Raw genomic sequence first — 134425 nt, 5'->3', positions numbered from 1 at the left:
AATGACTAAAGACAAATGAAATCAACCAATCCTGAATGACCAGTCAGGAAGACCGAATAAAAATAAATATAAATAAACTAGTTAAATCTTCAAAACAATTATCTGGAATGCTTCATTTCTCAATAATTTAAATTAACATTGGTCAAGATAATGTTTGTAATATGAATAAAGGAAATAAATAAATACTTCAACTTAGATAGGACAGTGAACAAGGCATTTGGTATGATTTCTTTTATTGGTCAGAGTATTGAGTATAGAGGTTGGGAGGTCATGTTGTGGCTATACAGGAAATTGGCTAGGCCACTTTTGGAATATTGTGTGCGGTTCTGGTCTCCCTCCTATTGGAAGGATACTGTTAAACTTGAAAGGGTTCGGAAAAAAATCTATAAGGATGTTGCCAGGGTTGGAAGGTTTGAGCTACAGGGAGAGGCTGAATAGGTTGGGACTGTTTTCTCTGGAGCATTGGAGGCTGAGGGGTGACCTTATAGAGGTTAATAAAATCATGAGGGGCATGGATAGGGTAAATAGACAAGGTATTTTCCCTAAGGTGGTCGAGTCCAGAATTAGAAGGCATAGGTTTATGGTGAAAGAGGCAAGATTTAAGAGGGACCTAAGGGGCAATTTTTTTATGCAGAGGGTAGTGCATGTATGGAATGAGCTGCCAGAGGAAGTGGTGGAGGCTGGTACAATTACAACATTTAAAAGGGATCTGGATGGGTATATGAATAGGAAGGGTTCAGAGGAATATGGACCAAGTGCTGGCAAATGGAACATTTAGGATATCTGGTCGTCGTGGACAAGTTGGACCAACTGTTCTGTTTCCAGGCTGTACATCTCTATGACTCTATGACTATGACCATAAGTCGGAGTATGGAATTGATTTTTGAGTTATTTCCTGGCTTCAGCCTTTCACCAATGGTCAGTTTGTTTTAACCTATTATGTAGATCTGATATTTTGACCAGGAGTTTTAGATCAATTGACTGAAATAATTTATGTGGACTGATCGAATACACCTTTTCTGATATGCATCCAAAGGATTTAATTTGTACTATTTGATTGGCTGTTTTTCAAAGCAATTTGAAGTAAGACAAGAAGACAGCTGCCCCTAACTTTATTCAAGTAATGCTTACAATGGCTGATTTTTAACGGAAAGCACCATAAAGATCATTTTAACTGTCCATAGTTGTGCAAAATGGACAATATCAAATAGGTCTCTCATTATTGTCAAATTGTTCAAAGGAAGTCTGGAGAAGTGATTTTAATTTTAATGCTATAGACAATGACAAACAAACTCAGGAGGATTTGAATCAGGAATTGTGGGAAAGCTATTGGATGATCGTGATGTATTCAATGATTTTAGGGAAGAAAGGGATGCCAAAGAAAGGTAAGCAAATAGAATCAAAATAGGAAAGGTATGTTGAAATAAAGCATTTCTATTAAATAAGTTGACTCTTTGGTTTAGTTAATTTAACTGATCAATCTAACAATTCAGAAAATTGCAATGCAGCCACCATGTGGACTTACCTTCCACATACTAAATTTATAATACATTTAATAAAAGGTGTCTACTATATTTCATTATTATTGGGATTTGGAATTTTAAATAGAACATATGAATGTTGGTCAGATCTGTGAGGGACTGTTTTCAAAATGTGAGAAAATTATTTGGAACAGTGACCTGAATACATTGTTTCCAAGAAGGTATGTAACTTAAGTGCCTGACCAGATAATGGGTGAAATGTTTATACTGCTGGGCCTATGACAGGCAGAGAAAACAGACCAGAGGTACTTGTTTATTTTTGACTTTAGAGCAGAGGTTTCAAGAGGTTTCAGGGGGACTAGTCACACCGTTAGAAGTGTCTTATTCCATAAAACATCCAGGTTGTGCCTCAGCTGTCCAAACTGAAGAGATTTAGTCAATCAATATTGAGAAAGATTCCTGCCAACGGACATGGAAAAACGTCATAAACCTTTCTCAGCATTCCACGGAGGAGGTCTGAAAAGATTGTTAAGTAAGATTTTAAATTATTGTAGCTGTGATATTTCATTGAGATTAGGTATCTTAAAAAGATAATTTTGGGAAGGAGTTTATGTTAAGAGATTTCTAAACTTTTACATATATTTTTGGACTTTTTTTCTTCTTTGTGTAATAAACTCATGTTCTGTTTTCAAAGGGCATCTATGGTCTCATGTGAATATGTTTCAGTGACTAATCACTATAGTAACCACCTGGAAAAAAATATAAGATCTGTTGAGCCAGGTTTTATTCTAAGATCTATCAGCTGGGATCATACCAGATCAAAATAAATGTCACAATAGCATTGTTATTATACAGCTGAATGATACCTTTCATTTATTGAAATTAACCTCCTGTTAAATTGTTAAATATCAAAGCTTATAAATTCTTACTTTTGCTGTGCTGAAATATTATTGTCCAGAGACTGTGGGCTTTGGCAACTTTTATGGTGCTCAAGCTGGTTTAACAGATTGGAGCAATGAAACGAGGTCTTCCCAAAGAACATTGAGACTAGAAATGTTGGATTAAAAACAAAATCAGAAAGGTTAGCTTTTTCTTTGACCAGTATATACAGTTATATACATCTACATAACTGTAACATATAGATGGATGCAAGGAGATAGTGAAATTGCCTTCAATAATTGTAATGCCCAAAAGGACTGTTGTGGGAGGGACTCAGGTATTTTTAATCTTCACCACTTAGCTAATGACACTGGCAAAATGAATTGCCCACCTCTTGTATAAACCAAGAGGTGGAAAATTGAGTGAATTCTATGATGAGGAGGAGCCTACACCAACAAATCAGCACTCGGGTAATGATGAGAAAGGTGACCACCACCCCCCCGCCCACTCCAAACCACACTCCAGCTGGGACAGCAGACAATTCTTTGAGCTTTAGCAGCTCTAATGCTGGATTTCTAGACATTACAGTCTGTAATAAAAGTGACTGGCAAGGTCTTCTTTGTACATGAGGTGGGGAAGTGGAGTGCATCCTGCTGTAATTGTAAATTAGATATGAATGAAAAAGCTTAAAGTGCACAACAAGACATATTCTCTGGTAAAACTCAGAATTCAAATGGTTTTGTGTTGAAAAAGTTTTAATAAAAGAAACTTTATTTACAAGAAGCATTTGCCTCTTAATGTTTGGCGATTCCAGCATCTGCAGTGTTTTTATCTTTATCAAGTTAATAGTGATCTTTAGCTTGGGTTCATAAAGTATTCATAGGTTGTATTATTTCTTTGGGTTTATTTCATTTGGTTTTCAAGGTTTTCAAACTGCAGTATTTCTTTCGAACCTGAAACCAAGAAACCCTCTTGTAAATGAGCTCTATCTCTCCAATGAACTAACATGCCAATTTATACGCCCAATATCTGGGAAAGTAAGGCTGAACAGAACACACTTGCTATTATATCTTACTTCCTGGCAGTGATCCGGGGTATTGGTAGATTAAGCGTTCCATTAGGCCATGTAACTTAGATGATAGTTTACAAATTAGATGTATTGAATGGTGAAACTGAAATGGAAGAAAGAAGTTGTAATAGGTTTGATTAATTTACACTATTAAAAGAAAACCTCAGTTCTTGGTTGTATACCAAAAAAAGACTCATCTCTAACTCCCCTAGAATAAATTGCAGTAACACCTGTAATACAACATAGCTACATGATGTTAAAATCCTCAAAGAGCTTTCATGTATCACATCTTCAGTCAGTCGAACTGAAAGGACAATCTCCTTCCAATTAGGAATTGGAATTTCTCTTGCCTAATGAAACTGTGTTGAAGCTGGAATGGGTCTTTGACTTGCCTATTTGACACCACCAGAAAGCAATTTTTTTTTCCAGGCCATATCCTTCACTTGATATACAAGTGAGTTTTTCAATGATGTTCCATCGTTTAGGGAGGAAGGCTGATGTAGTTTCAGGAAGGCATTCATAATATTTCCAGGCCCTATAGGTCCATATGCATTTTGAATCAAGGAAGGTGCACGAAGCAACAACAGCATCTAAAGCTTGACGCAAGATATCCCATACTCAACCTGTCAGATGTTTTTACACAGTGGTGGAGCAGGGGGGACTATTCAGAGATGTTATTACACATCTCTGGAACAAATGGGACTTGACCCCAGGCCTTCTGGCACAGAGGTAGGGCACTGTCATTGTAACACAAGATCCCCTCAGCAACATCGAGAGAATGAATTGATACACAGCCCACACCTGAACACATTATTAGTATGGAATGGTAAATACCTGGGTGAAATTGTGTTGTGCCACTTGGATGCTTTGCTCAATTTTTATATTTATCACAGAGTAAAATATTGCTTGTGGTCAGCAGTGAAACAGTTCCATAAGGCAAGGAAAACCTACCATTTGACCAATCAATCTGCAATGAGATAGATCTCATTAAACTCATTAGAAGGCAAGAGATGGAGAAAATGAGGCATATTTACATTAAAATGCGCTGTTACAGTCTTCAAGTATTCCATTTAATTGGAAGTCCTCCTGCTAAAGTTTCATGAGATAATCTACGCTTTCAACTATCCCATCTGGATGTTCAGCCTGAAGCTTAATCATGAGATGCCTGGCACATTCAGTTAGACTACTTCTACACAATCTAGATTAGAGTGGTGCTGGAAAAACACAGCAGATCAGGCAGCATCCAAGGAGCAGGAAAATCAACGTTTCAGGCAAAAGCCCTCCATCAGCATGAAGGGCTTTTGCCCGCAATGTCGATTTTCCTGCTCCTTGGATGCTTCTGACCTGCCGTGCTTTTCCAGCACCACTCTAATCTAGACTCTGATCTCCAGCATCTGCAGTCCTCACTTTCGCCTACTTTTACACAATCTTTATTGAAACACATTTCCTCACGTTTGCCAGCACTCAAAGCCAGAAAACAGTGGCTGCTTATTGAGATCTTCATGGTCTCTCCTCAAAGTGTGTGAAGGTTTCAGATTATATGTTAGTTTGTCATTTTGTGCCAAGTTGTGTGACGTGGGAAACAGATATGGTGGCATCACCCTGCTAATGAGAAGAAGATTGTTTTAGGGCTGTGCTTAAATGTAATTGCTGAAAATGAGGTGGATACTTATACTGTAGCATCCCAAATTCATGCCCACCTTCAACAAAGCACTGTGATGAGGAAATTGCTTCTACTTTTCGTGTGAGGGATTTTCTGACACGAAGGATGAAACAGAATTGTAGCTGGTGTATTATTTTGCTTCTCTTGTTGAAGTCATTAAGCTTTTTGTCATGGTGCTAACATGATTTTCTTTTAATTTGCCAGGCAAGCCAGTTTACTGAACAAATATACAAGTCTCTATATCAAAATAAATATGTTTCATTTAAGACTTAGACACATACTTGAGGATTCGAAGAGTGTGGTGCTGGAAAAGTACAGCCAGTCATACAGCATCTGAGGATTCCTACCTGCAGCACTGTATCTAAAATGCAGCTGTGAATCTAGTCAAGTGCTGTCAGTCTGGAGCTGCCCTGAACAGTTCCTTCATCTGAAGAATTGCCCCAGAGATGATGGATAAGTTGTCAGCCCGAAATGCCTACATGGACTTTGAGGTGCCAGTGGAGGGAGTAGTGCAGAGGAAGCCTATCCACTTCCTTTTGGAGGGGCAAAGCAGACTATGCTGACAGACCCCACCAGCTTGATCTGAGGTTGCCAACAGCATTACTGTTGTGTATGTGGAGTAGAGGGACACTTTTCAATAGCCAAGTAGGTCAATGACAATCTGTGCTGCATGAGAATAAGTGCCACACCCTTCTCTCAGCTACTTCATAAACACTCTGCCTCTTCGACTGCACTCACCTCCCACTGAGTGCTGGGGACTGGGCACCTCCTCAGCACAGGCAGGAGAAGACCCACGATATTGGGAATTAACTTCAAATAAAAGGAGAAAGTGAGGGCTGCAGATGCTGGAGACCAGATTCCTGATGAAGAGATTATGCTTGAAATGTTGAATCTCCTGTTCCTCAGATTGCTCCAATCTGTTAAACCAGCTTGAGCACCATAGTGGACAGTGAAGAAGGTTTTCTAAGATTACAAAGGGATCTTGATCATGTGGGTTAATGGGCTGAAAAATGGCAGATGGAGTTCAATCTGGATAAACGCAAGGTATTGCATTTTAATACAACAAACAAGGTTAAGACTTATACAATTAATGGTACGGCTTTGGGTAGTGTTATGGAACAGAGGGACATAGGGTTCAGGTATATAGTTCTTTGAAGTTTGCCTCACATAAAGATAGGGTGGTTAAAAAGTTGTTTAGCACACTTGCCTTCTCTGCTGACTCCTTTGCATATAGGAGTTGGAAAGTCATGTTGAGGTTGTACAGGACATTGGTGGGGCCTCTTCTGGAATTCTGTGTCCAGTTCTGGTGGCCCAGTTGTAAGAAGGATATTATCAAGCTGGAGAGGGTTCAGAAGAGATTTACCTGGATGTTGCTGGGTATGGAAGGTTGGATTGGCTGGGATTTTTTTCACTGGAGAATAGGAGGTAGAAAGATGACCTTATAGAAGTTTATAAAATCATGAGGGATATAGATAAGATTAATCATAGGTGTCTTTTCCCTAGGATGGGGGCACACTTTTAAAGCAATAGGAGAGAGATTTTAAAAATATGTGAGGGACAATTTTTTTACATAGAGAATAGTTTGCATGTAGAATGAACTTCCTGAAGAAGTGGTGGGTGTGGGCGCAATTACAACGTTTAACGTTGGAGAAGGGCATGATTAGGAAGGCTTTGGAGGGATATGGGCCAGGAGTGGGCAGGTAAGGGACTAGCTTAGTTTGGGATTACATTCAGCATGGACTGGTTGGACCGAAAGGTCAGTTTCCATGCTGTATGATTCTATGACTCAATGTTTCCATTAATGAATTAAATTAATGAAATTAATTAAGGATTATACAATCCTCAATATCTTTACTTGATTATACTGGGTATAAAAGGGCACCTAACTGTGGCAATTAAAAGATATCAGAAAAATAAAAGATTATGAATAATTATTTTATAACAGTCACTTTACTCCCTTCTGAACTCAACTTTGACTTTAACAATTTCAGATCATGACCATTGCTCTGATTTGTTCAGGCTGCAGATGCTGGTACCAGTTCTATTGTTGCCAATTATAGCTGCTTAATCTATCTTTTGTTTCCTTAGTTATTCCATTATCACTCACTTCGACCTTACACCATTATCTCTCTTCTTGTTTAGTCACTTCCCCTATCCATTCACAGAGCTCCCCTTTTATTTTTTCCTCTCCTTAATATCCTGTCTCTCTATCTCTCTCCCCATCTGGATTCATTTTATAACTAGCCACACCTTCAATTTTGTCAGCATCAAAACAAAAGGCCGTCCACCTGAAACATAACTGTGTTTCTCTTTTCACAGTTGCTGCCTGACCTTATTCATTTTGAGAAGCTGAGTGTGTCCAGCATTTTCTCTATTTGTTGGTAGGATACATTGCCTTCATCCCCTTGTGATTTTGTTTATATTAGAAAACCTTTTCCTCTTTCTGATTCACCAGCTGTGCAGCATTTGCAGCATTCATATTTTGCTTTATGTCTAGAATGCTGATAGCTGTCCCTGCACATTAATTAGCATTTTAACCTACGCATCTTACATCTCCACAAGCATTACTGGCTTAATAAAAAAAAATCTAGCAATGTAAATGTGGCTACATTTGACACATTACTACAAATCTAAACAGGATTTAGAATTGTAGGATTTTGCAGCATAGAAGGAAACCATTTGGCCAATTGCACCTGTGTGAGATAACGTCATAGAGATGGTTAGCATGAAAACAGACCCTTCAGTCCAACTTAACCATGCTGATACGTGTATTCTAAATTAATCTATTCCCATTTGGCACATATCCCTCTAAACCCTTCTCATTCATATACCCATCCAGATGCCTTTTAATTGTTGTAATTGTCTCAGTCTCCACCATTTACCTTTCCAATGTAGAACAATATTGCAGCTTTTCCTTCATGACCCTGCAAATTGTTTTTCCTCAAGTATATATCCAGTTGTCTTTAAAAGATCCCACAGAATCTGATTTCACCATCTATTCAGGTATTGCCTACCAGATCTTAACAATCATTTGTGTAAAGAATGTTTCCATATTTCCCTGCAGTTTTTTTCCCAACTACTTTAAATCTGTAACCTCCTGTCAGTGATTCCACTTGCAAGGAGAAATTATTTCTCCCTACTTCTGGAATCAAAATCCTGAATGCAACTATTAGAACAATCTCTGTACATGACTGAATGCCTCCTCCTCAGAGTTGTGCTCATTCAATCACTCATCAGAATTGAGGGTCTTGACTTTTTTGTATGTAAACTTTGTATTTGAACCAATAAAAATAGAGATTCCTGTCACAATAGAAGAATGAAAGGTGACCTTAGCAACTGAGCTTCTATGGGTTACTAGGAAGAGTGTCCATTACTACACAATCTTCAACATTTAATAGAAATAAACTTGTGCAGGATGAATTTCTCAAGAAATGTGTGGGTATGTTCAGTCACTAAATGATCAGTAGCACATTAAAAACTGACAAAATGAAACTGCAGTATTGTTAGATCTCCATGTACACTTGATCTAAATGCACCTTGTGAGACGGATCTATGAGCTTATCACAAATCTAACCATGCTTTCTTAATTTTTGGTGTTGACAGTGTTCCAAAAAATATTGGATCCTAGTTGAGTACATCAGTCATTATGATCTCAAACCAGTTCATTGAATCTGAATTAAATCTTTCCATGTAATCAGGATATAATTATCTTCAAGACTGGAACATTTGTCATGCTGTATAGCAACTCACTGAACAGTAAAAACTCTGGTTTCGGAAGACAGAATAAATACATCCTGAAAATAAATGGATTTAAACCAAATTATAAGACATTCCTTAACACAAAATATAGGTAATATGTGTACAGGTATCATAAAATGTACTTTAATAGTCAAACAGGAAATCATGTCATGCAGACACAATGGTTTTATTTCTTTCTTCAAGCTTTCATTTTTTATTTATTCTCCCAGATTGTGTATTACAGTCCCTGGGTATCTGAACCCTGATCATGTAAAAACATTTGCATAACTGCAATGTCAATTCAATTTCCCATAAATGTTGCATTAAGATAAAACCACATCTAGACCTCTCTGAACCTAGATACCGAGAAGGTTAAAGAATGTGTTCACTTTGGCTATTATTAGTGAACTGGTATCCTGTTTACATTTGTAATCACTTGTCAATACTGTCAAATTTACATTACTATAATTGTTATTATGCCAGTAATTTTAGATGAGTGGGTTAAAGATGCTAATGAAGGTGCAGGACAGTGCCAGCAACACCAAAGGCCGTTGAGCAAAAATGAGAATGCTACAAATGCACAGGTGTTGATTCAGAAAGGGATAAAAACATTTTATCTTATAAATAAAATTATGAGTGGGTGAAGGGACATGTTCCATTTATGCTGGAAACACTCAGCACATTTCAGTTGTAACCCTTTGTCAAAATATCCCAGTATTATCTGTTTATATTCCAGATTTTCAGTGTCTGCACTTATTTTATTATTTTGCTAATGCTGAACCACCCTTCGATCTGTGCAAGTTTGTTGCTCCTGCTCTGATTCTGAAACATGTTTGCTGCTATCTTCACCCTGGTCCTGGCTCCTAAAGGGAAGGTTTCAGACCGTGAGGGAATCTTTCATCATAACTTCACAGCAATCTTTATCTGTTTATTTGATTTGCTTCTGTTTTGGTTACAAATATAGAGTATAGCAAAGCATTTTCATGTTGATTCAGATTGAAATGCTTGAATTGTGTTACAGCAATTTTAATTTGTGGGCCAGAAATATTGCTGCATAAATAATGGGATCTGAAACCACAACCAGATCAGCCATGATCTTGAATGATTGAGGGTCAGAAGGGCTTTTGCCTGAAACGTCAATTTCGCTGCTCCTTGGATGCTGCCTGAACTGCTGTGCTCTTCCAGCACCACTAATCCAGAATGTAAGGGTCAGTGGCCTACTCTTGCTCCTAAATCCTATGTTAATTCTCAAGGCATACTAAGTTCCAAATTTAATTACAATAACTGGTTCCAGCACCAAAAGAAAATTGGGATGGGGAGAATAAGAGGAGGAAGTGAGGACTGCAGATGCTGGAGATCAGAGCTGAAAGTGTGTTGCTGGAAAAGCGCAGCAGGTCAGGCAGCATCCAAGGAACAGGACAATCGACGTTTCGGGCATAAGCCCTTCTTCAGGAATGAGGAAAGTGTGTCCAGCAGGCTAAAATAAAAGGTAGGGAGGAGGGACTTGGGGGACGGGAGTTGGAAATGCGATAGGTGGAAGGAGGTCAAGGTGAGGGTGATAGGCTGGAGTGGGGTGGGAGTGGAGAGGTCAGGAAGAAGATTGCAGGTTAGGAAGACGGTGCTGAGTTCGAGGGATTTGACTGAGACAAGGTGGGGGAGGGGAAATGTGGAAACTGGAGAAATCTGAGTTCATCCCTTGTGGTTGGAGGGTTCCTAGGCAGAGGATGAGGCGCTCTTCCTCCAACCGTTGTGTTGCTATGGTCTGGCGATGGAGGAGTCCAAGGACCTGCATGTCCTTGGTGGAGTGGGAGGGGGAGTTGTAGTGTTGAGCTACGGGGTGGTTGGGTTGGTTGGTCCGGGTGTCCCAGAGGTATTCTCTGAAACGTTCCGCAAGTTGGCGGCCTGTCTCCCCAATATAGAGGAGGCCACATCGGGTGCAGCGGATGCAATAGATGATGTGTGTGGAGGTGCAGGTGAATTTGTGGCGGATATGGAAGTGTCCCTTGGGGCCTTGGAGGGAAGTAAGGGGGGAGGTGTGGGTGCAAGTTTTGCTTTTCTTGCGGTTGCAGGGGAAGGTGCCGGGAGTGGAGGTTGGGTTGGTGGGGGGTGTGGACCTGACGAGGGAGTCACAGAGGGAGTGGTCTTTTCGGAATACTGATAGGGGAGGGAAGGGAAATATATCTCTGGTGGTAGGGTCCGTTTGGAAGTGGTGGAAATGATGGCGGATGATACGCTGTATATGGAGGTTGGTGGGTGGCAGGTGTGGACCAGTGGGGTTCTGTCCTGGTGGCAGTTGGAGGGGCGGTGCTCAAGGGTGGAGGAGCGGGAAGTGGAAGAGATGTGGTGGAGGGCAATGTCGACCATGTCTGGGGGGAAATTGCGGTCCTTGAAGAAGGAGGCCATCTGGGTTGTACGGTTTTGGAACTGGTCCTGGGAGCAGATGCGGCGGAGACGAAGGAATTGGGAATATGGGATGGCGTTTTTACAGGGGACAGGGTGGGAGGAGGTGTAGTCTAGGTAGCTGTGGGAGTCGGTCGGTTTATAGGAAATGTCCGTGTTGATTCGGTCGCCCGAGATAGAAATGGAAAGGTCTAGGAAGCGGAGGGAGGAGACGGTCCAGGTAATTTTGAGGTCGGGGTGGAAGGTGTTAGTAAAGTGGATGAACTGTTCAACCTCCTCGTGGGAGCATGAGGCAGCGCCGATACAGTCATCGATGTAGCGGAGGAAAAGGTGGGGGGTGGTGCCAGTGTAGCTGCGGAAGATGGACTGTTCCACATATCTTACGAAGAGGCAGGCATAGCTGGGGCCCATGCGGGTGCCCATGGTTACTCCTTTGGTTTGGAGGAAGTAGGAGGATTGGAAAGAGAAGTTGTTCAGGGTGAGGACCAGTTCAGTCAGTCGAAGGAGGGTGTCAGTGGAAGGGTACTGGTTGGTATGGTGGGAAAGGAAGAAGTGGAGGGCTTTGAGTCCTTCGTGATGGGGGATGGAGGTGTACAGGGACTGGATGTCCATAGTGAAGATAAGGCATTGGGGACCGGGGAAGCGAAAATCATGGAGGAGGTGGAGGGCATGGGTGGTGTCCCGAACGTAGGTGGGGAGTTCTTGGACTAAGGGGGCAGGACCGTGTCGATGTATGCAGAGATGAGTTCGGTGGGGCAGGAGCAGGCTGAGACAATGGGTTAGCCAGGGCAGTCAGGTTTGTGGATTTTGGGCAGGAGGTAGAAACGGGCGGTGCGGGGTTGTGGGACTATGAGGTTGGAGGCGGTGGATGGGAGATCCCCTGAGGTGATGAGGTTATGGATGGTCTGGGAGATGATGGTTTGGTGGTGGGAGGTGGGGTCATGGTCAAGGGGACAGTAGGAGGAGGTGTCCGCGAGCTGGTGTTTAGCCTCAGCGGTGTAAAGATCGGTGCGCCAAACTACTACCGCGCCTCCCTTGTCTGCTGATTTGATAGTGAGGTTGGGGTTGGCACAGAGGGAGTGGAGGGCTGCATGTTCCGAGGGTGAGAGGTTGGAGTGGGTGAGAGGGGTGGAGAGGTTGAGGTGGTTAATGTCGCGGCGGCAGTTGGCTATGAAGAGATCGAGGGCAGGTAAGAGGCCAGCATGGGATGTCCAGGTGGATGGGGTGTGTTGGAGGCGGGAGAAGAGGTCGTCAGAGGGTGGGCGAGAGTCTTGGTTGAAGAAGTAGGCACGGAGGCGAAGGCGGCGGAAGAATTGTTCGATGTCACGCCACGTGTTGAACTCGTTAATCCGAGAGCGTAGGGGAATGAAGGTGAGGCCTCTGCTGAGGACTGATCTTTCATCCTCAGAGAGGGGAGAATAAGATCTGCCATAAACTTGGAAACATTTTAAAAATTGCAAAGGTTTGTAAACCGGCATCAAAGAATCATAGAGTTTCACGGAGCTGGATGTGCATAAAGTGAAACATATGGGGAACCTGCTATCCCTCTGATATAATAGAACGAGAACACCAAGAGTAACTGGCAACGTTACCTCTGCTTTCTCTCCAAAGTTGCTGCCAGACCTACTGCGTTTTCCCAACAATTTCTGTTTTTGTTTCTGACTTCCAACATCTGCAGTTCTTTGATTTTTTTTTGTAAAGTGATCAACGCACTGCTGCTGGCAGGTGTCTCCGATTTTGTGGTCAACTGGAAAGGAGTTACCAAGTCCCTCATTTGTGCACCGCGGTCTGTGCAGCGACTGCTCGTGACATCACGGGGGCGTGGTGGTTCCTAGGAGACCAGAATGTTACATAGTCCCCGATTATTTACTTCAGGCTCAGTCTCGGCGCTGGCCTTGGCTCCACTAAACCATAGGCTCGTTAAGAACTGCTGACCCAGCTGGAAAGTGTTCGCTTGCAACGCTATCCGCCTCCTGCCTCTGCCAATCTCGGTCGCTGGCTGCAGCTCCCTGCACGGAGTGGAAGGAGATGGCTCAGCGTCGTAACTGAGCTCATGACTCTTTTTTGCCTTTCTAAGAAGCCAGTTCATTCAACACAATGGGAGCATCCAGATCCAAATCAGGTACCGACATTAACGAGAAAGGCAATTCCTGTTTTAATTCACAAAGCAGCTTCCACATTGGGAACCAAAGTCATGGTTCAAAGGATACAACAAAATTTACATTATGCTAAATCTTCTGATGCAATTTCATTCAGATTTCAGTATTATGCCCTGTTTTGAGATGTGCTGGGCTGATTATCATAAACACACAGGAAAGTAACCGAATATATTTCAATTTTCTAATAAAAATGTGGTTTCTAATATATTTTAAATGTGAATTATTTGTTATTTCATTTTACTCTGCTCCATTAGACAACCGAAGTATGCCGTAACTTGACTGATGATTTGTACTGTATCGTAATAGTCTGCGAATAACATTCATGCGATTAACATTTTGAGTAATTTATTACGTGTATTAACTTCACATTAAATCAAGCGTGTTTTTAGAATGAAAACTGCTTCAACAGAATTTCCTAGCAATCGTAGGATTTACACCACTAGTCGCCAGTCTATTATTTAATCCACGAATTGTGAGCGGGTTTACGGTTTACAAATGTGTTATGTGAGGTGGTACAAATCGGACGTGCATTCGGTTCATTATAAATTGTTTGTCAGACGCTGCGTAGGCAGTTTTAAAGTTGGATATTAACGTCTTCATGAATATATGAAATGTTATATTGTATTTTTCTTCTCTCCTTACTAATGGACCTCCACTTATATCGCGCTTGTGTAGTCGAGAATTAGGGTCACGCAGGTGAGAAAGCTATGGGGTGGTGTGGGAGAAAGAAGAGGCGAGGTGAAACTCGGTAGGATCGGTGCTTTGGGAAAAGAAAAGGCTTGCAGTGCTAGAGAAAGAGGTGGAGGAAAAGGAGCAACAGAATTTAATGGAAGTTTCATGACATTTCTTCTGAGGTTTGGGGGGAATGGGAGGGGAGTGTCATGGGATTTGCTCCACGTTAGGCTCGGGAGAAAGAGGATTGAAAACTTGTATAACATAGAATTCTAATGCATTCTTTGCTGATCGCTAATGGATATGCACATAATCTAGGCTTTAACTCGTTCAATTAAACCTTTTTATATAGCTTACACACGTGTGTTTTAAGAAAAAATCCCATCATTTGACAGTTAGTCCCCACTTGATTTTAAAGTCAAGGTGAGATTTAAAATTAATAGCTGTGACATCCAAACCCAGGTTGGTGGACAGCAAAACTGTGTGAGAAATTACTTGTATTGCAACATAAGTCTTTCAAGGAAACCACTTATATCAAACAAAACATTTCATTTATTTGATTATACAAAACTGTAAGTAAGCAATAACTAAGGCAGATAGTATATAACAACTTGTACATTTGTATTTGGACAGAAGACATAGTGCTAAAGTTCTACAAGTTTTACAATATCTAGTTTATAACAGTAACTTGTGGCTAGATACAAAGCTCAAATGCTTCCTGGATTGTATTTCCTTTTGGAGTTAAAATCATTTTCAGAATGAGTAATACACTGAGGTTAGATTCTCATTTGTCATTTTCCATTAGCAAGCAAATTTTAATAAGTGGCTATGTTCCATAAGTTTTGCTTCCTTACAAAGCTTATTAGTATTGATTTGTGAACAGAAATTGCATTTAAGAAATAACTTGGAAATCATTCCCTCCCTGTTGACTATATTAAATTCTATTCAACCATATAACATCCACAAGAACAGTAAAAGTTGAGAATATGTACTTAGAAAACTGTTTTGATACTTACTTGGTATTTGATACGGTTTAATCTACCAGGAAATTTCTAGTATGGGTGAGATTACATTTATTGGAAATCCCACTGGGAGTGGGGGAACATAAGAAATAGAAGGAGAAATGGGCTTTTTGGCTCTTTGACTATGTTCTGCCATTCAATAAGATCATGGGTGACTTTCTGCTTCAACATCATTTCCTGTACTATTCAGTATCGCTTAAAGTTTTTAACATTTATAAATCAATTAATCCCAATCTTGAACATATTGAATGACTGAACGTTCACAGCCCCTTCGGTCAGCGAATTCCAAAGATTCGCGAGCCTTTGAGGGAAGAAATTCCTTCTCATCTCATGCCTAAGTAGCCTGCCCTTTGTTCTGACACTGTGCCCCTGTTTCTCCAACCCCATTCCCAGTACAAAGAAATGGGTTTCCTGTTTTACATTGTCAAATCCTGCAGGAATTTTGTGGATTTGAATGAGATAATGTCTCATTCCGGTAAAATCCAGAGTGTAAAGGCTCGTACCATGTAATCTTTCCTCAGAGGACGATCCTTTCAATTAGTTTGATGAATCTTGCATTTATTTTGTGGCAAGAATTTTTCCATCGGCAAGAAGATCAAAACTATACACAATACTCCAAGTGTGGTCTGACCAAGACTTTGTATAATTGCAGTAAGACATTTTAACTCCTATACTCAATAAGGGTCAACTGGCAATATATGGAGCATATCCACTGTGCTGCTTTTGTTGCTTTATGGAAATTGGGATTTTGAAGTTTGCTATTTCACCTTCACATTCAATTCATCTCTACTCTTCTTTGGTCTTCAGAATCTGAGTTGCATTTCTTTTGGATGTTAACTGTGCTCTGCTTCCCATGCTGCTTAACAATAACCTGACCAACCGTGTTTATAAAGGGAAAGCCTTATAATTGATAATGTAAACATAATTGCTGAGATAGTCATCACAGTTGGAGATGATATATCTGTAATTCCTATGATCCTACAGAAGTGGTTGGGGGGCGGGGGGGGGGGGGGGAATCTCAAATAATTTTTGTCCATCTTTTTTCCTATGCAGTTGACCTTCCTACATTTCATGGATCTGAAAGTCAGGAAAATGAATTATCTGGGGACAAACAAAGGCACAAGGGTAGTTTGAAAGAGAAGCATGAGCCTGTATTTGAAAAAGAAGTTTGTTTGGCTTCTGAGATGCAAGATAATGAGTAAGTACTTGCATTTTATAACCATAGTCTTCAAAATATTAGTAATTTTCTTTTTAAGGACTTATCATTTACAGACTGATTTACTGTATTTGATTAGGCAATTGAAAGCTTTTTACCAAAGTACTTTCTTTGACTCCTGCACTGCCTTAAGGAAAATGTATTGATTGTTGAAGGTACAATTGAAATTGAAAATGTATCCATAGCATGTGCACCAATTTATATTTATCCCAATATAATAAATCTCTGCACCAGCCCTTATTTTAACACATATTGAACAGATAAATCTTAGTTTTAATACTTTCAAAATAAAGACACAATAAACCAGGATGCTACCTGTCATTGCTTGCTTGTTTGCTTACACCAGACTGATAATAAAATGTATTAATTGTTTATTTTTTTATTTTATATTGTCTTTACCCGTTTGTTGTTGAAAGTCATTTTATCCATATTTCTGAGATTTGAGTGGTATTTGTAATTGAACTTCTTATTCTACATTATAAGACCATAAGAAATAGGAGTGGAAGTAAGGCCATTTGGCCCATCGAGTCCACTCGCCATTCAATCATGGCTGATGGGCATTTCAGCTCCACTTACCCGCACTCTCCCTGAATCCCTTAATTCCTTGTGAGATTAAGAATGTATCAACCTCTGCCTTGAAGACTTTAACATTCTGGCCTTCACTGCACTCCATGGTAGTGAATTCCACAGGCCCACCACACTCTGGCTGAAGAAATGTCTCCTCATTTCCATTCTGTTTCTGTTTCAAATCTATTAGTGTACCATCCACCTAAGCTAAAGTTTGTAACATCCAAACTATTGGTGTGTGGTGTAACCCATTTTTAATAATGTTTGGATGTCTCTTTGAATAACTTGTGTGCTGTTATGAATTGGGAACATCCCTCTCTATCCATGAGTGACTTAGATTTAACTCTGGCATGTTGCTTCAAAATTCCTTTATTTCCACTACTCTATATTTCACATTTTTAGTAAGTACATCTCACCCTTGTACAGACTATTAGCTTTTCTCTTCATAGATTTTTGCAGAATGATTTATGATGTTACTGTTATATCCTGATACGTGTCATTATCTCATTAGCATAACCTTTAAACCATGACACTCCATTTGCTTCAGTTTAGATCATAGTTCACTCTTAGTTCACCAACTCTTATTTAGGGAGGATGGCCAGCGAAAACTAATAGATGGAAATGGCTAGCTTTGCCTGCCCATCATCATGATGGCTAGATGATTGTGGCTAAGATTCCAACTTAGAACATAGCATATTACAGCGCAGTACAGGCCTTTTGGTCCTCGACGTTGCGCCGAACTGTGAAACCAACCTGAAGCCCATCTAACCTACACTATTCCATTATCATCCAAATGATTATCCAATGACTATTTAAATGTCCTTAAAGTTGGTGAATCTTCTACTGTTGCAGGCAGGGCATTCCACACCCTTACCATTCTCTAAGTAAAGAACCTACCTCTGACATCTGTCCTATATCTATCACCCTCAATTTAAAGCTATGTCCCCGTGTGCTAGCCAGCACCATCCAAGGAAAAGGGCTCTCACTGTCCACTTTATCTAATCCTCTGATCATCTTGTACGTCTGTATTAAGTCACCTCTTAGTCGTCTTCTCTCCAATGAAACAGCCTCAAGTCCCTTAGCCTTTCCTCATAAGACCTTCTCTCCATACCAGGCAACATTCTAGTAAATCTGCTCTGCAACCTTTCCAATGCTTCCACATTGTTCCTATAATGCGGTGACCAGAACTGTGTGCAATATTCCAAGTGTGGCTGCACCAGAGTTTTGTGCAACTGCAACATAACTTTATGGTTCCGAAACTCAATACCTCTACCGTAAAAGCTAACACACCATACGCTTTCTTAACAACCCTATCAACCTGGATGACAACTTTCAGGAATCTATGCACATAGACATCGAGATTTCTCTGCTTATTGACGCTACCGAGAATCTTACCATTAGCCCAGTACTCTGTATTACTGTTACTCCTTCCAAAGTGGATCACCTCACACTTTTCCGCACTAAAGTTCAGTTGCCACCTCTCAGCCCAGCTCTGCAGCTTATCTATGTCCCTCTGTAATCTGCAACATGCTTCAGCACTGTGTACAACTCCACTGACCTTAATGTCATTTGCAAATTTACTAACCCATCCTTCGACACCCTCATCGAGGTCATTTATAAAAATAACAAACCGCAGTGGCCCCAAAACAGATCCTTGCTGTACACCACTAGTAACTGAACTCCAGGATGAACATTTCCCATCAACCATTACTCTCTGTCTTCTTACAACTTGCCAATTTCTGATCCATACTGCTAATCACCCTCAATCCCATGCCTCTGCATTTTCTGCAATAGCCTACTGTGGGGAACCTTGCCAAACGCTTTACTGAAATCCATATACACCACATCAAACACTTTACTACATAGGCACCAACAACATAGGTGGGAAAAGGGATGGGGATGCAAGGCAGAAATTCAAGGACCTAGGGTGGAAGCTTAGAGCTAGAACAAACAGAGTTGTTATCTCTAGTTTGTTACCCGTGCCACATGCTAGCAAGGTGAGGATTAGGGAGAGAGGGCAGTTGAACACGTGGCTGCAGGGATGATGCCAGAGAGAGGGATTCAGATACCTGGATAATTGGGACTCAATCTGGGGTAGGTGGGACATTTACAAAGAAGATGGTCTTCATCTGAACTAGAGGGGTACCAATATCCTGGCAGGTGCAGGGTGGAGGGGCCTATGTGGACCATGACTTGGGGGTTTCTCCCCCTCCCCCTTAAGGGGAGACATCATACATACTGGCACCTGGGAGGCAATACACCAACCGTGAGTTTCACTCGTTCCCACAGAATCTCCTCTCTGTTTCCCCCTCACTATGGAGTCCCCAGTGACTAATGCTCTACTTCTCTCCCTGCTTCTCTTGTAAGCAAAAGGGATAGACTTTATGCCAGAGACCTGTGCCCCATTGCATACCCATGGTAGGTCACCTCCCCTCCCCAACAGTATCCAAAACAGTGTACTAGTTACTGAGGGGAACGGCCACAGGGGATCCTTGCATTGTCAGCCTGTTCCCTTTCGGTCCCTTGACTGTAACCCATTTACCTTTTTCCTGTATCTGAGGTGTGACTACTCCCTGTAACTTCTCTCAATTACTGCCTCTGCCTCCCGAATGATCTGAAGTTCATCCAGCTCCAGCTCCAGTTCCCTAATGTCGTTTCTGAGGAGCTGGAGTTGGGTGCACTTCCCGCAGATGAAGTCAGCAGGGACATTCTGGTGACTACTACCTCCCACATTCTACAGGAGGGACATTTAACTGCCCTAACATCCATACCCACTGTTCTGAATTCCCAAAGAGACTATTGGGGAAAAAAAAAACTAGTAGCCTTACCAAATCAGTGCACAGATTTTGTTTTTGGTTAGAGGAGGAGAATGGGTGAGAGACACTAACTAAATGGTGTTTCAGGTCAAGCAATCACCCAAACATACTACCTCACTTACTCAGCCATCCCGTGTCCGCTCCTGCTCAGTGTGCGCTCCACTTGTTCATGAGGTAAGGTTTTATAGAATTTACCTTCCCGGTCGCCCCCTGGACCTCGCTGTCACCGCTTCTGCTGCAAAAATACAAAAAAACTTACTTCCTGTTATCATGACTTTGGATATGCATTTAATTTAAAGTTTAATTTTGACCATATAAAGTTTTATAATTTAAATCCTTAATGTAAAGTGTTGACCATAATAAGGCAGTCACAACCCATGGCGTTTGGATGGTGTAATGAAACAAATCTCTGAAATTTGTCTCCCAATTCCACCATCATATTTGGTGCCGTATGAGCAATAGAATGTTTGTCAGCTGACAATGTGAAATGCTGCAGCTTATTAGAAATACAAATAATCATTGTGTGCACTGGTGATGTACGGACATTGGACAATGAGAAATCTATCCTTTAATCTCTGAGAAATCAGACCATAGCTAGTCTTGTACTATGCACAATAACACATCTCTAGAGTGAGAGATGTGCTTTAATTCTCAGAGTGAGTTATTCATGATGCTTTTTTTAAAAAAACTGTTTGATTAAGAGTGATCTATAGTTGTTAAGTTTTGCACTTTGTTTAATTTATGTTAACTGCTTCACAACGTGGTAAAATTGTAGAACGCTGTGCAATTGTCTGACATTCTTCTTTTATGCATTGAAAAGTTTAGATAATTGCACATGATCATTTAGTTTCCCTTCAACACCTAACTTGTAATCAGAAATATGAACTTGAAAACCTACCATTTAAGTTTTCTGTGAAAAGTAAAAGTGTGCATTATATTTGAAATTGATTCTTCCAGTCAATTAATTTAAATCCTAATTTCTGAATATGCAAGGATATATAATCCTGAACTGGTTTTACTGTTGCTTAAAGATCTCTTCCAGTGATATTTAATATTATTTCCTGTGTTTAAATTAGTTTTAACTTTTTCTGTGCCACACAGGATGCGTGAAATTGAAATCAACAACCACAAGCTACTTCTTATCAAAGCTAATGGAGAATTCAGTACCATAGGGCATTTGTGCACTCATTATGGAAGTCAGCTGGTCAATGGTAAAAATATTGTATTCCATGCATATTGTTTGTAATGCTACAAATAATTTGTTTGTTAATGAACTATTTATGAGGCCAATCATTTTAAAATACATTATACAGTTCATGGGTGTTGTGACTTGTCAGTGATCTGGAATCAGGATCAGAATTCGGGAACCCTGGATGACAAGAGATATTGAGGCTTTGACCCGAAAAAAGGAGGTATGGCTCAGGTACAGGCAGCTGGAATCAAGGGAATCCCTGGAGGTTATCTGGGATACAGAAGTTTACTGAAGAAGGAAGTCAAGAGGGTGAAAAGGGGGCTGAGGTAGCCTTGGCTGAGAAGATTAGGGTGAATCTAAAGAGGTTTATTAAATATATTAAAGGAAAAAGAATAACTAGAGAGAGGACGAAAGTAGATATGTATGTGTAGAGCCGCAGGCGATAGACAAGGTCCTCAATGAATTTTTCTCCTTTGTGTTTATTGTGGAGAAAGAAATGAAGCCTTGGGAACTTTGGGGAAGTTAGTGGTCATATCTTGTGGACAATCTATATCACAGCTTCACAGCTACCTGATGAAGGAGCAGCCTTCCGAAAGCTAATGCTTCCACATAAACCAGATGGACTGTAACCTGGTGTTGTGATTTTTAAGTATATCACAGTAGAGGTGGTGTTGGATGTATTAGAATGTATGAAGGTGGATAAATCTCCTGACTAGATATATTGAAGAACACTGCTAGAGATTAGAGAAGAAATTGCATAGTGGTTAGCTGTTGGTGAAGCCCCAGAAGACTGGAGGGCAGTGAGTGTTGTGCTCTTATTCAAGAAGTGCTGCAGAAGAAAACCTGGAAGTGTAGACTAGTAACTGGTGTGTAAGTTACTTGAGAAGCTTCTGAGAGATAATATATACATGCGTTTTGAAAGACAGAGATTGATTTGGAACAGTCGGCACGGCTTTGTACATGGGAGATCATGCCTCACAAATTTGTTAGAGTTCTTCAATGAATTGACCGGGAAGGTTGACGAGGACAGAGTGGTGGAATGTGGTCTGTATGGATTTCACCAAGGCATTTGATAAGGTTCAATTAGGTAGGCTGCTCTGGAAGGTTAGATCGCATGGAATCCAGGGGGAGCTGGCAAACTGGATACACAATTGGCTTGATGGTAAGAAGCAGAGGGTAATAAGGGAAGGATGCTTGTTGGACTGGAGGCCTATGATTGATGGAGTACCTCAGAGGTTGGTGCTGGGCCCATTGCTGTTTGTTATCTATATCAACGATTTGGATGAGAATGTGCAAGGCATGACTAGTAAGTTTGCAGTTCACACTAAAATAGGTGGTAGTGTGGACAGTGAGATAGGTTATCAGAAATTGCAGCAGGACCTTGATCAGCTGGGGAAGTGGGTCAAGAAATAGCAAATGGAGTTCAACACAGATAAGTGTAAGGTCTTGCATTTTGGAAAGTCAAATCAAGGCATGAGTTTCATGGTGAATGGTAGAGCCTTAATGAGTGTAGTGGAACAGTAGTGGAGTTCAGGTTCATCGTTCTCTGAAAGTGGAGTCACCGGTAGATAGGGCAGTGAAGAAGGCTTTTGGCACACTGTCCTTCATCAGTCATGGCACTGAATATAAAAGTTGGGAAGTTATGTTGCAGTTGTACAGGACGTTGGTGAGGCCACCCTTGGAATATTGTGTTCAATTTTGGTCACCTTGCTATAGGAAGGTTGTTATTAAACTAGATAGAGTGCAGAAGATTGTACAAGTATGTATGAGTTATAGGGAATGTTTGGACAAGCTAGGACTTTTTTCTTTTGAGAGTAGGAGTCGGTGGGGGTGGAGGGGGAGATATCATAGAAGTGTATAAGATCATGAGAATCATAGGGTGAATGCACTCAGTCTTTTTCCCAGGTTGCAGAATCAAGGACTAGAGAACATCAGTTTAAGGTTAGAGGGGAAAGAATAAAAGGGCATCTGAGGGGTAACTTCTTTACACAGAGGGTGGTATGTATGTGGAATGACCTGCTGGTAGAAGTGGTTGAGGCAGGTATATTAACAACATTTAAAAGGCATTTGGAGAAATACATGGGTATGAAAGGATTAGAAGAATATGGACCATGTGCAGGGAACTGAGGTTAGCATAGGTGGACATTTTGGTCAGCATGGACCATTTTGAGCAAAAGGGCCCGTCTCCGTGCTGTAGGACTCTGACTCTAAATAGTAAAATTGTTTGCAGTGGTGTGATTGAGAGAGAAGTATTGGCCATCACACAACACTCTGAATATTAAAGCTCTTGTGACAGATCAAACAGACACAAAACCTAAATATACTGCTACATCTGAGAGACTTCACACCTGAAAAAACAGCACTCTGTCAGTTCTGCACAGGCTTGTCTGCTTATGCTCAAATTAATTAGTTGATTAACAATTTTATGACCCAGATACTAGCATTTTACCAATTGAGTCCAATTTTATTCTCTGAAATACATGTTGCTTGTTTCGCTTTTACCAGCTGTTTCAATATATTCCCCATCTTCTTGCATCTTTAGGAGTTCTCTCACGTGGAAGGGTTCGTTGTCCAAGGCATGGTGCTTGTTTTAATATAAAAACAGGTGATATTGAAGAGTTCCCCTGTGTGGATGGACTACAATGTTATAAGGTACAATTTGGATTGCTGCAATGATTTGGATAATTTGTATTGAAACTACTTATATTTAGTGAACATTTTAATCTAATAAAAATTTGCAGCCAACATCCAAAGAATTGAATTGTAAAGTAATGCCATTTATTTCTTCATGATGACATGCCATGCTGACACACTTGATGATTTTAAATGCAGAATCCATCTGAATATTGTAGGGATGGGATCAAAGAGGTGATAAATGGTATATCTCTTTAGTGATGGATGGTTACAGCTCTACATGGCCATAGAATATAAGATCATATGGCATAGGAACAGAAGTAGATTATTCAGCCCATTGAGTCAGTTCTGCCATTTAATAAGATCATGGCAGATCTGATAACCATCAACTTTCCTGTCTCTTCCTCATAATCCTTGATTCCCTTACCAATTAAAATCTGGCTATGTCAGCCTCAACTATATCCATAGAGTCATAAAGATGTACAGCATGGAAACAGATTTTTTTAGTCCAACCCATCCTTGCCGACCAGATATCCAATCTAAACTAGTCCCATTTGCCAGCAGTTGGTCCAAATCCCTCTAAGCCCTCCCTATTCATATAACACCACTCTTTGAGTGAAAGTTTTGCCCCTTAGATCCCTTTTATATCTTCCCCCTCTCACTCTAAACTGATGCCCGCTAGTTCAGGATGCACTGACTCCAGGGAAAAGGCCTTACCTATTTACTTCACCAATGCCCCTCATGAATTTATAAAGCTCTATAAGGTCACCCCTCAGCCTCTGATACTCCAGGGAAAACAACCCTAGCCTATTCAGCCTCTCCCTAAAGGTCAACCACCTTTCCCACCCCCACTCCCAACCCTGCGAATATCCTGTAAACCTTTCAAGTTTCATAACATCCTTCCTATAGAAGGGAGACCAGAATTGCGCACACTAGTCCAAAAGTGGACTAACCAAAAGTGTACAGCCACAACATGACCTCCCAACTCCTGTACTCAATACTCTGACCAATAAAGGAAAGCATACCAAATGCCGCCTTCACTATCCTATCTACCTGCAACTCCACTTCCATGGAACTATGAACCTGCTCTCCAAGGTCTCTTTGTTCAGCAACACTCCCCAGAATATACTTTGTGATCCAGCCTCAATGGTCCTCTGTGGTAAATAACTCCACAAATTCACAATCCTCTGAGAGGAAATTCCTTCTTATCTCTCCTCCTTAAATGTGTGACCCCTTATTCCAAGATTCTGCCCTCTTGCCTGAGACATTTCCATATGGGGAAACAACCTTTCCTCATTTACCCTGTCAAGTCCCCTAAGAATCTCATATGCTTTCGCAAAGTGACTGCTCATCCTTCTACCTTCCAATGAGTACAGACCCAATTGACATAAACTCTCCTCATTAGACAGACCCCCAGTACATAGTGAGCCTTTTCTTGACTGCATCCAATGCCAGTATTTCTTTCCTTAGATAAGAGTTCCAAATCTATCCACTACATTCCAGCTATGGTCTGACCAGTACCTTGTATATTTTGAACAAAACCTTCCTACTTTTATACTCTATTCCCTTTGAAATAAAGGCCAACGTTTGATTTGACTTTCCTGGTAACTGCTGAACTTGGATGCTAACTTCTTGCGATATGTGGACAAAGACTCCCAAATCTCTCTGTTCTGTAGCTTTCTGCAATCTTCCTCCGTTAAATAATACTGCACTCCCCTATTCTTCCTGCCAAAGTGCATAATTTCACCTTTCCCCACATTATAATCTATCTACAGACACTATGTCATCTTCTTTACTTGCCTTTCAACCTATTTCTATGTCCTCCACAGTACATTCACTTTCTTCATTCAAGACATTAATATACATTGTAAAAAATGTGGCGCTACATCAAATGCCTTTCAAAAATCTAAATATATTATGTCTGCTTTTACTCCTTTATCTATCCTGCTTGTTACCTCACTCAAATAAATAGTTGAGATTCTCTTGATAATCATTACCATAGCACAAATTAATCAAACTTTAAGTAATGGAAACCTTTTGCAAAGCAGGATCATTGAATGCATTCAGGGAAAACTTTAGATTCACACTAAAACTTCCACTGGTTTTAATGTACGAAACAAGCTAACTTTGGATCTCTAGTGGAACAGAGAGATCTACTATCATGGAAAACTTGGAATTAGCTGGAGAGTTCTAAATAATGACAGATTGATTTGTTTACTCGTGTCTGCGTGGGTTTCCTCTGGGTGCTCCGGTTTCCTCCCACAGTCCAAAGATGTGCAGGTCAGGTGATTTGGCCATGCTAAATTGCCCGTAGTGTTAGGTAGGGGTAGATGTAGATGTAGGGGTATGGGTGGGTTACGCTTCGGCGGGGCAGTGTGGACTTGTTGGGCCGAAGGGCCTGTTTCCACACTGTAAGTAATCTAATCTAATCTTTGAGCATAATTTATTTTGTAATCATATGACCTATCAATCATAACCCAATCTAGATCTGACTTCATTTCAAATAGCTTAACAACAGGTAAGTATTTGATTCTGTCAGGCTAATCACAAAAGCAATTACCTGTAAAAAGTTAAATTTTATTATAAATTTTTGTCATGAGGTAGACAAAAGTCAAATGTATATCTAACATTATTCCAGGGCAAACGCTTTACATAGAGTCATTGAGTAATACAGCACAAAAACAGACCCTTTGGTCAAACTCACCTATACTGACCAGGTATTCTAAACTGATCTAGTCCCATTTGCCAGCATTTGGCGTATATCCCTTTAAACCCATCCTATCCATGTACCAATCCAGATGCCTTTTGTTGTAATTGTATCCACCTCCATCATTTCCTCTGGCAGCTTGTTTCATACATATACCACCATTTGTGTGAAAAGGTTTTTCTCTAGGTCATTTTTAAATCTTAAACCTATGCCCTCTAGTTTTGGACTCCTACCTTGGGAAAAAGACCTTGGCTATTCACCCCATTCATGCCCCTCATGATTTTATAAACCATGATAAAGTCACCCCTCAGCCTCCGATGCTCCAGGGAAAGTAACCACAGCCTATTCAGTCTCTCCCTGTAACTCAAACCGTCCAATCCCAGCAACATCCTTGAAAATCTTTTCTGAATCCTTTCAAGTTTAACAACATTTTCTACAGCAGGGAAACCAGAACTGAATGCAGTGTTCTAAAAGTGGCCTAACTAATGTCTTGTACAGCCGTTCACAAGTACTTTAGAGGATCACTACGGAGTTCTACCATTTATTCCTAAGTCAGCTATTTGTTACAGAACTACTACCATGAAGGGAAACTTTCCTGAATTAATCAGTAATGTTTGATTCTAATGAACTAGATGATAACATGCATAAATCAGGAAGACACTTCAATCTTTGCATTCTCTTATGAAGACAATCGCTGAATCTTAACAGAAATCAACTGCCATTTTTGACGAGTTTCCTGGAGGCAAAGTCTAACAGGTTTTCTCACACAATCTTCCCAAATGTGCTTCATTGTCTATGCACCATGCCCCTATAGTGCTGTGCTTGTTGAACTCTTGCACTCGTCTTAGTAGGAAGTATGAATCATTGCCAGGACATACAAAAGTATTTCCAGTAAGGTGGCAGTGGAGTAGTGCTTCTGAGCCCAGTGCTTGTCCACTTTGTCTGCTTTTCATTTCGTTTCGATTTATTTCTTGCTTTTCTCTTTTTTTCCTTATTTTCCTCTTTTTTTTATTTTACTTACCTTTTTTTGTTGAAGAGCTCAGGTGTGGTGATGGCAAGTGACGGTAGCACAGACTTGAGGGGCCCAGCACAGACTCAAGGGGGCCCAGAAATACAGACTTGTAGCAGTGATGTTAGAAGCAGATTTGGGTTCCCAGCAGCTTCTGCTTTGATGAAGTGGTCTTAGTGCTGACTCATGGTTGCTGCGGCAGAGGCGAGTTTGATTAATCAGTGCAGATTAATGGAAGCAGAATCTGCAGCACTGCATTGGTGAGGTGGGTCTGAACCGGATTTATGGTGGCAGCACAGTCAAATATTGCTGGCAGTGGCATTGGTGGCACCTGCATAGGCAACATCCAGCAAGGTGGCTCAGTGGTTAGCACTGCTGGCTCTCAGCACCAGGATCACAGGTTCAATTCCAGCCTCTGGCAACTGTCTGTGTGCAGTTTGCACATTCTCCCCTTGTATGCGTGGGTTTCCTCCGGGTGCTCCGGTTTCCTCCCACGATCCAAAGGTGTACAGGTCAGGTGAATTGGCTATTCTAAATTGTCCATAGTGTTAGGTGCATTAGGCAGAGGGGGTGGGTTACTCTTTGGAGGGTCAGTGTGGACTTGTTGGGCTGAAGGGCTGTTTCCACACTTCGGGTATTGGTGGAAGTGAGGTGGCGCTGAAGACTGGTGACTTTTGTTGCATCGGCAAAAGGAAACTCATGCCAGGCCACCAGGCCCATGACCCTTGGCAGAGCACTTAACAAGAAGAACTGTAATGTTGAACACTTTTTTTATTTCTTCATTCTTCTGCCTTTATATTCCATGTTTTGGTTTATTTTTCTGTTTTTTTTAAGATGGCACTGGAGTGGGGTGACACGAAACAACACTTTTTTCACTGTATTTTGTAACAAAATATGTGTGACGATAAATAAATCAAATAAATCCTGGGATCACTTGTGCAACTGTCATATTTAAAAGCAGTCGAAACGTTGTGCACCCAGTCTCATACCCTGCCCAGTTTATGGAGTTGGTAAGACAGGGGGAAATTGGTAATCTGCTTTGTGAACAGGGCCTTAAAGATTCTATGGATGAGTTGGTGTGAGGGAAGGCCATTACCTTCCCTCAGAACCAGCAGAGGAGGCCACAATATCAAATTCTGCTGTCGCGTTTGAGGTTGCCTGCTATCAGTACAACCAGGAGGACTGCCCAATAATACCGGAAGAATCTCAATAACCTTCTCTGCTCAGTGAAGGTAAGTGCCGCCACCTTTTCTCTGTTACCTCTCAAATCACTCTCTCTCTGCTGCTGCACCCGTCTCTCATCAAGACTCATGGTCTAAAACTCTCACTCATTCAGCATTTTCTCTCTCAACCCAAACATGCCCATCACAGCTAACCCTGTGTACGTTCTGCACTATCTCCTCATTCACTTCATATACCTCACCACTTGCACCAGAATTGACAATGTTCCATCTGCTTTCATGCAATTTGTCCCATCCCAGGAGATAACATTGTACAATTGGGCAGAGAGAGAGCCAGGATGGACATTAGGGCATCTAACGTGCAGCTCCTTACCCATCACTTGTGGTGCTGGCCAGTGAGGACCGAGACTGTTCAGGTATTGGTGTGCTATCTCTCATTCGTGCCACTGTGAGTGTATACTTAACATGCCAGAACTTCTCCCGCCTGTTCGCAATGCTTTCTCTCTATTGTCTCCTGTTGGTATCTGTGGTATCAGCACACTGAGGAAAAAGCATCAGATCCTTTGGAGGATGCATCAGCAAGACTGTCTCCTCTATCCTCCACCAGCTCAGATACTGACACCTTGGTGGATACTTTACCCAGATTCGAGTTAGGAACACGTAGTACTGAGCAGTTCACTGTCATGTCTTGGCAGCTGGCCAAACACAAAATGTTTCTGGCACTGCTGGAGCCAGGCATCTGCTCAATGCAGGACTGGAGAATGCCCCATGGTGTTGACCATCAATAACTTCATCAAAATGCACAAGGAGACATGAAGCAATAGGCAGGTTTATCGCAGCACTAGGCAAGCTGACATAAAGTTTGTTCGACTGCACCAATGCAGTTGGCACAATACTACTACTTCTGACATGTGGCTGTCCAGCTGCCGTTATAGACAAGTTGGCAGCTCCCTTGAGAAACTAAATACTGGACCCTCTGTTTCCTGGATATAGACATGGAACTGCACACCCTTATTCCAGCCGTTGGTGCTCAGAACCAACAGCCAGGTGACAGAGATACGACAAAGGGCACCTGGCTGAGATCAAGGTAAGGAGACAGTGCAGTGGCAGTAGGCCTCTGGACAGAGGAGAGGCAACGTATAGTCTCCCTTGAGTTTCATGTCTGGATACTCCAGGGGTGATACTCCACTACACTCCACTACTGCTCCTACCCTCCATCCTGTGGAAAGTCAAGCCAAAGTGGTTAAAGCTGGGCAGGTCAAATTCAGCATGTCTGAACTTTCTAGTCCAACCTCACTATGTAACACTTCATCTGTACATTTGACCCACTGAGTCCAAGGGATATCGAGTCAAAATGCCCAGACATAGAAGTGCATTGCTTTCTTGCCTTCGGCCATTGAAATCAGGCTGTGCTGACTGTTGATGACTTCCCCCTCCTGCATTGCCCCTTTCCCTTCCATGCTCCCGCACTCCTCTCTTTGCCCCCCCCCCCCCCCCCCCCCATACATGTTGAGTTTCACTCTTCACAATAGTTAGCTCATCTGCATCCCTGTATGTTGCCATCAGTCACCCTCAGCTTCCCTCCTGTAGCACTGGCCCCTGACAACTGCTCCATGACTTTTAGTGGATGGAGCTCCAGGACTGGCTATGGCCCACCCCCTTGCGTGACTTGGACAGAGTCCTGCCTGGTCTGTGTATAGCTTCCCTACTGACATACTGCAACTCTCCAGCTCGTTGCACTGGACCCACTGGCCTGACCATGGCTTACCTCTGGACTGTGGGGGGGTATAGACCCTGATCCTGAACACCCTAAGCAGATGACTCACTGTGTCTAAACTCCTGGACTGACATTGGAAGCTGATGTTGACTTAGTTTGCTGGGTCCCCCTAACTGAAGGGTGTCTCCTTTGACTTGACTGAGAACTAATGCCCTTAGATTTAGAGGCACAGCCATTTTGTTGATGTGCACGCAGTCCGTTTGCTGCCTGTGAGGCTGGCACATGGTACTGGCATGAATTGACGAAGCATGGCAGGATGCTGTGAGCATCCAGCTGGGTGCAGTTAGTGAGTGCTAAAGAGAGCAAACGAGGATCCCTGAGATGCACCCTGGCTGAATCCATGAGTTGGGTGCCTGTGCCTGCATGCAAATGTTCTTCCTGCAGTGTTGCAATGAAAGATGGCAGTGCACTCCAAAGTGCAGCATTGAAATGCAGGAATGTCTTGGAAGTGAATCAGAGATGTGCCATGCAGGTGTGGTGAGGTTAGTACATGTTGCATGTCAAACTGTATGGACAGGGGTTGCATGTCGTCACTGCCCATGGAGATGTTACTGTTTGGTGTCTCGGATGGAGGCCCAGAGGAGCAAGTGGCAAGCTAAAGCCACCAACTAATTAACCACACTGAGTTTCATGTCAGAACCTATCACTGTTTAGTTTCTTTTATTTGGGTAGCAGAATGAAAAACTGCATATTAATGGTGTGATTAAGTAATAATGAGATGTTATTGCATGCAAATTGGCCTCTCGCTGTTCATTAGTGTCTTTTCTCGTTGTGCAATACTTGGGTGGAAATGGGATTTTTTTATTCTCAATGTTGAGAAGTTTACATGTGATTCTTCCAATTTTCTCATGTTGTTCAGGGGCTGGGAATATTCCACCCACAGTCTTTTTCTGAGGCACAGGTCCATGTGTGATGTCTGCTTCAGCTTCACTCAAGTGGCCATTTCTTATGTACAAACCTGTGCAATAAGATTGAGGAGATGTGTCAGGTGTTACAATAGGACTAATCCCATCCCCATGCAATATCCACACAGGCTCTGCTTAGCAGAATCACTGCAAGGCAATCTGGGGCACGAATCTCAGATGATTAAATTATTTTCCCACTCCTGATGATTTAGGATGTACAGATCAATTGTCGTGTACCACTACTATTCTAGTTGATTAGTTATTTCAGCATAGATGTTCGATTTAATCTAGATGGTAGTCAGTAATTAACAGTAGATTGGATTGACATCATTTCCATGATTTTGAGAGCTACTGTTTGTGGCTCTTATAAAGTGTGGTTGTGCTGCAAGATCTGATGACCTATGTGTCTCAAACTACTCGCTCATATTGCTTTCAGATCAGACCAAGCTTTGCCAGAAAGTAAATTGAGCTTGAATCCAATCTGTAACTGTGAACCAAGTGTCTTTTGATGAATGTGAAGGACCATAAATCTTGGGTCCCCATTTGAGACTATCTTTTACAGGAATGAAAGAGCATTCACAAGCAGCATCAATGATATAAGGCTCAAATTTTCCTTCATGTTTTCTGGAATGTGTTGTTCATGTAAAATGTAGTTTATACACTCATCAGTCATTTTTTTTCTTGAAAAAAATTGACTTTCTTTTCATTGCCCTTCATTATTGGTTATCTGGGCTATGAAATCCTAGCACCCCTGAATAAGTCCAGCTAACAAATAAAATAGATGAATGCATTTTCTTAAACTTTGATATAATGCTAGTATTATGCATGCAATAAATAAATCTATTCATTTCTAGTAATCTTAATGTTGTTTGTCTTTCGATTTCTACAGACTGAAGTCCAGGATGGCAAGGTTATTATATTCACAACTACCTCAGTAAGTTTCCGTGACTCATGGCACACTTTGGGGAAAAAAAAGATTGGATTTTATTATCAATTTGTATGTCCACTGGTAAACGGGATTCATTATTTTCTGTGTGTTTTAAATAGGCCTTGGACATAAACAAAAGGACCCAAAACATGGTCACTCGGTCACTAGTGAATAAAGATGTCATTCTTCTTATAGGTGGAGGTAGGTTTAGTGTCTCAATTTATACGTTGTATTTTTTGTTACTTATGAAGTGAAATAGTTTCCATTGTTCATGACCCCAAGACTGCAATGGTCTGCCTTGACTGACTTGCGACTCCACAGGTGGTGGAAAAGCACAACCAGTCGGGCAGCATCCGAGGAGCAGGAAAGTCAATGTTTCGAGCATAAGCTCTTCATCAGGAATGAGGGGTGGCCCAGGAGGGCTGAAAGATAAATGGGAGGGGGTGGGGTGGGGCTGGGGGGAAGGTAGCTGGGAATGCGATAGGTAGATGAAGGTGGAGGTGAAGGTGATAGATCGGAGAGGAGGGTGGAGCGGATAGGTGGGAAGGAAGATGGACAAGTAGGACAGTTCAAGAGGACGGTGCCGAGTTGGAAAGTCTGATCTGGGATAAGGTGGGGGGGGAGGGGAGATGAGGAAACATTCCCCTCATTGGGGAGACAGGACGTCAACTTGTGGAATGTTTCAGAGAACATCTCTGGGACACCCATACTAAACAATCCCATCGCCCTGTGGCCGAACACTTTAACTCCACCCCCCCCCCCCCCCCCCCCCCCCCCCCCCACTCAACAAGGACATGCAATTCCTGGATGTCCTCCACAGCCAAACCCTAACCACACGCCTGGAGGAAGGACACCTCATCTTCCACCTTGGGACTCTCCAGCCACATGGGATCAATGTGAATTTCACCTGTTTTCTCATTTCCCCTCCCCTCACCTTATCGCAGATCCAACCTTCCAATTTAGCACCTCCCCCTTGAACTGTCCTACCGGTCCGTCTTCCTTCCCACCTATCTGCTCCATCCTCTTCTCTGACCTATCACCTTCACTTCCACCTTCATCTACCTATCGCATTCCCAGCTACCTTTCCCCCACCCCCATTTCCCCCCCCCCCCCTCCCATTTATCTCTCAGCCCCCTTGGGTCCACCCCCTCATTTCTGATGAAGAGCTTATGCTCGAAATGTCGATTCTCCTGCTGCTCCGATGCTGCTGTGTTTTTTCCAGCACCATGCACTTTGACTCTGATCTCCAGCATCTGCAGTCCTCACCTTTCTCCTGACTTACTGTGGACTGTAATACATAGTCAGCAGACCCAAGTTATACAGCAAATAACATGCTAGAAAATGTGTTTTCACTTAATGTTGATGATAATGTTGGACTTAATAAATTTCTAAAATGCAAGCATATTAACCCAATCAAATGTGATAGGATAAGCCTCACACCTCTTGGCTTGGTGAACTCCGTTTATTTATCCTGCTGCTGTTTGCCTGATATTACTTTGCTCCCTCACAATGTTCCTTGAGAGTGTACATGTGTGTAGCTGCACAGATCCAAAAATGTTCTGAGCAATGTGGTGAACAGGCTGCCTGGAACAAGGAGCACAAGCAGAGGTTGGAGTTATGCATCAAATCCCAACCACAAAACCATGAGTGGCTGGAGAGAGAGCATAAAAAAAGATGAAACTGTAATTGTTGTCGCAAGCATAAGAGAGAAGTGAACAGTGATTGGAGGACTGGATTAGGGGTCAGAGGAACTATGTCTGCAGGTCAGTTGCGTGTGCTGAAGAGTGGCAGGTGAGTAATCAGACAAGGCCTAAAAGCCTCTAAACATCAAATGCCCAAAGTAATCCAAGTTGTTCAGTGAAAGATTATGGGAGAGAAAGATTTTGTATAACTCCCCAGTAATGGATTAGCTTTTTTGTCATTCACCTGTAGGATGTGGCCAGCAATTTCTGCCCATCTTTACCTGTCCTTGAGAGGGGTTGGTAAACTACTTCTTGAAGCACTGCGGTCCAGTTGGTGTAGGTAGATCCACAACGCTATGAGGGTGAATGTTCCAGGATTTTGACCCACTGATGGTGAAGGAATGACGATATATTTCCAAGTCAGGCTGATGAGTGACTTGGCGTGGGAACCTACAGGTGGTGATGTTCCAGTCTATCATTTGCCTTTGTCCTTGTCGACAGTAGTAAGTTTAGAAGGTACTGTCCAAGGAGCTTTGGTGAATTTCTGCAGTTGATCTTGTAGATGATATATACTGCTGCTACTGACCATCAGTAGTGGAGGGAGGGCCTGTTTGTGGATATGGTGCCAGTCGGGTGAACTATTTTTTTCCCAGATGATGTCATGCTTCTTTGATATTGTTGAAGCTGCATCCATCAAACAAATAGTATTTCATCATACTCCTGACTTGTGCCTTGTGAATTGTGGACAGACTCTGGGGAGTCATTAGCTTACATGGCTAATCCAGTTCAGCTTCTGGTCAATGGTAACCCATTGTGATGTTGATAGTGGGGGAATTCAGTGATCATAATGCTATTGACTGCCAAGGGGCAATGATTAAAATCTCTCTTTTTCAGATTGTGATTGTCTAGCACTTGTGTGGTGTGAATGTTATTTGTCCCCTTCTCAGCCTAAGCCTGGATATTGTTTAAGTCTTGCAGTATTTGGGCATGGACTGATTCAGTATTTGAGGAGTCACTAATTGTGCTGATTATTATGAAATCATCATAATATTTTGACCTTTATAATAGAAAGAAGGTCACAAGTGAATGGCTGAGTATAGTTAGGCCTAGATCGTAACACTGAGCTGAAATTAGGTCAGGAGCTGAGTGGCCTTGGTGGATCTCAACCTGAGCATCGGTGAGCAGGTTATTGCTTCCTGCACAGACAACAAAATTATCAGAAGAGTTTTTAACGTGTCAGTACCAAGAGCATTCAGAGGAGAAAAAATGTTTGTTCAATAAAGGTAATATAAGTTGTACTGAACGGCATAGAAATGTGGCCAACCTTTGTACTATCCACCCTTCAATAGCATTTACATTTACTTCATAGATTCCTTACTCCCACATTACAGGTTAAGACCCTCTGCATTGAGTGTCAGTGGTTGTACTGGGTTTCCCTCATGTGTGGATCTCACCTCTTTCCCCATACCAGAAAAAGATTGAATCTGACAGAAGTAGGAGCAAGCCGCCACATCCAGTTCCTGTCTGCCATTTTTGAAGATTGGCAGAGTCAACCTGACCATACAAAAATCCTATCGTTTATTGTACTTTCATGTACGTTGTCAAGAGGCAGTAAGAAGTTGCTAAATGCTGCTCATGCTCTTTTTTTATTTCCCGTCTAGATGCAATTACTGCTCATACTAAATTACTCTGTGTTTTGCATGTTAAAAATTCATTTCTTATGTTCTGCACCATAGTAAATTGCAGATCCTTGTTGTCCTAAGGGAAGTTCTGTAAGTGGCTACTCATGTCAAAACAGAAAAGCATAAGCAGAGAGAGCAGCTCTACCTTGTACTTAAGAATCTCATTGTGGCTGGTTTCAAAATAATAGTAATTGTGGCTTAGAAGCATTTTCTGCTGTGGGATCAAACAGCTAAGTAAAAAGAGGCTGATGATTTTAAAAGAAAATGATTTAATTTTTATTATACTTTTTACAGTAATATATTGCAGTTGAAAATATAGCTGTCTTTTAGAGATATAGAAACAGTTTCAATCCACATTGTTGTATTTTTGTTTCTGCCGTAAGGTCCAGCTTCGTTAATCTGTGCAGAAACTCTTCGCCAGGAAGGTTACAGAGGACGTATCATAATAGCAACCAAAGAAATGCACTTGCCTTATGATCGTCCGAAACTCAGTAAGGTTAGTAAGATAATAACTCGTTTGTGGACCATCGATGAACAATAAGAACGCACAATAACATCATGTTTTTGTTATTAACTCTGTTTTTAATAAACTTAGATTTGTAACACAGGTTAAAAGTGGGCGGCAAGGTGGCACAGTGGTTAGCACTGCTGCGTCACAGCACCAGAGACCCGGGTTCAATTCCCACCTCAGGCAACTGACTGTGTGTGGAGTTTGCACATTCTCCCCGTGTCTGCGTGGGTTTCCTCCGGGTGCTCCGGTTTCCTCCCACAATCCAAAAATGCAGGTTAGGTGAATTGGCCATGCTAAATTGCATGTAGTGTTAGGGGCAGGAATCAATGTGGGGGAATGAGTCTGGGTGAGTTGCGCTTCGGTGGGTCATTGTGAACTTGTTGGGCCGAAGGGCCTGTTTCCACACTGTAAGTAATCTAATCTAATATAATCTATACAACTGGAATTGTGTTTGAAAAATGACAGACGAAAGAGGTAATATTTGTTGTGGAACGATGGTTAGAAACCAAATATTTACTTTCCTTAATGAAATTGGTGACAAACAGAACTTGTGTGCTTTTGGGGTGCTATGACTGTCCTGTGAGTTTTGAAATGCGAGTTTTGAAATGCAAGTTTTGAAAACATGTTCTTGTGGGCTAAATCCCACCAGATGCTATTTTGATACTGATACTAGCATACACACAGTGATAGTCGGTTGGAAATATGCAGAGAAAGCAGATTATGGCATCACTCACCGTGCAGTGCTGATTTGTAGAAGATGTCAGTGTTGAGTTGGCCATCGTTGATGGAGATGGAGATGTCCCGGAAGGGGAGGGAGGTGTCTGAGATGGTCCAGGTGAATTTAAGGTTGGGTGAAATGTATCGGTGAAGTCGATGAACTGTTCAAGCTCCCCATGGGAGCACGAGGTAGCACCAATGCAGTCATCAATGTAGCGGAGGAAAAGATAGGGAATGGTGCCAGTGCAACTATGGAGGATAGACTGTTCCATTAAGACAATAAAGAGACCAGCATAGCTGGGGTCCATGTGGGTGCCCATGGCTACCTCTTTCATCTAGAGGAAGTAGGAGGATTCAAAGGAGAAATTATTGAGGATGAGGACCAGTTAAGCCAAACGAATTAGTGTGTCAGTAGAAGGGTACTGGTGGGAACATTGGGAGAGGAAGAAAAGGAGGGCTGGGAGACCCTGATCATGGTGGATGGAGGTGTATAGGGACTGAATGTCCACGGTGAAGATGAGGTATTGGGGGCCAGGAAAACAAAAGTCTTGGAGGAGGTGGAGGGCGTGGGTGGTGTCCAGAATGTGTGTGGGGAGTTCCTGGACTGGGGGGATAGGACAGTATCGAGGTATGTGGAGATGAATTTGGTGGGCAGGAGCAGGCTGAGACAATGGGTCGGCTGGTGTAGTCAGGCTTGTGGATCTTGTGTGGTAGATAGAACTGGGTGGTGCAGGGTTCCTGAACTATGAGGTTGGAAGCTGTGGTTGGGAGATCCCCTGAGGTGGTGAGGTTGTGTACAGTATGGGAGAAGATGGTTTGGTGATGGGGGATGAGGTCATGGTCAACGGGGCACCTGACTTCAGCGGTGTAGAGGTCAGTGTGCCAAACTATCGGTGCACCTTCTTTATCCACTGGTTTGATGGTGAGGTTAGGGATGGAGCAGAGGGAATGGAGGGCTGCATGTTGTGAGGGTGAGCGGTTGGAGTGGGTGAGGGGGGATGGACAGGTTGACGTGGTCAATGTCCCAGTGGCAGTTGGAACTAAAGAGGTTGAGGGTAGGTAACAGACCGGCACGGGGTGCCCAGATGGATGGGGCGTGTTGGAGGCAAGCGAAGGGGTCCTTGGAAGCTGGGCAGGAGTCTTGATAGAAAAAGTAAGCTTGGAGGCAGAGGTGGCTAAAGAAGTGTTCGACGTCACGACGCATATTGAACTTGTTGTTCCGGGAGCAGGGGGGATGAAGATAAGGTCTTCACTGAGGACTGATCGGTTGTCCTCACTGAGGGGGAGGTCTGGAGGGATGGTGAAAAGGCTTCCTGATGAAGGGCTTTTGCCCGAAACCTCGATTCTCCTGCTCCTCGGATGCTGCCTGACCTGCTGTGCTTTTCCAGCACCACACTCTCGACTTTAATCTCCAGTATCTGCAGTCCTCACTTTTGCCCTGTGCAATGCTGATTGTCAACAGCAGCAGTATCATTTTGGAGCTCCATGCTGAGCAATGTTCTATTTTAACTTTAACTATGCTCAACTGAACACCAACACTGCAATCCTCTGTGTGACCCAATCTCCTATAAGAACTATGTATAAGGATCATCATTCCAGATTAATTGTAGATTGATTTTTCTCCTCACTGTTGCTACAAGTGTTTAATGCTCTCATTTGTTTCAAAAGTCTACAGGGAGTAATGGGCAGTTGCTGAAGGACCTTTTACCCCCAGACATGGCTGTATTAGCAGTAGTCCCCTTGCAATATAGCGTGACTTTGAGAATCACAAAATGCCATGCAAAACTGGGTAAGTTAGTGGAAGAGACTGAGGATGGGGGAGAGGCAAAAATGCAAAAATTCCTAAAATAAGAAATGCATGTCCTGCTCATACTGGGCTTCCATTTTCAGGTATAGCAGATGAGTTGGTCTAATTTGCATCATTTCTAGGTTTTACTGTTTTGATGTCGTCTTCTGATGCAGGAGGCCATAGCCATCGGGGTGTTCAGGAAATAATTTTCTTACCTGAACCTCCATTAGAAACATAATACCAGATATTTGCCTTTTTGTGAGACTGTCCTCCCTACCTGCTATAGCCACAATGAAACCGCATCAAGGCAAGGACTGTCGATCTAGTAACTATGAAGATAACTGTGGTTATGCATCTGGCACCTTCCAGATTGAATCTGCCAATTTATGCGACATCTTCCCGTTTTCTTTCCACTATTGTGTGAAGGAAGTCTCTATTCAAAGAGAGCTAACTACATTTCATTCGAACATTGCCAGAACAGGCTTTAGAAGCAATATGCACTGTCGGCTGCTAATTAATAGGAAGGACACGGGCAGAGTGGCCAAGTGAAGGAAGAATGCTGCCTTGAGAGAACAGGCCTTTGCACAGTGGAGACATTACCAACTCCATTCTATCCATTCCCCCCAACCTCACCTTCCATCCCGCCCCATCTCCCTAAATCACTATTGTGAATATCTCAACAATTGAATAATGTGTTGGAGGTCATGTTGCTTTATTGCTAAGACATCCCATGAGCTCCACTTGTGCACTGTAATCTACAGCTGTGTTGGTGGCATTCTGAGCTGCATCAGCAAAGCTGAGCTCATGTGGAAGCGCCTACTGCAGAAAGTACATGTTTGGTGGCTGTCGCTCGTGCTGTAATGAAGGTTGCAAAATTGACAGTCAGCTACTCAGCATGATTGGATTCCCAAGTGGGTAAACAAAGTTCCATGATCAAAAAGGTAAACTCTAAGTTTGTCACAACTTGTGTGCCTCTTAACGTTGATTTGAGACATTGATGGCCAGCTTCGCAATGCTTCAGACATTTATTTGTACGTACATCTCTGCATATTGCTCCTTTGAGATACAGTGATGATTTAAGCAGTGTTACAATTGTAGCCAAAATTGACCATAAACATTCAGTTTTCATCTTTTGACTTTAACTGAGACTTTCATGAATTAAAAATGATTTTTAAAAAGGACACTTCTGAGGTAGTAGGCTTCTTTGACCACCTGACAAGCTCACTTAACCCAATGAATATAAAAAAGCTGGCTGCCTTGGAATTACCATTTTAATCAACAGGCACTGAAATTCAGTGAGAAGTCAAGAAATTTTTATCTCTTGTTTAATACAAAATTGCCCGATAATTGCACATACTGAGAGATGAAAGGCTACGTACAAGTGTTCTGCTTAAAATGAAACATGACATATTAACGGCTGCACTTGAGCAAAGAAAAAGCATATTTATTACCTGCAATGGCTGTGTTTTTGTGTGTGGTGTCTTTTTATGGGGGGGGGGGGCTAGTGGTTGGGGTGGTAGGTAATCATTTTCAATAAAGAAAATCTTGGAATTGGCTGTCCTTCATTTTTGGAGAAACTGAGGACTGGAGATCAGAGTCGAGAGTGTGGTGCTGGAAAAACACAGCTGTTTAGGCACCATCCGAGGAGCAGGAGAATCGATGTTTTGGGCATAAGCCCTGATGAAGGGCTTCTGCCCAAAACGTCGAATCTCCTGCTCTTCGGATGCTGTCTGACCTGCTGTGCTTTTCCAGCACCACACTCTCGACTCTATCCTTCATATTTGATCCCGTTATACTGAGATTAATGTAACAACTAAGTTCTAAAATTAGTTTAAAGTAAAACAGTTATTACAACTGCCTGAGAGGAATTTAATAAAAAGGGAGAGCTGTGACCCCTCTTCAGCTGTTTGTAGCAGGTTGTGCTAAGGCTGTATTTGTTGTTGATGGTACGTTGCATTTGAAGATTCATTCATTGGTGTTAATAACCTGTGTGAGGCTATTGAATTTCTTACACCAATACAATAAGGCCATCGAGGGTCAATGCCTGACGTCCATGACTATGTGCTCCCACTTGTTTGGCTATTCACGGTTTTAGTAAACAAAGTCTATGATTTGCTGTTGACCCATATAGGTGGCAATGTTTAGATTATATTCATTACAAGGGAAGTTTGCTTATGATACAGCACTTGAGCAGTGGTTTTGAAGGTATGGTTAAGAGTTTGAAATGACACTTATACAAGGTTTGGTGCAAGGTTAGGTCTTGTGACTCCGAGTATCAGTTGTTTCTCTTCTGTTGAAGCTGTTATCAGTGTGGCTGTGGCAACACAAATGGACAGCTTTAACACTGAAGACATTTGGCAACTTTACAGTTTATTGATTCTGTTTGGAGTCACCCTATCTCCACCCCACCCAATCCTGAACAAAGGTGCAGACTTCCTTTTTCTCCTTATCAGATTCCATTGAAGGTGCTATCTTAGTTCCTATGGGAACATAACTAGCTTTGTTTGCTATTATGTTCTTATTTCTGTTGCTGTTTCAATTTACTTAGGGAAGGAAAAAGTAATGTGGCTATCAGTTGTCTAGCTTCCCCCAATTTACCCACATTTTCCTACTGTTACTTCAATTGCAAAGCATACTGTTTGTGAGATTAATGCAAAGATCAGACAAAACATAAAACATACTGTTCGTTAGATTGATGCAAAGGTACAACAAAGTGTGTGTGTGTGTGTGTGTGAGAGTGAGAGAGAGATCTCCACAAGTACAGAGTAGAATATATAAACAGGCAAAATTACTGATTATGCATTTACTCTAATAAGCAATCAGAAAATAAAGGAGGACTCCATGGAACTCAAAAAACTGGGTGGAATCCGATGGGCGTTTCAGCAACATAGGCAACGACAGGTTGTTTGGCAGAGTGTGGTGATAATTGCAGTGAGGCCCACTTTGATGTCAGGAGCAACTCATGTTATCCCTACAGTGTGGAAGCATGCCACTCAGCCCATCGAGTTTACGCTGACCATCCAAAAAGTATTCCACCCAGACCCACCCTGTCCCTGTAACCATGTATTTCCCATGGCTAATCAACCTAACCTGCATATCTTTGGATTGTGGAAGGAAACACACACACACACACACACACACACAATGTGAAAACTCCATACAGACAATTGCCTGAGGGTAGAATCGAACCAGGGTCCTGAGGACTGTGAGGCAGCAGTGCAATCCACTGACGGTTAACTTTTATATTTTTGGTGCAATTTCTCAATAGGGAGTGACAAGATGCCAATTGAGAGGGATTAAGCTTGTTAAATGTAAGTGCACAACTTGCCTCGTAATATTTGACCTTCCATTTTACCAAATAAGCTCGATGTAGGGAAAACCTGACCAGGAAACCAGCATGGGTATTCAGCAAATTCAGCTGGCTGAGTGATCCCTGCTGCCTGTGACCAAACCGTAGCCCAGAGCTTGATCCATGGGCACCAGCCCCATGCACCCACTGACATTGACATCTGACATCTGACAACTGACAACCCCTCATGCCCACCTGAGCTTTTGTCCCCTGCACGAGTAATACTCTCTCAAAACATCAAGCATACCAACAACAAACATTGAAAGTCTACAGCGGGAACAGTTTGTGCATAGAACCAAACTCAAACTGGACTAGGCCACGTCTCAGAGCTACTTGCATGCTTCTCCTGGTGTCAACTGACTTTGTGCCTACATGCATGATCACAGCATTCCTGTCTTGCCTTGTTATGTCTGTTTGTGCATGGCAGGCACAAAAATGGGCATTCTACCTTGGTACTAAGCAGTCCTCAGTCTATGTAGAATGGCAATGTACTATGTTGATCTGTGTATGCCAGCAGCTGGTGAGGCAAAACCTCAAGTAGACAGCTATATATCCAACTCTTAGAGTCAGGGGGTTCAAGCACAGTCGATTTAAGGGCAACCTCCCAAACCAGCCAAGGGCATCTTTTATTGGTTAGATAGGCTATGCCTGTGCTATCTAGAGAGTGGGCCACCATTAGTCTTTTGTCTTTGTAGCAGCCATTCCATGGTTAGGGTTAATTCAGTCAGGGACATGTTAGCAGCACCACTCAGAGGCATCATGCCTGGGACTGTCCTGTCATGTCAGTCATTGAGGTGGCCCTGATCAGTCCACTGGGTCCATCTACAGAAATTAAGGGGGAATGGAAAGAGATCAGGGAGCACATGCGTTTGGCCATTGCTGTGGGAGGTTACTGTATAAGCAGGTGAATACATTGTCACTGGAGCTTTCAGGTTCTGGGGGAAAACCCACTAAAATTGTGAAAGGAAGCAGCAGGATTTGCAAAGAGAAGGACTTGGCAAGGTGTAACATGAGGCAGAGTTGTCCGTGTCAGGAGTACCCTGGCTTCAAGGGTGCAGCAGTGTATGACCACACCTGGCATGGTCACCTTCTATGCCAGGGGCTGGGTGGAAATGGTAGGCAAGTGCAGCCGGATATAAATGGGGTATTGGGGAAATGAGAAGCATGAGGCTTTAGGGTGGGTTGTGAAGAAGGGTATGTGGATATTTGGGGGCGCTCCAGCACATTCAGGCTGAGGATAGTAGTCATTGGAAGAGGTGTGCTCACTCTCATCTCCATCATGCTGGAAATCAAAAGTGCACAAGGGTGAAAAATTGTTTTTGACCACACTTAGAGTGGGCAGAGTAAATGACTCAGTGTGTGCTTTTACAGGGAAAGACATTGGTCACAAACTCATGCACTGTTCAGCACACACGTCCACGCTACTCTCTGAGCATCCTACAGCACTGACCCTCTCTGTATGTTGTCCCTCCCTGGCACAGCCACTGATGGGTGAATTCATTGATAGCTACAATATTGTGCACAGAGGGAGCGAAATATTTGGGATGATGAATGAAGTAGGACAAAAGTGCCAGCATGACCCAATGCCATTTGTATTATACTGACACATTGATTTATTGTTGTCACATGCACCAAGATACAGTGAAAAGCATTGTTTTGTGTGTTATTCAGATTGCACCATAGAGTGTGCAGAATACAGTGTTACAGCCACAGAGAAGGTGCAGACAGAGAGATCACCATTAACATTTGAGAGGTCCATTCATAGCAGCGGGGAAGAACCTGTTCTTGAACCTATTTGTGCATGCATTCAAGCTTTGATATCTTCTGTCCGAAGGCAAAGGGGTGGAAGAGAGTATAACTGAGGTGGGAGGGGTCTTCGGTAATGTTGGTTACTTTCCCAAGACAGCAAGAAATATAGACGGAGTCAGTGGATGGAAGGCTGGTTTGTGTGATGTACTGGGTTGTGTTCACAACTCTCTGTAGTTTCTTGTGGTCTTGGGAAAAACAGTTGCCAACCCACACTGCAATGCATCCAGCTAGGATGCTTTCGATGTTGCATCTTTAGAAATTGATAAGGGTCCTTGTGGCCAGAGACATTGTTGTGCTTTATTGACCGTCACGTTGACATGGGTGGGCCAGGACAGATTGTTGGTGATCATCACTCTCAGGAACTTGACCCTCTCAACCATCTCCACCTCAGCACTATTGATGCAGACAGGGGCGTGTCCTCCATTACATTTCCTCAAGTCAATGACCAGCTCTTTTGTATTGCTGACAGTGATGGAGAGATACGCCATGCCACTAAGCACTCAATCTCTTTCCTCATTGTTTGATGTCCACATACAAAGTTGGTGTCATCACAAACTGGGAAATGGAGTTGGGGTGGAATTTGACCACAGTCACGAGTGTGTAAGGAGTATAGTAGGGGGCTGAGTACACAGCCTTACGGGGCACTGGTGTTGATGATTATGGTGGAAGAGTGTTGTCACCTATTCTTGCTGTTTGCAGTCTATAGGTCAGGAAGTCCAGGATCCAGTTACAGAGGGGGGAGCTGAGACCTAAGTCTCGGAGTTTAGAAACGAGTTAGTTTGGAATTTATGGTGTTGAAGGCAGAGCTATAATCGATAAACAGGAATCTGATATAGGTATCCTTGTTATCTGGATGTTTCAGGAATGAGTGTAGGGTCAGGGAGATGGCGCCTGCTGTGGGGCCTGTTGTGTCAGTAGGTGAATTGGTAGGCTTGGAGTTGAAGTGAGCCATGACTAATCTCTCAAAGCACTTCATAATTATGGAGGTCAAAGCTACCTGGCAGTATCACTGAGGCATGCTGCATGGTTTTTCTTTGGTATTGGGATGATGGTTGTCTTCTTGAAGCAGGTGGGGACTGCAGACTGTAGTAAGGAAAGGTTAGAGATATTTTATAAAGATAGTGAATACGGTCGGTTCTGATATAACTTGATTAGTTCTGTTTTTTGTGCAATCTCGTGTTATAAGAAAATCATGCAATAGCCACGCCATTTAAACTAATGGGGCCAGAATCATTATTATAACCAATATAGCTAGGGAAAGTTCGCCTTCTACAAATAACAGTCTAAATTCTTCAATCGCATTAAAGCCACTTCGTGTTCAAGAAACACCTGCTATAGCCGAACCAACTGTACTCCTGCCAGATGGTTCAGACAGGATCGGAGTGCATGGCCGGGGACTGCATCCAGGCCAATCGCTTTCCATGGGTTCGCTCTCAAGGAGGCCATTCTAATGTCTGTGGCGGTGACCGTGAGCACAGGTGCATCTGAGCAGTTGGGATAGGTGACATCGTTTCACTTCCCTTTTGTTCAAAGTGACCACAGAATGCATTAAGCTTGTTTGGTATGGATGTATTGGTGCCTGTGATTTTGTTTGACTTTGCTTTGTAGCCCATTATGTAGTGTAAACCTTGCTACAAATGACTGCGGTCCATGTGGTTAGTCTGGGTCTCAATGCTTATTTTGGTATCGCCTCTTGGTGTCTCTGGTGACCTTGCAAAGGTCATTGTTCCTTCTGCTTCCCGATAGTGCAACACGCTGTCAATGCAGACCCCCATCCATTGAGACTTGTCTGTGGCCATGAAATGCTATGGGATCAGCTGAAAATGCATTCAGTGCCTACACAGAGAAACTCACAACCATGCGCCAGTTAAATACAGGAATGTATATTAATAAACTGAAAGTGATGTACAAGCTATTTTTACCCATTCCACAGAAGTGCCCTCAATCATTTTTCTTCTTTATCTCCATCCGCACATGTGAGTGCGCTTCCTGGTTCCACAGCTGGGCTGAAGGGAGCTTTGCTGGGCTGTTGACCCCTTTGGCGCCTCAAGATTTGGTGGGGTAACCCCATGTGCCTTTATGTATAGAAGGGTCAGGTATGCCAAGGGTCTGCCTCTCACAGGCAAATTAACCATTCTTGGTTTGAACTTCTCACACCACGGTGAGCTTCCTGGCCTTGTGTCCATACTATTCAGCAAGATAATAAATAGTACTGTAAGCCTGGTATCTCTGACTGAAAGGCAAGGTGTAATAAGGCAAGGAAAAACAATGCAAGGCAAGGTGCTGGACGCATCCAGTTAGGCTCAGAGCAAATGTGCATTTATAAGAGCAAGTGAACAACCTGGTCCAGGATGTCCCTCAGGGTACAGTATCCTTCCTGCAATATGACAGTGATCGATGCCATTGCGCACTGAGGTGCAGAAGTTTGCTGTAAGTGGATCAGAGATGTGCCATGTTGGTTTTTAGATGCTGACAATTATCAAGAATGCCAGTGTCTTGGAGTATATGTGGCCAGTGCCCATGGAGCATTCTGTTAGATGATGGTACCTGGTACTTCATTTGGAAGTTCTTCAGCAGTGAGCTGAAGTTGCCAGCTACCCACTCAGACTTCCATATCAAGCTATCTCAGCACCTAGTTTGCTTGTGGAGAGTATTAGGATAGGAAGCTGCATATTAATGAGATAAGATGTACAGCTAATAAGGTCATTAACAAGCTATAATGAGCAACTTGCTGCTGACTAGTATGAATCTCAACTCTTAGTTAAAAGAGGCAATAGGTTGTTCCTAATTTTGAGTGGTCTTGCTTAAATTCCTCACACTTCTGCTATGTTTTTGCAATAGCCCATGTCCTTCAGGCCTCTTTCAGATTCTGCCCCATGTTTTTAGTTAACTGATTTCTGACCTCTTTGAAAAATTGTTACCCTCACAGAACTGAAAACACACACATTCCCAAATGATAATATATTAAACATAATTTATCACACTAGCCTTTCATCATTAGCTTCTTGTTGATGTGTGCAAAGAATGAACATCACAATTTGAACTGGTTCAATACAGAGGTGATAGAAGTGAGCGGGCATCATAGAGTTAGCATGTCGCCTGCATTGCAATCAACGGGAATAGGTTAATTGCATGACAGTCTCCACACAATTTCAGGGCTATCCAGTCTTCCAGAACTCGGCAAAATAATACGTTTGAGAATGACGATATATCACATCCTTTCATTTCCCTCTCACCCAATCCCCCCACCCCAGCCAACAATGTTATGTTTAATATTCTCTCAAGGAGCTGAGGATATGAAGTAAAATCAGATTTGCCTAGGTACCATGTTTAAATCCAGAATAGAAAAATAACAATAATGTTATTAATTCTGGATTCATGCTTCAAGAAACTGTTAGGGTCATTAATCATAACAAAGTTATTATAAAAACTGGTCCGTTGTGGATACCCTGTTTCCTGACCTAAATCGACATGTTTTAAATGGAATCAATTTAGCCAGGCTTCCTTGAGTTAACATAGTGTGAATTTATTAATTAGCAAACATGAGAAGAATTAGTAACATTTATATTAAAAATAAGAAGTAAGAGATTTTAAACCCAGATATTTGGATCAGCCTCTGAACTGTTCATGAAAATTGGAGTTGCAAGTTATGGCTGTTACACTGGAAATTATTGGCAATTTTGCCATGGGTTACTGAACACATGGTTTCACCATCCTTAGTTTTGATGATTGGTTAAAATTCTATAGTGCTGATTCTTTTTGAATGTAATTGAATTCCAGTATTCAGGGTGAGAAAGGGCCCCTTTGCAGTCTTTTTGACCTTGTTTCCTTTTGTCTGGTTTGTCTCACTAAGTGAGAGACATTTTCTTTACTTGCACCACAGTGGTGACTAAGAGAGAATATTTCAACCATCCAACACTTGAACTCAAGCTAGCACACATTAGAATGTTTAGCCCCACTAGGACACTCCAGTAGAGTTTAAACTAGCATTTCATCTTATGTATTCTTCAAAAGGGTGACCCAAAATGTTTCTGCAGTTTGGAATATAATGCGCAGAGGGCGCCTTGCTATTGAGCCTCTCATTATTTTCATAATCACAAGTGATTAAAATCCAATTTGTTTTGATTTGTCCTTTCCCCTTTTAAGATTAGATTAGATTACTTACAGTGTGGAAACAGGCCCTATAGCCCAACAAGCCCACACCGACCCACAACCCACCTAGCCCCATTCCCTCTGCCCCTAACACTACGGGCAATTTAACATGGTCAATTCACCTAACCTGCACATTTTTGGACTGTGGGAGGAAACCGGAGCACCCGGAGGAAACCCACACAGGCATGGGAAGAATATGCAAACTCCACACAGTCAGTTGCCTGAGGCAGGAATTGAACCCGGGTCTCTGGTGCTGTGAGGCAGCAGTGCTAACCACTGTGCCACAGAGCTGTTTTGTGAAGTTTCCTTGCACTTGTAGGTGTGCCACTCTATGGGTCTCCCTCTGTCTACAAATAGCCACTTAATTTACATCCACAACCATTTCAGGCTCAACTTGGACATATAAGTTTTAAATGTCCACAGTACATAATCTGACTTATGTTCGCGAGACATGTCATGAACTGTTTTATGGAAATAACCGTGTGATGCCAGCACCATAACATTTATAAATATTGTACTCAACCATATCACAAATGATTTAATTTTTATAAATCACAAACACAATATGCCATAAATACATACATATTCTGTATGTATCATTTGCTTCTATGTAAAAAGTTTTAATTTGCTTGTTCCAGATGAGCTGTGGACATTCTAAAAATAAAGACCATTGATGCCATTTTTTTTCCACAGGATTTCAACTGCTTTTCTGCTGTTGTGTGTTGGCCAAATGGGAGAATTGATGCCAACATTCATCTTTACTCCTTTACAATTTAATGAATGTGATCCCTGCACATTCTGTAATGTTTGTTGTATAATTTAACATTGGTTCCATTGTTTTGGTTCAATCTGCAGCTGGTTATGTTAATGCATGACCCTAATGCATCACAATTCTGGTGGTTGTTAGAAACCACTGATAAGACTGTAATCATGCAAGCTGTGGATCTATAACACAAAATATTTTTCTAAGGCTAAGGGCCAAGGCATATTACAGGCTGGGTAGAGAACAACTGGTTTTTCATTTGGTCAGTACCATATCTGGGAGTGTACAAAGCTAATATTTGATTAGATTAGATTCCCTACAGTGTGGAAACAGGTCCTTCGGCCTAACCAGTCCACACCGATCCTCCAAAGAGTAACCCACCCAGACCCATTTCCCTCTGACTAATGCACCTAACACTATGGGCAATTTAGAATGGCCAATTCACCTGATCTGCACATCTTTGGACTGTGGGAGGAAACCGGAGCAAACCCGCACAGACAGGAAGAACGTGCAAACTCCACACAGACAATCACCCGAGGCTGGAATCGAACCTGGGACCTTGGTGCTGTGAGGCAATAGTGCTAACCACTGAGCCACCATGCTTCCCATTTGCGTTTAGAAGAAGAAAATGCTTCCTTTCTGGATTGGCAAATTCCAAATTCTCAGTGACCTAGTGAATTTATTCAACCTTGACATCTAGTGAAGGTGCCCTTTGTGGATGCTAATAACCTCCTGACTATAACATCTGGCAAAGCTAATACTAGAAACATGCAATGCTGCTACGCAGGAAGGAAAATGGCTCTTGTAGTGTTGAAGAAACATCCAATGTTTGAGCAGTAGACTGAAGAGAATTAATGGGAAATGTAAACTGGCCTTTGACAGTTTGACTGGCAAGCAATACTGAGTAAAGAAATAGAGATACAAAGGCAGCATTAGTAAGTGAAATGGAGCCTATAAACTAACACTCCAGCTGCTCTCACTGTTGCAATGGGTGTAAAATACTTTGAGACCTCTTGATGTTGTGAAAGGTAGTACATAAATGAAATAAGTCTTTCACAGGATTTGCAGTAGTTTAATTTCAGGCAGAGAGTTTTGTGGAATACTGGTAATGTTCATACCTTTGAGCCAACAGGTCTGGGTTAAACTCCTCTGCTAGACTTCTCAGCCTCTGAAGGTGTACTTAGGGCACGATTTTTTTTTTGTACTATTAATCATTCCAGAAAACTTTACATCACTATTCCCCACAGAAAAGAAAATGTCTGTGTGGAGATATGCTTTTTACAAAAAATCAGGATGTCACCACCATCCAACCTGGCATTGCTCCGGCCTTTTAGGATGGATTTAACGAGGAAAGCTGATGGCTGTCTTATGCAAAGAAGGCCTAAATATTTTGAAATCAGGCGTACAATTATAACTATTTCCTGAGCAATTTAAGATTCCTAATAAGTCTGTTGACACAAGACTAATCCTAAAATGTATGCATGAAGAAATGAGTGAGGAAATTGCTCCTACCATGTAATCCAAGTTCCTCATGATCCCCACTACTAGACAAGTCTGATCTCATAATGAAACCTGGCTTTATAGACAGCATGTTTATTTTTGCTTTGTTTCATCAACATTGTGGTTAGTCATTGAAATATATTCATATGGCTGAAGGTGTTCTTCAACAACAGTGTTTCAATTTATTACACAAAAGGAATAAAACAAATATTAGGATAGTTGGCAAGGTCTTTAAGCAGTACTGTTTTTCAATACTATCCTTTAGAGACAATCAAGTCCAGAGAAATTATTCTCTTATCTCAACCCTGTAAATGTTTACTTCCCTGACTCCTTCCAGTTGTTTTTACTTGAACTGACAATTTTACAATTCCTCCAAGTCCAGTGGTTTGACCATTCCAAAAATTCTAATGGCCTTTTCTTTTTAAATGTTAACAACTTAATGATTCTTCTTACAAACTAGGAGAGTTTGGAATCTTCACAAACTACAGTTCAATTTTCTCAGATCCAAACTGAACTGAACTAAACTTAACTAAAATCTGCTAGGAGAGAAACTTGATTCTGAACTCAACTCTTAATTCCTCTCAATTAAAAGGCCGGAAGTACAAACCAAAATGTACAAAAATCTTACTCCGTTAATGCTGCAGGAGTTTTCCCAAGCCCTTGTTTTCAGTCATACATCTTCTTGGAACTAGTGCTTTGAGGTCACTGCTCCTGAATAACTTTCTGACCTCTTTTTCCTCATAAAAAAACTTTGCAGCCAAACTCACATTTGTGTGTTTTTCCTCTTTAAAAAAAATCCAAATTCCAAAAATAATATATTTTAAATGCCTTTCAACACAATTATTCTATTACCACAATTATTGTAATTTTAGTTTTATCTTCACAATGTAAACTTGTGACATGGCCATATACTGGTTAGCCTTCATTAAAATATAATCCATCCATTTTGCTTCACTTCCTCTTCGTGTCCTCTTAACATCTGGCTAGGATGGGGGCAAGTATTTGCATGAGCTCAGAGCTGATCGTATTAGTTTTATCATCACACATTGTCTGATTCGCGTCCACATTCATTTAGCTAACTTGTTGTAGCTCTTTAGTGTCATTGAGGCCTACAACATGGAGTCAGGCCCTTTGGCCCAAACTGGTCCATGCCAAGCAAAATGTCCATCCACACTAACCCCATTTCCCTACACTTGGCCTATATCATTCTAATCCTTTCCTATTCATGTATTTGTCCAATTGCCTTTTAAATGGTATTAATATACTTGCCTCAACCACTAACATCGGCAGCTCGTTGCATATGCGTACCACTCTCTGTGTAAAAGGTTCCTTTTTATTCTTTCCCCGCTAACCTTAAGCTGATGGCCTCTAGTCCTCAAATCACTAACTCTGGGGAAAAAGACCTGACTATATTCACCTTATCCATGCTTTCATGACCTTATGCACCTTTATAAGGTCCAGCCTTAGTCTCCTATGTTCTTTTTCAAAAAAAAAGTCTGGGCTTGCCTAACCTCTCCCTCTAACTCAAACTATTGAGTCCAGGCAACATCCTTGTAAATTTCTTTTGCACTCTTTCCAGTTTACTAACATCCTTCCTATAACGAGGTGACCAAAACTGAACACAATACTCCAAGTGTGGCCTCACTAATGTTCTGTGTAACTGCAATGTAATTTCTCAACTCTTAAACTCAATGCCCTGACTGATGAAGGCCAGTGTGCCAAAAGCCTCCTTCATTGCCCTTTCTTTCTTTCCCTGCAGAAAAGTATCATGATTATATTTGCTAACCAGATTATTGTATTCCTTTTAGACTTTAGACATCGACATTGAACATATCTTGTTGCGGAAGCCAGAGTTCTACTCAACGTATGGCATTGAAGTGTTGATCAACAAGGAGGTGAGACATGACTTCACTCTTTGTAACAGCATTTTATGACTATTCTTTGCTAAACTAATGAGTTTTTCTTTGTAAAAAAAAACAAGTGTCACAAGTGAAAAGTATCTGAGAAGAGGCCTATGCCTTTAAAATTTCATCAGTGCTTTCCAGTTCAGGAGAAGGACCTTCACGATCAGCTTGAATTAAATTTCGAACAAAAAGAAATGTGATCCAAATTTACTAAAACTCAAATGATTAATTTCCCAAATGTATTTTTGTTTTTTCCCCATTCTCAATAATTGCAGGTTTTTCAAGAAGGTGCAGGGGGAATTCCTAATATAAATAAATATAACTGTGAAGAGAGGGAAAATAATTCTGTAAACACTATTTCCTCCTGATGTTATAGTCACAGTGTTAACAGATTTTGTCTGGTTGATATTTCTGAGAATTTGTACATCTTGAACACATTTCAAGAAATACTCATCAGAGAAAATGTTACTGCATTTCTAAATACTGTTGCTGCACAAAGTGATGGAAGGAAATCACAGAGTGTCACTGCCATTAGAGAGGAGAAAAGATACCTTTAATGTTTCACATTTATCACAACTCTTCGCTTGAACAATTAATCACCATTTAATCCTCCTTCAAGCACTTTTGCACGTTTTTGCCTAAATTCTCAAAGTAGGTGCTGACTGCAAAGTGGTTTATCCAGTACAACTGTCTCTCAGAAGATCACATGGTGCTCTGTGATTTCCCATTATGCGCTGAGAGATGGTAAACTTCACCTCTTAACATGAACATAGAACAGAAAAGGCCCTTCGACCCGTGTTGTTGTGTTGACCTTTTATCCTACTCTAAGATCAAACTAACCTACATACCCTTTTCATTGTACTATCACCCACGTGCCCAAGAGTCACTTAAATTTCTCTACCACTATTGGCAATGAACTTCATGCATCCACCAATCTCTGTGTAAAGAACCTACCTCTGCCATCTCCCCTAAACCCTTCCTCCAATCACTTTAAAATTATGCCCCCTCATGATAGCCATTTCATCCTGGGGAAAAGTCTCTGGCCATCCACTCTATCTCTGCCTGTCATCATCTTGTCTAACTTTACCAAGTCCCCTCTCATCCTTCTTCACTCCAATGAGAAGCCCCAGCTCCCTCAACCTTTCTTCATAAGACATCCCCTCCAGTCCAGACAGCATCCTGGTAAATCTCCTCTGTATCCTCTCTGAAGCTTCCACACCCTTCCTATCATGAGGAGACCAGAACTGAACACAATATTCCAAGTGTGGTCTAACCAGGACTTTATAGAGCTGCAGCATAACCTCGCAGCTCTTAAACTCAATCCCCCTCAATCAACTGACATGTATTCAAAAATGTAGCCCCCCACTGTGTCCTACTGCACTGAAAGAAAGCAAAGATGGAATTTTGAAACAATTTCAAGTATATCATTTATGAATTATTTTGAAATGTATTGACTATTTTGACATAGGCAAGCACACGAGCCATTTTAGTCCCAGTAACAACACATGAAGGAAGGACAGACAGAGTTTGTACAATTGTCTTTTTAAAAAAGTTCCTTGAAAGAGGAATGATGGTGAGCACACCAAGACAGCTGCTCAGTATCTGGGATTTTTAATGGTCATCTGAACCACTGGAAACCAATAAATTCATGTTTCATCTCGAGGAATCCCTCTAACAGTGCAAGACTTCCTGCAATACTGCAGTGGATTTTCAGCTTGAACAATGAATATCTGCTTTGGAGACATTAGGATTCACATCCGTACCACAATAACACTCAAGAGATGAGGGTCGATTTTTTTTTTTCAGGAGCTACTTTTGATCTTTCAGGGGCCGTGTTCTGGTTTTCAGGAGCTCCTTCCCCATTCTCACCAATTCATTTATTAGGTGATGCAGTCACGTTGTAACAATGCCATCCGTAATTATGCTGACAGATGTGATATCTGAAGTTGCACACAAGCAACAATTTAGGATCTCACAGAATTATGGCTTGCGATTTGTAAGAGTAATGATGATGAAACTCCCTGAAACTGAATAAACTTCAGGAGTCCACACATTCTCAATTACGTGTGAAATTCAGAAGATGCTGTTTGTGACTCTATGCTTCCTGGCAGGGTGTGCTTCAATTTGATGGCAATCAATTAGGAAGCATTGAACTATGAAAATAGGTCCTTGTGTGCCAGTAGTTTCACTATAGAAAGCTTTGGAAAAAGGCTGAAAGAATTACATCTGGATTATGTTCTACATTTACTGGGCTGAATTTTATCAAAAATCATCTGCCAAATTTGGGGATCTTCATAGAGCATTCCCTGACATGAGAGATTGTAATTTTCCTCAGGCAATGCTTGCTTCATGATTTATGCATCATGCATCTATGACATCGAGGATTTAACCAGCAGCAGGAGCATTCGGTGCTGCCAGAAACTTACAGAATTTCCAGCACCTGCACCATATTTGTGTTCAGTGTCAAGCATCACATCAAGGAATGCATTAAAAGGCAAGGCAAGACAGAAGTACAGTGAGCTTTTGAGTTCTGAATGAGGTGTCAAAGTGCAAAAAGGCAAGGCAGTGAAAGATAGAGATGCTGCGAGCATCCAAATCAGCACAAAGCGAGTGAGGGCTACGAGACCAAACAAAGATTCCTGAAGTACAGCCTGCTCCAGTGCATGATTCAGGTGCCTTCCTCTGTGCGCAAACTCTCCTGGCACTAACCTTATGATGCAAAGTGTGGGTGCACTCCAAAGTACAACAATGAAAGAGAAATGTGTATTCTGAGTGGGTAAGGGATGTGCCATGATAACATGGTGAGGCTAGTGTGTGTCAAATATCAACCTCCATGCACCAGGTTTGCAGATGGTCACTGCTGTGTAGTGTGTCCACTGAGACAGCTGGCCAAGATGGACGCCTGGGAGCCAAAACAGTGAGCTTGAGCCACCAAGTATCTCTGTGCCTTTCATGTCAGTAATTGTCACTGGTTTCTCTCTAGTAATGGGAGAACAGGAATCTGCATATAAATGAGGCAAGATTAGGCACTAAGAAGGTGTAAATGCATGCAAATGGACATCTTGTCTTTCATGAGCAAGATTCTCATAGAGTCATAGAGATGTACAGCATGGAAACAGACCCTTCGGTCCAACCCTTCCATTCCGACCAGGTATCCCAAACCAAACTAGTCCCACCTGCCAGCACCCGGCCCATATCCTCCAAACCCTTCCTATTCATATACCCATCCAAATGCCTCTTAAATATTGCAATTGTATCAGCATCCACCATATCCTCTGGCAGCTCATTCCATTTTACCACCCTCTGCATGAAAACGTTGCCTCTTAGGTCTCTTTTATATCTTTCCCCTCTCACCCTAAACCTATGCCCTCTAGTTCTGGACTCTTCGACCCCAGGTAAAATACTTTGTCTATTTATCCTATCCATGCCCCTCATAATTTTGTAAACCTCTATAAGGTCATCCCTCAGCCTCCGACGCTCCAGGGAGAACAGCCCCAGCCTGTCCAGCCTCTCCCTGTAGCTCAGATCCTCCAACCCTGGTAACATCCTTGTAAATCTTTTCTGAACCCTTTCAAGTTTCACAACATCTTTCCGATAGGAAGGAGACCAGAATTGCATGCAATATTCCAACAGTGGATTAGTGGTGCTGGAAGAGCACAGCAGTTCAGGCAGCATCCAACGAGCAGCGAATGATTTCGCTGCTCGTTGGATGCTGCCTGAACTGCTGTGCTCTTCCAGCACCACTAATCCAGTATTTGCTTTCCAGCATCTGCAGTCATTGTTTTTACCTCATATATTCCAACAGTGGCCTAACCAATGTCCTGTACAGCTGCAACATGACCTCCCAACTCCTGTACTCAATACTCTGACCAATAAAGGAAAGCATACCAAACGCCGCCTTCACTATCCTATCTACCTGCGACTCCACTTTCAAGGAGCTATGAACCTGCACTCCAAGGTCTCTTTGTTCAGCAACACTCCCTAGGTCCTTACCATTAAGTGTATACGTTCTGCGAAGATTTACTTTCCCAAAATGCAGCACTTTACATTTATCTGAATTAAACTCCATCTGGCACTTCTCAGTCCATTGGCCCATTGGTCCAGATCCTGTTGTAATCTGAGGTAACCCTCTTCGCTATCCGCTACGCCTCCAATTTTGGTGTCATCTGCAAACTTACTGTACCTCTTATGCTCGCATCCAAATCATTTATGTAAATGACAAAAAGTAGAGGGCCCAGCACCGATCCTTGTGGCACTCCACTGGTCACAGGCCTCCAGTCTGAAAAACAACCCTCCACCACCACCTTCTGCCTTTACCTTTGAGCCAGTTCTGTATCCAAATGGCTAGTTCTCCCTGTATTCCATGAGATCTAACTTTGCTTATCAGTCTCCCATGGGGAACCTTGTCGAACACCTTACTGAAGTCCATATAGATCACATCTACTGCTCTGACCTCATCAATCTTCTTTGTTACCTCTTCAAAAAACTCAGTCAAGTTTGTGAGACATGATTTCCCACGCACAAAGCCATGTTGACTATCCCGAATCAGTCCTTGCCTTTCCAAATACATGTACATCCTGTCCCTCAGGATTCCCTCCAAAACCTGCCCACCACCGAGGTCAGGCTCACCGGTCTATAGTTCCCTGGCTTGTCTTTACCGCCCTTCTTAAACAGTGGCACCACGTTTGCCAACCTCCAGTCTTCCGGCACCTCACCTGTGACTATCGATGATACAAATATCTCAGCAAGAGGCCCAGCAATCACTTCTCTTGCTTCCCACAGAGTTCTCGGTTACACCCAATGAGGTCCTGGAGATTTATCCACCTTTAACCGTTTCAAGACATCCAGCACGTCCTCCTCTGTAATCTGGACATTTTGCAAGATGTCACCGTCTATTTCCCTACAGTCTATATCTTCCATATCCTTTTCCACAGTAAATACTGATGCAAAGTATTCATTTAGTATCTCCCCCATTTTCTGTGGCTCCACACAAAGGCCACCTTGCTGATCTTTGAGGGGCTCTATTCTCTCCCTAGTTACCCTTTTGTCCTTAATATATTTGTAAAAACCCTTTGGATTCTCCATAATTCTATTTGCCAATGCTATCTCATGTCCCTGTTTTGCCCTCCTGCTTTCCCTCTTAAGTATACTCCTACTTTCTTTATACTCTCAAGAAGTCACTCGATCTATCCTGTCTGTACCTGACATATGCTTCCTTCTTTTTCTTAACTCAATTTCTTTAGTCATCCAGCATTCCCTATACCTACCAGCCTTCCCTTTCACCCTGACAGGAATATACTTTCTCTGGATTCTTGTTGTCTCATTTCTGAAGGCTTCCTATTTTCCAGCCGTCTCTTTACCTGCGAACATCTGCCTCCAATCAGCTTTTGAAAGTTCTTGCCTAATACCGTCATAATTGGCGTTTCTCCAATTTAGAACTTCAACTTTTAGATCTGGTCTATCCTTTTCCCTCACTATTTTAAAACGAATAGAATTATGGTCGCTGGCCCCAAAGTGCTCCCCCACTGACCCCTCAGACACCTGCCCTGCCTTATTTCCCAAGAGTAGGTCAAGTTTTGCACCTTCTCTAGTAGGTACATCCACATCTTGCTGGTCAAGGCTTGAGTGAAAAACCAACCTTTTATTTCTTGATGTTTAGAATTCGGTTGTTATGTGTTGGCTGTGTTTTATCCACCTTGTTGAGAGGCTCAAAATTCAGCCCATAACTATTATTAAACGAAAGCTTTATTGTACTTCGTTTTTAAAAAACAACACTTTCAGCATGTCCATTAATTGTGATATGAAAACATACTTTTCCTTTCCAAAAATCTTTTTTTTAGATTACTTAGTGTGGAAACAGGCCCTTCAGCCCAACAAGTCCACACCGACCCGCCAAAGCGCAACCTACCCAGACCCATTGCCCTACATTTACCACTGCCCCTAACACTACGGGCAATTTCACATGGCCAATTCACCTAACCTGCACATTTTTGGACTGTGGGAGGAAACCAGAGCACCCAGAGGAAATCCACTGTACTTAGCTTAATTCCATGTTTCTTTCTTAAATTTCAATGATTGTGAAATAAAGATTAATTTCTAATCGTTATAAAAATCAGTGGCTTTTACCTCCTGGTTTCTTGTCTGTGTGCCTACTCTAATTTGATTGGCTGCTTACCTTACTTGATGACATCACTACTTTTGCAGACTACTTGGTTTATAACAGTTTCAAACTGATGTCTGCAAAGATGAATTCCACACCACAGAGATGTTTTGGATAACTTTCTTCAAGTTTCATGTTATATTATTAGCTTGATACTTGACTGCAATATCTAGGTCTCTACTAACTTAAAAACCACTTTAGCTGGACCCATAATGGGTTCAACACATGCAAGTTGAAATTGAAGTTGATTTGATTTCAATTTCAGTTTGCGTGTGTTGATTTGATTTATCCACTCTGAAGTACTTATAGCTTTCTTGTGAAGTAGCTTTTTGGTTGTGTGTTGAAAATATTTCAGGTGCAAGTAACAGCAAGTAAATTGTTAAATTTTGCTAAGTGAATTCTTAGGTGAGAACACATGCTTGCTTCATACCATCCTAGCAATTTTACATTGGGTTTATGTGGGTGGATCTTAAAATATTCTGCTGCTTCAGGATTCTTTGTTTTAGCTTTCCTGCTGAACTTTGACCCATTCTGTTCACATTGCTGAGTGAGAAACTAGCACTTAGCCATAGAGTCATAGAGATGTACAGCGTGGAAACAGACCCTTCTGTCCAACCTGTACATGCCAACCAGATATCCCAACCCAATCTCTTCCCACCTGCCAGCACCCAGCCCATAACATCCTAACTTTCATTTCATTGACCTAGCTTTCCAGAGTTGAAGACTAACAGATCAGACACCAGGAAGTCAATACTGCATCTTGAAGCACTGATTATTTTTATTAATTCCCTAAAATTAAATTGTACATACTGCAATCCAGTCTTTAGTATTTGATGAAACTATGTTCAGTCATGTAAGACAGCAATGGATCACCGAGGAGAAAGTGAGGACTGCAGATGCTGGAGATCAGAGCTGAAAATGTGTTGTTGGAAAAGCGCAGCAGGTCATGCAGCATCCAAGGAATAGGAGAATCGACGTTTTGGGCATAAGCCCTTCTTCAGGAATGAGGAAAGTGTATCTTAGCCTGCTGGACACACTTTCCTCATTCCTGAAGAAGGGCTTATGCCTGAAACGTCGATTCTCCTGTTCCTTGAATGCTACCTGACCTGCGCTTTTCCAGCAACACATTTTCAGCAATGGATCACACTAATATTGGTTTAATTACATTAATTCTTTGGCATTTACAGGACGTGTTAGTGCCATCAAGAAAGGAATTTTTCTGCTTACTTTAAATTTCTCTTAGTATTTTTATTCTAGGTCCAGAAGGTTTCTTTTAAGCAGGCTGCCTTTGGATTGAAATGTATTTTTCTGTTTTATTGTGTTTAGGCCACATCAGTGAACACAAAAAAAAGGAAAGTCAGTTTCAAAGATGGAACTAGCCAGCGATATGACAACTTGTTGCTTGCAACAGGCAGCATGTAAGTGACCGACTACCTTCAAATTAATCCCTTATTATGAGTAGCTGCTACTAGTCATCCCACATGCGTGGGTTGGCTTCCTCACAATCTGCTGAGACCTTTTTGATTTTATTTGATACTGGCCTCTGTGAGAGGTTTCCTGTATGAAGGGAACAAACTTACTATCTGGGCATATGACATACATGGAGGTGTTTAAACAAATAGGAGGATGTCAATAGCTGTATTTGTATAAGCCAAATTCAGAAGTCTTCCACATATTTAAATTATATAGGAAGATCATTTCAATTGCTTTAAACCTCGTCAACGAGATACTCACCACCATCAAAATGCATCACTATTTATATCTGAGTTCTTAGAAAGTCAGGATGGTTTGTGCCATAAACTTAATAATTCTGGCACAACGACTGATTAAAGCATTTAGCATGTTTGTATTTCTTTTGAGTTTCTGCGATATCCTGTTTATGGCATATTGTATTTTCAAATACAGACCTAGAATGCTCAGTTGTCTAGGAGCGGATCTAGAAAACATTTGTCTCTTGCGCAGCTTTGACGATGCGATCAGAATCAATAAACTTGCAACAGCAAAGGATATTGTTATCGTGGGATCCTCATTCATTGGTAATTTTTAACATTTTGTCTTGAGAAGCTTTGCTGACATTTTAGGTATCTATTATTTAATACAGTTGGAAATATTTTTGGGCATGTAATATAAATTAGTTTTGTATATTGTATTACCAACCATTGGTGGTTTGTCGTTAGGTGGAGTGTTACCATCAGTGCTTCTTTACTTGTTAAGCATAAGAGCCTGTTGAAATAACAATAGTAAAGGATAAATCACTATTGAAACTTAGTGAGAAGAAGCACTTGTTTTAGCAACAAAACATAACATGCCTTTTCATAATGAAGTTATTAATTCTCATTGCTTAAAAACTATATTAAGTCCATAGCATCTCAAGACGTTCTGTTTTCTTTAAGTTTTTAATTATTCTGCAATACTTAAGTATTTAAACGTTAAAGGTTGTAATCTTGCATTAAATCAATGCTGTTTTAATTCTCTTAAAGTTCCTTCAAACTTTTAAACTCTGTGTAATAGCAGTATTGGAGTATTTTCTTTGCCAGTAAGTTTTTAAACTCTGTTATGATTTTGTTGCTAATTTAAGATCAAGATGAGGAACAGTTTCTCCTGTCCAAGGTTTGAGAAGGTGAGAGGACAGAATCACAAAAGTTATCAAATCCCTACAGTGTGGAAGCAGGCCATTTGGCCCAACATGGCAAAAGTGAGGACTGCAGATGCTGGAAACCAGAGTTTTTAGATCAGAGTGGTGCTGGAAAAGCACAACAGGTCAGGCAGCATCCGAGAAGCAGGAAAATCGATGTTTTGGGCAAAAGCCCTTCATCTTGCTCTGCTTTTCCAGTGCCACTCTAATCGAAACATTTGGCACAACAAGTCCACATTGACCCTCCAAAGAGTAACCAACCCAGAGCCATTCTCCTACCCTATTATGTTAACCCTTACTAATGCACCTAACCCATACATCCCTGAAAACCATGGGCAACTTAGCAAAGCCAAGTCACCTAACCTGCACATCTTTAGATTGTGAGAGGAAACCGGAGCAACTGGAGAACACCCACACACACACAAGGAGAACACCCACACTGACAGTCACCCGAGGCTGGAATCAAACCCGGGTCCCTGGCACTGTGAAGCAGCAGTGCTAACCATTGAGTCACCGTGCTGCCTTGTGTATTTCAGGCTGAGAGAGAGGTTCTTGATCAGTTTGGGTTTTAAGGGTATGGGTAAAGAATAGGAAAATGGATGAGGAATATTGGATCAACCACAATCCTATTGAATGGCAGAGCAGGCTCAGGAAGCAGGAGACCTAGTCCAGTTCCTATTTCTTATGAGCTTAGGATCTGTGTGTATATTGGCCACAATTACTGATAAGGAAGGCCATTGAACCTATCAAAAATCAATCATTTAAAAGTTCCATTTTGTAACTTGTAATTCTTCCTTAAATGTTTCTGCTTCTGGTGCTCTACCTGAGAGATCAAAGCAAGATTAACTGTTATTTGTGAAGAGCTTGCTGTTATCCATTCTAAGTTTTTCTTAAAAGTTAGTTTGCCTTTTGTCATCCTGTTTACCATCTTGCCTGCTATGTGCAATGCTTCCACAGTTCCCTGTCTCAGTGACTCAACTGAGTGAAATGTGAACTGATAGGAGCTGTGTACAGTTGGTTCATGGCTTCCTTTGACTGTACACTCTCTATTTTTCCAATGACGCTGAACTTTCCATTAGCTTAGTTAATTAACAGACAAATTAAAGTTAGAATTAGGTTCCATCAGATATTTACCTACCTGATTTAAATAAAGCTGAAATACTGACATACATGTGCATCACAGTGCATTCTTAGTTCAAATAACTTGCAAATTAAATTAATTATTAAATAAATCTGTAAATAAAGGGAAATCAACATAATTTACATGGTGGGTTCAATTTCGACTTGTGTGTTAAGTGAGTGAGTGAGTAGCTTTGTTACAAGGTTACAGATCTGAAATACAAAGTAGATGATCTTTATTACATCAGAAATTAGAAATCGCAACCCAAAAATTGCTGTAACTTTAGTAAGTAATATTAGAGCTCCACTTCATCTGCACAAATGAGAAGGACAAGCTGAATGTAAAGGAAATTATACTTTTAGGATGAGCTAGTGATATTATGCAGCTTTTGTCTATTTCTCTGCCAATATTTTTTTTTTCTCTTGCTAACCCCTGTGTTAGTTGCTGCCCTCCCCCCCCCCCCCCCCCCCCCCACCCCCCACCCCGCACGCAGTATGTGATTTTACAGAGTCTTGGCTCTGAATTCAAGAGGCTGCAGCAGTGTACACAAATGACCTGAGTACACAGGCATGTTGGTGTCCTCTTCTCCAACAAAAAGGAGAAAATGTCTGGGCAATAAGTGATAGTGATCTGCAGTGACAATATGTGACTTCAATTTTTAACTCTGATGCCCATTACTCCTCATTATCTACTGATTCGCAACCTACAGGTTTGCATACTCACGAAACTGGCCTCAGACTCCAGTAGTTTTCTCATTAACCTGTTTGTGCAGTCCATCGTGGTATGTGAGAGAGTTTAATTAGAGCGGTATTTTTATTTTTTTGTTATCCTCAGGAGATCTGTGTCCCTATTTTCCACAGATAATGAGGAATTTGTGGACAGAAATGACACTAAACAAAAATAGCAATGCAAATTTGAAAAATAGTCTCTGAAGACTAAGTGATGATAAATCAATGTGCCATTATGTGTGGTAACTTCAAGCAAGGGCTTACTGTACTTTCTCTAACTCCTTCTGCAATTTCGGAGCTGCCTCTTTCAATCCATTGGTATCATCTTCCAGTTTAAATATTTTGCAATGTGGTCTGAACTAAAGTGAAGTTTAAACAATGAAAAGATTCAGATATCCAAGTGTAATCTGATGCTAATGATCTACGATTAGACAGTGAAGTTGCTTTCAGTTGACTGACTGACAGGATTGTTCTGATTTATATATTACCTTGTAGATGTGCACAGCAGACTTTTGGTAGTCAGTATCAATGCAACAATTACAATAAAAACTTTTGATAGGAAGTAATGTCTAGTTTAAAGTGTTTGCAAGGTAGTATCTGCTGTAAACTATTAATGACCGGTCAGCCATCTTACGGAGCTATGGATGAGTCCAGTCGTAGCAAAAGAATTTAATGAAGTCTTCTATTTGTCAATTTTGTTTTGTGCTCAGAAGCCAGCAGCCTATAAATTGGAACATTCAACACACACACTTTGTCTCAAGAGTTGCTAAGTCACTATATTAAATTCTGCCCCAGAACTGGTCAGGTGCCTGTGAAAAGGAGTTCAAAAGTTAGAGGTTTTTGGAAAAGCAGGGAGTTTGGGATACAGACAAAAAAGAAGCTGACATCCATTATTAACTGTACAACTGAGAAGGCAGCTGAACTATACAGAGAGAATGTAGAGCACTCAAGACTGGTTGGATGGCTTTATGCTGTTAGTAGTCAGGAAGAACTAGGAATTATAAGGCTGCTAAGTATTGGAGTCAGGACTCAGAAGAAATTCTGAGGAACTGAGAAAGTGCTAATGTTGCAGGGTCTATGCTCAGGAAACTGTGAAGGGGTCTGAAAAAGCGTGGGAGTATTAATAACTCTGTGCAGCCAAGAGAGTGGGTTGAAAATCATACTTGCTTCATGCAACCGAGCAAGATTGGCGCTCTGGGGAAAACCCTGGATAGTTTTAGCCCAGTGAAGCTAGCTGTCAGTGAAAAGCTGGCGTTTTGCTTGTGAATGAGTACTCCAGTGTAGTTTCTGACTCTAGGAGCACATAGACATAGAGCAGGAGGTGATCAATCAAAATGAAAGCAGTCATTATGTCGTCTTTGATGGTGTGTCTCTTGAGAGAGTTTGATTTGAATTAAGTTGAATTTATTGTCACGTGTACCGAGGCATAGTGAAAAGCTTTGTCTTGCGAGCAATACAGGCAAATCATATAGTTAAATATCAATGTTTAAAGATCAAATCAGAAAATGTGAAGAATTGTGATCCCTTGCAAAGTTTAATGAGATCTTAGAACCCACCATGTCATTCACATTTTGGGTAAGGTGGGGATTGTTGCTAAGGAAGTTGAGGGATTTGGTTTGATCGCATTTACTGTTGTGCGCTATGGAATGTTCAATTATTGTCTATTACCCATGTCCACATGTTAATTTGAGGTATTAAACTGTACGTTCTATGTGTGGTATAGATTGCATTACTACTTTAATGTTGTATTGTAAAGTTTATTTTACTATGGAATTTTGTAACTTTTATTTTCTTAATAACTTCCCTTAGATCTCACACTTTGTCTACTTCAAGAATAATAGTTGTTGGTCCCTAGCAAGATGGTAACAAATTTGGTAGTTTCATACAGATTTGTAACATTATCTTGAACCATCTATTAAAATGGGTAAAGATTTACATTTATACAGTACATTTTATACCTACCTCAAAGGATGGACAAATCCTTGATTTATGTCTCATTTGAAAGTCAAGACCTCTGAGAATGCAATACTTCCTCGAGTCATTTTAGATTCTGCACAAATCCGAATCCAAACCCTCTGACGAAAAGGCAAGTTTGCCTCAACTGAGCAATAACTGGCACACTGCCTCATAAAATGAAGTCAAGCAAACTTTTATTTCATTCATTTAGGAGATGTGGTCATCACTGGCCAGGTCACCATTTAATATACATTCCTCATTGCCCAGAGGGCAGTCCATAATCAACCATTTTGCTGTTGGTCTGCAGTCACATGTAGACCAGAATTGGTAAGGTTGGCAGTTTCCTTTCCTAAAGGACATTAGTGAAGCAGATGGATTTTTCCTGACAATCAACAACCATTTCATGATCATCATTAGACTCTTTTTAATTCCAAATTTATATTCATTTCAAATTCCATTGTCTAGATAGTGGAATTTGCCATGGCTTGATTTGAACACTTCTCCTGAATATTAGCTGAGTTTCTGGATTAATGGTGAAGCAATAATATCACTAGGTCATTGCCTCCCCAATATTTTGTGTAATAACTTTTCCCTTGTGTTCCAGGAATGGAGATAGCTGCCTATCTGGTTGAGAAAGCCAGTTCTGTCTCAGTGGTTGGAAATTCTGAGGTCCCGTATCAACACATACTGGGGACAGAAGTCGGCAAAGTTATAATGAAGTTAAGTTGAAATTCAAATATCTGAAATGCAAAAGATTTAAACATTATCAATAACATAGCTAGCAGCAGCAAGTGGATTAGACAAAATTTTGAAAGTAAATTGCTAATTTGTATTTTCTACTTTCTTTTTCCAACTTATCATAATTTGAGTCAAACCTTTTGGGGCATGTTTTATTGCTCCTCAGGAAGATGGTTTATAGCTGCTCCAGTTATCCTCCACTTTTAGAATAAACCTGTACAGTTTCCAGTACTATGTTTAGTTCAAGAGAATAAAGTAAAACATGGAAGTTTAACTTGGTGTTCTAAGTTTAAATGTGTAAAATTACAGGTGTTTGAACTGGAAGATGTGAAGTTTTATATGTCAGATCATGTGATTGAGCTAAGGGGAGAGGATGGATTGGTAAGCCCATTAAATGTTTAGTTATTTAAGTTTACAATTATTTTTGTGTGTTCTTTCAATATCTGTAACTTATTTTCCACATGTTTGCAGGTGAAAGACGTTGTGCTGGCCAGTGGAAAGGTTCTTCCAGCAGATCTCTGTGTGGTGGGAATTGGTACAAACTTTTCTTCTAAGAGGATGTTTGATTAGAACTTTTTGACTTTTCTGATTGCTAGTGTTTTCAATTTCTTTTCTATTTTGCTTGCATTACTTGTTACCTTGTGACAAGGAGTGAGACCTGCGACCCATTACCTTCATGGAAGTCCGATCAAGACAGATCCAAAGGGAACAATTATTGTTGATGAGGTGCAGATTTTGTTGTCTTAAATACCAATTAACATTTTTCATCAGTTCTCTTTAAAGACAGTACACCTTTTTGTGTGAAATAATTATATGTCACTTTTTCACATGCCTTCCTTCCCCCATAAAGATTTATTCACTGTTTTTATTATTCCTGTCTTCCCTCTGCACGTGGATAAAAGTGAGTGTCAATTTCTAGGGTAATTTCCAGGGTTTGTTCCCAATGCAACCAACATGAAAAGAATCTAGTACATGTAGAAACTACTTCCTGGAAGGCAGGAGGTATTTGATATACTTGCAAGCCTGCAGAGAGATGTCTATTTTGCGGGGTGATGAAGCAGTATAGGCTAGTGAAGATGGAGTGGGTGAATGTGATTTAATACAGCCAAGAAAGCATGTGGCAGATTTTTTGGATACATTGGAGTTTCTGAAGGGTGAAGGATAAGATGTCAGTGCAAAGATATTGGAATAGTTGAGGGTAGAAGACGTTTAAATGCTTGGTAGGATGAAAACTGGTAGTGTTAAAGATATGGAAGTAATTAATCTTGGTGATGGACAGGGTATATGGTTTAGAGCTCTTCCAGATATTGAATATTATCAATGATCTAGTTCAATGTGAGAAAATGCACAGGGAAGAGGAATGGAATGGAATCAATAGCCAGACAGCAGAGTCAAATGAGGCAAGGTAATGGCTTTACTTATCAGACTATTGAATTGAAGAAGTTTGTGTGTATTCAAGACCTTTATTAGGTAAGTAATCTGACATTGTGGAAGTAGTTGAGGGTGGTTTATGTAGTATAAAAGGTTAATGTGAACTTGTAAGTCAGATGCTTTACATCATTGTGAAGTGATGCAAGTGGGCGGCACGGTGGCACAGCAGTTAGCACTGCTGCCTCACAGCGCAGGAGACCCGGGTTCAATTCCCGCCTCAGGCGACTGACTGTGTGGAGTTTGCACGTTCTTCCCGTGTCTGCGTGGGTTTCCTCCGGGTGCTCCGGTTTCCTTCCACAGTCCAAAAGATGTGCAGGTTAGGTGAATTGGCCATGCTAAATTGCCCGTAGTGTTAGGTAAGGGGTAGATGTAGATGTAGATGTAGGGGTATGGGTGGGTTACGCTTCAGCGGGGCGGTGTGGACTTGTTGGGCCGAAGGGCCTGTTTCCACACTGTAAAGTAATCTGATCTAATCTCTTAACTGCCAAGTAATGATTCTCTTTTGCAGCTTTGTGGCAAAAGTGAAGTTATAGAAAAGTATGGGTCTTCCATAAAAATTATAAAGTTCTTAATTTGAGTAAGGATAAAGAATTTAAGGGTATGAAACAAGAACTTTCAAAAGTTGATTGGAGTAGACTGTTTGCAGGTATAGGGACAACTGACCAATTGGGAGGCTTTCAAAAGTGTGATAATGAGTGTTCAGAGGCATTATGTTCCTGTTAGTGAAAGGCAAAGCTCGTAAGATCAGGGAACAACTGATAAATACAGGTATGAGGTTCTAGTCAAGAATTTAAAAAGAATCATATAGACTAAATCTCTTCAAGAGTATAAGAAGTGTAGGGACATTCTTAAGGAAATCAGGAAGGCAAAGAGGGGAAATGAGAGAGCCTTGGCAGATAAGGTTAAAGACAATCCAAAAGGATTCTACAAATACATTAAGCATAAAGGAGCAACTAGAGAAAGAGTAGGACCCCTTAAAGGTCAACAAAGTTGTCTTTGATGGGAGAGATATTAAATGAATATGTTGCATCAGTTTTTACTGTTGAGAAAGAAATGGAGGCTAGAGAATTCAGAGAAATAAATATTGATGTTTTGAAAACATTACAGAAGAGGAACTGCTGGAGATCTTTACTAAACATAAATGTAGATAAATTTGCAAGATTGATCAAGTATATCCGAGGACATGGTGGGAAGTTAGGGAGAAATTGTGGCGCCGCTTACAATTTGCTTATTTCAAAAATGCAATGTGAGGTAATGCATTTTGGTAATACAAACAAAGACAAGACTTCTAGAATGAATGGCAGAGTCCTGGGTAATGTTGTAAAACAGCAAGAGGTTCAGGTACATAATTCTTTGAAATTTGTGTCAGGGGTGGACAAGGTAGTTAAGAAGGCATTTAGCACACTTGCTTTCATTGCTTAGACCTTTTGAGTGTAGGAGTTGAGACATTACATTGAGGTTGTACAGGACATTAGTAAGGCCTCCTTTGGAGTATTCTGTGCAGTTCTTGTAGCCCTGTTATAGGAAGGATATTACTGAACTGGAGAGGGTTCAGAAAAGATTTACCAGGATATTGTTGGAAATGGAGGGTTTGAATTATAAAGAAAGACTGGGACATTTTTCACTGGAGATTTATTGAGGTTTATAGAATCATGAGGAGCATAGGTAAGGTGAATGATGAGAGTCTTTCCCTTAGGGTGGGGAGTTCAAAACCTGAGGACATTTTTAAGGTGAGACGAGAAAGATGAGGGACAACTTTTTTACACAGAGTGGCTTGTATGTGGAATGAACTGCTAGAAAATGTCATGGATGCAGGTACAGTAACAATGTTTAAAAGACATTTGGATAAATTCATGACGAGGAAAGGTTTGGAGGGATGAGGGCCAAGTGAGGCAGGTGGGACTAGTTTAGTTTGGGATCATTGTCGGTGTAGACTGGTTGGACAGAAGAGTCTGTTTCCATGCAGTATGGATCTATGACTCTTACAACATCTGTTAACCTCTCCTGGATGCAACCACAGCATTGTTTAGAGTATGGGACATGTTTGATCTAATCCTGTGGCTGAAGATGCCATCAACAAGAGGCTGCATATAAATCAATAATTGAATAGGGCACGGAATCGATCATTGGGATCTATAGCAAAGTCAATGTGGGACAGAGAGAAACTATGATCAAAGGTGTACTAGTTGGAATAAATCAATGCATGAGTTGTCCCTTGGCTTAGGGTGATTCTGGAGCAAGGTATTAGGATGACTAGACAGTTTTTTCTCAGGGAATTGAGGGTGGTATGGAGTGGGCCAGAAAGTGGAGGTGAGGCAGAAGATCAGTCATAATCGGATTGAATGGACGAGCAGGTCCAAGCACCTGTAGTTGCTCTTATTTCATGTGTCCTTGTAAGCAACAATTCCAGGTGCTGCCAGAATTTCCAGGAACATGAGGAGAGTTAAGAAACATGATTCCAGTTACAAAGTATGTAATTAGCTAGTTTGATAAGAGGTTTTTGTGCTTTGTAATGAAATAAAGCTGGACAGCCAGAGTTTGAGATACTTGGCATTGGTGTTGGAAGGTGAGACTTTTACAAACGTTAGAAAGGTAAGAGCAGTTAGATCAGGGAAGACCATTACACCAGTCAAGACTGTCTTTTATAAAAAGGAATCATGGCAATATTTTTAAAGTCAGAAGGATGATGTGTGAAGCAAGGGAACAATTTAAAATTGAAAGAAAAATAATTAACTGGAAATGAGGGGGCCAGGGAATGAGGATTACAAAATTTTGGAGAAGTGAGAAAAAAAGCATTCCAAAGGACGTGGGCACAGAGTTGGGGCAGAGGTCATATGAGAGATTAGGGGCTGTATGTTGTGGTTGGAGGTGATTAGGAAATGGTGAAGAAGCTGAGGAGGCAACTGTGTAGCTGGCTTATCTTTTGTAAAGGAACTCACAGACTCCTCGTATCATGTTTTCATATGAAAATAAATAGAATACAGGAAAAAAGTCTAAGGAGGTGGCTAACCCTTTAGAAAAAGGGCTTGGGATAATGCTAGAACAGTCGATGGTTTTGGTTGGGAGGGTGGAAGCTTGACATGACTAAGAAAGTGAGGACTGCAGATGTTGGCAATTACAGTCGAAGAGTATGGTGCTGGAAAAGCACAGCCGGTCAGGCAGCATCTGAGGAGCAGGATAGTCAACATTTCGAGTGTAAACTGTTTGTCAGAAATGACAGCGTGGACCAAGGGGCTGAGAGATCAATGAGAGGGGGTGGAGCTGGTGGGGAAGGTAGATGGGAATGCGATAGGTAGATGAAGGTGGGTGTCGAGAGTAGGGTGCTGTAAAAGCACAGCAGGTCAGGAAGCATCCGAGGAGCAGGGCAATCGATATTTTGGGCAAAAGCCCTTCATCAGGAAAGTGGGAGGTGATGGTGATAGGTCAGAGAGGAGGGTGGAACGGCTAGGTGGGAAGGGAGATGGACAGGTAGGACAGTTCAAGAGGGAGGTGCTGAGTTCGAGGGATTTGATCTGGGATAAGGTGGGGCAGGGGAAATGAGGAAACTGGTGAAATCCACATTGATCCCAGGTGGTGTAACTCCCTGTCCCACTCCACCAAGGACATGCAAGTCCTGTGCTTCATCTACCACCAAACTCTAGCCACCCAACACCTGGAGGAAGAATGACTCATCTTCCGCCTTGGGACCTTCCAATCACAAGGGAGTTCACCAGTTTCCTCATTTCCCCTTATCCCAGATCTGGCTACCTTTTACCCACCCCTCCCATTTATCTCTGTCCCTTGGGGCCATCTCCTCATTCCTGATGAAGAACTTATGCTCGAAGCTTCGACTCTTTTGCTCCTCAGATGCTGCCTGACCAGCTGTGCTTTTCCAGCACCACACTCTTCAATTCAACATGACTATCCCAGCTCTGAGAATCGATGTGACCAATTGTGTGTTTTGAATGTAAAACTTGTATTTCGTGGGCTTAAGAGGTATGGACTGTATCTTGGAAGTGATTGATTTCATATGAATACAGACATGTAAGATAGATAAGGGAACAACTAAATTTATAGAAAAGCTAGACTTCTGTCACCATTCCAGGCATAAATCTCTGCTCAACAAAATTCACTAACAAATAAATTTATAGCTCTGTCAGTTATGAATAACTGAGGTATAAAGTTGGGAGGAATGACCAAAATGAGTTAGTTAAGAATCAAGGAATGTTTTGTGAGAACTGGGAAAGAGGTTTCCTGAGACCCGGGTTAGGGCATAATAGAGGATTGTTGATGAAAGTAAACAGAGATAAATGGTCAGAGATATCTTTGACAGTAATGAAATTCGGAAAGGCTGTGAAAAATGATAACAAAGGAGGTGTTCAGCAACATAAAAATGTATGAAAATAAAAGGTGAGGTTGACAGAGGAAAAGAGAAGAGTGAAATTGAGGAATGGTAAAAAGAAGAGCACTGGGTGGTCAGAAAAATAAATGAGGGACTGAAGGAAGACTGAATGATGCTAGAGCAAGTATTGGAAATAATAGTGAAGAGAGCGATGTCAGCAAGGGCCAAGGCCAATTTGTGCTATGATTTTAATGTAAGAAACCACCACGAAATTATGAAATGTAAGGATCCTACTTGAAAAATAATCAATGCTGTGAATGGAAATGCAGATTAAAGGGGTGAATGCTGATTTGGTAGAAGCTGCACCAGCAACAATGAAGAGAGTGAAAATAGACTGGGACAGTAGCTTGAAGAACTAATCCCCGACGAGCATTCCAGTCAAGATCTTTACCACGTATAGGATTGCTGTTTTGAAAGGTCCGTCAACATAATGGCATGATGGATCTGATGAAAAATGGACTTCATGGAAATGTTGCAGAGCAGGGATTCATGTCTGGAATAATGACACATCAAATTAGGCTGCGAGTAAGAGGTCAGAAAGGCTTAACACTGAAAAAACTAAGAGAGAGGAAGAGAAATAAGAAAAGTTCAAAACAGGAGAGGAATACTGGCCATTGGTCAGTCAAGCTGCACACACAAGATGGTTATTGTGCCTGAGGTTAAGTTGATTTACAATCTAATGGCATGTTCTGTGTCCTCTATTTTAATTTTTAAAATTCATCTCTTGGAAGCTAATGTTCTCAGTTTCGTAGCAGCTATGGTAAGTCAGGATAAATTCAGTAATATCATTGAGGATCCACATTCAAAGATTTTTTTTAAAAGATAAGGCTAAAGAACAAAGTTTAGGAGTTCTGAATTTACCCTGGAATGTAATTCTAATTTTCTGGAGCTTGCTGTTTCAATTATACATGAAGTTTGATTTTTTTTTTAAGGGCATTGACCAGACAAAACCTTCCAAATTTTATATTCTTTGTTAACTTAATTATTTTGCAAATGTGGTTGTATTTATTCCAATAGTTTAGTAAGTCCCTGTTCTGCAGACCTGTATTTGCAGCTGTTTTGTTGTAATACATGCTTGCTGCAATCCATCACTGCTGCTGGAAATGCTGGTTCAACAATAATTGAAGTCATTAATTTCTTCAGTCCTAAGCATTGCGCTTTAGAAAGATATGTAGTTATTAAAGAATAGATTCAAGGCTGAATAACTTCAGTAATATGGATTGCTTTCTTTGGAGAAGAAAAGTTCAGAAGAGATTTGATGGAAGTGTGAAGGATCATGAAGGTCTAAATAGCATAGATATGGAGAAGCTGTTCTTGTTGGTGATAGAATCGAAAGTCGGGGCATGCTGATTTAAAATTAATTCTCTAAGTAGCATTAGCAAGATGAGTAAAAATGGATAATTATTTGTAGAGAAAGACTGTTGGGCTCTGGAGGAATGGTAGAGGAGTGAGACTAGAATAGAACTAGGTTAATTGCTGTTGCAGAGTGTGGTACAGACATGATGGATTGAACAGCCGCCTTCTGACTGTAACACCTCATTGATTCTATAAAGCCATTTCTGTTTGATCTTGCCTAGTGGACTAAGTCATCTTAACAACTACACTTGGGCGGCATGGTGGCTCAGTGGTTAGCACTGTTACCTCACAGCACCAGGGTCCCGGGTCAATTCCAACCTTGGGTGATTGTCTGTGTGGAGTTTGCACGTTCTCCCCATGTCTGTGTGGGTTTCCTCCGGATGCTGTGGTTTCCTCCCACAGTCCAAAGATGTGCAGGTTAGGTGAATTGGCCATGCTTAAATTGTCAATTAGGTGCATTAGTCAGAGGGAAAAGGGGTTTGGGTGGGTTACTCTTCAGAGGGTCAGTGTGGACCTGTTGGGTTGAAGGGCCTGTACTGTAGGGAATCTAATCAAAGAAAAATCTTTTAACTCACCATTCTTGATTGTGCATGTTTTCAATGTCACCACCACTTATAAATAAATGAAAGACTTTGTGTTAAAATTACAATGCTTCTAATGGTAACAAATCTGAACATGGAAACATTCACCAGATCAACCTTTAATGCAACACAGTGTTACCAGTGATACAGTTTTCAAAAAAGTAAGAGAAAAGAATTGATCAATTCATGGTCTGCTGTATCTGGGTCTGAAGAATTTAGACTGTGTTCCAAAAAAGACAGTTAAATATGACTGGAACAAAAGTTGAATTAAATGGAATATTATGGCAGAATTCAGAAAATGATGTGATTTAGATTTCATTAAGAATTTGATTATTCTCATTTTTGATGTTTGATGCTTTGTTTCAGTACATGCAAACCAATGTTGAAAGAATATATGCAGCTGGAGATATTACTTCATTTCCTCTACCACTGTGCAGTAACGAGAATGTTAGCATCAGTCACTGGCAAATAGCTCATAAACAAGGTAAGGGGAATATGATTTTATAAACTGCAAAGTGAAATGAAGATTTCTCTTTAATTATTTTAATTACTAATTCCTAGCCACAGTCAGAGGCCACTTAATCAAGTTTTGTATTGAGAAAATCTTGCACTCTGTAGATAAATAAATAAGCTTAGTTATAGGATAGGTCACACTGTAGGCTCAAAATATGTTTGCCCAGTTTTAACCCAATTCTTGTTAGGCAGACTAACCCATGAAACTCTCCAAAATTCAACACGAACTGATGCTATGATTTGAGGAGTTGGAGCTGTACAGAGATGAAGCTGCCAAACAAATAACCAATATTGTCCTACCCCATCTTGCAGATCCACAGTAGTGAGATTTTATAAGACCTCTGTAAGGTTGTTGGTTAGAATAAGTGTGAATATTTCCCATTGTGTTGCATATATGCAACTTCTTTAACACTCGTTCAGAGGAAGGCCAAACAGGACAGTATTTCTTTGCTCCCTATAACATAAAAGATATACATTTTTGTTTCAACTTCTAAACTACCAGTGTGGTTTCAGAGGTATTTTTCCATGGGAGGAGGATGTGGTCTTCAACTTATGTTGAATCTTTGGGAAAACGTTACTGAGGTTGGTTGCAATGTCAGAATTGCTTGCACAATTTCAGAACATATGTCACAGAAATTGTGACATATACCCTTAGCTCCTCTCCACTATTTTTCCTTCCCGACATTCCTTAAAACTTACCTCTTTGGTCAAGCGCTTGGTCATCTCATCTAATGCCCAGGATTTAATTTTCACCTTGTAGAACCCTTGGAGCTTTATTGACTGTAGCCACTGCTCCTAGTAACACTGCCAGTAATGGAAAGTTGTCAATGTCTGATTAGCTGGAATTTCTAACCTTTGGTTCTTTGTGTTTGAACCCTGACACCAGCCAATTAAGAATCTGAGTGCACTTATTGTGTTGGTCCTTCTGTACAGAAGCAGTGCAGGGCTCCTAATTGTCCACCATCCAATGGTCACTCAAATTCTCCTGCTTCCAGTGCCTATGGGATGGAAGGTTGCTGTGCTGGACCTAACTTCTGGCAGTATCTCCTGTGAAGTACCTTTTGAGCATTTTAATAATTTAAAAGTGTGATAAATTTATATGTGGTTACTTAAATAGAACTGTATGGTATTGTCCTTTAAACTGCATTGTCATTTAAGACCTATTTGTTTTTTTTTAGGTTACATTGCTGCACTCAACATGCAAAAGAAAAAGATTGCTATTGATACTGTACCATTCTTCTGGACATTTTTCTTTGGGAAGAGCCTTCGATATGCAGGTAACAGTAATATCACTCTTGCAGGCCATCCAAAAGAGGCTTGGTCAGACTGTTCTGTACAGAACAGTATGTTGGTGTGGAAATAATTATCATTCACAGTAGTGCAACACACCAGGAGCACTGCAAGAGATCTCTTTTACTCATGGAGTCTCGACAGTGCAGAAGGAGACCATTTGGGCCATCGTGTCTGCACCAACTGTTTGAAGAGCATCTCACCCAGATAAGTCCTCTACTGTATCGCCATATTTACCACGGCTAATCCACCTAGCCTCCACATCCTTGAACACTATAGACAGTTCTTAGTTTTAAGCATGGCCCATTCACCTAACCTGCATATCTTTGGACTCTGTGAGGAAACTGGAACACCCAGCAGAAGCCTATGCAGTCACAGGGAGAACATGGCAAGCACCACATTGACAGTCATCCAAGGCTAGAATCAAAATCGGGTCCCTGGCTCTGAGAGACAGCAGTGCTAACCATTGAGTTACCATGCTGCCCATTCATTCCCATTTCTAATCTCATCAAAGAATTAATCTAAGCTTGGTAGTTAATTGTCAGTACTCACCTAATTGATGCATTCTCCATAACAATGCTTCTATTAATCAAAGTTCACTTGCCAATCAATCAGCACTTTTTTCACTCGTAGTATAAAATATTGTTTTCTTTTTATTGGCATTCTTGCAAATGTCATAATGAGTGTAAGACCACAAAAACTTCAACAAAATGTGTGCTTTTTCACAGTACTTATGATCAAATTTTCATAACATGAAAGAAGTCAGAATGCCCCACGAATAATAATAGCCTGCAAACACGTAAATATGTTGATTGAAAGCCAAAATGCAGCATATAATTTAAAACAAGAAACTGTAATCTAGTTGTACCAAAACACACAAATATTTGTTTGGTTACAACTGGATTATCAATTCTTGTTTTGAACCACGTGCTGCATTTTGGCTTTTAATCAGATAGTGTCCTGCGTGCATTGTTTGCCCCCTCCCTTGATGGAAATATAATCAACCTTCCCAGGAGAAACTCATTACAGTACCTAAATATTGATAAACATAGAACTCTCTCTATCCCTTTGGCCTAGCAGATTATCTTTTAAGAACATAAACGCTTAGAGATTTAGGTGATATTTTCTCTATCTACACACTTTTGTTCAGATCAATAGGTTTAAGCAATAAACCAGGGAGTCAGACAGAGCTCAAAGCACAATATAAACAGATGTAATCCTGGACTATATGTCCCTTCTTACAGACCAAATAGTTTGAGGCTACCTTTCCAGTGAGTCTTGCGCTGCATTGCTTGAGTCAAAACAGACCCTGACTCTTGGCCGACAGTGCAAGTTTAGCATCAGTGCAAAGCAGAAATTGCTAAGTACTTTTGTGATATGAGGATATATTTACAGATTTCAGTGAAGAAATCCATTAGTCCAAGTGAACTAAGAATGAGTTACGATTAACCGAATAGTTATGTGGTTGGCTTTGGTTCCATGAAGTAGTATTCGAAGCACTGCTGATTTTAGCTTCCCTCAACTTTTTATACTTAACTAACTTTTTTTCTGGGAGGGTAAAGTGAGGAGAACACAGAAAAGATTTTGGAGTGGATCACAAGCCGCAAGTGTAGTTTAATGGAAAGCAAAGTGGAATCTTTTTTAAAAAATGAGAATGAGACTCTTATCAAACTGGAAAACAGAACATAGGCAATCAGCAGTGCAGATTTAAAGGAAGCAAGATAGATAAGATGATCTAAAAAGACAGAAGATGCAATGCAGCTATTTAAGAATTTAGATGACATCACTCTCTAATTCATTACCGTCAGTCATTTGTACAAACTGACTGAGTATCGTGTTTAGGAATAGGCCCACTGTACCCTAGATTACATTGCCTTTTATGGTAGTGGGACTTCAAATCCCTATTGTGTGGTAATTTCATTATTGCACTCCTTTCTTCTTTACTCCCAGCTAATGTTGTTTGAGGCAGACAAAGGGTATGTTTTCAGGGCTAGAGTTTCCTGAAAGAGGTTGCTAGCCTGTTGTTGGAAGCATTACAGCTTGAGGGGCGCCACCCCATAAGAATGGTGGTCAAGGAGACTCCTCCTATCTTAATACCTGCCGTAGGTTTATCAGAAGGATTTGCAGGTCGATAATCAACCTGTTTTGTGTAATTTTCAATTAACCTTCCATGGTCATCAAGTCCGGGAGTAGTACTTGAACTCAGAACTTCTGAGGCAGGGATGTCACTCACTGCACCACATGGCTTTCTCATAGGAACATAGAGACATAGGAAAAGGAGTAGGCTATTCAGGCCTGTGAGTCTGATCAGCCATTCACTGAGATCCAACTTCACATACCTGCCTTTGGTCCATATCCCTCAATACCTTTTTTGTTTAACAAAACTTTATCTATCTCAGATTTAAAATTAACAACTGATCTAGTATCAACTGCCATTTGTGGTTGAGAGTTCCAAAGCTCTACCGCCGTCTGTATGAGACGTCCTTCATCACATATCTCCTGAATGGTTTGGTCCTAATTTTTCGACTATTCCCCCAAGTCCTGGACTCTGTAACCAGTGGAAATAGTTTATCTTTACCCTGTCTGCTCCTGTTAAAATCTTAAAAACTTTGATCAGATCACTCCTTAACTCTAAGTTCCAGAGAAAACAGGCCTAATTTGTATAATCTATTATCATAACATAACCCCCTGCAGACCAGGTATAATTTGTGTAAACTTAAGTTTACTCCCTTCGGGGCCAGTCTACCCTTCCTAAGTTGCGGCGTCCAGATCTGCTCACTGTACTGCAAGTGGGGTCTAACCAGGGCTTTGTATAACTGCAGCATAATTTCTGTTTCCTTGTACTCCAGTCCTGTAGATGTAAAGGCCAGTAATCCGTTGGCCTTCTCAATTATCTTCTGCACCTGTTTGTGGTGTTTTAAAGATCTATGCACTTGAACCCCAAGTCTCTTTGGGCATCCATTGTATTTAACTTCATACCATCTAGAAAGTACGGGAATCTACTCTTTATCATTCCAAAATGGATAACCTCACATTTGCTTCCATTAAAGTCATCTGCCAGAGTTTCACCCATTCAACTAATCTATCAATGTTCCTTTGTTAGCTACACTGTCTGCAGTGACACCTAATAATGTGTCATCAACAAATTTGGGTGTATGACTTTCTATGCCTTTATCCAAGTTGTTAGTAAATAATTTGATTAACTAATACAGTTCCTTCTGGACACCACTGGTCATATCCTGCTATTCTGAGTACCTACTCATTTAGCCTTACTTTCTGTTACGTGCCACTTAACCGATTTCCCAGCCATGTTATTAACTTGGTGTCAAAACTGTGGACTGGAGGTAAGTATATCTTACATCGACATTTCTTAATTCAAGCTGATTTTGGATAGTTTGAACTCTAAATAAGACTGATTTTGAATCCTTAAGCAACTCTATTTCCTAATGAAGGGAAAATATAGAGTAACAATTGTGATTAGAATCTTTTGTCAATTGTATATCAACTGTAGTTAATAATCATATGGAGGGAATTAGTTACGAATTCATTTGATCACATATGAAGACAAAGTTTCTGATACTACGGATATGATTGAGATAGGGAGTGTAAGTTTGTATTGGTTCACTGTGTAATAAGGCTAGGACTGGATATGGATTGTTCAGTGTCATCCTTCAGCAATTCTATTTCCAGAGTAGAACATCTTCAATTCAAACAATGCAAATTATATTTGTGTAATGCTAGAATATGAACTGTACCTCAGAGCTCACATTTTGCTCTGCGAATTTAAGAAAGGCGATGCTGCATCATGTTGTTACAAAGAAAATTTTCTACATTGATTTCTGGAATGAGAAAGTTGAGTAAATTTGTGCTATATTCCTTGGAGTTTAAAAGAATGAGAGGTAATTGAATTAAAAATATAAAATTTTGGTTCTGGAGGGGAGGCGATGGCCGAGTGATGATATTGCTAGATTATTAATCCGGGGATCCAGATAATGTGTTGGGGACCTGAGTTTGAATTTTGCCACAATAAATTGTGGGAATTGAGCTTGAATAAAACAAAATCTGGAATTAAGAGTCTAACACTGACCATGAAACCATTGCCGATTGTTGGGGAAAACCTATTCAGTTCTCGAATGTCCTTGAGGGAAGGAAATCAGCCATCCCTGGCTTTCATGTCAATCCAGATCCACAGCAACGTAGTTAACTCTTAACACAGAGTTGGGCAATAAATGCTGGCCTAGCCATTAACAGCTACACTTTGTGAATGAATTAAAAAAAAACAGCTTGATATGGTAGACAATTGAAAAGGTTGTTTCCTTGGCTGAGAAATCCAGAAAATGGTGCAGGCCTCAGAATACGTGGTTGGTAATTTAAAACTTGGATAAGGAGATGTTTTTTCACTCAAGTTTAGTGAATATTTGGAATTGTCAATTTTGTGAATTGTTGGAATTGTCTACCCACGTGTATTTTTTTACATTCTGTTGCATTGGATAGATTTGGAATCATAGAATCCCTGCAGTGTGGAAAGAAGCCATTTGGCCCATCAAGTCTGTTCCAACCTTCTGAAGAGAATCCCACCCAGTCTCCAGCACCCCATCCCATGTCCGTAACCCCACAATTACCATTGCTATTCCACCTAGTCACACATCCCTGGACACTACACAACAATTCAGCATGGCCAATCCATCTAACCTGCACACCTTTGGACTGTGAGAAGAAACCGGAGCATCCAACGGAAACCAACACAGGCACAGGGAGAATGTGCAAACACCATCCAGTCATCCAAGGCTGGAATCAAACAGAGACCTCCTGGGGCTATGACGCAGCAGTACTAACCACTGAGCCACTGTGTTAAGGCTAGAGTAGAAAAAGTTTTGATCTCAGGGAGCCAAGGGATATGGAAAACATGGTGCTGAGCTTCAGCAGAAAATCAGCCATGATCGTACTGAATGTTGAAACAGCCTCAAGGGGTTTACTTCAGCTCCAATTCCTTATGTTCTTAAGCTTCTGCAGGTTAGTGGGCCATCTGCATGGCTTAAACAAAATAATCTTCCCACAGTCTGCTGTTGTTTCAGTCCACATTGGTTATCAGCCTCCTTTTGGTATCTCTTCAGATTTAAAACACTGTCCATCTTTCACTCAGTCATGATAGATAGATTAAAATGAACAAGGTAAAAACAATGACTGCAGATGCTGAAAACCAAATACTGGATTAGTGGTGCTGGAAGAGCACAGCAGTTCAGGCAGCATCCAACGAGCAGCAAAATCGGCGCTTCGGGCAAAAGCTCTTCATCAGGAATAAAGGTAGTGAGCCTGAAGCATGGAGAGAGAAGCTAGAGGAGGGTGGGGGTGGGGAGAGAGTAGCATAGAGTACAATGGGTGAGTGGGGGAGGAGATGAAGGTGATAGGTCAAGGAGGAGAGGGTGGAGTGGATAGGTGGAAAAGAAGATAGGCAGGTAGGACAAGTCAAGGAGACAGTGCTGAGCTGGAAGTTTGAAACTAGGATGAGGTGGGGGAAGGGGAAATGAGGAAGCTGTTGAAGTCCACATTGATGCCCTGGGGTTGAAGTGTTCCGAGGCGGAAGATGAGGCGTTCTTCCTCCAGGCGTCTGGTGGTGAGGGAGCAGCGGTGAAGGAGGCCCAGGACCTCCATGTCCTCAGCAGAGCGGGAGGGGGAGTTGAAATGTTGGGCCACGGGGCGGTGTGGTTGATTGGTGCGGGTGTCTCGGAGATGTTCCCTAAAGCGCTCTGCTAGGAGGCGCCCAGTCTTCCCAATGTAGAGGAGGCCACATCGGGAGCAACGGATACAATAAATGATATTAGTGGATGTGCAGGTAAAACTTTGAATGTGGAAGGCTCCTTTAGGGCCTTGGATAGAGGTGAGGGAGGAGGTGTGGGCACAGGTTTTACAGTTCCTGCGGTGGCAGGGGAAAGTGCCAGAATGGGAGGGTGGGTCGTATGGGGGTGTGGACCTGACCAGGTAGTCACGGAGGAAACGGTCTTTGCGGAAGGTGGAAAGGGGTGGGGAGGGAAATATATCCCTGGTGGTGGGGTCTTTTTGGAGGTGGCGGAAATGTCGGCGGATGATTTGGTTAATGCGAAGGTTGGTAGGGTGGAAGGTGAGCACTAGGGGCGTTCTGTCCTTGTTACGATTGGAGGGGTGGGGTCTGAGGGCGGAGGTGCAGGATGTGGACGAGATGCGTTGGAGGGCATCTTTAACCACGTGGGAAGGGAAATTGCGGTCTCTAAAGAAGGAGGCCATCTGGTGTGTTCTATGGTGGAACTGGTCCTCCTGGGAGCAGATACGGTGGAGGCGGAGAAATTGGGAATACGGGATGGCATTTTTACAAGAGATAGGGTGGGAAGAGGTGTAATCCAGGTAGCTATGGGAGTCAGTGGGTTTGTAAAAAAATGTCAGTGTCAAGTCGGTCGTCACTAATGGAGATGGAGAGGTCCAGGAAGGGGAGCGAGGTGTCCGAGATGGTCCAGGTAAATTTAAGGTCAGGGTGGAATGTGTTGGTGAAGTTGATGAATTGCTCAACCTCCTCGCGGGAGCACGAGGTGGCGCCAATGCAGTCAGCAATGTAGCGGAGGAAGAGGTGGGGAGTGGTGCCGGTGTAATTACGGAAGATCAACTGTTCTCCATAGCCAACAAAGAGACAGGCATAGCTGGGGCCCATACATGTGCCCATGGCTACCCCTTTGGTCTGGAGGAAGTGGGAGGATTCAAAGGAGAAATTGTTAAGGGTGAGGACCAGTTCGGCCAAACGAATGAGAGTGTCGGTGGAAGGGTACTGTTGGGGACGTCTGGAGAGGAAAAAACGGAGGGCTTGGAGGCCCTGGTCATGGTGGATGGAGGTGTAGAGGGATTGGATATCCATGGTGAAGATGAGGCATTGGGGGCCAGGGAAACTGAAGTCTTGGAGGAGGTGGAGGGCGTGGGTGGTGTCTCGAACGTATGTGGGGAGTTCCTGGACTAGGGGGGATAGGACAGTGTCCAGGTAGGTAGAGATGATTTCAGTGGGGCAGGAGCATGCTGAGACAATGGGTCGGCCAGGATGGTCAGGCTTGTGGATCTTGGGAAGGAGGTAGAACTGGGCAGTGCGGGGTTCCCGGACTATGAGGTTGGAAGCTGTGGGTGGGAGATCTCCTGAGGTGATGAGGTTCTGTATGGTCTGGGAGATGATGGTTTGGTGAAGGGGGGTGGGGTCATGGTCGAGGGAGCAGTAGGAAGAGGTGTCCTCGAGTTGGCGTTTGGCTTCAGCGGTGTAGAGGTCAGTGCGCCAGACTACCACTGCGCCCCCTTTATCCGCTGGCTCAATGGTGAGGTTGGGATTAGAGCAGAGGGATTGGAGGGCTGCGCGTTGTGAGAGTGAGAGGTTGGAATGGGGGAGGGGGGTCGACAGGTTGAGGCGGTTAATTTCCCGGCGGCAGTTAGAAATGAAGAGGTCGAGGGCAGATTAAAATGGTTTTCCAATGCATGAACAAGTCCTTTTATTTTCAGACAAGCTAAAGAACTACCTAATGTTTTGTCTATGGGGAAACAATCTCCTTTTCTTATTTGTTTACAGGATGTGGGTGTCACTGGCATGGCCAGCACTATTGCCCTTGAAGGTGGTGAAGAACCACCTTCCTAAACTTCTCCAGACCATGTGGTGAAGGTACTCATGTTAAAATATTAAGCACATATTAATCTAGGTGTCTCGAGGAGACTCTATATTAAAAGTACATTTAAACCCCATTTCAATTCTTTCTTTAAAAAGTAATTCACATCTCTAGAAACGTGAAGAAGCATTGAATATAAAATCAAAGAGCATTGCAACATAAAAGCAGGAGTTTGTCATACGCCCCCTGGAGCCTGCACCTGTAGTCCAGGTCATATTGATCATATATCTCAATATCATATTCCTTTGTTATCCCTTGTGTCTTGATGTCATTGGTAACTAGAAATCAATGTCTCTCTAGAACTTAGTGCCTGAGCTTCCACAATCCTATGACATAGATAATTCAAAGATTCACCATCTTCTGAGTGAAGAAGTACCTTATCACCTCAGTCCTAAATTATTTTCCTTTTTTTCCAGAGACTGTGTCACTCCTTCTAGACACTACAGCCGGGGGGTGGGGGTTAGGAATCTATGCTTTCGATATCTACTCTATCCTTAAGGATTGTGTAAATTTCTAGGAGGCCGCCTCTCATTCTTCTTATCTCCAGAAAATACTGACCCAGTCTCTTCAATCTCAGAAATTAATCTGGTGAACACTGCATTCCCTCAATAGAAAGTACATCCTTCCTCTGACAAGGGAACCAGAACTACATCCAATATTCCAGATACAGTCTCTATACAATTGAAACAAGACTTTTTTGCTCCTGCATTCAAATTGTGTTGTGGTAAATACTAACATATTGTGTGCCTTCTAGTTTGCTCTTGCATCTGAATGCTAGTTTTCAATGACATATGAACAAGATCAGTTCCGTCCCTTTGGACATCAACACTTTTCAATCCCTTGCCATTTAAGAAATGCTTTGTGCCTTCACACTTCCTACCAAAGACAATAGTCTTACACAAACAGATTATATTCCATCTGCTGTCATTTTCGTGCACTCCTGTGGCCTGTCTAAATTCTGATGAAGCCTGTTTACAGCTTTTTCACCATTTACGTTCCCACCAGGATTTATATCAATTGCAAACTTGGAAATAGTACAGTGTGCCCCCATATCCAGATCATTGATATGGATTGTGAACCGAGCCCAAGCATTCATTCTTGCAGTAGCCCATCAGTCACAGCCTGCCAACCAGTAAATGACTAATTTACTTATAGTCTGATTTCTGCCTGTTAACCTGTCCGAAATTCAAGCTGGTACATGGTAGATTATGTGCTTTAACATTGTTTACTAATTTCCTGTGTGGGACTTTATTCAAAGCCTTTGAAAATCCAAATGCAGTACATCCAGTGGCTGCCCTATTATTAACTTTGCTGGTAACAAACTGAAAAATCTCTATCATGTTCATCAAACATGATTTACCCTTCATAAATCCATGTTGGCCCTGCCCAATTGACAATTATGCTCTAAATATCCAATTATCTAATCCTTACTAAAGGTTCTAGTATTTTCCCTGCTACTGAGTCAGGCTAACAGTCTGCAGTTCCTCTCTTTCTCATTTCTTAAACAACAGGGTTACATTCATAACTTTCCAATTTGCAGGCATCATTGCAGAATTCAGAGAATTTTGAAAGATGATCACATTTTTTTGTTAGCCTTCTATGTAAATCTCTTTTAATGGATTCTGAAATACAGGAGGGTTTACAATTTTTAGTTTGGGAAGCTGAAAACGTCTAAACAACTGTCTTGTTGAGGTGGTAAATAGCATTTTTCTTAATGAAAACATTGGAAAATATTCTAAAGGAAGAACTCAGCAGCAACATTCACTGAATATTATATTGGTGCTAAGTCACGAGGGGATAAGACTGAGAATTAGTATTGCAGTTTTAAAACAAATGCTGAAGAATGGAGAAATTTCAAATCCTATTGGAAGGATGTTGTGAAACTTGAAAGAGTTCAGAAAAGAATTACAAGGATGTTGCCAGGGTTGGAGGATTTGAGCTACAGGGAGAGGCTGAGTAGGCTGGGGCTGGTTTCTCTGGAGAATCGGAGGCTGAGGGGGTGACCTTATTGAGGTTTATAAAATCGTGAGGGGCATGGATAGGGTGAATAGACAAGGTCTTTTCCCTAGGGTAGGAACTCCAGAACTACAGGCCATAGCTTTAGAGTGAAAGGGGAAAGATTTAAAAGGGAGCTAAGGGGCAACTTGTTCACGCAAAGAGTGGTGCATGTATGGAATAAGATGCTAGAGGAAGTGGTAGAGGCTGGTACAGTTACAACATTTAAAAGGCATCTGGATGGATGTATGAATAGCAAGGGTTCAGAGGGATATGGGCCAAGCGCTGGCAAATGGGACTAGATTAATTTAGGATATCTGGTCAGCATGGACGAGTTGGCCCAAAGGGTCTGTTTTCATGCTGTGCTATGACTCTATGACTCTAAATGGGTGGACATCAGCAATGAGCTATTTAATTGTTTTTCAGAGAAAGCAGTCAGCACTAAGAAACTATTAGGAATGCTGGAAAAGGATGTTTAGAACTTTAATGTACACCAAAAGTAGGAATATAATGTGGTGTCATTTTGCATGATATATTATTTTCCATTTTTGTTTCGTTGTTTATTTTTATACATAATGTGTTAACACCTAGAAAAGGCTCAGCTGTGTGTGTATGCTTGTGCTCTGATTAAACAAGTATATTTCTGAACTCTGTCTAAACAACCTTTTGAACTTCCAGTGTTGGTCACCTTAGGTTCACTTTGAAAATGGCATTTCTAATAGTCATGTTCTCTATCTTGTAATTTGAGAATGTTTGCATCAAAACCAAATTGAGTTCAGGCCCCATGAGTTTTTGTATTTGCTATTTCTGCTTTTGATGTCCAAAGCCTGAAATACAAATAATCAAATTAAGACAACCAAAAAACATGGAACACTGTTAAGCTGATGACTCCTCAAAGGACTTTTTAAAAGTTGCCTGCACTCATTCTATGTTTGAATGTTGCTTTATATTTAAAGAACTTGTTAAGGTATTGTGTTCGTGATATGACAAAGGTGGTTTTGGGGTCCTCCTTGATTTTATGGTGACGGTGAAGGTTGAGGGTGTTTAACTACCTAAGTTGGTCTTGCAGAGAGCCAGGATGAATTGCTGGCCTCCTTCTGGGGAGGAACAGTGGCTCAGGGGTTAGCACTGCTGCCTCACAGTGCCAAGGACCCAGGTTTGATTCCACCCTCTGAGTTTGCACATTCTCCCCATGTCTGCATGGGATTCCTCCATTTTCCTGCCACAGTCCAAAGATGTGCAGATTTGGGGAATTGGCCAAGCTAAATTGCCCATAGTGAGCAGGGATGTGTAGATTGGGTGGATTAGACATGGGAAATGCAGGGTTACATGTTAGGATGCTGGGTCTTGTGGGATGTTCTTCAGTGGGCCAAGTGGCCTGCTTCTACATGTAGAGATTCTATGATTTTATGGTTCCACTAAATCCGTTTTGTGGAGATTGTTTGTTTGTTTTCAACAGTACAGAGTTACCCTTGAGTCAGCAATGCTGTGGGAGTTCAACAAGACAATCAACCTGTAAGTTTTCTTGACATTGTCTACTTTGGCAGGTTATGGTGCAGGTTTTGAAGAAGTTATAATTCAAGGCAACAAGGATGAGCTGAAATTTGTGGCATTTTATATCAAGTAAGTTTTGCTGTGAACATATTTAAAAAAAAATCTAATTAAAGAAATGTGAAATTGGAATTATGTTCCTAATTGTAATATTCTGATTTCATTTTTAGAGAGGATAAGGTTGTTGCAGTTGCCAGTTTGAACTATGACCCTGTGGTAGCCCAGGTGGCTGAAGTTCTGGCCTCAGGAAAGACCATATCAAAACTTGAAGCTCAGTATGTCACTTTTAATAATGATCTGGGTTTAATGAAACTTGTTTTCTAACAATGAGAGAATATTTTCCTTGCTTTACCAAAATAAGGGCCATGACAATTTCCTTATACTTATAAAACCTTGACAAATAGGCCACAATTCTCTAAACTTTAAAGTTACCGCTGAAGTTCACTCCTTTAAACATTTATATTGTTTCTCAATATCAGAACATTAGAATGCAATTCAGATATGTAATGTAATGATATTTAGGAAATTTTGTGCACTTTAAAATCCATAACTCAAGGATGCATTAAAACTACAAAAGCACATTTGCACAAAATTATATTTTTGTCATGTGTTTAAAGTATAGTTGAGAAATTTTTTTTCCCTCCCTCCCTCCCTCCCTCCCTCCCTCTCTCTCTCTCTCTCTCTCTCTCTCTCTCTGTCTCTCTCTCTCTCTCTGTCTCTCTCTCTCTGTCTCTCTCTCTCTGTCTCTCTCTCTCTGTCTCTCTCTCTCTGTCTCTCTCTCTCTCTCTCTCTCTCTCTCTTTTGCCCTGACTACATCTATTATGTTTCTGAATTCTGCTGTTTAAATTTTATTCATCTTAGGTGCTTTGCATTTGTAGCAATACATAACTTGTCAGTGCTTCCATTCAGTTACTAAATGGGTAAAACAAAAAATCCAACAATGAAAGGAGAATTTAAAGAGCACAAGAATCTTGTGCATGCTTTCAAACAGGAGAAATGGTAGCAACTTTAAAACAAAATCATTTTGTGTGGAGCAAACCAAAATCATTCTCCTGCTGTTAGTATTTGGGTTTCTATCTCTACAGAGAATCTTTGAGAATTTTTCACTTCATATCTGATGCACCTCCACTTCAGCCAAAATGACCCACTCACTCTGATTAGGAAGTAAACTTTGAGAAAATGTTTGATAGACAGCATGGAAAGACATTTGTGTTTGGAAGATAAAAAAGTTGATTATGGTATCATAGACCAGCATTTTGTATTCTGAAAATACACAATTGGTCAATGATTTGGATGTGAACATAGGAGGTAAAGTTAGTAAGTTTGCAGATGACATCAAAATTGGAGGTGTAGTGGACAGCGAAGCAGGTTACCTCACAGTACAACAGGATCTTGATCAGATGGGCCAATGGGCTGAGGAATGGCAGATGGAGTTTAATTTAGATAAAGGAGAGGTGCTGCATTTTGGAACAGCAAATCAGAGCAGGACTTATATCATGGTAAGGTCTTGGAGAGTGTTGCTGAACAAAAAGACCTTGGAGTGCAAGTTCATAGTTGCTTGAAAGTAGAATTGCAGGTAGATAGAATAGTGAAGAAGGCGTTTGGTATGCTTTCCTCTATTGGTCAGAGTATGTAGTATATAAGTTGGGAGGTCATGTTGCAGCTGTACAGGACATTTGGAAGATTGCGTGCAATTCTGGTCTCCTCCCTATTGGAAGGATGTTGTGAAACCTGAAAGGGTTTAGAAAAGATTTACAGGGATATTGCCAGAGTTGGAAGATTTGAGCTATAGGAAGAGGCTGAATAGGCTGGGGCTGTTTTCCCTGGAGCATCGGAGGCTGAGGGATGACATCATAGAGATGTATAAAATCATGAGGGGCATGCTTAGGATAAATAGACAAGGTCTTTTCCCTGGAGTGGGAGAGTCCAGAACAAGAGGGCATAGGTTGAAGGTAAGAGGGGAAAGATACAAAAGGGACCTAAGGGGCAACTTTTTCATGCAGAGGCTGGTGTGTGTATGGAATGAGATACCAGAGGAAGTGGTGGAGGCTAGTACAAATTACAGCATTTAAAAGGCATCTGGATGGGTATATAAATTGGAAGGGTTTAAGAGGGATATGGGCCAAGTGCTGGCAAATGTGACCAATTGAGGTTAGGATATCTGTTCGGCATGGACGAGGTGGACCAAAGGGTCTCTTTATGTTTGTACATCGCTCTGACTCAATGGTCAGTATTTATATAAAAAGATGTAGAAATTTCTGTCATCCAGAACCCATTGTATTGAATCCATGGAAATAGTTCATTTGTGCTACTTGCCTCATGTGTAATTATTTTAATAAGAGTAAATCTAAATTATTAGTTTTGGGGCTATGTTTTGAAAATGTTCACTAACCTCTAAGCTTGTAAAAGACTTTTTGAAAATGGGATTAATATTTTATTTTGCACAAGTAGTGGAAATGGGATGATGCATGGAAATGACTGTGTAGATGTTTTCTTCCAGTTGAATTTTCCTATTATTTGGCAAGGAATATTTTTTGAGTGTCATTGTGTCCTGTCCACCATGGCCTATGCTGACTTTTCTCAGGCAATCTTCCACTCTTCTTCTCATGAATTGTCCAACTGGTCTCTTCTGCACCCATTTTGTGAAATCCTACAGCAGGAGAGGCACAGGTAATCACTACATTAGGACTTTTGAAATATTGTCATCTCTGGCACCAGGTTTAAACCCCAGCTCCATGGCACTTCAGGTACTGTGAATCAGGAACTGGCCATCATAATGTGGCATTCCACTGTTGCCCCTGAGGAAATGGCCCAATAAGGCAAGTTAGCTCACCACTCTGTGGACAGAGACTTTGAAGGGATGGTGGAGAGGAGGCCAATTCTTTTTCCCACTGGCTGACAAGTAAAGCTGTGCTACCAGACTCAGAAAATCTAGACCGATCTAGCAGTCGGATCAGCGCAGTATCCATGGATTAAAAGAATTGCACAGCAACTCACAAAGAAGGTACATGATTTCCTCTGCTCTACAAGGGCAATGGCTGCCACTTTCTCTCTGCTGCTTCCCACTCCCAGGACACCACTCACTGACTCTGTCATACACCTTTCACCACGGCTTTCAGTATTACATACACCATTTCTACTCAACAACTCTTGGCCAAGTCATCCTGCTCGCTGCACTTTCTACTCGCGTACTGGGAACATTTTATCATCTCCCCTCCCTTTGCATCATCACAAGTGTGCTTTCGTATCCACTTCCATCACACTGATCCTCCTTTAGTCTCATTGCAAGTAAAAATGCCTCACAAACAGCCTGAGGGGGGTAAGGCCACTGAGGCTGTGGTGGGGGGGGGGGGGGGGGGATGTGTGAAGGGGGACATAAAGTTTCTCATCCCAAATGAGAAAAAGATGTTAGATTTGGCCAGAGATGAGCACATGAGCTCACATGGAAACACCAAGACTTCTATAGGCAAGTTTCGTGTGCTATGCTGCATTGCTCTTCCATTCCCACCCACACTTCCTCATTGTTAATCTGCAGAAGCATTTATCCCTTTTCTTCAATTAATTCCCCCATTCCCTAATGCAAACACTAGCAAATTGCTGCCAAGAAGAGGCCAATATCATTCTACCTCCACCTTTGAAAGAAGTCACTCAACTCTCAGAGGATGCATTGGGAAAGCTTTCACCTGTCCCTTCCACTTGTACAGAGACTTTCACCATAGTGGGTTCTTAATCTAGATTAGAACCAGCAGCACAATCTGCTCAGTGCACCACATGTTTATAACTGGTTAAGGGAGACACTTGTAGGACTGCCAGAGATCAATAACCTGCTCAGTCCAGTCAGAAGATGATTCTCTGGTCTTTGCTTTTAATAATTTCATCAAAATATAAGGATGAGCAGAGGAACAGTAGAGTGTTTTGTCACAGGCAGTCACTGGACTGGAACGAAGGCTGGAGGAATCCATCCAAGTGACCTGTACCATGCTGGTTAAAATGTGCTGCCTCCATTGCCAGATTGGTGACCACCATGGACAGCTAGCTCCAGACACTCAGTGGGGATCTGCACTCCATTATCTAACCTTGGGTGCTCAGTGTAAACAATAAGGTGAGAATGGAGATGAGGGATCTCAATCTCAATCTCACTCCAGGTACCCTTTTCTCACAGGATGTCAGATTGGTGCCAGCACTTACCCATAGTGAGGGAGGACCTGAATACAGATAGCCTCCTCTCAGGACACTGGATAGGTGCCTGGCCCATCCATCTCCACCTTGGCTATGTTAGAAAAGCCAGCAGAAGTCCAAGCTAGGCTGACCGAACCTGCATCCACGCAAGACATTCTCAGAAGTCTTGTGTGCTCCAGATCCAACTGCTCTGAGTCAAGCCCTCCCAAGTCCTCCAGACCAACTACAGAGCAGGCTTCCACTCTCCCAGCTGTGGAAGTCAGGACTGCACTAAGATGTAGTGGGAGAGAAATGAAAAACAATCTTACAGAAGGCACATCAGTGACATGGGTGATTTGTCTAAGTAACCTTGCACTTTGTGATTATTTGCTGACTTGCACAATTAAAATGCGCTGGTGTCTTCATTGCTGTCAAATTTGATGATGCCTTGCCTATCTGAGAGGTGAGCAGCCATTTCTGACATTAAAGGGATGAAATAATTTGTAATGACCAAGCCTTGGTAATCTCTCTCAAGCAACTGACTCCTTCACTGTAGGTAGTATCAGCTATCAGGGATCCTTGAGTTGTGATGTTGACTTCTGTAGCCGAAACATGTGCTGACTGAGGCCTTAAAAGTAACCTAACTTTAACAGCATGTGACATTAATACCCTGTCTCAGTTTCTGCTTTCTCCTTTATGTTGAGTAAGACTTCTAAAGTGTAGATATGTGGAATTATCTAAAGATACAAACTATTTAATTATTTGGACAAGAAAACATTTATTTAGTAATTGGAAAGTTCAATACTATTACAAAAATAACCAGGTACACACATATTTTAGATGGACTCGGGGATTGTTTGCAAAATAACCAACCAATAATTGCACAACTAAAAAGAATTTCAAACCTAGCTCATTTCTACCAGAGGTGAGATTTAATGAGGCTCTGCCTGGCTTTTCTCTCTCAATGTTCTCATGGATGTTCCTCCTAGTCAATGTCCTGATCCTCATCTTTATCTTGACCTTCAAAAGATTGCTGTAGATCCTAATTTCCTCTGTATTGAGGACATGCACCCATTGTTGGTTCCAGTGGGGAAGGTCACAGCATGCCACAATGATGCTTATGAACCCTTTCTGAGCTATGCTGCAAGGCCTTGTCAAGGCAGCCCAGGCATTGAAACCACATTTTAATACGACCTATGGACTCTTCCACAATGGGCCTGATGGATGCCTGTATCTTAGTTCTGCATCAATTTGAAGTTTCAAGGAGGCCATTATCATGCTTTGATCTTGAGTTCTGAGGCATGTAATCCTACCTAAATCCAAAGCCAAAGTACTAATGCTGTAATGGGGGAAGTGAAATTCTGGCATTAATCCCTCCCAAGAAAAGCTAGCCTTGAATATCACAGATCATGGCTTCCATATTTGCAGTAAAGCGCATGAATAAAGCAGCTCCAAAAGGAAGTCTTCCAGTATCAGGTATGAAATGTGTTTCAAAAGTGGTAAACCCAGCTGAGACTTTTAATTTAGCATCTGAATAAATTTGTTATCTGACATGACAACGAGGCAATTAGTGAAAGCCATGTAACGGTCATGATTGCTTCAGTCCATAATTTTTATTGTTAATTGCAAAAATAATGACTTTGATTATTCCTGATCAGTCATGTCACCTATCTGCCATCAAATTGCAATGTAGTTGCCCCTAGCAAGGCCTCAAATTCAGAGAATTCTACTTCACCCCCAAAGGAAAAAAAAGTCACTTACTCTGCCCACTGCATGTAGCAGCAACCGTTTTGTCTCCTTATTGAGCAGTTGATTTTAGCAGGCCTGCAGGACTGATCATGGCCCAATTCCTGGATTGCAAAGGCATGGATCCCATGACTCAGGTAGGACAAAGTGCCTGCCTAAATGTGGCCAAAACCCTGGACTTGAAAAGGACAAGCTTCTTGATTGAGTGTAGCACTGTCTACTGACTGAATGCTGTTTCTCTTGATGCCACTAAGGAGTAATCCCTGTTTACTTTCAAACATGGTCATTTGGTTGAAACACATGCAACATGTTTGCCATGTGAGCCATTGGCAGTTCCAAAATTTTGACCCAATGAAAGTGAAGGAAAATTGGTATAGTTCCATCAAGTCAGGTGTGTGGCTTGGAGGTGAATTTGCATGTGGTGGTGTTCAGAAACATCTGCCCAAGGCTGGAATCAAACCCAGGTCCCTCATGCTGTGAGGCAGCAGTGCTGACCACTGAGCCACTAGGCAACCAGATGATATTGAGCTACTTTAGTGTTATTGGAGCTGCACTCTTCTATGCAAATGCAGTGTATTCCATCATTTTCCTGATTTGTGCCTTGTAGATAGTGTGCAGAAATGAAAGGTTGGGAGGTGAATTACTAATTGCAGAATTCCTAGGCAAGGGTGAAAGCAACGGGGGGAGAGGAGAATTGGGAGCTGCATAGAAAGAGTCATACAGTGCGGAAACAGGCTCTTCAGCCCAACTCATCCATGCCAACCAGGTTTCCTAAACTGAACTAGCTCCATTTTCCTGAGTTTGGCCCACATCCCTCTAAACCTTTCCTATCCATGTACCTGTTCAAATGTCTTTTAAATGTTATAATTGTACCCACCTCTATCACTTCCTCTGGCAGATCATTCCATATACACACCATGGTCTGTGTGAAGAAGTTGCCCCTCAGGTCCCCTTTAAATCTTTCTCCTCTCACCTTTAACCTGTGCCGTTTAGTTTTGGACTCACCTATCCAGGGAAAAAGACTTTGGCTATTCAATTTATCTATGACCTTCGTGATTTTATGAATCTCTATAAGGAAGCCCTTCAGCCTCCAATGCTCCAAGGCCAGCCTCTTTTTATAACTCCAGTTTCAGTAATACCCATGTAAATCTTTTTTTGCACCCTTTCCAGTTTATTAATGGCCTTCCTGTAGCAGGGAAACCAGAATTGTATGTAGTTTGCCAAATATGGCTTTACCAATGTCTTATATAGCTGTAACATGATGTCCCAACTCCTATACTCGGTGCTTGTACTGATGAAAGCAAGCATGTCAGACACCTATTTCATTAACCTATCTTCTGTGATTTTCAAGGAACCATGTACCTGAACCCCTTGGCCTCTGTTCGACAACATTCTCCAGGGTCCTACCATTAACTGTGTAACTCTTGCCCTGGTTTTCCTTACCAAAACACAACACCTTGTATTTATCCAAATTAAACTCCACCTGCCATTCCTTGGACCACTGACCTAGTTGATCAAGATCCCATTGTACTCTCCGATAACCTCCTTCGCTGTGTACTATACCACTTAATTTACTATTCATGCCACCTATATTCTCATACAAATTATTTATATAAATGAGTTGAATTTAGCTAATAATCATAGGATGAATGGTTCTGTAGGATTCTATCGAGTCTTACTGACCTTTTTGAACTGCATTTACCATGGTTGAACTGCCTACAAACCTGCACATCCCTGGACACTACTTGACAATGTCGCATGGTCAATCCACCTAACCTTTCGGATTGTGGGAGAATACTGGAGCACCCAATGGAAACACACACACACACACACACACACACACACACACACACACACACACACACACACACACACACACACACACACACGGGGAAAAAGTGCAAACTCCACTCAAGACTAGAATGAGATGCAAATAAGATAGTCATCACTCATTAGTGAGATTCTGAATTCACTCTTTAAACCTTAAGTCAAAAATTGGAAATTCTTTTCTCAACATTGAGAATCTGATTTTTGAATTTGCCCAACTCTCTTGCTCTTGCTATTGCCACTCAAGGGTTTGGAATTTGATATTTATTCAAATTGTTTTCATTAGTGTTAATTCACCAGCTCCCAGCAGGGAAAGATAATGGCAGGAAATCAATCAATCAATGCCACCAATTGCTATCCAGTCTCCACATTGTGCAGTCACAGCATGTTATGGCAGTGCAGGATTGTGGTTTTCAGCCTTCAAGATACATGCAATTTTGTCATTTGTTGTAGCATAAACAGTTTAATAAACATTGACATGAAGGATAGACAAATGAAAACAATATTTTAATAAGTATTAATGTACTTCAATACATTTAGTTTTATTTTAATTAATGCCATCTTGTACGATATTTTATTGCCTATTTTACTCTTGGCCTTACATTTTGCAGTACATACATTCCATGGTGACTGCTAGCTTGAAGAGAAATCCTGTGACAAATATTGCTGTTGGATATATATGGATGGTGGAGAAAGCACATTCATATTAAATCAAGATTGGGCTCTCACAAAAGAGCCCAGGTATTTCTCCACTCATCCTGACTGATTGGACAGAAAACTATTTTTCATTACAGACTTGCAGCTCAGTTTAATTGTGTTTTCTTTCCATGTAAAGTATCCATGTCCTATGTCTAAGCAGAATAGGGAAGGGAACTGCCTTCTCTACTTCTAAATTTTCTTTGGTCTGACTCTGTTTTCTCATTCCATCTGATGATCTTGTTGGTTCATTTTTATAAAATGCCAAATTGCTATTTGCTAGCTTCCCAAAACTGCAACTAAAAATGGCAGATCACAATATGTTAACTTATAAATTCAAATCTGTTTACAAGAAATCAATCCACTTTCCATCCTGAATTGTGTTTGTTGTTTTGATATAAATGTAGTGTAAGGTGCATTTAACTGAAGTATTGATTTATCTTTCTAACAGGGATAAGCAAATGCCATGGCTTCAGTACATCTGATTCACACATCTATGCTTCAAGTGAACCTCTCTTAGAATCCTGGTATAAAGGAAGTTTTGTAACAATTGATTGACTTTCCTGATATATTTTATTAAATTTTTATTTTGAAACATTGTATATTCCTCTGGAGAATGCAAGAAATTATTCCTGTAATTTGAAATAGTGAACATTGTCCGTAGTTTAATTTTTACTCTGTTGGATAAACTGAAATGTATAGAATTAGTGTAAAAATGTAATAGCATTTTCATTGATAACTACTTGTTCTGATTCTACTTTTATTTCCATAATTGACACTTGGTCAAAGAATGACTAGTAGGAATTTGAATGCATAACTAATTCTCTGGGTAGCTATATGCAACTAGTGATAAACTCATTACATTAGATATGCTATTGAACAGAGAAGGACTAGTGAGAAGGGTATTGGTTTTCCTTTAATGTGGAAAAAGATGCACATCAACATACAGCTAATGTCTGTCATAAAATATTGCATTCTTAAGAATTGATTGTTGTGGAATCATTGAGATGTACAGCACGGGAATAGTCCCACTGGTCCAACTCGTCCATGATGGCCAGATATCCTAAATTAATCTAGTCCTACATGTCAGAACCCTCTAAACCCTTCCTATTCATATACCCATCCAGATGCCTTTTAAATGTTATAATTGTACCAGCATCCACCACTTCCTCTGGCAGCTCATTCCAAGCACGCACTACCCTTTTGCGTGCAAAAGTTGCCCCTTAGGTCCCTTTTAAACCTTTCTCCTCTCACCCTAAACCTATGCCCTCTCGTACTGGATTCCCCCAACCCCAGGAAAAGATATTTATTCTATGCATGTCCCTCATGATTTTATAAACCTCTATAAGGTCACCACTTAGCCTTTACTCCAGGGATAACAGCCCCAGCCTATTCAACCTCTCCCTAAAGCTCAAATCCTCCAACCCTGGCAATATCTTTGTAAATCTTTTTTGAACCCTTCCAAGTTTAACAACATCCTTCCCACACAAGGGAGACCAGACCTGCACACAGTTTTCCAAAAGTGGTTTACCAATGTCCTTTACAACTGCAACATGACCTCACAACTCCTATACTCAATGCTCTGACCAATAAAGGAAAGCATACCAAATGGCGGCTTCACTATCTTGTCTACTCTGCGACTCCACTTTCAAGGAACTATGAACCTTCATTCTAAGGTCTCTTTGTTCAGCAACACTCCCCAGGACTTTACCATTAAGTGGAAACGTTCTGCCCTGATTTGCCTTTCTAAAATGCAGTGCCTCACATTTATCTAAATTAAACTCTATCTGTCAGTCCTCTGTCCAATAGCTCATCTTATCAAGATCTCATTATACTCCAACGTTATCTTTTTCACTGTCTATTATACCTCCAATTTTGGTGTCCTCTGCAAACTTACCAACTATACCTCCTATGTTCACATCAAAATTTATATAAATGACAAAAAACAGTGGACCCATCACTGATCCTTGTGGCACACCACTAGTCACAGGCCTTCAGTCTGAAAAGCAACCCTCTGCCACCACCCTCTGTCTTCTACCTTTGAGCCAGTTGTGTAACCAAATGGCTAGTTCTCCGTGTTCTCTGTGATCTTACCTTGCTAACCAATCCATCATGAGGAAACTTGTCAAATGCCTTACTGAAGGTCCATATAGATCATGTAACCTGCTCTGCCGTCATCAATCCTCTTTGTGACTTCTTCAAAAAACTCAAATTGTGGGCGGCATGGTTGCACAGTGGTTAGCACTGCTGCCTCACAGCGCCAGAGACTGGGGTTCAATTCCCGCCACCGGCGACTGACTGTGTGGAGCTTGCACATTCTCCCCGTGTCTGTGTGGGTTCCCTCCGGGTGCTCCGGTTTCCTCCCCCAGTCCAAAAATGTGCAGGTTAGGTGAATTGGCCATGCTAAATTGCCCGTGGTGTTAGGCAAAGGGGTAAATGTAGGAGAATGGGTCTGGGTGGGTTGCGCTTTGGTGGGTCGGTGTGGATTTGTTGGGCTGAAGGGCCTGTTTCCACAGTGTAAGTAATCTAATCTAATCTTAAAAAAAAAGTTAGTTGGACATGATTTACCATGCACAAAGCCATGTTGACTATCCCTAATCAGTCCTTCCCTATTCAAAAACATGTAAATCCTGTCCCTCAGGATTCCTTCCAACAACTTGCCCAACATTGATGTCAGGCTCACTAGTCTATAGTTCCCTGGCTTTTCTTCATCATCTTTCTTAAATAGTGGCACCACATTGGCTAATCTCCAGTCTTCCAGAACCTCACCTGTGACTATTGGTGTTACAAATATCTCAGCAAGGTGTCCAGCAATCACTTCCCTAGTTTCCCACAGAGTTCTGGGGTACATCTGATCAGATCCTGGGGATTTATTCAATTTCATGCTTTTTAAAACATATAGCACCTCCTCCTCTGTGATATGGACATTTTTCAAGATGTCACAATCTATTTCCTCGCATTCTGTTTCTTCCATGTCCTTCTCCACAGTAAACACTGATGCAAAATACTCATTTAGTATCATCCCCATCTCCTGTGGCTCCACACATAGGCTGCCTTGCTGATATTTGAGGGACATTATTCTCTCCCTCGTTACCCTTTTGTCCTTAATGTATTTATGAAATCCATTTGGGGATTCTCCTTACCTCCATTTGCCAAAGCTATCTCATGACTCCTTTTTGCCCTCCTGATTTCCCTCTTAAGTATACTCCTACTGCCTTTATACTCTTATAAGGATTCACTTGATCTCTGCTGACTATATCTGGCATATGCTTCCTTCTTTTTCTTGACCAAAACCCAATTCTTCTAGTCATCCAACAATCCCTACAACTACAAGCCTTGCCTTTCACTGTAACAGGAATATACTGTACCTGGACTCTCATCTCATTTTGAAAGGCTTCCCATTTTCCAGCCATCCCTTTACCTGCAAACATCCGCACCCCAGCCTTCCTCCAATTTAGAACTTTAACTTTTAAATCCTGTCTATCCTTTTACATCACTATTTTAAACTAATAGAATTATGGTCACTGGCCCCAAAGTGCTCCACCTTTGACTCCTGTGTCACTTGTGCTGCCTTATTTCCCAAGATTAGGTCAAGTTTTGCACCTTCTGTAGTAGGTACAAGATGCTGAATCAGAAAATTTTCTTGATCACACTTAACAAAATTCCCATCCACCTAAACCCTTAACACAATAGCAGTCCCAGTCTATGTTTGGAAAATTAAAATCCCTTATCATCACCACCCTATTATTCTTAAAGATAACTGAGAACTCCTTACAAATTTGTTTCTCAATTTCCCACTGATGAGTGGGAGTCTGTAGTACAATCCCAGTAAGGTGATCATCCCTTTCTTATTTCCATCCAAATAACTTCTCAAGATATATTTGCAGGAATGTCCTCCCTAAATACAGCTGGAATGTTATCCCTTAACAAAAACACCACTCCCCCTCCTCGTTTGCGCCCCCCCCCCCCCTTTCTATCCTTCCTATAGCATTTGTATTCTGGAACATTAAACTGCAGGTCCTGTCAATCCCTGAGCCATGTTTGTGTAATTGCTATGGTATACCATAGGAACAGTCCCATGTTCCTAACCATGCTCTGAGTCCACCTGCCTTCTCTGTTAGGCTCCTTGCATTGAAATAAATGTAGTTTAATTTATCAGTCCTACCTCATTCTCTGCTTTGTTCCTGTCTGTCCTGGCTGTTTGACTAGCTCATTTTCCCAACTGTACCAGTCTCAGACTGATCTCTTTTCTTACTATCTCCCTGGGTCTACCCCCCACCCCCTGCCATTTTACTAGTTTAAATCCTCCCAAGCAGCTGTAGCAAATCTCCCTGTCAGTATATTAGTCTCCTTTCAATTCAGGTGCAATCTGTTCTTCTTATACAGGTCTCAAGTGGATGTATTCCTATGCTTTGCTTTCTCTCCATGTTATTTTTGATATTTGTTAATTTCATTCAGAAACTTGAAAGAAGTCTACATTCAACTTTTGTAATGTAGATTTATCTTCAATCCCAATGAAAAGGACATAAACATCAAAAGTCAGAATTTTACCACACTCAGGTCCTGTTTTGTGTGGGTAGCTCTCAGCAGAGGCAACATGTTCAACAATCCATATTTTTCATTTGCACTTATTCAACATTTACTTCTCTCCCAGTTGACCCTCAGTAAGCCCTTTGCTTCCCTTTCTGCACCTCCCCACCCTGCCACACTCTCCCCCCACCCCTCTCTCTCATCTATTCATTTATTCAGGTCACACTGTTACCACACACACCCGCACCCCTCCTGCCCTCATCATCAGCATAAATGCCTCCATTTTTCATCTGCTTTTAGTTCTGACAAAGTTTAATTGATCTCAAAATATTAACTCTGCTTTCCCTGCTGATACTGCCAGACCTACTGAATTACTCTAGCACTTTCTGTTTGTTCTCCAGAATCTGCAGTATTTTGTTTAATATTTAGGAATTCCTTTTGTTCCAAAAACATTACGAAGGCTTGATTACTTGAATAAAAGAAAGAACTATGGATGCTGGAGATCTCAAACGAATAAAAAACAGAAATTGCTAGAGAAACTCAGCTGGTTTGACAGTATCTGTGAAGAAGAAATACAGTAACACTTTGAGTTTAGTGACCCTTCTTCTGTTCTTCAGAACAGAATATTAACTATTTTCAGTGATACTCCTAAACCTGCTGCATTTCTCCAGCAATTTCTGTTTTTTAATTTGTTTGATTGCTGGAACTCTGAAATAAAATCTATGAATTGTGAAATTTGCTTTGTCAGCAATTGTGTGTTTTGGGCAAGTGCTTTGGATTTGTAGTCATCACAAATTCTGCATTTTCTGTTTTTATTTTCTAAAGTCCATTTTGAAGTTGTTTCCTCTCACTTTTCTGTGGCATTACTTTACAGATCCATTCAGTGGCTTGTCAGTCTATTGGATGAACTTTAGCTGCACATTGAGGCAATTGTTCTGTTTTTCCTTATGAAAATTAAAACAATTAGTGCATTCATTGGAAGTAGCATATAAATCTGGTGGGTTTTTTTTGGTTGAGATAGAAATCTGATATCTGAGGTTCGAGCACATGCTACATTGCTGCAACATCTATCTTTGGGCGTTCACAATGAAAGCTGGGAATCAGTTCAAAACATATATCAACAAGAGAGTGACCTCCCAAGTTAACATTACTGCCTTCTCCCTCCAGTATTTTTGCACTGCATATGTGATACAGCAGTTCATTTTTTCAATGCCTTAATCCGGTGGATACAAGAAAATTTCAGCTCTTGTCCATTTTAGTAAAACAAATTGTCAGAAGTTTATTTTCCAAGCAAAATAAACATTTTGACCATTTAAGCAATTTACTATATTTAATTAAAGTGGTATTTTCACAACCATTAATAATACGTTTTTGTAATTTCAGGTGAAAGAAACAAAGTTATGCTGGTTTATGATTTTTTAAGTTGAATCTTCCTGTTCACTTTTAAAATATTTTCTGTTTCAGTTTGATTTCAATAAAGCCAATCATAAATGAAAAATGATTTTTTTGTAAAATTAATTCTGAAACTATTTTGCCCCCTGGTGTTAGTATTTTCCATTCATTCTGGTCATTAAGTTGAGGGGCTAATTTTCCTTCTCTTAATGTTATTTTGTTCAATAAATGGAATGCATCACTGTTGCATGTTGCACAAATAGAGATTTACCATTGCCACTAGAATTTGAGCATTCCTCATGAATATTTCCTAAACAAACAAAATAATGCAGCTAAAGAATATCCAAGCTTTTAGTTTTCACGGTCCATCTCATTGCAAATTCATGAAATTTAACAGACATTCATTAAACTTGTTGAATTATAGTTCATAATATGCATATGTTTTAAGTTTACATTAAGAAACAGGACTGGTTCATGATTGAAATAACAGCACATAAAATCAGACCTTTTCAATTGAGACAACACAACCAGGAAAATAAATATAAGAAATAGGATACAGTTATCTGCAATTTGTGGACTAAATTGCTAATGCGTGATAAAAAATGAAACAACTGTGGATGCTGTAAATCTGAAATAAAACCAGAGGTTGCTGGAAAAGCTCAGTAGACCTGGCAGCATCCGGGGAGAGATATAAGAGCTAATGTTTCAGGTCAAGTGACCCTTAGAGCTCTGAAGAACCAGACCTGAGGAAGGGTCACTCAACCTAAAATGTTAATTTTGATTTCTCTTCACAGCTGCTGCCAGACCTGCTGAGCTTTTCCAGCAATTTGTTTTTGTTGCTAATGTCAGATATTTGTAAATGATACTTGGACTGCTGTTAGCATTCCTCAAGGTTCAAATTTTGTTGCTTAAATGTGGATTTGTAGATTTGGTCATAGAAGAGATGTTGTACATAATAAAGCAACTTGTAACTTTGTACATTGTCAGGGTTTAAAGTAAATAAAATTGGATGATGACTATTCAAAACTGGTATGTTCACATAAAGAAATTTGCCAAATAATCAGGAGCTGAGAACTGAGGAAAAAAAACAATTTATTTTCCTACATGAGAGACATGAAGTGGTCCTTGGCAACTTCCAGAGAACTGTCGGTCTCACCCGTGTTTCAGGTAGGGTAGAGTGAAATGGTTCACAGATGTGTTCACTAAATAGGATCCTAGAAGGGTTACAGCATAAAAGGCAGCCTTTTGTCTTATCAGGTCTGTGTTAGTACTCTGCAGCATCAACTCATCTAGTGCCATTTGGCACAGTAGCCTTTCCTTATACAGACAGGGATTGTATTCTGTTTTGAAAAACTTGATTATCACCATCTTCATTGTCAGTGGGTTCAATGTCTGTTGCATCATGACACTTTTTGTTTATTATTTGGCCTCCTTGGTCTCCACCCTATTGCAGACCATCTTCTTTGCTTCTCCTCCCTCTACCCCCTGCGATTGGCTTAGAAGCTCAGTCATTGCTTTACTTCTTCCGTTCTAATTGGTCATTAACATGTTGTTTCTCTCCATAGATGTTGCATGACTTGCTGAATTTTTTCCATTTTTTGAGTTCTTGTTTTGAATTTTATTATCTGTTTTACTAGCTTTTTCACCCAAGGTATGTCTTTGAATATCCTGGGAGTCTCTGTCCCTTAATCCACCTGCTGTCTCCCACTCACTTGTAACTACAGTTTCTTGAGTAACATCACCTCATACTTGCTGACTTTGAATTTTATCAGTCATACAAAATATTTCACAGAGGCAGAATAGAAGGGGAGTCCAAAACTAGAGGGCATAGGTTTAAGGTGAGGGGGGAAAGATTTAAAAGACACCTGAGGGCAACTTTTGCACACAGAGGGTGATGTGTATATGGAATGAGAATCCAGAGGAAGTGGTAGAGATGGGTACAATTGCAACATTTAAAAGACATTGGGACAGGTACGTGGATACGAATAGACTAATTCAGTTCAGGAAACCTGGTCTGCATGGATGAGTTGGGCCGAAGGGTTTGTTTCTGTGTTGTATGACTCTGTCAAGAGACTTTTTCTCATGTTGCTGTTGCTTCTTTTGCAAAATTGAAACTCTGCCCTCTAGTTCTCGATCCTTGCACTATTTTGAGAATAGCTTCTCCCCATCTACCTTGTCCAGACCCCTCAGGATGTTGTATACCCTGTATCAAATTTCACCTTAACCTAATCTTCTCATAGACTCATACATGTTTACATTTCAGAAGGAGGCCATTCGTACCTCTATGCACATGCTGGTCAATAAAGGTCTGGCTATACTAATCCCATTATCCAGCTTTTGGCAAAACCTCTCCAATTATTCTACATAACTGAAATTCCTCATCCCTGCAACCATTCCTGTGAATGTTTTCTATACCCAATCTAATTCCCTCACATGCTTTATGAACTGTTGCATCCAGAACGGGAAAATAACAGCTAAGAGTTACTGTTGAATGCTTTTCACAGTCAGGTATTGGAAAAGTTGGTGGTTGTTGAATAGCAGGGCAGTCTTCAGACAGAGGGAAGAAGACTGAGGGGAACATCCCATTCAGCGGAATACCTGGACAGATCTGGACTAATAAAAACCGTTTATGGGGAGAAATCAATTTAAAAAATAATCAAGTAAATTATATTCTAATGTTGCCATTAATATAATGAAGATATTGATGATAACATTTTAATTTCGAGAATATATTTATAGCCACCAGGAGGCAGATTTGGCTGCCAAGCAGGTAAACTGCTTGTTTTTATGTTTTTTTTAGAAGAACAAGACATATTCGATCCAGTGGATGTATGGGAAATGTTGTAAGGGGGAGGTGGTGATTTGGTGGTACTGTCACCAAATTAGTAATCCAGAACCCCAGGTGATGTTCTGGGAATGTGGATTTGAATTCTACCATGACAGATGATAAAATTTAAATACAATAAAAATCTGGGACATAAAGCTAATCTAATGGTGACTACATAACATCTATTGTCCATTGGTTGTAAAAACCCACCTGGTTCACTGATATGCTTTAAGGACAGCAATTTTCCTTCCTTCTGGCTTATATATGTGGCTTCAGACCCACAGCAATGTGATTGACACCTAACTGTTGTTTGGGCAATTAGGGATGAGTAATAAATGCTGTGCCAACCAGAGATGCCCACATCTCAAGAATAAATAAAACCAATGTTATGGTACAAATTGATACAGTGATGAGGGGATGTTTCTGATATATGATCAAGAATCAGATGATTAACTTAATTTTATTAATCTTTCATCAGTATATGATAAAGTAGACTTTTATTTGAACATATGCTGATCCTTGAAATTTACATTTTTTTAACACCATAGTCTTACCAGACCATAGGACTGCTCTTTCATTAGAGAGAAATTGCTTGTAGTTGTTTAACCTGAGGATTACCATGCCTCCAGCAAGAGGAGAGATTGAGAATGAAAATCCTTCATGGTGTCCTCAGCTCATTTTAGGATTGAACCTGTGCAGTGAATTAGGTAGGGTACAGAAAGCATTCATAATGGTTCCAAGTATGAGGAATTTCAGTTATGTAGAATAACTGGAGAGGTTTTGCCAAAAGCTGGATAATGGGATTAATGTCGCCAGATCTTTATTAAAAATCACACAACACCAGGTTACAGTCCAACAGGTTTATTTGGAGGCACTAGCTTTCAAAGTACTGCTGCTTCATCAGGTGGTTGGGAAACAGGATCATAAGACATAGAACTTATAGCAAAAGATTACAGTGTCATGCAGCTGAAATAATATATTGAACAAACCTAGATTTATGATATATTTCAGCTGCATGACATTGTAATCTTTTGTTATAAATTCTGCGTCTTATGATCCTGCTTCACAACCACCTGATTGAGAAGCAGTGCTTCAAAAGCTAGTGTCTCCAATAAAATCTATTGGACTATGACCTTGTGTGATTTTTGACTTTGTCTCCCCCAGTCCAACACCGGCTCCTCCAAATCAGATTTTTATTGACCACCTATCCAGACAACTGAGCTAACTGACATCCTGTTATAGTAGCATGTCATTTGGTCAATTTCATCTAATCCTATGAAAGTATTCATTCATTCCTTCCTCCCTCCTCTCTGTATCTAGTTTCTAGGCACCTATGATATTGATGTCAACCACTCCATATGATAAAAAGTTCCAAATTTTAACTAGTTTCTGTGCAAAGGTAGTTTTCCCAAATTCCTTGTTGGATTTATTGACTATTTTATTGCCTCAGGTTTGCGTCATTTCTACCTGACATACAGCAATTTAATAGCAATGATGTTGCTGTGTATGATATTAAGTTCATTTGAAAAGTTATCAGATAATTTTGGGCCCTCTTGTGGCACAGTGGAGGACCAGGTTCAACTCCCACTTGCATTAGAGGTGACTCCAGATACAGTATCACAATGCTTAAAGCAACGTCCAATGATGTTCTGAAATATAATTGGTCACTGGCGTAACTGATGACTGCTGGAGCTGCCATTAGACTTTAGAATATAAAAAATAGTAAACAGTCACAAAGTCAGAGAAAACAAAACATTTGCCACTAATTTTCTATTGAGCCTGTGCACATCTTTTTTTGATAGATAATCCAACTATACATTTTTCACTGAAACCTTTTCCTCATTCTGCTTATTTAAGAGTTTTATTGAATTTAAATAATCCAACAACTTATTTTTAAGGTATACGTATCATATGGAATAATTTTCATTTTAATAATTAAGTGAGAATTTTTTTATAAATGATGTATTGCTGACCTTGTGTAAGTTTCAAACATCTCAGTCCCTTCCCTGAGGTGCATGAAGTACAGACATCTAGAATTAAGCCTGAAACTATTAGGTTCACAATGTCATTAAAATATTGACACTGATGACCCATTTCCTGAGGGTTGGTGAGGTGCCTGCTTGCCTTTGAATCTCCTTTAGTACCTCCTTTGATATTTTTCAGGATGTAGGTATCACTGCAAAGGTCATCATTTGCTTACCATTTCCCATTGCCCTTCAGAAGGTGATGATGAGCTACCTTCTTGAATTGCTGCAGTCCATTAAGTACTGGTACTCCTATATTTAGGAAGTGAGATCCAAGTTTTTGATCCAGTTAGTGAAGGAATGGCAATGTAGTTCCAAATCATCATGTGTGTGGCTTAGAGGGAAACTGGCAGATGCTGAGTCCCATTTGTCTGTTGCCTTTGAACTTCGAAGTGGAAGAGGTTGTGAGTTTGGAATGTACTGTCAAAGGAGCACTGCTGAGTTACTGCAGTTGCTATAACCAGGTAGGCATGGGGATTGACCTTCCGCTTTTCAACCTGATCTCAGTCACTTTCAACAAATATTTTTATTTCTTTTTAAACATGCACTAGTATACAAATGGGTCAGGCTTATATCTTCTACAGTTTAGAAGAGCAAGAGGTAACTTATTTAAATGGTAACATGACCCAAAGTTGGAGGTGTCGTTGATAGTATCGAGGGCTATTGCAGGCTACAGCTTGACATAGACAGGATACAGAGCTGGGCTGAGAAATGGCAGATGGAGTTCAACCTGGATAAATGCGAAGTGATGCATTTTGGAAGATCGAACTCAAATGCTGAATATAGGATTAGAGTCAGGATTCTTGGCAGTGTGGAGGAACAGAGGGATCTGGGTGTGCAAGTACATAGATCCCTCAAAGTTGCCACCCAAGTGGATAGGGTTGTTAAAAAAGCATATGGTGTTTTGGCTTTCATTAACAGGGAGATCGAGTTTAAGAGCCGCGAGGTTTTGCTACAGCTATACAAGTCCCTGGTGAGACCACACCTGGAATTTTGTGTCCAGTTCTGGTCACCCTACTATAGGAAAAATACAGAGGGTTTGGAGAGGGTGCAAAGAAGGTTTACCAGGATGCTACCTGGACTGGAGGGCTTGCCTTATGAAGAAAGGTTGAATAAGCTCGGACTTTTCTCTCTGGAGAAAAGGAGGAAAAGAGGAGACCTGATTGAGGTATACAAGATAATGAGTGGAATAGATAGAATCAATAGCCAGAGACTTTTCCCCAGGGCAGGATTGACTGGTACGAGGAGTCAGCGTTTGAAGATGTTAGGAGGAAAGTTTAAAGGAGATGTCAGAGGTAGGTTCTTTATGCAGAGAGTTGTGAATGCATGGAATGCATTGCCAGCTGTCATGGTGGAAGCAGAGTCATTGGGGATATTTAAGCGACTGCTGGACATGCACATGGATAGCAGTGAGTTGAGGGGTGTGTAGGTTAAGTTATTATATTTTACATTAGGATTAAACCTTGGCACAACATCGTGGGCCAAAGGGCCTGTTCTGTGCTGTACGTCTCTATGTTCTATGTTCTAAATATATAAGGTCCTGAGGGACCTTGATAGAGTAAATGTGGAGAAGATATTTTACGTTCAGGCAGATTGTAGAACTATGGATCACTGTGGAGTGAGATATTTCTCTCAGAGGAACATGAATCTTTGGAATTATTTTGCTGAAAAGCTGGTGGAAGCAGAGTCCTGGAATATTTTTAAGGTAGAAGTGGGTAAATTCTTGGTGAGGTGAAGGGTTTTCAGGGGTATGTGCAAATATGGATTTGTGGTTACAATCAGAACAACAATAATCTTATTGAATTGCAAACCAAGGTTGAAGGACTGAATGGCTTACTCTTGCACCTAATTCATATGTATTTTGGATACTTCACTTAAAAAATGTAGTTAACTAGACCAAAATGAAACACCAACTGCAAGTTTTCATGAGTGAAAATCGAAGGAATAATCCTGCAAAAGATAATAAAATGTACATAAAACATACATGCAAATAGGTAATGAGTTTAATAAGCACAGACAGGAAAAATAAAAACTATGGAGTTTAAAGTCCTTGAAATCCTTGTGGTGGTAGATTTTTAACCCAAGACCATAGTTTCCAGCAGTGACAAGTTTGTATTTTAAATTCTCAATGAATGGTTTATCTCTCAATTTGCTTTATCACTGGGTGTTTCCTTTCATGATGATAAGGGTACCAGAAAGAGAGAGTTTTCAAATTCTTGATTACGAATCCATTTTCCTTCTCTCCTCCTTGCTCCAAAGTAGCTGTTGAAATAGGGTTCATTTGCAGATTCCCATGTCTAGCTCCATTGTCTCTCCAACCAGGATATTCCACAGGCAACCTTTCATATCCAATATGTGAAATTGTCATACAAGTTTCAACAGAAGATGTGAATTTCTTGCTATGGACTCAATTGCCTGATTTTGATGTCTTTAGATAAAATTACAATTTTAGAATAGATGGTTTTGTTTATTGCGTATTGGACTGGCCTCAATCTGTGATCAGGTGATCAGGACAGCCATTTTAGCTGGTACCTGTCCTTTTTTAAAGCCACTGAAGTTAATGAAAGATCTCAGATATAATAGTCAGATGACCAAAATTTGAAAGTCTATCATTACACGTACATCTTGAATATTTTGTGCAATGCTGCCATTGCACACTGGTGGTGGAGTGAATGAATGTTTAAGAAGGTGGACAGGTCAATTAAGTGGGCTATTTGGTCTGGGTGATGTCGAGTGGAGTTAGAGCCATACTCATCCAGCAATTTGTGAATATTTTATCATATTCCTGATTAGTTCCCTCTACCTAGTAGACAGGGTTTGAGAACTAGGAGGTTTGCTAATTCACAGTTTCTGACCTGGATTTGTATCCATTGTTTGTCTGATTGTTCCAGTTCAGTTTCTGTCAATAGGAACCCTCAAATATTGTTAGTAGGGATTCAGTGATGACAATGCCATTGAATGTCAAAGGATGACTTTTGATTCTCTCTTGTTGCGGATAGTTATTGCCTAACATAATCCACGACGTGGAAAGACTTTTGTCATTTATCACCCCAAGCCTGAATGTTGTCCAGATTTTGTTGCATATGGACCAACTGCTGCAGTATGTGAGGAATTAAAAATTGTACTTGATTTTGCGCAATCATTAGTGAACATACCCATTTCTGACCTTATGATTAAGGAAAGGGCATGATAAAACAACTGAAGGTGGTTGGCCCTAGGCCACTACCTCAGGACTATCACCTGATAAAGGAGCGTCGCTCCAAAAGCTAGTGTGCTTCCAATTAAACCTGTTGGACTATAACCTGGTGTTGTGTGATTTTTAACTTTGTACACCCAGTCCAACACCGGCATCTCCAAATCAAGAAATTCCTGTAGTGATGTCCTGTAGCTGAAGTAGCTAATCTGCAACAACTATAAACACCTTTCTTTGTGCTAGGTGTTGCTTCAGCCTGCGGAGAGCTTTCCTCTGATTCCATTCACTTCAATTTTTCCAGGGCTCCTTAATGTCATATTTGGTCTTGATGTCAAGGGCAGCCACTTTCACATCTGGTCGTAATTTGAGAATTTTCAATTTTCAGACTAAGGCTGTAATGAGGTCATGAGCTGAGTGGCCTTGGTGAAACCCAAACTGAGTATCAGCCAGGAGATTATTGCGATGTAACTGCTGCTTGATAGCACTATCTTCCACCACTTCCTCAGAATCCCTACAGTGTGGAACAGGCCATTCAGCCCATCCAAACCACACCACCTCTCTGATGAATTTCTCACCCAGACCAACCCATCCTGGTAATCCTGCATTTCCCCTGGCTATCCCACCTAGCCACACATCCCTAGACACTATGGGCTATTTAGCATTGCTAATCCACCTAACCTGTACATCTTTTTGGACTCTGGGAGGCAACTGGCGCACCCTTAGGAAACAGATTCAGACACTGGGAGAACATGCAAACTCCACACAGAGATTCACCTGAGGCTGGAACCAAACCTGAATCCCTGGCACTATGAGGCAGCAGTCCTAACCACTGAGCTACCATGCTGCCCCACTTTGCTGATGATTGAGAGAAGGCGGTTGGGGCAGTAATTAGCCAAATTGGGTAGGATGTCCCTGGGCAATTTTCTAATGTCAGGTAAATGCCAGTGTTGCAGCTGTACTCGGATATACCAGAAGTAGGTTTATGAGAAGTTGACCAAGGGTTGGAAGTTTTCTACACTTTTACATTCTTTGTGACCCAAAAGGGAGGTTAACCATTCCCCTGTTCTCAACGATATTATCCAAATAAATAATAATTTTAAAGGTGTCTTTTACATTACCAATAAGTCTTAACTTTTGAAAAGAAGAATGTCCCAACTTATTCAATCCTTAATGATTATTGTACTCTGTCAGATATATACTTCCTCTTTGCGCTTTCTCTGGTACTTCTATGTTAGAAGGCCAGAATTGTGCAGAGTGCTTTGTGTTGTATGACCAGGGTCTATAAACGTTTAACATAATTTCACTACTTTTGCACTAATACCCCTAGAAATAAGTGGCAGTGATTTATTTGCATTTTTGCTTGCTTTGCTGATCTATGATGTTATTACTTTTAATGACTTATTCACCTTGTCTCTAGATCCATTTGCTCTTTAATCCCAATCAGTTTCTTATTTTCAAAAATTTAGATGGTATCTGTTCTCCCTATAGTACATCAGATCACATTTGTCAACGTTAAAGTTCATTGCCTAGTATACAAGTTTCCTAATGTCTTCTTTATTTATATTGTGTTCTTGTTCAGCATTAGCTACACCAAACAGTTTGATAGCATCTGCAGCTATAACCTATACAAACCTGCCAAAACCTTCCTTCTGTAATAACTCCTCCAAAACAATCATAACAGTAGCAGTTCACACAGTTTTGTGCACTCAAAGCCCTATTCCACACCTGTTGCTTGGAATACAAATTACTTATTTCTCAGTGACCGTTCATGTGTTTATTGTCATTCTGAAAATTGAACTGCTGGTATATGAAGTTGATAGACCTTCAATGCTCTGCTATGACTGTAACACAAAATAAGACACTCTTCATAGACAGATAGCCAATCTAAATAGGATTAATCATATCACTTTTTATTCAGGAAAATCTATGAATCTATTCATTTACTTCACACACCAATCTCTTCATCAGGAAACTAGATAAAAACAGGAAATTATAAATGAACAAATGATCTTCAAAGAGACTGTGTTATCTGCTCTAAAATAAAAAGAAGATTCTCGAGTGTTAGACATTCAAGCTATTCTAAATGTGTGAAGAAAATAATACACTTCACCAGTCATCTACTTTAATACTCGATGTATTACACCTCAAATTGCGTCTTCAAGTCTACGTAAATAATTTTAATGAGTAAGCTAGTCCTTATCAGGTAACCCAGCTTTCTAAATATTTCTTACGGTCCATTCTTAAATCCAAGCTATGTAATTTCAATTATCTGATTATCTTTATCATTTTTACACACAGCACAGATAAAGGTGATTTTTAAAAAAGAGTTATTACATTTATATTCCTGGCTAATGCAATATTTTCATGCAAAAGCAATTTTGAAGCAAAATCAATAGACTCCTAAGCGCAACTTGTTTGTAGTTCTCAACTTGTTTGTAATTCTCATTCTCATTTGAGGTTTCTGATTTTGAAATCTGAAATTTCTTTCCTTGTTATTAACCAACAGTAAATGAATATTATATGGATAGAACATCATGAGAAGGCAAAATTTTGAATTCTAAGATATATAAAAATGTTGTTAGTGAATTAATAACTACTGACTTTTGCCAGTATTGCTTTAAAAGGGAAATGCTATTCCCATTTAATTTCTCGAAGCTTATCACACAGTCTTTAATATAGTTATGTTTCAGCATCCTCTGATTTTACTTATTCTTCTATTTCATTGTATTAAATCCATAGAGTTGCCAGGGAATTTGTCCGAAAGCACATACGCCAGAGTAGTTTGCAAATGAAGCAATGGAAAAAAAACAAATCATGTTATGACTCAAACAGAAACATATACACCATTCACTGTGAACAAAATATGTTTCAACAATAAAATGCACCAATTGTGTTTATGTAACATTTTCCACGTCCCATTATGTCAACTAAATAACATGACATCAAGGAATCAAAAAGCAATGTGAGTTCATTAAATAAGGTTCATTACACAGTTTACGCTATTATTATGCAATTATAACATTTGAATATAATGTTGGGACAATACCATAAGCTCTTCCCACAATAAACCAAATACGACAGGATAGATGGGAAACTTCAGGAAAGGAAAAGAACATTGGCGCACTTTTATGATTTGAAGGACCTATTAAGTGCTAAGGAAATTCTTACAACAGGTCACATAATGACACCTAAGACCTACAAAAAGAGGGTACTAATGTTTCCTAGTGTACAATGAAGTTTTAATTGACAGGATCAAAGCTAAAGTAGGATGTCATCATTGCAGTACCTGGAAAGCAGCCACTAAATACAGCTCCTAGTTCTGGCAGTGATTGGAACTCATCCCAAAGCCCCCTTCATAAGGGGACAGAAGTTAAATGACTTCACAGGCAGCAAAACTGAATAATCTGCCAGTTATAACTGTGCAACTTGCTAAAATACAAAAATATTAACTTGAATGTCTTCCTTGCTTAAAACAATACCATTTGGAATGTTACATAAGTCTGATCCTCATTTAAACATTGTCAGTCTAAGCCTCTTAAAGCATAATAGAGAATGTAGGTAAGAATTACCTGAATGACCAGTATAAGTATTTTACAGATAGAATCATAGAGGTGTACAGCATCGAAACAGACCTTTCAGTCCAACTCGTCCATGCCGACCAGATTTCCTAAATTAATCTAGTCCCATTTGCCAGCACTTGGCCCATATCCCTCTAAACCCTTCCTATTCACATACACATCCAGATGCCTTTTAAATGTTGTAATTTTACCAGCCTCCATCACTTCCTCTGGCAAGTAATTCCATACATGCACCTCTCTTTGCATGAATAAGTTGCTCCTCAGGTCCTTTTTAAATCTTTTCCCTCTCACTCTAAACCTAAGAAATTAAACAAAAACTTGTATAGTGACCTTAACCTACTTAAAAGTTGGAGCATTATGAAATGAGATATGACATTGAGCCACATCAGGAGAATTAAGTCAGTTGATAAGATTGATTAATGCTGTAGGTTTCAGAATGATAGAATTATGGCAGCAAAGAAGCCACTCTTAGGCAATGAAACTTAGATTCATACTGCTTGATGCATTAACAAGTTTTTCTTCAAATCCCCATTACTTTGTATGTGAATCACCTTACATTTCTGCCCTCTAGTTCTCTAGTTCCATCATTAAAAGCACTTTTTGTTGTCTTTGGAGGAGTTGGTGACAGAATGGCAGCCAGTGAAATTTGTGAAATTTCAATTCAAATTGAAAGTTGTTCTCAGTAATGGTAACCATAAACCATAACTGGTTGTTGTCAAAACTCATCTGATTTACCAATGCCCTTTAGGTCAAGAAATCTTTCATCCTTACCTGGCCTGGTCGAGATGTGATTTTGACTCACAGTATTGTAGTTGACTTTTAACTGTCCTCTGGAATGGATTGAATTGAATTGAATTTATGGGTACCGAGTGTACCGAGGCCCAGTGAAAAGCTTTGTCTTGTGAGCAATACAGGTAGATCACACAGTTAAGTAGCATAGATAGGTAAATAATAGGTAAACAGGGGCAAAAAGTAAAACACAGGTACAAGTGCATGTTAAGAGTTTGTGAGTCCATTCAGTATTCTAACACAGTAGGGTAGAAACATACAAAACTGGCTTGTACGTGTGTTCAAGCTTCTGTACCTTCTCCCTGATGGTAGAGTTGTAGAAAAACATTGCCAGGGTGGGATGGATCTTTGAGAATGCTGGTGGCCTTTCCTTGACAGCGGGCCTGGTAGGTGGATTCCATAGATGGGAGTTGGCCTTTGTGATCGTCCGGGCCGAGTTCTCAATTTGTTTCTGGTTGTTCTCAGTACACCATTTTTCCAGGTCTTCCACCTCCCATCTGTAGTCTGTTTCGTTGCCATCTGAGATTCAACCGACTGTGGTGGTGTCATTGGCGAACTTGTAAATGGCATTAGTCTGGTATTTGGCAACGCAGTCATTTGTATACAGTGAGTACAGTAGGGGAGCTCCAGTGTTGAGTGTTAGTGAGGATGAAATATTGTCTTTTAATACATTCATACACTCAAAAAACTCAACACCGTGCATGACAAGGCAGCCCATTTGATTGACACCCCGTTCACCAACCTAAATATTTATTCTCACCACCATATTCAACCATCTGTACTCTCAACATGATGCATTGAAGAAACTCACCAAGACTCCTCAGCAGCATCTTATCATCCTGTAACATCTATCACCTAGATAGCAGACATATGAGAACACCATGAACTACAAGTTCACCTGCAAGTCATTCATTATTGTGATATGGAACTATATTATCATTCTTTCACTGTTAATGGGTTAAGATTCTGGAATGCCTTTCTCAAAAGCACATTGGATGTATCTACATCACTTGGATTGAAGCAATTAACAAGAGGTATGACCACCACCTTTGCAAACAAATTAGGAATAGGAAGCAAATGTTGACCCAACTCGTGGTGTCAACATCCCATGAAAACATAAAAAGTATGAAAGGGCAGTTATTCAAAGCTGAAGAGATTTCACATAGCCTTTTACTGCTGACTTTTAGAAATTAATGCTAGCTCAACAATATATTACGTTACTGTGAAAAAAAAAGATAAAATCTTTGAGGAAGAAATCAGATGTAATGGATCAACCTAGTTGTTGAAGTCTAGAAAGCTATTCTTAGCTTAAACACCCACCCTCATTTGACCTCTATTTAACAACAATTGCTGATGTGAGAAAGATTAGAATTGTGTCAATTTAGAAAACTGAGCGATGGACTATATCTATTTCTATGTAGCCCCACAAGAACATGCATAATAGGAAAAGAAGTAGATAATAAGGACACTTGAGCCTGTACCACTACCTTTCCTTTAGGGGCTTTCCGACCTTGTGTGGGTACAGGATAATCCTATGTTACGTTAATTTGATAAAGACCTTCAGTCCAGTATCAGAAAACCTTGGTGTGCGTTCTTTCTTATGGTTAACCATTGCTATTTGTTGATTGGTGCGAAATGATGTCAGCACCTCCAGCAGCCGCAATGCTTCCCTTTAGAAGTAGAATTTAAAATTAGGTTGATTGTCACATGTACTCAAATGAGGGCATAGAGAAGTTTGCAAAGTCACCACTTTCTAGTAAAGTGTCATCTTAGGTGGAACGGTACCTAGGTACAGGGTCTTAGGGATAACTTAGAAAAATAAAGAAATAAAAAGTTCAGCTTTACAGTCCTTCACACTATTTTAGGTACAAAGTACCTAGGTAGAAAATCATAGGAACTATTAACTGGTGCAGGCTAGAGACCATTAATAGGAGACGCCTTTGCAATATACAAGGAGTGTTAACATAGATTCATAGCATGGATCCATACCAACAATGTTCCTCAAACTAAACTAGTACCACTTGCCTACATTTGGCACATGTTTCTCTAAACCTTTCCTGTTCATGTGTCTATTCAAATGCCTTTTAAATGTTGTAACCATACCTGCATCTACCATTTCCTCTGGCAGTTCACTCCAAATAAAAAAAACCCTCTGTGTGAAAACATTGCCCCTCAGATCCGTTTTAAGTCTTTTTCCCTCACCTTCAAAATATGCCTCCTCGTTATAAACTCCCCTGCCCTAGGGAAAAGACCGTTGCTATTCACCTTATTTACGCCCCTCATGATTTTATAACCTCTAATCAGGTCATCCCTCAATCTTCTACACTCCAGTGAGAAAAGTGTCAACCTACCCAGCCTTTCCTTATAATTCATATGCTTCAGGCCTGGCAACATCCTGGTAAATCTTTCCTGAACCCTCTCTAATTTAGTAATATCCTTCCTATAGCAGGGTGACCAAAACTGGACAGAGTACTCCAAAAATGGCCTCACCAATGTCTGGTACAACCTCAACATATATTCAGTGGTCTGAGAAATGAAGGCAAGTGTGCTAAATGCCTTGTTAATCACCCTGTCTAGCTGTAACGCAACTTTCAAAGAGCTAATTACTTGAATCCCCAGGTCTCTCTGTTCGACAACACTACCCAGGGCCTTACCACTAACTGTATAAGTCCTGCCCTTGTTAGTTTTACCAAAATGCAATACCTTGCATTTATCAAAATTAAACTCCATTTGTCACTCCTCAGCCCAGTGGCCCAATTGAGCAAGATCCCATTGTAGTCTTAGATAACCTTCTTCACTGTTGACTATATCACCAATTTTGGCGACTTCCACAAACCTATCAACCATGCCACTAAATTCTAAACCAAATCATTTATATAAATAATCAACAATAGGGGATACAGTACCATTCTCTGCATACAGAAAAAAATCATTGCTGGAGGAAAAAAACCCAGTAAAACTGGCAAATGAGACATACTGGTCCTACTTGTCCTGTATATTTCAAAATGGAGGACCACTACAATCAGTGTATTCATTTCAAAGTACTACTGACTTTTTCTGATTCTTCTTGCTGGGAAGATTCAAAGAGAGTGGACATGGAAATAAAACTCAAAAAAACAATCCATTTTCTATGGCCAGGTTGTTTTGAGGCTGCTGCATATGGAATAGAGAATAAGCTTCGGACCCATGCTGGTGCTTCAGTAATATAACTGTAAGGCACAAACAACTGAATAGAAAGTCACATAGTACTGGGTACTGGCCAGACTGGTTAAAAATTGGCTCTAAGTAGTGTTAGCAAATAATCGTTTTGGGTCCCCTGCCAATGAGTGCAGTTAATGAACAGCAGAGTCTGATGTCATGTGATGCTGACCTGCATTACATAAAAAAGGGCACAGATTAATTGTGATCCCCTCACCTGATTGAGGGTTGTCCAATTTCGCCTCAAACAAATTCTTGTCTGTCTACATTAACTTCCTCATGATCTGGAAAGAATCATTGAAGAATGCCTGGTATTCTTCACTTGCTGTGAATTGTAGTTGTGCTGTTCTGCATAGCTAAAAATCTTTAAAAATACTACACATCAAGCCATTTTGGTGCATGTCACAGTTCAGTACTGCAGGACACTTTTGTTTTAGCTCATTATTTTAGAACTTCCAAAAATTACTTGAAACCATAACTGCCTACAAAAAATGCTTGATGCTTCCTTCATTTTGCTTAAATATTTTGTTAGTTTCAGAAAGGGAAAATACTAGGTTGGAATAGTGAGGACCAGTGCGAACAGCATGAGGTAGGGAAATTAGTGCACATTGAATGATGCTTTTTCTGCTGTATCCTGTGTTAACCACTATTGTTTTTATGTTAATTCAGCTCCCTCACCATCAGGCTCAGTAGCACATCTCATCCAACAAGATAGTTGTCACAAAAATATCCAGCAGAGAAATTGAACAAAATGTAAACCAGGATATTCCATTCTTTAATTTTCTTCCTATTCCTTTCATAAACTTATTTTCTGCACCTCTCAAAATCAAAAATCTGCACTGAATTCCTTACCCAGCCTTTGCCAATGGTAGTTCCTTTGCTGCTTGAGGAGTGTTTAGAGGTTTAGTGACTGAGCCTTTCAGCAGTGGGTTACTTTCGAAGTTGGAAGATTGCGAGTTCCTATGTGTACGAAGTGCTGTCCTGCTTTGTAGTATGGTATTGCCATTTCATGATTGTCAGATCGTAAAATGAAAGAGATAATAATCTGTGATTTCATCATTCTAATGAAATGGCTGACTTCTTTTTAACGGAGTAAAATTTGGTGTGCAATAACTCAATTTAAGACATATCATTGATATTAACGGTACAAAAATTGTTTTTCTTTTGAAATTTATTAACATTTGGTTGGCTCCACAAAAACCACATCATAACATTTGTGCTAAAGCAAACAAGACATCTGCTGCAAAGAAACTTTGCCAAACATTGTGGTGTTGAAATATAAATTCTTGGAAGAGGCTGTTCCAGGAAGTGAATTTGTATCTAATCTTCCTGAAAAGAGCAACACCATCCCTTTTAAGGAAACATAGGTCACATTGTTAGTTTTGATTCCCGGAAAATATAAAGGTCAGAATATTGCCAATCAAACTGCTACCAAAGATTCAATCAATCTTCACTTCAGCATTTTAAAATATTTCTCATTTCAACGTAAAAATAAATGGGCAGAATCTTCACAGGGCCTGAACAATGTGGGCTATGGTACAAACATTTAGGAGAATTGTGTGAAAAGTCGGGTGAGGTCTCTCTTGACAATGAAAGCAACAAGTCACATTTTCCAATTACGTTCTGGATGTTGAGATGAGATTCTTGCTAGGGAGTGGTGAGAGGCCTATTAACAGGGATTATTACTCATTATCATTCATTATTACTTGATCTTACCTCATTACATAAACTCTCCTATTCTACCAGCCATCAGCAAGAAACTAGTTGGCTCGAATTTCTGTCATGGAAGTCAAAGTTGGTAAGTGGCAACTCCAGCTTGCCGTTTGCTGTTCTGCACCTCCATACTGGGAACCTGGAATGTCTCAGAGCACCTACCAAGAGCAGCCGTTGCACACACCTCATTTGAAACATGCCAGCCTCTCAACACACTATGTAATATCTCTGATCCATTTATAGTTTACTTTTGAATTTTCTTGCTGAACTTTGGTGTGCACAAGCAACTGTCATTGTAATGCTGCCACAAGGATACTTTGTGCACAGGGATAGGTGCCCAGATAATGGACTGGAGCAGGGAACATCTCAGGGTTGCTTGCTTGTTTTCTTACTACTAATTCAAGGATGGTTATAGCATTCCTGCCTCTTCTTGCCTTTCAGCACTTCGCCCCCTCAGCCAACGTTAACAGCCATAAAGTAATTATGTCTTGCTTGGGAAACTTGACATTGTTGTCAGCAGTCATTAGTCAAGAAGGTGGACATGTTGCTATTTGACACTATGTTATGTCAATCTCACACCTGTACCACGTGTTAGCAACATATGCAGCAAACACACTGGATATACTTTAAGTAAGTATTGATTTCTCAAACCCTAAGGAAATCATCCTCAGTCAAGTACTTTGAGACATCATTCAGTTAAGATCCCTGTACAATAAATCAAGGGCAGCTTTTGATATCAATCCTGGGGCTTGGGTATGTTATTTAGCTGTTGGGGAAGGGGAACTAGGTGGAATTGAACAAGTGAGGGAAGATGTGTTTGCAATAATGAGAATAGCAGAAAATCAGCCTTGGTGGGAGGCATGTGCAGTACAAAGATAGAGTATGAGGTAGCAGAGAGCACATAGTTGCATTTATCCTGGCAAAGTGAATATCATTGACATTATTCCTACACTGTTTCTCCACATGGCTGAGATTGCACTGATCTGGGTGGTAATCTTGAACCTCCAGTGCAGACTGGATAATATAACATCTTCAATTAAACCTCAATTGTGCAATGAAGAAGAAAAAATGAATGCCAACATATTCAAAGTGAACAGAGAGTGAACTTTTGTTGTCTACAAGGACACAGTGTAAATGTTTGTTCTATGAGGTATAGTTTGGATATTAATTAAACTTTCATCAGAACCCATCCTTGAATGTACATGTGTTCCTTGTTAAAGACATAGATAGAATGAATCTTTACCACCTGAGAAGTGTGCACTCACGAATGATCGTGTAGTCACAGACAGGGTGGTCATACATGTAGAACATGAACATAGGCAATGCCATACTACAAGGCATTCACATTACCTTTGGCCTCAATATTCTCCTCAATAAAAAGTGCGAACTCTTGGCTACACTCATGACATAAGAAATAAAGAATTATTAATATCTGCCACCAACTAGGACATTTCTCAAATTTAAGCAATGCCTCGCCAATACAACTTCTATGCTCCTTGTGATGCATGAAAATGCTGCTTAACTCTGACATGGTAGCCAATTAGCCATAGTAGCCAATTAAAATTATAGTCAATCAGATATGTGACGACTGAAAATACATACTATGGGAGGCAATAGCCTAGTGGTATTAACACTATACTGTTTTTTCAGAGACCCAGGTGATACCCTGAGACCTGGGTTTGAATGCTGCCATGGCAGATAGCAGAGTTTGAATACAATAAAAGTTTGAAATTAAGAGTTTAATGATAACCATGAAATGACTGTTGGGGGGATAAAAAAAACTATTTGACTCACTAATGGCCTTTAGGAAAGGAAACTGCTGTCCTTACCTGGGCTGGCGTGTATGTGACTCTAGACAAACAGCATTGTGGTTGATTCATGACTGAAATTTGGGATGGTGGGCATTAAATGCTGGCCTAGCCATTAATGAATAAAAAAGTGTATACATTCTATATATATATGTGAAAGTGTATTTACAATCAAGTTTTACTTGTGCTATGTGCCCTCAGAGTATTTGTTCCCTTGTCTTTCTACTATATTAAGGTGTATTGCCAGAATCTGCAGCTGGGATTGGAGGGAATTTGCTCTTCAGTGCATCCTGTTGACTTGGAAGATTATGGTCAGATGACCCTAGAGGCATTTATGGCTAGAGGGGTCCATGCTTGCTGAGACTGTCCTGGTCAGAATGCACACTCACCCTTTGGGAGAGAGGATGGTGGTGCTGTGATGGTAATTCCTCCTCAGTCTGAGTGACTGATGGCACTACCCATTTTCTTAGAGAGGAACGGCATATGGAGTGAGGTCAAGCATTCTTTTTCTCCTTGAGAGACCCCCTCTCTTCTTGTCACTGATGCTATGCATCACTAGCTAGAGTGATGGAATGTTGTTCTATGTGCCTTTCCAGTGCCCACTGCACATTCTATCTGCTGTTCCTACCTGTCAGTGCGTTTGCATGGTTGTTAGTAACGAACATCGAGGATCATTTTCTGCTAGGGCCTGAGAGGTACCTGAAAATCACTGAGCTGGTGGAGAAAACCTTGTTGGTGCATCCTCTGAGGGATCTGTGACTTTTTCCTCAGAAGTAGAGGTCCTCATAGGGATGAGGTGCTGCTGATGCCTGCCTTAAAAATAAAGAGAGAGGTCATTAATTGTACAAGGGATTGAAATTTGAGTATTTTAAGAGCGTTGACTGGTTGTGAGAGACCAATGCAGCATAGCACAATGAATCTTACTGGACTACCTCAACATGAAGTTCTCAGTACTTCCACATGAGGTCTCTATTCACTCCAACCATTTTGAGGATTTCTCTTCACAGGGGCTTAGGTACTGAATGCTAGCTCATTCTGACTTTCTCTGCCAGACTGTGATACATCTTCTCTTGCAATGAGACAAAAGGAGGGATTAAGTGAGCAAAAAGTGGATGGAAGAGCAGTTGATGGTGGTGCATGAGCAAGAGAGATGTTGAATTGTTCCCAGTGACTGAGTAGGAATCACAGAGGGCAAGAAGGGCTAGTAGTTTAAGAGAATGAGGTGGATTAGAGCTGTTGAGTGGCTGCATGCAATAATGATAATTGTAGAACATTACCAAGACTAATGTTTCTATGCAGTGGCAGAGTGAGAGTGAATGTAAGGTAGCAGAGAAGAGATAATGTAACTTACCCTTGTGGAGCACAGAAAAGTATTGATTTTCTTGCAGCATTTTTTTTCATCAGTGGAATAGCACTGACCTGGGCTGCTGTTTGGGTCTAGACTGGCTGTGCTGCTGGCATGGCTTCCTTTGCTGGTTCACAGGGAAGCGGATGGCTCTCTCCTGTCCACCAACATCTCTAGGTCTCCTTTATTGAAGCGAGGTGTCAGTTTCCTTTTCTGAGACATGTCCTTTCTGTTAATGGTCAAGCATCAGAATATGAAGGTCAGTTCCTGGCTTGCACATTTTGAAGTGGCACACTTATGGAGTTAAAATATAGTGCCAGTGGTGTGAATAGCACAAGGTCCAGGCAGCAGTGAACACATCTGTCTCTGCTGTCGCATGCCTGTGCATTAAGGGCACCATAGAACCTGATGCATAATGAATGCGGTGACCAGGGTAAGACCACATGAAAATGGTTGCTGTGAGCCATGAACCTCCCCAAAAATAACACAGCCTAACAATTGGAATATTCAGCCCAAACTTTATGTGGTTAGTTGGCCAATAATTCTGGCTTTAAAACCTTAAGAGAAAACAGGCTAAAACTAATCATCCTGTAGAATTATCAAAGGGACAATGCTCGCTTTGCAAATGCTTACTGACCTTTTTTTTGGTGTAAATCAAATCTTTAGATTTAAACAAAGGGCACGATTAACTAATTTGAAAATGGCACAAAAATCAGCTGTGTGATTCATGATGTGGAAGAAAGCTGGACACTGCAGAAAGGTATCAATGCACTACTCAGGTGAACAGAAAATGGCAAGTGGAGTACAATTCAGAGCAGGGATGGGTAGTGTAATTTGGAGAACAAACAAGGTAAGAGAATACATAATAAATCATATAAAACCAAAAGATGTAGAGGAACAGAGGACATGTCCACAGATTCAAGGTAGCAGATCAAGTAGTTAATGAGAAAGGATATGAAATAGTTTCCCTTTTTAGCTGACACTCAGAATGTAAAAAAAGGGAAGATTTGCTAATACTGTATAAGACGTTAGTTAGGTCATAGATGGTGCACTGCGGACAAAAAAAAACCCCAAAGGACTGCAGGTGCTGAAAATCACACTCAAAATCAGAAACTGCTGGAAAACCTCTGCAGGTCTGGCAGCATCTATGAAGAGAAAGCAGAGTTACTGGTTCAGGTTCAGTGTCCCTTCTTCAGAACTTTGCAGTTCGGATGATAGATCTGTTTGAGGGTACACCCTTCAAATGAATCTTTGTTGCTTTCATGGTAATAATGGTATGAATTTAATTATTAAACTTGAGCTCATTTGAATGGTTCGTCTAGCACATGGCATCTGTGAATTACAACTTTTTGTGTTACAGTTAGACATGTGATTCCCTTAAGACTTAATTATCTGAGCTACAATTTTATGAAGTAAAGCTAGATTTTGTGTGGCATGGTATTTATGGAATGAAAGCAATATCAAAAACTATAAGCAAACACTTAAATTAAAACAAATCATTATGAAATAAGTGTAATGATTTTTGGCAGAGTGATGCAATACACAACTGCATGTACAAATGGATACGGTGCAGTTTAACAAATCTATTTTAACTCAACTGTGAGTTCTGCATTGTGGTTGCTGAATCAGTGCTAAACTACATTTTTAAAGATTCAGTATTATTTTCAATACTCATTTAAAAGATTTCTGAACATCAACCTTAGGTGACAGTTCAAAGTTTTTCCTTAGCCCATGTATTTCTCAGTGTCTGATTGGATAGTATCTTTGAAGAACAGTTTGATTATAACAATTAAAACTACTTTTCTTTGGACTGTACCCTAAAAAATAGGAAAAGATACTGCTTTAATCTAAGGAAACTGTGGAAGATGTTGCAATTTCAAAACCAAATTATTAGAAATCATTATGAGTTATATCTTCAATGTTGCCCGATTTAAGCAGTGGGAGGAGACTACACACATTGTGACTCTGTGTGTGTCTATTTGTGTGTGTGTTTTTTCAGGGCAGTTTTGCCCAGAGATGCTTCTTAATTTCTTTTTGAATTGACAAATTGCTTTGGGCTCAGCATAGCAACAACTATTGCTTTGGAAATAAAAACAAGTTGTGGAAAAACTCAGCAGGTCTGGTGCATCTGTGGAGAGAAATCAGAGTTAACATTTTGGGTCCTGCTTCAGAACTGGGCACTCACTGAGGAACGTGATATGGTTATGGAAATGACTTTTGGCAAATAATTTTGTTAAATACCAGGAGCGACAGTAAAATTAATGATAGTGAACAAGAAAAAAGACTGGAGCAGAAATCCTGTCTGAGAGAAGAGCAGAACTTCATCAAGGTGGGCATGCCTGGAAGAGATGTGGCAATGAGTTAAACACTAAGTGAAAAAACCAAAAAGAAAAGAACTGCAAATGCTGAAAATCAGGAGCAAAAAGAGAAATTGCTGGAAAAACTCAACAGGTCTGGCTGTGTCCTTGGAGAGAAATCAGAATTAATGTTTCAGGTCTAGTAACCCTAGTTAAGAACTACTTGGTTGGTTCCAGGATAAGTGGCTCCTACTCTGTATGTGACAGTACAGCAGAAACATTTGCCTGCAGAGAGAAAGCACTTTGATGTTTCTCTCCCTTTCAAGTGGTGAAGTAACAGAAAATCTTCTGGTGGTTCTCACTCACCATTTCCCTGTTAACTACTCTCTCTACAAATTCTTTGTCAAAAGGAAAGGGTGAAAAACTACTTTCAAAGGCACTAAGAGAGCAAATGCTGAACAAGTGAATGAAAGACTAAGAATGGATGCATCCACAATCTCATGTCATTCGCAAATCAGAAAGAACTGGGGGGGAAGACTAAAGGAAAACAGCACATTGATATCTGTGATTTGAACTGGTGTCAGCACAATGCTTCCGTGACTTTATTCATTTCCCATGAAAATATTTGTTTCTTATCTTATCCCTTTGTTTGGCTGTTTGTGTTTGGGAATTTTAAGAAAGTGGTAGAGCTTAAGTTATGGAGTTATAAGTTAGCAATTCATGTTTCTGTCTTGCCTTTTGTTAAAGACAGCTTGATTATAACAAGTAATTATTTCTTTATTAATGAAAAATGTAATGTATATATTATTTTAACCTGAGCTAGCCAGTTACACAAAATAGGGCAATTCGGTAGCTTAATCAAATTATTAGTGGTAGTACCTTTAACACGGGATTGACATATTTTGAGTCACCAATGAAACTTACTTTAACACACCATTTCCATTATCTGGAATACAGTTGGTGTTCAGGTCAGGTGATGGCAGATTGTAAAATCATTAAAAAAAAGCAAATGTTGCTATATTATTATCATTCAGAAAATGAAAGTCAGTAATGGTAAGGATAATAAATGCATATTGTTTGATGGCCAGTGGCTGCATGCTCTAAACCTGTCCCCAGTAATGGCTTCCACAGACAATGCTATCTCCATGTATTATGACACCTCCTTAATGTGACTGGACCAGACCATATTTTCTCTTCTCCAGCTGGTTGCGTGCTCCAGGAGTACAAAAATACACAGAAGTTCTGATCATGTTTTAACCTGTGTGTGATGGTGTTTAATATTTAAGTATGTGCAGAACTATAGGAGATAGTTACAAAATGTGTCCAGTAGATTAACTTTTCAGTAAAAGCAAACAACTCTAAATGGTTCAAAAGCTTTCAGGCAGATAGATATTTCTTCAGGACATGATAGCCTCAACTATCTTTAGTTGGTGAACTTATTATCAGTTTATTGGAATTGAGGAGATGTTTAAACTACAGGAATTACTTAAGGGTATCTGATGTCATGAAAACAAAGTGTACAGCAGATTAGCATACTGAACAAAGTCTTTTCTTAAAGCTGCAATTCATCAATTGTCACAACAAAAATGCATGTGTTAAGCATTAGGTGAAAAGCCAGAACATTGTTAAATAATATTGTTTCTACTGCAAATTTTAAGAATTCTTGACACATTTCTGATGATTAATTATAAACAGCTTTGTTACAAAATACCATTTTAAGAATGAGGCTAGATGGTGCAATCAAGCCACAGAAAGTTGCTAGCCCCATAACCTCATTTGCGGAGTCAATTTCAGTATTTTTTGTGGTGAAGAAATGAATGGAAGTCAGGTCCTTTCCAGATCCAGGGGTCACAATCTAAGGATATGGGGTAGACAATTGGGACTGAGATGAAAAGAAATTCCTTTATACAAAGAATGGTGAACTTGTGAAATTCTCTACCAAGGAAAGCTGTCAAGGCCACAACAGCAAATGTTTTTAAGAAGGAGTTAGATATGGTTCATAGAATCATAGAGATGTATAGCACAGAAACACACCCTTTGGTCCAACTCGTTCATGCTGACCAGATATCCTAACTTAATGTAGTCCTATTTGCCAGCACTGGGCCCATCTCCCTCTAAACCTTCCTATTCATATACCCATCCAGATGCCTTTTAGAACTTGTGATTATACCAGCCTCCACCACTTCATCTGGCAGCCCATTCCATACATGCCCAAATGTCTGCATGGAAACATTGCCTTTAGCTCCCTTTTATATCTTTCTTCTCTGACCCTAAACCTATGTCCTTTAGTTCTGGACACACCCACCTCAGGGAAAAGAGTTTGTTTATTTATCCTAACCATGCCCCTTTATGATTTTGTAAACCTCTTTAAGGTCAGCCCTCAGCCTCCGACACTCCAGGGAAAACAGCCCCAGCCTATTCAGCCTCTACCTACAGCTCAAATCCTCCAACCCTGGCAACATCCTTGTAAGTCTTTTCTGAAGCCTTTCAAGTTTCACAACATCCTTCTGCAAGGAAGGAGACCAGAATTGCATGCAATATTCCAAAGTGGCCTAATCAATGTCCTGTACTGTCGCAATATGACCTCCCAACTCCTATGCTTAATATTCTGACCAATAAAGGAAAGCATACCAAATGCCTTCTTCACTTTTCTATCTACCTGCAACTCCACTTTCAAGGAACTATGAACTTGCACTCCAAGATCTCTTTGTTCAGCAACACTCCCTAGGAGCTTAGCATTAAGTGTATAAGTCCCGCACTGATTTGCTTTTCCAAAATGCAGCACCTCGCATTTATCTAAATTAAGCTCCATCTGCCATTCCTCAGCCCATTGGCTCATCTGATCAAGATCCCATTGTACTGAGGTAACCTTCTTCCCTGTCCACTGCATCTCCAATTTTGGTGTCATCTGCAAACTTACTAACTATACCTCTTATGCTCGCATCCAAATCATTTATATAAATGACAAAAGATAGAGGACCCAGCACCGATCCTTGTGGCACTCCACTGGTCACAGGCCTCCAGTCCAAAAGGCAACCCTTCACCGCCACTCTCTGTCTTCGACCTTCAAGCCTGTTCCATATCCAGATTGTTAGTTCTCCTTGTATTCTATGAGGTTCTTAGGGTTAAAAGGATCAAAGGTATGGGAAAGAAGTGGGAACAGGGGACTGAATTGGATGATCAGCTATGACTATAATGAGACACGGTGCTGTCTCAAGGGGCCAAATGGCTTATTTCTGCTCCTATTTTCTATGGTTTCTATACAGAAGGATAGAAAACACAAAGGAAATCTAATGCATCTCCTCACAGTCTATAAGATTTATTTTGAAAGAAGAGTGCTAACTATGTAAGCAATGCCAGTAGAATGGTGAAAAATCAATTCAAAGAAATACCAACATTGATAAAGTATTTTTTACTGTAATACTTATTTATACATCTGTATTTTGGTCTGGCATGCTGTCTTATGTTTATATGAAAACTTGTATCAAGAATAAATAATGTTTGCTTTGACTGATCATATATTGCCAGTCCACCAACGATGATTTTTTAAAATTCAGAATCATGCAATGTGAACACATAGAATCTGAAAAAATAGAAGACAAGTACCTAGCAATACATTAATTTTTTTTTCAGAAATAATACAGTCCATTATTGCTTGTCCAATACAGAAACATCATATTACTCCATTTGTTTCAATTAGACATTTTTCAAGCAACAGAAAAGGCAACTTAACCTTGACAATTTTATGGTTTCAAAATAGTTAAATTTATTAAATGCATTCTAAACTGGTCAGATCATTTTTGGTCAGACAAAGCATGTTCCAGATGGTGACACCATTATGAGTAAACAGTGGAGGGAGCGAATGTTAAAGTAGTGGAATAGCTGCTGGCCTTGTCCAGGATGGTGTTGAACCTCTTGATAGCTGTTGGAGCCAAACTCATTGAGGCAAATGGAAAGTATTCCAGCACAATTCCGATGTGCCCTGTGGTTATTGGACAGGTTTTAGAGAATCAGGAAATGATTTCCCTGCCACAAGATTCCAACATCTGTCCATTGTCATGATCCCAGCTGATGGTTATACTGGATTAGTCCAATCCCAGAATAAAACCTAGCTTGAAAAATCATATGTTTGATTTTTTTTTGCAGTTGGTTACCATTGTGGTTTGTTACTGAAACATATCTGCAAGTGGCTGCAGATGTTACACAAAAACAAGGATATGTATATCTCCATCTCAGTTATAGTTGTGAGGATTTTAACACAAACAGTAAAATGAAGTATTACCCTATTTTTCAATACTATCCTTTGACAGATACGCAGTTTCATTGAAATTTAAATCTTATCTCAACTCTAAATCTTTACCTAACCTCATATTTTATATATCCTTTAGTGACACCTGTTTATTTGGCCACTAAATTTGTATGGCTAGTCCAGTTGTTTCTGGTCAATGATAACACCCTAGGATGCTTCCGTGGGCTGATCAGCAATGGTAATACATTGAATGTCAAGGGGAGATGATTATATTCTCATTTAATTGAGATGATCATTGCCTGAATCCACTGTGGAGTGAATGTTAATTGTTAATTGTCTGACATAGGTAGTTTCAACATAAGGAATTGCAACTGGTACCAGGTATATTAGTGAACATTCCTACTTCTGACTTCTGACAAAGCAGTTGAAGATGGTTGGGCCTAGGATGCCAATTCTGAATAATTCATGCAGCGAAGTCCTAAGGCTGAGATTATTGGCTTCTAAAATCCATAACATTTTCCTTTGTGTTAGGATTCACTCCAATCAGTGGAATTTTTTTCTTCCATTTCACATTGACTTCAATTATGCTTGACCTTTGTAGTCAGGTACTGGGAACTCCATTGTTGAGGATGGGGATGCTCTTTGCCAGTTAGTGTTTTAATTGTTTTGAAATGATCTGTTGCTTCTGGGATCACTTATCTCCATCTATAACATGATGAAGTTGTTTTAACTATCTGTGTACTACAGTATTGTAGCTTCAATAGGTTGTCATCTAATTTTAAGGTGTATCTTGTTGTCTGCTCAATACATTCTTCTGAACTCTTCATTGGTAGGTAGTCATCAAGCTTGTGCATGACAGGGACTTAGACTGGAAAGGCTTCCAGGCTAGACTTCTACTTTACATCCTCTGTAAACCTGATATTATCCAAACCTCTACTGCCCATGTCAAGATACTAAGTCTTGTTCAGCAATGACCCCTGAGCTCATTGAACAACATTGATGTTGCTAGTTGGCGAGACATTTTTAAAGAATTCATTTTTGTTTTCAAATATCTTCATTGCTTTAACCCTGCACATCTATGATCATTTTAACAACTATTAGATGAATTTCAAGTGTAGATCTTCCTTGCAGCATTACATGGTTATGCACCAATTTATTACTAACAAATTACTAAATTAGTAACTTGTGTGAAAAGAAAAACCTAAATAAAGAAACTATAATATTAAAAAAAAACATTTTACTCTGGAGTGATAAGGGTGCTCTAAACTGATATTGATGTGGAACTAAAATTCTCCAGTTTTGAGGGGACTGTTAATTATAGAGTCACAAATTGTATGAGGCATGTCAGATTTTTCTCACTCAATTACAAGTCAATGTCAGATTTTTACATACTTGCAATCCATTCTCCTCAGAACAATGAATACAACATGCAGTTTGAAAATAGAAAACAATTCAAATGCATTCTATCAGCATTTTAATATAAAGCTTTGAAAAAGGAAAGCTTTTACACATTAAATTACAAGGTTGCAATTTAACAGAGAGGGGTTGGAACAAATCCTGAAACCAAATCTAACCTGCTTTTAAGAATATGTTTTCAGAAGACAATCCTTATTTCAAGGGAGGAAAATAAAAAAAACAGATATTGAGTAAATTTCCATTGAATATTATCTTTAGAATCTTAGTAAATTAGATTAGATTAGATCCCCTGCAGTATGGAAACAGGCCACTGGCCCAACAAGTCCGCACCAACCCTCTGAAGAGTAACCCACCCAGACCCATTCCCCTACCCTATATTTACACCTGACTAATGCACCTAACACTATGAGCTATTTAGCATGATCAATTCATCTGATGTGCACATCTTTGGATTGTGGGAGGAAACCAAGAGGAAACCCACGCAGACACAGGGAGAATGTGCAAATGCCTCACAGACAGTTACCCGAGGCTGGAATCAAACGTGGGTCCCTCGCGCTGTGAGGCAGCAGTGCTAACTACTGAACCACCGTGCCACCCATATATTTGGTATTGTCTATTGTTTTATTATTGGTATTTTTCTTTCCAATAGGCATTATCAGTCAGAGAAATGTAAACTGCTTTTCATTTGTTGTTGCCAAATAGCATTATGTATCTGTAGATCAGGGGACCTCTAATTTAGTCCATGATCATTTAAGTGGAGTAAGGAATTAATGTAAATCAGTGTAAATCTGTCCCTACTGCTCAGAAGGGAAAGGGGAAGAGGAGCAGAGCAGTAGTCATTGAGGACTCCATAGTTAGGGGGACAGATAGGAGGTTCTGTGGGGACGAGAGAGACTCATGGTTGGTGTGTTGCCTCTCAGGTGCCAGGGTTCGTGATGTCTCTGATCGTGTTTTGGGGATCCTTAAGGGGGAGGGGGAGCAGCCCCAAGTCGTGGTCCACATAGGCACCAACAACATAGGTAGGTAGAGAGATGGGGATTTAAGGCAGAAATTCAGGGACCTAGGATGGAAGCTTAGAGCTAGGACAAACAGAGTTGTCGTCTCTGGTTTGTTGCCCGTGCCACGTGCTAGTGAGGTAAGGAATAGGGGGAACGAGAGGAGTTGAACATGTGGCTACAGGGATGGTGCAGGAGGGAGGGTTTTGGATTCTTGGATAATTGGGGCTCTTTCTGGGGTAGGTGGGACCTCTACATGCAGGATGGTCTTCATCTGAACCAGAGGGGTACCAATATCCTGGGGGGGATATTCGCTAAGGCTATTGGGGTGGATTTAAATTAATCCAGCAGGGGGATGGGTACCAAAATTGTAGTTCAAGTATAGAAAAGGTTGAGAGTAGAGAGGTCTGAAATCAAGTTTCAGGGACGCAAGATGGCACCGGCAAGCAAGAAGTTGGTTTGAAGTGTGTCTACTTCAACGCCAGGAGCATCCAGAATAAGGTGGGTGAACTTGCAGCATGGGTTGGTAACTGGGACTTAAATGTTGTAGCCATTTCGGAGACATGGATAGAGCAGGGATAGGAATGGTTGTTGGAGGTTGCAAGATTTAGATGTTTCAGTAAGAACAGAGAAGATGGTAAAAGGGGGGTATGTAGCACTGTTGGTCAAGGACAGTATTACAGTTGCAGAAAGGATGTTTGGGGACTCGTCAATTGAGGTAGTATGGGCTGAGGTTAGAAACAGGAAAGGAGAGGTCATCCTGTTGGGAGTTTTCTATAGACCTTCGAATAGTTCTAGAGATAAAGAGGAAAGGATAGCAAAGATGATTCTTGATAGGAATGAGAGAGACAGGGTAGTTGTCATGGGGGACTTCAACTTTCCAAATATTGACTGGGAACACCATACTATAGATGGGTCAGTTTTTGTCCAGTGTGTGCAGGAGGGCTTCCTGACACAGTATGTAGACAGGCCAACAAGGGGCGAAGCCACATTAAATTTGATACACCTGGCCGGGCTCCTTACCCGGCCAGGTGTTAGACTTGGAAGTATGTGAGCACTTTGGTTATAGCGATCACAATTCTGTTATGTTTACTTTAGTGATAGAAAGGGATAGGTGTATACAACTGGGCAAGAGTTACAGCTGGGGGGAAGGCAATTACAATGCAATTAGGCAAGATTTAGGAAGCATAGGATGGGGAAGGAAACTGCAGGGGATGGGCACATTAGAAATATGGAGCTTATTCAAGGAAAAGCTCATGTGTGTCCTAGATAAGTATGTACTTGTCAGGCAGGGAGGAAGCTGTAGAGCGCGGGAGCCGTGGTTTACAAAGGAAGTGGAATCTCTGGTCAATAGGAAGAAGAAGGCTTATGTTAGGATGAGATGTGAAGGCTCAGTTAGGGCGCTTGAGGGTTACAAGGTAGCCAAGGAAGACCTAAAGATAGAGCTCAGCAGATCCAGGAGGAAACATGAGAAGTTGTTGGTGGATAGGGTCAGGGTAAACCCTAAGGCTTTCTATAGGTATTTAAGGAATAAAAGTATGACGTGAGTAAGATTAGGGCCAATCAAGGATAGTAGTGGGAAGTTGTGTGTGGAGTCAGAGGAGATAGGGGAAGCACTTAATGAAAATTTTTCGACAGTATTCACTCTAGAAAATGACAATGTTGTCGAGGAGAATACTGAGATACAGGCTATTAGACTAGGTGGGATTGAGGTTCACAAGGAAGAGGTATTAGAAATCCTGCAGAGTGTGAAAATAGTTAAGTCCCCTGGGCCGGATGGGATTTATCCTAGGTTCCTCTGGGAAGCCAGGGAGGAGATTGCCAAGCCTTTGGCATTGATCTTTAAATCATCATTGCCTACAGGAATAGTGCCAGAAGACTGGAGGATAGCTTTTCCCCTGTTCAAGAAGGGGAGTAGAGACAACCCAGGTAATTATAGACCAGTGAGCCTTACTTCAGTTGTTGGTAAAGTGTTGGAAAAGGTTATAAGAGATAGGATTTATAATCATCTAGAAAAGAATAATTAGATTAGGGATAGTCAGCATGGTTTTGTGAAGGGTAGGTCGTGCCTCACAAACCTTATTGAATTCTTTGAGAAGGTGACCAAACAGGTAGATGAGAGTAAACCGGTTGATGTGCTGTATATGGATTTCAGCAAGGGGTTCGATAAGGTTCCCCACAGTAGGCTATTGTACAAAATGCGGAAGAATGGGATTGTGAGATATAGCAGTTTGGATCAGTAATTGGCTTACTGAAACAAGATGGTTGATGGGAAATGTTCATCCTGGAGTCCAGTTACCAGTGGTGTAGCGCAAGGGTTGGTGTTGGGTCCACTGCTGTTCGTCATTTTTATAAATGAACTGGATGAGGGCGTAGAAGGGTGTGTTAGTAAATTTGCAGATGACACTAAGGTCGGTGGAGTTGTGGATAGTGACAAAGAATGTTGTCGGTTACAGAGAGACATTGATAACCTGCAGAGCTGGGCTCAGAGGTGGCAAATGGAGTTTAATGTGGACAAGTGTGAGGTGATTCACTTTGGTCGGAGTAACCGGAATGCAAATTACTGGGCTAATGGTAAGATTCTTGGTAGTGCAGATGAGCAGAGAGATCTCCAGGTACACAGATCCTTGAAAGTTGCCACCTAGGTTGACAGGGTTGTTAAGAAGGCATACAGTGTTTTAGCTTTTATTATTAGAGGGATTGAGTTCTGGAACCATGGGGTACAAAACTCTAGTGTGGCCGCACTTGGAGTATCGTGTACAGTTCTGGTCACCACATTATAAGAAGAATGTGGAAGCTTTGAAAAGGGTGCAAAGGAGATTTACTAGGATATTGTGTGGTATGGAGGGAAGGTCTTACGAGGAAAGGCTGAGGGACTTGAGGCTGTTTTCGTTAGAGAGAAGAAGGATGAGAGGTGACTTAATAGAGACATATAAGATAATCAGAGGGTTAGATAGAGTGGACAGGGAGAGCCTTTTTCCAAGCATGGTAACGGCGAGCACAAGGAGGCATAGCTTTAAATTGAGGGGTAATAGATATAGGACAAATGTCAGAAGTAGCTTCTTTACTCAGAGAGTAGTAAGGGTATGGAATGCTTTGCCTGCAATGGTAGTAGATTCGCCAACTTTAAGCACATTTAAGTCATCATTGGACAAGCATATGGACGTACATGGAATAGTGTAGGTGAGATGGGCTTCAGATTGGTATGACAGGTTGGCGCAACATCGAGGGCTGAAGGGCCTGTACTGCGCTGTAATGTTCTATGTTCTATGATATAAACAAAGCACTCGGAATTCTCCAAGGTGTAGTCTGCAAGTGTGTGTACGATATTGAAGTTATATAGTGTGAATAAAGAGTTGAATGACTTTATCATGCCTATGTTCAGTTTACTGGAAACATAGCACCACTAAGAATTACCAGCAAAATTATCACTAAGGGGAGTTGGGACAAACCAAGTCTAGGAGCAGTCCAGACCCTGGTGCAGAACTCCCTTCCAGTGTCACTCCCATTCTAAAACATTATATTAACAACAGAAGTACCACCACCCAAACTAAGAGTTCAGCTTAGATTTTCTTAACTCAAATTAGTAAAATTAAATTTGATTCATAATAGAGCTTCAATCTCTCCCTAGCTCAAGAAGTTTCTAAGGCCTCCAAAAAAAAGGTTTCTAAATGTCACCAGATGGAGCTTTGTCAACTTGTTTTTCTCCAAGTACTTGCATTATCATAAAGGATCTGCACTGGGGAAGCAAGAACACTAAATCAATTTAATGGGCCAAGAAACCAAGACAATTACAACTGGAAACATAATTGCCATTAAATTCAACCTATGAGATTTTTCTTGAGTTGTTCTATTTCATTACTGGTATGTTGCACAAACTATGTTAAATTCTACATCTTGGACAAATTAAGGCTGTAAATGTGAATGTATTCTATCTCATAAGTCTTCATTTTCTTTCAAATAATCAACATGTTAGATTATCAATGAATAGATTTCTTTTGAAGAGACAGTGAAGCTTAATTTAGACTCATTCTTCCACTAAACATCTGCTACCAGCATGAGTGAGTCATTGCTGAAGAACTTTACAAATTCAGATTACTACCACAACACAGAAATTGGTCATATTCTGTAGGGATTTGCAGCTACTACAGATTTATCATACAGCTAAACTTCTATAAATTAGCCAAGTGGACAATACAGAGAAAAAAATGAAAGAGCAACAACATATGAATATGCCACTGAAAACATTTCCACGCAAGTAGTTTCAGGTATGTAGTCTACAAGCCCACAATAAAGGATCAATACAATTAGTATCATTTTGATTCTATCGTCTGAAGGTAGTTTGTGAAGTTGAATGGTATTTAAATTACCTCATGAATGGAAAAAGACTTTGTCAATACCAGTTTAATTCAAACTTCTAAATCTCCTGGAAAAACCAATGATGCAGAAAGGAATCCATGCATCTCTTCCCTTAGCTCATAAGCATTGAAAAATAATTTAAATGTATTAAAATATCTGGGAAAAGTTACTTTCAAATTCTAGTTTAACAGAGGTTCAGATGACTGTTTTTTAATTCATGTAATCTTGACTTCTTCTGAATCCAAAAAAATAGATTCCTGGTATCTTGCAATCCATTATTTTATTGGATTTTTAAATTGCTAAGTTTCTCTTT

At 40.7% G+C, this 134425-nt stretch overlaps 1 protein-coding gene across 1 annotated transcript; it reads left to right on the top strand.

Annotated features, from left to right (window-relative positions):
• The first annotated feature begins 13130 nt into the window (after nucleotides 1-13130).
• Nucleotides 13131-100306, top strand: LOC140491454 (apoptosis-inducing factor 3-like). The gene is made up of 19 exons (XM_072589629.1): nucleotides 13131-13352; nucleotides 16137-16281; nucleotides 20784-20893; nucleotides 23417-23526; nucleotides 31977-32021; nucleotides 32135-32216; nucleotides 35763-35875; nucleotides 51778-51864; nucleotides 59360-59451; nucleotides 59939-60069; nucleotides 65077-65196; nucleotides 65536-65591; nucleotides 65682-65745; nucleotides 65860-65936; nucleotides 73326-73443; nucleotides 74651-74749; nucleotides 85969-86044; nucleotides 86143-86247; nucleotides 94851-100306. Exons 1-19 carry the CDS (start codon nucleotides 13328-13330, stop codon nucleotides 94882-94884), a joined length of 1689 nt encoding a protein of 562 aa, XP_072445730.1. The 5' UTR covers nucleotides 13131-13327; the 3' UTR covers nucleotides 94885-100306.
• Nucleotides 100307-134425: the final 34119 nt, after the last annotated feature.

Source organism: Chiloscyllium punctatum, chromosome 19, assembly GCF_047496795.1.
Source record: "Chiloscyllium punctatum isolate Juve2018m chromosome 19, sChiPun1.3, whole genome shotgun sequence".
NCBI classification, from domain to species: Eukaryota; Metazoa; Chordata; class Chondrichthyes; order Orectolobiformes; family Hemiscylliidae; genus Chiloscyllium; species Chiloscyllium punctatum.
This window is presented reverse-complemented; position numbering and strand designations above follow the sequence as displayed.

Bases quoted from the DNA above. Each gene is read 5' to 3' on its own strand.
- LOC140491454 (XM_072589629.1), top strand. From the start codon at position 13,328: ATGGGAGCATCCAGATCCAAATCAG. The intron at 20,894-23,416 runs GTAAAAATATTG...TTGCATCTTTAG, and splicing joins TGGAAGTCAGCTGGTCAATG to GAGTTCTCTCACGTGGAAGG. The intron at 86,248-94,850 runs GTATGTCACTTT...TCTTTCTAACAG, and splicing joins ATATCAAAACTTGAAGCTCA to GGATAAGCAAATGCCATGGC.